Genomic DNA, 144,179 nt, shown 5'->3' with positions numbered 1-144,179 from the left:
CATCGCTGGCTGAAGTGAATATGGAAATTACCAGGATTGGAGGTAAAAGGTTTTCCTGTCACAGCACCGTTATGTGAGTTAAGGCTAAAGCGGTCCCTGAGGCATCCCCCCCATCCCCCAACCCCTCACTTTGGCAGCCATCGTTTTTGTTTTCATCGATTCACTCTACTCACTCACTTACTATTTCCCCCTCTGTTTTGCCACCTTTTATACTGGCTGGATTTCACCTTCATTGCCTCCATCTTTTAAAAAACGCTCCGCCTCTGAGTCCGATTCTGTGGCCTGGTTAATCTGGCTCTTTATCTCTCTTTTTTTTTTTGGCGACACACACCATCTACCACACTTTCTCTACCCCTGTGTCTATCTCCGTAATGCCTCTCTTCTTCTTCCTCTGCCGTACTTAAAAAATAGCCTGCGTCCACTCTCTTCCCTTTCTTTTTTTTTGCTTTGTTTCTCCCTCCGAGGGGCCCAATCGCTCACTTTCTCCCCCTCCCTCCCTCCACCTCCCTCCACCCCTCCTGCTCTCTTGCAGTGTTTATTTAAGCACTTTCACAGTCACTGCACCCTGCTCTGACTGTGTCGAACGACCAACCCTCCCTCTCCCCATCTCTCATGGACACACTTTGTGTTTGTGTCTCTATCTCTGTATCTCTGCACTCCTCCCTCGGTCCTTTTTATTCTTGTACCCTTCTCCTTTACGTTATCCCTCCTTCCTTTCACTCTTCCTCCTGATGCTCCCTGCCTCTTTAGACATTCTGAGATTCAGAGTTGCTTTAAAGACTTCACAGCCCCCCTTCTGTCGTTGGAGCTTTTTAGATCTGAGAGGAGCAGGCAGCAGAAATCTGGGCCAGATAGAACCAGGCATGGGCAGGAGAAAATATATCTTTACACTTAGACCATCTCGGAGACATGTAATTGTTAAATAAAAGAAAGACCTTTCCAGGCAGCTCGTAATTATCAGAAGAGATTGATGCCCTCAATGGGCAATTTAATAACCTGGAGAGGGCAGAGACTGTCGGATCTAGCTAATGTTTGAAAAGAGCAGCGTTAAGACACTAATCCCATTCATCTCAAGTTCTATATTCATTTTTCTTGTGTTAATAATAGCTGCACAAGGACATGCGAGCACTTCAGTAGCCCCGTCTCTTTCATCTTTTCAGTTTTAAAATGAGTTTGTAATGAAATTATATATATCATATCTCAAATACCTGCTGAGAGTAATAATGATTATAAAAAAACCCCTCTCCCAGTAAATGTTGGCTGCAGCCAGACCGTTTTATCAGTAGGTTGACGTGGAGTTGGACTGAAAGGCAGTTTAACAATATACTGTAGTGTCCCAACATGTAAATTTAATCTTCTCCCTGCCCAGCCTTGTCTCACTTCCAACTCCCCAGAAACCAATATCCAGACACTTTATCACAGCACTCGATGTCTGTAGGAGACGCACCGGGCTTTACCTTAACTCCAACTCCAACTCCAACTCCAACTCCAACTCCAACCCATCCATGGCAATATTAGATAGTACGAGTAACAGACGTGATACAAAGAGCATGAAAGTCCATTCAGGGTCGGCATGAGAGGTGGTGTTTTGGCTCAAAAGGTGTGTTTCCACTGAGTACTTTTTAAATTACTTTTTGGAAAGCGGCCGAGTGTTTTGGCTACGCCCACTAGTTAGTTCCCCTCTGCCTCTGTTCCCATACGGGAACTTTTGTAGCGGCTAACCAATGGAGTTCGAATGTGACGTAAATAGTTCTGCGACAATTATGACTGTGAAATCAGTGATTTTCTTGTCGCTTTGCGACCACTCAAATCGCTTTACACTACAGACTGCGCTCATTCACCCTTTCACCACACACACATTCATACTGGTGGCAGAGGCTACCCTAAACGGTGCCACCTGCCACCATTGGGAATTCATTCACAACGCAGCATCGGGGGCAATTTTGGGGTTCAGTATCTTGCTTTGAGCAAGCTTGGAACCCGCTCTACCAACTGAGCCACAGCCGCCACTTTCTGAGCCCCTACCTGAGCTGCTAACCAGTGAAGTTGGGCGGATCTTAGGCGAATCCTCTCTCCAAAGCCACACCCATAGTGGCTCACCAGAGGGAAAAGTACCTAATGGACCTAAACGAACCCTAAACTATGACCCAGGAGACCAGTCTTTGAAAACAAGAGTCAATGTTGTTATTTAGAGTCAACCTGCATAACTGTTCACTAGATAAGTGCTGAGTTTCTAAGCCCAACCCTGGTCTTTTACCCTAACCGTAGTTAGGTTTTATTGGGTGTTTTATTGTCCAAAGTTAACCAGTTCCTGTGACCATGGAGGTTCTTCTTTGTGGTGTGTGTGGTTGCTGGTCGGGCCGCACATGCATGTTAGTGCCTGTGAGTCCCACTCGTTCCCTTCCACCAGGTTTCACTATTAGCTCTGTCCCCACCTTTGCAGTTTTTAGGACTGTTCCCAGCGGTGTTGACAGCGTTGATGATCGATATGCTGTATAGCCACTTAACAAATAGTTTTTAGAGGACTAATCAAAAACTGTCTTACTTCTGCTTTAAGCTGTAGAAATTAGACCTGCACAGCTTGTATTGATTAAAAAATTGATGCTCACCGACATGACTGAAAGTTATTTGTTTAACATATCTCTCTCTCTCTCTCTCTCTCTCTCTCTCTCTTTCTATGACACCCTGTTGCTCGATTTGGCATCAGTATTTCTGGAGTTCCACTCATGCTTTAGAAATGAGGCAGACAGTCTTAAATGAAATCCATTCAAGTATTCAACCATTCACTCATCAGTGAGATCACATTTGTTATTGTAATTCATTACTACGAGCCTCTACAGTGTGTGGCTCCTCTGCGCCACCACCCACCACTACACACACACACACACACACACACACACACACACACACACACACACAGACAAATGCATACACTTCCAAAGCCCATCCCCTACATCATTCACGGCCCCATTGACAGCTAGAACACTTTGTAGTTCCATAGAATCGGTTGTGTTCTGTGTTCCCCTTGCTCTCAAGACTACTTTCTAGCCCTGTGAGTCTGGGGAACTGTGCCGTCGATGACAGTAATGTATTCTGGCCCTCCCCACAGGCCTCCATGGACCTGGCTCCCTTCCTCTTCTTTTCCTCCTGGGACTCCCTTGATGTTGTGGGAGCTGAGGCCTGTTGACTACCTCCCCACCCATCCTTTTATAATGTGTTGATTCCCTTTTTCCTGCCTTTATTATGGGTTAATGTCTTCTCTCCCCCAACCGGAAAACTAGGATCGGATAAACTGTAAGAAAGAAACCACAAGAGAGAGCGAGAGAGAGGAAATGGTGCAATATAGCCTCATAAAACTGAAATGCAGATTATGTGCTGTGGACCCGAATAATGCCAAGATTACATTCCTGCGCCAAAAATTGGATTATGTGACAAAAGCATGATTTGGATTATGAAAAAGTGGCACAAATTGGATGAGCCTTTTTTCTTCATCAGTGTGTCCCCTGAAAAGCTGAATAAATGTTAAGTAAAGGCAAGAAAACAACATTGATAAAGGTCATTGAAGGGTTTAAAGATTAAATAAACTTTCTTCATCCCACACTGGGGAAATTCGCTTGTTGCAGCAGATAAGGAGTCAAAAAAGCAAAAGAAATAAGTGATTGAGTGATAAAAAACAACAAACGTCTGGGCCTGAAAAGTGAAGCCAAGGGGGCGACTCCACTGGTTGCAAAAACAAGTGGATTTGTATGAAAACCAATGAGTATATGGCTGTACTTCTCACTTGATTTATTACCTCAGTGAACATTTTCCTAATGAGTTTATGGTCTCAATGCCGAGTTTGAAGTCTACTTCAATACAGTATGATGTTCCTTTTGTAAATTATACTCCTGTTTAAAGTATAATAGATGATATAGCAGGGTATGCTTGAGGGCGTGGCTACCTTGTGTTAGACAAGTCGCTGTCATGGTGCGCTGCGTGTTTCCATCTTACAACTTTGACTCTTTTTAAGGTTTTTGTTTTCAATCCATGAAAAAGTGAACTGTAACATTTTGGCTTCTGACATAAAAAATGAAAGAAGGTAAAAATGAGACTAAATTACAAATACAATTTAAGATCAGGGATTTTTAAGGGAGTTTAGGTAACTAAAATGTGGTTGGGCTGAGAAATCTACCAACTGAGAAATAAAAATCTCACTCTGTATAAAATCTTCATATTCACCCACTTGTCATTCACATTGATGCACCATATCTGTCACTTTTTTAGTCACTTATCCTGCTTTTTCTCTGAAGAACTCACACATCCTCATTCAGGCGTGCAGGCACTTTGTAGTATGTAAATAATAGAGTACAGTACATTGATGCCACAGCTAAATACAGTTGTCACTCCTCAGTTGTGCTAAATACAGTTTGCACTTTGCAAGGAGTGACAACTCCATTGTAACTGAATATTTCAGGTAGTTACTATCAAATCTGAGAGCACACTTATCTGCAGTGCATATTAGATTTGTAGTAGACAGCTAGAAGCTGCACATGCCGGTAACTCTGAGATGGAGATAAGGGAGATGTGACATTTTGGCATTTTATACCAATTCATTGTGGTCCCGTCAGTTTTGTGTGAATGATAAATTCATTGGAAGAAAAAAAAGGCACATTTGGTGTCAGTTTGTCACATAACCTGATGGACAAATGCACAATTGTGGTTGTTTGGCTGCTCAGGTGAGGCACATCAACACTCCCAAGCTGCTGAAGTCACCATCCTTTGTCTGTGCTAAACGTTGCTATGGCTACGGACCTTAATCACAGCTAAGGCATTATTCATTGGTTAAGGGAGCTAACAACGTTTACCTGTTCACACGCACACAGTGCTCATTTCATTCTGCTCTGCTGTGCACCACAAATTGAAATTCACTCTCATTAGCGGATAGCTTGTCAATCTCGAACACTGACGGTGTGAATGTAGCCGCAGATGCACAGCGGGGCGAGCCTGGGAGGAGGAACATAACAAACATCGCATGCTAGAGACTCCAAAGCCAATCTATTTCATCTTTTTGTCAGTCAGTCATCATGTTAGGCATGTCTGCTGTGACATGATCAGCTGCCACTGCTGACAATTTGTAATACTAGCATGCACAAAGAGGGAGACCAGTGGTGTTTTTGTGGCTGCTAGCTGTAGCGTGCAAGCACCCAGATGGCCTGTTTGTATCTATTTTAAACAAAGAATGAATGTTTGCACAGAAAAAGAGGTGTCGGAAGAGTAATGGCGGTGTCTTTTTCTCTTCCTTTATTTCCCTCATATCTCTGTTTGTGCTCTCTGCTGTGTCCCTGTGTTTGTCCTCTAAATTGAATGATCACATTGACACACAGATAAGTAACTGTACCTCCAATGCAAACACACACAGCGCAGACACACAGGCATGCACACACTCGTTATGTACATTAATGATATGTGTGGGAGAATACACACAAACAAACACACGGACGGATGCAATCAGACACACACCTACAGGGAAACTTTACTCAGCTCTCAGTATCTTGGGTAAATCTGTCTGGCAGAAGTTGGATTTGGCAGAGCAGTTCCTCCGAGGCGAATAACGCTGAAACTAATGAGTTCATCTCTTCCACTCTTCTCTTCTCTGTCTCCTTCCCTCTCCACATTTGCGCTCTTGTTCGCTCTCTTCCTCTCCTTAGTCTTGCCCTCTGTCTCAATCTGTCTCTCTCATACACACTTCTCCTCTTCATTTCTCTGCTCGTCATTGTGTTTCTCTTTCTCTCCACTTCTACACCGACCCTCTTGGACATCCTCTCTTTACCTGCACAGATGGTTTCGGTGACTCCTCTGAGTCTTAATTATGCCGTCAATTACTGTGGGAAAATGTGCAATTAAAGTGGACAGTTATTTTGCACCGTGCGCCTTCATATTTATTAGGGTTGCACCTGATTTCAGGGCCTCTGGAGTTTTTTCGATGCTCGGTGCCATCTTTTCTGTCGCCTCTAGGTGTGTGTGAGGGACATCTTGGGGGAATTAGCACATTTTATTTCCCTAATCTTTTTCTCTGTAGAGACTCCCACTAATGGATGAAATAGTATTCAGAGCATATGGCCTATGAACAATTAGAGCACTCGCCACAGAATATCATATATCTTTCTGAATTGCTTTACAGCCTTGTTTAGTGTTGAAATCATATAGTGTAAAAGGAATGGACATACAGGCACTGTGATACCGTCCATTGATTTGGGGATTCCTTTATCTTCATTTATGCTCCATTTACATATGAAAATTGATTAGTTGATTTCAAAAGATGTAACCATCACTGCCTACATTCTCCATTATGTTGGCATGGATGTTGAGCAATATGTCCAGAATGAAAAGTTGCTTCCAACAAAGCAATAAAGGAGGTTGCAATCATGTAGCCTACCTCTTCAGGCAAAGGTGGAGGTGGTGGTGGTGGTCTCTGAGGTCATTAAACACATCACAACATGTGGAGGGAGGATTTGTATGACCCATATCTCCTGAAACTTCTGCCATTTAAAAAAAAAGTTTCTGCTCTGTTTTGCAGATGTCCATAAGCTTTATGGAAACATGAACAATTTCGGGCAAAATAAACACAGAATATGGACAGGAGGCTAGGTCTGTATCTGTATATGCATCTAAAATTGAGCATAAATGAGCCCTAAGAGCAGGCATGTCCAAACTATTCCAGAAAGGGCCATGTGGTTGCAGTTTTTCCTTCCAACCAAGAAGCATAACAGGCACGAGTCATTAATCAACTGATCTCAGGGTTCAAACAGCTGATCAGTCGAATCAAGTGTGTTTGTGATTGGTTGGAACAAAATTCTGCAGCAGCATGGCCCTTTATGGAATAATTTGGACATGCCTGCCTTAGAGAGTCTTTTAATCCAAGTAAACGCCTCAAAAGACATTTTAAGGGAAGCATAAGGCAGCTTTGATAAGTGAAAAATCATCACAATCAATCACAGTCAATCACAAGGTAGCCACGTCCTAAAGCATACTCTGCATTATCAACTATTTTTACTCTAAATGGGACAATAATTCACAACAAAAACATCATGGTGTATCAAGTGAGAAGTAGGGTCCTTTTCTCATATACTTCTATACACTTCTTTTTGTAACCAGTGGATTGCAGCTTTAAGGAACTTCTACATTGGCTTCACTTTTCAGGCCTGTCAATCACAAGTTAGCCACGCTCTAAAGCATACTCTGCATTATCTATTATTTTTGCTATTTTCGCTCTAAATGCGACCATAATTCACAAAATAACCATCATGGTTTATTAAAGTAGACTTGGAACTTGAGACTGAGACCATAAACTCATTAGGAAAAGGTTTACTGTGGTAATAAATCAAGTGAGAAGTAGGGTCATTTTCTCATATACTTCTACACACTTCTGGAGTTGCCCCCTGCTGGCTACTAGAAAGAATGCAGCTTTAAAGAACTCTAAGGAGAGGGGCATTGGCTTCACTTTCACAGGCCTGTAGGTTGCGGTTTGGTTGAAATGTGAAGCCATCAACACACACACACACACACACACACACACACACACATCAGATTCTGTTCACTGTAATGGCATTGATCTGTTTTCTTCATGTGCCAATCTCACTCAGGCTCACTGTGCTCATTGCCGGCTTCGCGGCAACCCACAGAGAGTATTTCCCTGGGAATGAGTTTGTCAAATCACGCACTGTGGTGCAACCAAACACTTATGTGCTGCGTTAATCCGTTGGAGTACTGTTCTAGCCCAACCTTTGGGTCCGTGGCGCTCCCTCTGCTCTTCATTACGAGGCCTTAATCCTGACAGCGACACTCCACACACAGGGCAGAGAGGAGACGGACGGACAACAGGAGACCTGCTTATTCACTCAAAGCCCAAAGCAAACACTGCAGCTGCTACGGGTGGGTGATGCTGACAGCTAGAGCGCCGTGTGGGGGTAAAGAGAGTGATAGTTGTGTGGTATGTATATGCAGACCTGTACACAAGCACGACAAGCAGCAGGGCAGTGAAGATTAGTATCTTGTGTAATGACACCCACAGAAAGAGACAGATATGGAGGGAAAGGGGAAAATGTGAAGGAGATGCTTGGCTGACGAGGAGAGGGAGTGTTGTGCGAGGAGAAAAGACTCAGAAGAGGAAGCTGAAGAGAACAGCAAATAAAAAAAGAGAGAGAAGTGGGAGGAAGGGGAAGAAAGAGAAGGAATACGAGTGAAAGATTAATAGGGAGAAGACGGAGATGGAGGATGGCGGTGAAGTAGAGTGAAGGGCCCATGGCGCCACTCTAAGTCATCCTAACCAATGAGGACCTGGATGCTGAGAGGGCTTGTTCACAGCAGGCAGCTGCTAGCACATCATTTTGAACCCTCTCTCACATCCCTCTTCCCCCCTGTCTTTCCCGCTCTCCCGCTTCTTTTTGCTTAGATTGCACGTCACTTATTATGAATTGTTTATTTTATTGTTGTTTTTTTTATAGTGGCTCAATGTGAAGCTGCTGTCTTGGCTTGTAAATGAGATCCGGGATCATAGTGGGAGTTAGTTGGATTAAAAAAAAGGTTAATTAAAAAATAAGAAATAACATAAAAAATCTCTCCTCGTCCTCGTCGCTTTCCTCTCCATCTGTAGACTGGCAGTAAACCTACATTACAGGGTGTAACTGGGCAGAAGCCTCCTCCTCCTGCTCATTAAAGAAAAGATGTGAAGGAAGCCGAGAACAACACAACATGATTCCTGAATATATTATCTATCTTGAGGGAAGTTTTAAGCCTTTACAAGTTAATGTTAAGGAACGTTAAGCTGATGGATAACAATCTGCATAACGTGGCCGGTGAGCATATATTTACCAGCTACCAGATGGGCAGAGATGCATCACATCTTGTTACAAAATTATAAATACCTCCTTATCAAATTCATGAACATGAAATACAAAATACTGGCATATCTGTGTATCTACATCGAGGAGACGAGCTCTGTGAAGCAGCCAAACAGGATGTCTTGGAGGTGGGAGGCTGAGCTGCATCCTGGGTAGTTTCTGCCCCTGAAAGCAACTATTGATTGACTGAACAGCTCATATAAATGCAACTGGAGGAACTGAACAGCAAGGTCACGGTTATGCACTAGTTCTAGGAATTTAGCAGATGGCTTTGTCCAAGAGTGATAAATACAAGTGCAGTAGAGTAAGTGCATTTCTGAGATCTCTGACTTTACAAGCGACCAGTTGAATGAGTGCAAAAGACACAAAAGAGTACTATTACAGCAGAGTGTGATACAGTAAAGAGAAAAGGAATCCCTATCCCACTGATACCAACAGCACCTTAAAAAAAGTATTCTCCTTTGTGTCCCCCCTGACACCGAAGTCCAGGCGAAGAAAGAAATATGGTGATTTCATAATGAGCTGTTGCTGGCCTTTTTGATTAAATGGCATTTAGTTACAAAGAATATTGTGATGTCGGAATTACTGGAAAAAATGTTTTTCCAACTGGGAAAATTAAAGTGAATGAAGTCGGAAAGTCATAGATACACTGTAAACAATTGTCTTGTAAATTAACAGTAAAATACTGGCAGCAGGGTTGCCAGCATTCTACTGTTCATTTTACAGTTCCCTTACTGTTATCTACTTTACAGTATGTTACTGTGATAAAACCACATACTGAATTACAGTAAAATCCTGTATTTAATTGATTTTTACAGTAGACCAAAACACAGTATAGTGCTGAAACTAGTTGCAATGTTGTTGCAGTAAACAATGCAGTCATTTTTTGTAAATAGAACATATCTGAAAGCCAATTACTACAAATTAAGCGTTGTCTTTAATCTCGTCATTAATCTACCATATACTGAATGAGTTAGTTAAGTGAAATACAGCCATTAAGAATGTGGACAAGAAGAGACTTAGAAAATATCATATATATATCATATATTTTATAGGAAACTGCAAGCTACCTACAAATATTGCCCATTGCAATGCATTGTTTTCTACAGTATAATACATTTTTAATGGAAAACAGTATGTTACTGTCACAATTTGGCTGTTTTCTTACAGCAATCTGTTACAGTGTATTTTTGGAACACAACTGACAGTCTTGAGTTGACATCATGCTATGCAAAACATGATAATGCAAAAAGCATTTTTGCACATATTGTATATATTTTTTTTGCTTTGCAACTTGTAATATGGTATTAAGTTTTAGTTCTTATTTATCTATATCTGTTCAGAGTGTACCCCACCTCTCGCCCAATGGCAGCTGGGATCAGCTTCAGCTCCCCGTGACCCAAGTTCAAATAAGCAGTTGAAAAGAATGAATGAAATGTAACTTATCCATTAGAGGTGGGAGTAAAAATGCTAAAGCATAGTATCGCGATATTTTACGTGGCAATATTATATTCATTCATGGCCACCAAGTATGGATGTTTAGTGCTCTGACGGCTGGCGGACTGTTTTCCTGTTTTTCGCTGTTTTTCCCCCGTTTTTTCCAGAGGCCATAGTGGGCTCACCTTTAGGAATATACTGGAGATACTGGTATCATGTGAAACTAGAGGATCTAAGGAATATATAGGCACCATGTGCGTCATGAGATCAGTGAAGCTTAAAGTGGAGGAAAGTTTGAGAAAATGCTGCAGTTGTCGTCCATACATGTTTGATAGTCTGTGGGTTTGACTCTCATTGTGGAGAAATAAAAAGACTGAAGTGAGATGAATAGACTGAGAATTTTCTCTAATTTGACAAAACAAGTCTTGATTTAATTTAATTTTGTGGACGCAAAATGTAGTTTAACAGTTAAATTGCAATATGTTGTATCGCAATACTCACCATATGGCAAAATGCTTAAAATCGCAATAATATTGTATTGTGACTCAAGTATCGGAATAAAATCGTATCGTGGGGCCTCTGGGGATCCCACCTCTATTACCCATGTAGAGTGATCTACAAAAGTTATGCATAAACACTGATAACAAGTCAGGGAAAGCAAAGTTTTAATCGTTAACGGCTATCAATGTGATGTTTAAAAGCTCTGAGCAATGAAAAACATCTTCTTTTAGCATCCATGTTGTTTTTCTTGTTACTACTTAAAGCTCTTGAACACACCAAAGTCCAGATAATTAATCTCCAAGGTGAGATGTGAGTAGACTTATTGATGTATAGTTTTTCCTACAGTTTAAACTTGGGGATAAAAATGTTAAATAATGTATTTCAAATACACAAATACAAGATCTTAAAGTATTCCTACGAATAACATCTTGTTTGTTTTTTCGCTCCTGCAAAATACAAATTACAAAATACTCGAAAGTGATTAAATATGTATTTCAAATGCATTTTGTTGAAGTGCTGCCCATCTGTGCTTCCAGAGATGTTCCCACGTCTCTGATGCCCAACATCAGCCTCATCACATTGATTGACAGGCTGACAGGGGCCACATTGTGTCGGTTCACTGTGGTGTCAAATATTTAGTCCATACTATCACTCCATTGAAGTTCAATAGTGAAGTACAGAGAGAAAATGCATCACACACTGATAATTCACAGTTAATGGGAAGCAAGAAGAACAGCGGGGGAAACTTATCAGCCGCGTGATGTAATGTTTACCGGCTTTTTAATTAATTATGAAAATTAGGCGAAGCGGTAGGCACGCTGAGAAGTGAAATCAGATCTTTACGCTTATCGCAGCCTCGCAGCACTCACAGCGCGCCGTTTGAATGACATCTCGCACGGAATGCACAGTCCCACACATTGTCCCTCACAAGCCCACACACACAAACACACTCACTCTCACAAATACACCTTTGTACGCAGATACACATTAAAAAGCATCTACAAATACACTTGCATTCACACTGGAGCTTATAAAGTTCACAGATTGACATTAATATATGCAAATATTAGAAAAACACACACAATGCCACAGAAAAACAAAGTCCTATTGATTGGATTTACAGTTTCCAAGGTCTGAATAAAATTAGATTTTGCCCTTTGATCCTTGAATAATGACAGAGTACTCCTCATTTTATTTATCTGTCAAAATGGACTGCAAATGTGAGTTTCGCAATCGCAAGCATTGATCTGAAAATAAATAAATAAATAAATAGGTGAACCAAACACACAAACACAAACAGGCAATTACTCCAGTGGCTGACATGACATTTCTGTGCTGTTGGTTTATTAAAAAAATATTATTTTCTCTCTGTCTCCAATCAGCATTCAGTTACCTCAGTGTTTAGTCTTAAAGGCGAGTTTTTCTGTTGTTTTGTTCAGAGGAGAAAACGCTCCAAGAGTGTTAGGAATATGTGGGCTCTATGTGACGGTATAGTAGTATCACAGTCGTAGTGTCATTGTTTCAGTTTGTAGTGTTTATCATTAGCTGTGCAGAGCGGTAGCAGGGAATCTCCTCCCTGTTAGGTAGAGTTGGTCCCCGTAGGATGGAGATGGGCAACAGGCAGAATCCAATATTCCACCTTGGAAGACAACCTGCTCTGTTCCCATCATCTCCAGCCGGATTAGGGAGCAGGATATTTTCGGAAATGAGAGAGAGAGGGAGAGGGAAGCTGCACTGCCAAGTTTCCTCCTCCTCCTCCTCCTCCTCCTCCTCTGCTTCCTACAATTTGACTTGTGTGTGTGGAGAAAACGTGGACAAGACAAGAGGTTTTTTTTCCACTCCTGCAACTTCGGCTCAAAGGCCCAGAGCCAAGAGACACGAGGTGTCCATAGGGAGAGGCAGGATTAGCTGGATTAGCTGAGACGCACCAGTGATAGGACTGGGCCTTCCTGGACCGATAGGAAAACCCTGGCAGCTGGGCCTGTGTGCAGGGGCCAGATGAACGGGGGCCCAGCATTGTCTCAGTGAAACATTACTCAGAAGTGAGTTCAAAAACAGAGAAGCCTGCATCTACTCCTTCCTGTGTTTGTTTATCGATGATAAAATGGACAAGCTTTTGCTGTCAGGTTCAATGAATTCTACTTTGGGCCCATAAGTAGGTCCTCCACCTCCTCTTCTTTAGAGAATTTCCTGTTTTCAGCTTCAGTGCTTTACAGTGTCTCGCTGATAAAGTGTTATGAATTTGCATTGCATAATCTGATTCTCAACTGGCGGTCCAGATATTGAGACGAAGCGGTGCTATTAATCACGGAATTATTAGAAATTTATGCAAGGATAAATAATAAATGAATAAATAAAGTAGGCGGCTTCAACAAAAAAACAGTAATTTTTTTGGGTTGATCGGCCTTATGAGACTGCATTAATGATACACTGTCATTGCACCCCACGCTCCTCTGATTTAACACAATGTTTCCCTCTTAGGACATTAAATTCCTCTTCTTTTTACTCCACCGTGCATTCTGTATATTTTCTATGCAGGCATTTACAGTGCAGCTGCTTTGTTGGAGGCATAATCCCCATAAGTCCTCTACGGCAGCACACTGCTCAACATAAGTACTGTATATCTATATGCATCTTATGTGATATGGCCTTGGCATTCATTTCCCTGCGTGTTGCCTCAAGGGCTCCCCGCGGAATAGATTTCCTGTATCTATAACAGAAATCACAGAAAGCGAGAGAAGAAGGAAGAACAAAACGGAGCGGCAAAGAGGAAGGAAGAGAGCAGTGAAAAAGATGGGAGGGGAGCAATTAAACGAGTGCGAGAGAGAGCCAAAGTGAGAAAGAGAGAGATGTGGAACTGTGAAGAAGAAGGAGGGGGAATTGCATGTTATTAGCGATACTGGTGTCATATTACAGCACAACAGAGTTTGTAAAGTGGTGAGATAACTCTCACCTGAGGCCGTGTACCGCCGCCATCACTCACAAGGACAATCATGCGGCGAGACTAATGCTGCTGCTCCGACTGTTACCACTGGGCATGCATGCATTTGTGGAGCACAAGTTTCTGAGCGTGTATTCATCTCTGACTTGTGTTGTGAATAGGGATGGGCGATTGGAAGAAACCTGCCAACTTGATTATCTATAACGTTAATGATCAATTAATCACTGCATGCACACATGGGCAAAATAAAAGATATGTATATATACAGTACTATGCAAAAGCCTGTTTTGGTAACAGATGCTTTTATTTTGAAAAGACGAAAAAAGAGACTTGATCCTGTCGATCGTAAAAATAACTCAACTGAGATTATACTGTATAAGATAACGTCAAGGAGTTCAGTGTTTTATGTCTAGCCCCCGAAGAGCATGAGGTTAGTTTTCACAGTAATCTTGCATATTTAAGTGTGTTTTGTGTTTAAATAGGTTTTGGATCAAATTAAACATGCTAGCAAGGATACAGTAAGCTAGTGTTGCTTAAATTAAACGCTCTTGTATTTCTGTGTGTTTTATAATTGTTATTGCAACTTTCCGTTTGCAAACTGTAGCTTTATCCAACTTAATTCTCAGCTCATTGGCTTATTCACGTACGGCCGCAGAACTGAATGCTCGGCCGTGTTTCAGTTCAGTGAGTACTGTTACTCAGTAACAGTACTCACTTTTTCATAGATAAAAATAAAATAAAAAAATACACAAAGATCGATTAAAAACTCCACGTGATCGACCCGATTATTCCCATCCCTAGTTGTGAATGTATGTCGAGCAGCAGAACTACAAACGAGCAGCTCCTGTGAGCAGACCTCAGCTGCTCCGTAGGACCTGGAGGAGCAGCCGTGATTAATTCTCAAGTCTTCACGGCGTCCAAGGAGTCAAACATTGCACTGTTATTTATCTGCTCCCTGGTTTGTCCCTGGGAGGGCTCCCCCCTTGGTCTCTGGTGACACCGCAGGCAGCATAAGACCCTCTTATTGTTGTTCACTGCTGTCTTATCTGCAGTCGTGTCAGGAAAGACAGAGGGCGTAAAAGAAGAGGGGGAAGGGAGGGAGGGAGGGAGGGAGGGAGGGATGGGGCAGCGAGGGGCAGAGCTTTACCCGGATTGTCTTTACTCCAGCTTTGCAAAGAGAGATTGAAAGTAAAGGGATACTGCCCGATCCCTGGGCTCAAATACTCCTGGCTAATGGAAGCTGTCATAAATCTGAATCTAGATTACTGTTCCTTTTCTCTCTCTCTCTGGCCGTCTGAGTGTGTTGGATGACAACTCGATGAAACAATATCAGACACTCCAGATGTAACACCCTGCTGCATGCATGTCAGCATGTCATGTATGTAGATTTCACACAGGCATATTATTGAGATTTACTAGTAGAAGGGGGTGTGAAGGCTGATCTTGCATATAATCACATCCATGCATTCATGGTGTCGTACATGATCTGCCTTTCAGGTGTGCAGTATTTGTTAGGGATGCACAATATATATCCGTACAGGTGCTGAATATTTGAATCATTATGTATTATTCCAATAATTACAGCCGCTAAATTATCAGCTGTTATTATACAGCTTGGGTCAGTCCTTGTTTCTGATTGGTTAATTACAGAATTCTTCGGCCTGTTATTTCTGAAGAGCTAATGAAGACCTAAAATTCAATGTCTCAAAAAAATGTAAATATTACAAAAGACCAATTTTAAAAAGTATGTTTAATATGTAAATGTTGGCCTCTGAAAAGTAAGTCCATCTATATGCATTATATACTTGGTTGGGGCTATTTGACTGAAACTACTGGAAATGGTCTTTTCCATGATATTCTAATTTATTGAGATGCACCAGTTTATAACAGTCTGTTGCTACTGTGTATGGAGGGCCATTTCTAATCACATCAATCTGCAGAAAGAAGTCCGGTAAATTTAAAGTCTGCTGTGGCAAAAACAAGTTAGCTTTCTGTTCCTCCATTAGAAAACAAAATGTAAGGTTTTTCAAATTTGTATCTAAGTGTGACCTTACCATAACAAAGACTGGTGTGATAACAGCCGCCCTATTGGTTCTTAGGCTATGAAAAAGTCGGTCCCCCCTAAAATTTAGGCAATGGCTGGACCTTGTGTCAGAGATACTGTCTTATGAGCACATGTTAGCCAGAGTTAATAATGAAAATGAGAATTTTAAAAAGTCATGGGGCCATTTTTTACTGCAATGTGAATGTATCATGATGAGGCAAATATGCTGCTTTAGCGCCTGACACATTATTCTACTCTGGTCTTGTGTTTCCTTGTTTTCCCCCCTTTTTAAAGGAATTGTTCTTGGTTGGAAACTCACTTGTGATCAATCTGGGGACATATTACTGTACTGTATAATACCAATGCTGTCTCCTCTATGTTGTTGTTGTTGTTTTTTTTTTTTTTTTTTTTTTTACATAAAAACTAAATAAAAAGTTGAATTACAAAATTTTTGAAGAGCAAAATACTTCAGATTCATGGTTAATAGCTGGACTGCCCCCAGTAAGAAAAGGTAAAGAGAACAAGTAAACAGAAGAAAAAAGAAAATTTAAAAGACACAAAAAACTTGACGACAGAGGAATCAATAAACTGAAGAAGACAGACATCAAGTAAATACAAGATTATATGGGCTATGGCTGTCTTTTAAAGACTTGTTAATTGAAAATGAGTTGTCAACAGACTTTGCAAGGTATGTTGCAGTAACTTGCCAAGTAATGATAATGCACAGCGAGCGGTTCATTATTGAGAAAAGAACCTTGACAGGGTGCTGCAGCACTTAAATATCGACCTGTACATTGTCCCTTATATACAAAGCCAAATCTTTGCTCTCCACATTAAAGCCTTTTTTACCCTCAGGTGAGCAGAAACTACAAGTTTTGAACAAAATACTGACACTGGATTAATGACTTCGTGACACTTTACAAGGCAGTGGAGGAAGAGAACAGTGGCAGCCAGCAACAACAAGTGTTTAAATGAAACAAGTGTTGTGCTGATGTTTGGGTAAAACACAATCTTGTGACTTAAAATTACTTGAGAACATATTCTAATAGCTTGCTGGTAGCAGAATTCAGCAGCTGTTCTCAGAGCTGTCAAAGGTGCAATCAAGTCCTGTACGTCATAGAAGATTGTTGCCTTGAGACACTTTCTAAGCCACTGAAAGACCATAGAAAACACCTTTTATATAGCTGATGTGTGTAAGCTTTTAAAACAGATTGGTCTCCCCTCAAAAACGTCAATTTAAACCATTTGTACATGCAGCAAAATCAACTCACATTTATGCTTTAGACCTTCCTCCGCTGCCATCTTGCGGATGGAGTAGCAATGGTTGACGACGATGTGGAGGTTAAAGACTTTGTGTCCTGTGTAAAAACAAAAGTAAATTACTTTTTACGTAACTTATGTTTTTTTAACGTATCTTCCGCGGCTCACATTGCCCTTATAACTACTTCCCTCCTACTTTTGGTACATTTATTTACTGTTTAAACTGTCTTTTATGACGCCTTACCAGGACGTTTTTTGCGGGAGTGGTGTTGGATGGGTCCAACAAATGTTGGATGGGTCCAACAAATGTTGGACTTTCACCCAGGAGAACGGGCTTGGTGTCCCATGTGAAAACAGAAATAAACGATGTGAATTAATCTTCACGGAACTTCCACCCCTCACGTTTTGTGCACCATGTTTTTACGTCACTTCCGGTAGTCATATCAGCCTTGTAACTACTTCACTTCCGGCATTTCCGTACATTTATTTACTGTTTAAACTTTCTTTTAATAAGTACTTACCAGGACATACCGCAGCCTTTTTTACAACCACGAACCGTACGTGTGTGTATAATGACGTGGTGGCTATTTTTATAATGATCCACACCGCGAAACGCCCGTTTTTACAAATGTTCATATGTGTCGTTTTGGGTGGTAATGATGACAACGGTCTATTCTGTCGTTAAGGTTGGAGATCTTGTTTAAAGAGAGGAGGCCAGATGACCTTATTGTACAGTTAGCAGTGATGGTTGTAGCTGAAGCCTGTAATTAACCTGAGGCATTATCATGAATCTTACATCATTAAACTAGAGGAATAAAACAGGAGTTAAATGTGGCAATAATAGGCCAGTAAATGATGTTATCATTTGTGAGCAAGTGTTGTCTTATATTGTGAAGAAAATGTACTGGAAAAGTATTTAATTATCTGTTATCATATCGGTTGAAAAAAATCTATACTGTGCATTGCTTGTATTAGTGTATGTAGTGTGTGTGTGTGTGTGTGTGTGTGTGTGTGTCTGTGTGTGTGTGATTGAGAGAGACAAAGACAGAGCCTCAGGGGAGGGAAAAAGAGACATACAGTAATAGAGAATGTCTGTTTGTTACAGTACATTAGAAAACATTATAGCTCGGGTAGCAGAGCCTCAATGATGAAAGAACCACAGCAAAAGACACGTACACATGCACATTTGCACACACACACACACACATACACACACCTAGTAATCACTATGTGCATTCACAGAGCTAAAGGGTAATTGCACATGGTAGGAAAGTGCTGCAGCTCAGTACAGTATGTGCAGCACGTACTGCTACAGGAAAAATGACCTCTACGTTCCATGTTCAGTCTCACCTTTTGTGTCTTTACTCTGCCGACATTATCACCTACCTACTGTAGTAAAGGTGGGCTGTAACCACTCGTGATTTTTACACAGCGAGGCTCAGAGCACCCAGGAAGCTGCTCACAGTAAAAGGAAAGGATGGAATCAGTCCCCCAGCGGGGTAAAACTACAGACCAATCACAGAATTATAGAGCCCAAGGGAGCACGACCTGTTTCCTGCTCGCATTTAAAGAAAAGCGATGATTGTGAGCATCTCTCTCTGCTTTCTTTTTCCTTTCTCCTTCTTCTGTTTTTTAGTCCAAACCACCTTATTTTTTAAAAGCTTAGCCTTTCCCAGTGTTATCCAGCTCTCTTTCTTTTCTGCAACAACTAGCCTGATTCTAGGGATGCTGGTAAATGGTGTCCCAGTTTGTCCCCCTCCTCCTCCTACCTCCTCCCTCGTGCTCCTGCTAGTGAAATTACCAGTTGGTTACTATAGAGACGTGTTTATAAATGCAGTTTATGACTCCCATCCTGCCCTTTCTTTCTCGGCTCTTACCTCCTCATTTTCCACACCTATCTCCCCCCCAAAAAACAACATCTTTGTGTTTCTCCTGTCTGTCTGTCTGTCTGTCTGTCTGTCTGTCTGTCTGTCTGTTTCACTGCTTTCTCCTTCATCTGTCCCTTCCATCAGGCTCTTTTGCCCTTTCTCTCTTCTCTCTTTGTCGAAATCTCATTATTTTGTTAATTTCGTCGCCAGCCGCCGTCAACGTGACTTACTATGCAAGTCTCATTGCACAGAATTAATACCTAATTTACCTCAATACTCAAATGGGCTCCACTCTAGCAGCTTCCCAATCTAGGTGTTTACAATACCACGGGGCTTCCGTCTTTGTCTGCCTCGGGGCTCTAAACTCCTTTTCTCCCATGATAAGTAAATGTAGGGCCCTTTTTTATGATAATGCATTTGTGTGGGTATGCGCTATATATCATTGTTTGCAAAGCACCCTTCTACCTTTGTGACCGGAGAGGTAATGTAAAGGAAATAAAAGCTGTGGGTTGTCTTTCTGCTCCCTCATGAAAGTCTAATGGAGAGCTGATTCATGCTTGTATCCACCCAAGAAGACAATGGACGTATAGGCGTATTTAGACCACTCAAAGCAAAGTGCTGCTGAGGCTACAGTTTTACTCCTACTGGGTTCAGGTGTGGAGGGGAGCTAATGCACAACAAAGGGTTACGCTTTATGTAATTATGTAATAACCAACCTACATCCACTGGAACACTTATCTCCGGTTTGATTTTTCCACAAATTTAAATAGTGCTTGTTTAAAAACACATTTACTAGTCTTCTGCTGCCTCGCTTATGTATGTCTCTGTGATGGACAGATTTTCTTCAGTGATAATGTTTGGCTATTATCTGGCCATTTCCCCAAAATGTCACTCTTCTCTGCAGCTTGGGGAGTTTACAACAGGGAAGATTTGGATGCCTCCTTCTGTTGCCTGTCTGTTCAGCTTTTATTCTGGCAACATTAAGTGCACCAGTCTGGGTTTATAGTGAGTAAAGGTAAAACTGAGGCTTGTACATATAGGCTATCAGCCTATAACATCATCAAAAGGAAAAAAAAATATGTGTGGAAACAGATGGAAAAAAAGCATTCATGGGTATTTACTTTTACAGTGATGTAGGCTTTGATTTTTAATATATTTTAAGAATTGCTTTTCAATGAAACACGGTAAATTACCTTAATGGTGTATCTGCTTCCCTCCCACGAGCCTCTCTTCACTTCTAATTTATGGATTGGATTTGTCTGTTTCTCAGTGAACTCGACTGCATTTAGCGGCACATTTACCTTTAATCTTCTCCTCATTTGGTTTGTTTAAGAGGTAGGTGGGAGTGGGAAAACCAGTTATGAAACATGGAGAATGGTGACCCACCCTCAACAAGAAATAATGGCTGACTGTATTGTATTCTGGACTTTTTACACAATTGTGGAAATATTGTACTGTAGCATTTTTTTCTACCCAGCTGTCAGCAGTGTGGAGGCATCATGTAGTTGGGTTTTAAATTTGGCACAAACGGCCACTTGGACTCAATGATGAACTGATTAGTTTAGAGGTCAGAAGTCACTCTGATTTCATGCCTGTCCCATTCTCAGGAATGCCCTGAGGGAATTCCTTCTAATTTGGCTCTGTTGTCCATTAGACCCCTTATCAGAACGCGTAACTAGCGTCACACACAATTGTGCACGCACGTCTGTTGCAGCGGAATCAGAAGTCGGCTTAAATACATGAGAAAACTTTAACCACAGGAAGAGCTGTGATCTGTTTTGAACATGTCGTGTCATGAGGTGGGGTGCCAAAACCAAAAAGGTACTAATAAAGGTAAGGTACTAATAACTACATTTTCCTTTTTTTTAAACATTATTTTTATTGAACATTTTCAAAAATATAACAGACCAGCACAGGACATATAAAGATAGTATGGAATATGTAGCAAATCCAAAATACATCCACAGCAATGATCTCAAAAGTCCTTATTAGGTCTATCATTTCAGGAAGTTGCACTCTTAGTTCCAAGATAGTCCAACACTTGGACAAACTTTACTGTAAAGAGGTCCTTCTTATCATTAATACAAAGTCTTGTTCTTTCTAAAGAAATATAGTCTGATTTCAAAGACTTCAAGATGAATTTAAGGAGCTTCGTCTCCTACCGATTTGGTCACAACAACATAACATAAGCAAAAACTGAACAGTGTTCTTATGTGACCTTAAGGTTTCAGGGATACATCCCAATAGACAATAGATAATGGATTAGTCTTCAAAACATTACATTTTTTATTTTATACAATTATAAAGATTTTTTTATTTGTCCATATACTGTACTTTATACAACATTTAAATAGTAAAATAATGAAAAAGTCCTATGAGAAAGTAGTTTTTAATTAATTTTTTTTTTTTTTAAACCATTTTTATAATTTTTTTTTTTTTGCAACCGACATGCATGCACATTGTCAATGTCTGTATACAAATAATTGGTCTATTGGACTCAAGTATGAACTGATAAGATTTAGGAGGTAAGAGGTCACAAATATATATTTTTGGCGATAAAATAAAAGAAATCATGGGACATTTTACGTGATGCCGTTTTAAATCCCAAAGGTAAAGACCAACTTCACTGTGGCCATTATTTAATGCCATAATTGAGAACAGAAGAGGAGACATTTGTTTGGATGTTCTTTGGTGTCCACCTTGAAACTGTGGTGATTGTTTTGGAGCTCCTGAGCTGCCAGATTGAAGATATGTGTGTATCCAGTTTTTAGAATTTGAAGCAACATCCAGTGTCTCCTGTCATGTCTACTTATACATCTGGACAGACATGAACGTAAAACCGCAACTTCACTATTTGGCGGAGGAATACAACTGCAAGCTCTCTGTCTTTGCATAACTGGCATCAAAACATCAGACTGTAAATGTATAAAAACGACTCCTGCTGTCTGATTCTGCAGGGCTGACTCATCAAAACGTAAAATGTTTGCCAAGTTGAGTGATGTTAACCCTGTGAACCTCAAGCAGTTTATGGGTGTTTTTTTCTTCAGTGACATTTTACTCACTGTGACCTTCTCACTGCATTATATAAGTCCTGCACTTCTATGGAAACAGCACAACAACAATGGCTAGAAGCAGGGAGAGAAAGGGAAAATTGCAATGCAGTTAAACACCGTTATAGAGCCATGATTCATGGGGGAAAAAAAGAAAAAACGCAAGGCGAATTTCGTTGTATCATAATTTTTTTTTACGAAAATTGGAACAAAACAAACACTAATATATATATTGTGCCTACAAGTGGGAAAAAAAATAGGGCTCCACATATTGAAAGATTTACATTTTTACAACCTCTTGTCCTCTCCCCTCTGCTCTGTGTAAACAGCCTGGAATAAAAAAAAATCAATCAAGACTTCCCAGTTGCACTAACAAGTGAAAAATGGTTGGAGCAATTTTGGCAATTGGCATTTTGAGTTTAGATTTGGTAATTTTTTCTTGACAGAAACCACACACGATCCTTTAAGGACTGTTTGAAATGTGAAACTCCAAAGATTATCTTCTGTTTTTCCAGTTTATGGCTATGATTAAATCCTGGTGGGTTTTTAAAAAAAGAAAAGAAAACCTGCCTCAAGGCCGACGGGTTGTGGGGTTCAGAGGTTTACATCATGTCTGGCATCTTTACTTTAATGTAGCAGCACTGCAGAAGATCTCAGGGTGATTTTATACTGATTATGTTTGAGTGTTTATCTGCAAATATAAAAAAAAATATTACACAAAACTACATAATGGATCTGAAATTACAAGGAAGCCATTAAACATAATTCTGTCTGAGATGGATATAACTGTGTGTGTGGGCGGATAAAGAGAGTATGTCTGTCTGTGCGTCTGCCTGCAACGTGTCCCTGATTCTGTCTGCCTCATCATTGCACCTGCCCTCCAAGAAGTCATGTTGGCTTGGCAGAAAAAGCCTGTCTTAACACCCAGGCTGGTTAGATTATACCGTACGAGACAGCGGGACGCGCTGCCATGACATCGATGACACGACGCGTGTCACCCCTCCACTGTCTCTCTGCCATTTAGCGGTGTGGCGCTCTGTATGGGGGCCCCTCGCTGTATTTCTTGCCTGCTCTCCTTCTGGGGATGTGATGAGGTGCAGTAATATATAAGAAATGACTTGGTGGCAACTCATCTAATATGATTTGTGTAGGAGCTCATAAAACCTCGCCAAGCGTAACTTTAAAAGAATGAAATGGAAAGGGCCGTGTTGATTCGGCTCCCTCTGTCGCATTGCAGGGATCATAAATGTGTTCAGAATCGGGCTGTGGGATGAGGATTTTCTGAGAATTTCGATCAGCGCTAATGACAACCATATCATTTTGTCATAAAATGTGTAAGTGCACGATTTGTGCCATCCAGCAGCTACTTTGATCACAAAGACCTCTACCTGAGTAGAAACAGTAAGTCTCCTACAGTCTGCGTCGTCCTGTGAGGGAGCAGCGAGGCGTCGGATTCCCCCCTGATGCCCCCCTCTGCAATGACTCTGGAAATAAATAATAAACACATTTAATTAAAATGAAAATGCGCTGCATTTCTGCGTTAATCCTAATTTATTCGCCTTAATTGAGCTTCCATTTGCTTTGCCAATGGTTGGCAGAAGTGTTAATAAATAAGCCATTGTCTAGATGCCATGAAGCATTTAGCTGAGCAAATCGTAATATACTGTAGCACTTCACCTGCCTAATCAGCAGGAAGAAAACTCCTCAATGTCATAAACTTCCACATGCATGCACACACATGTCTATGTACACACACCCTGGCAATTTTTCCGCAATAATTACATCCTTTTCATATTTGAGACCCACCCCAACATTAATTATAACAGTATAATGCAATCATAGCAAACTGTGTGTTGTATAATGTGCTGTGATAATATTTCCTCACTCATTTATCTTTTTTCCTCGCCCCGTCGTTCTGTCTGTGGTCGGACAATCGATCTATTTGTCCCTGTGTTCCTCGGCTCTCTGTGTTGCTTATTAGTGTCATTTGGTAAGAGGATATCTCTGTGATGGCAGCCTTTACTCCCCGCTCATCATCTTTCTCACCTCGTCTCCCCACTTCCCTCTAAATGATGAAAAGCCCAGCTTTCTTTCTCTCAGGGCTAGAATAATCATTTTTCCAAAGCAGCGATTTAATTGCATGTTTAAAGTCCTCTTCGGAGTCTTTCACTGTTCTTGAACTATGCTCCTTTGACTGTCACCAAACCAGCATGGAAGTAAAGTAAACTCTCTCTCTTTCTCCTTCTGTGTCTCTCTTTCTCATTAGAGACGTTTTCCCTTCATTACCCTAATGTCACAATTTTGTCTCTTTCTTCCTCTTTTCAGAAAATGTAATTGGGCCTTTGCGTGTTGGTGATTGTCTCTGTGTCTGCTGCATGTAAAATCACCGAGAGTGAAATTTCACCCTGGGCATATTTTCACCGTCTCTTAACCTCCCCCTTGGCTTTTTTCGGACTCCTGTTGGGAGACGATGAATATTTTTTGGGAGACGGCATGAAAGTAAAAGCTTGAATTTCTTTTGCTGCCTTTTCTCTGCCCCCCTCACTGCCCCTCGTAATGTTTCTCAATCCAATAACGGCAAAATATTACACTTCATGCATTCAAAGCAGTGTTTATTCGGAGCATCTGATTAGAGTCCATGTGTTTTTCTAGGGGCGTAGCAGATATCTGGTGTATATATATCAAATGGCATGGTCCTCTTCCATGTGGCTCCAGGCGAAGCATCTGCACACATCTGCAGAGTGCAGAGTATCCCCCGTTGCCTCGTTATCTCCTCCAGAGCTGCTTAGTGATTTATTTACCTGCTCACCACATGCCGCTCAGGCAAAAAAGGACGAGGGGAATAAAGAGGGGAAAAAGGAGAAAAGAGGCAGGGAGAGGGGCCGGTGGAGGACAGGTGATGAGAGACGGAGGAGAGAAAGGAGGCAATGAGCGAGAAAGAGTGTTGGGGCGATGATAACGTGCTGATGATGAGAGGAGCAGGTGGAAAGACACATTCAGATGTCGTTTACAGACTGACAGAGCCAATGAAGGGCCGGGGCGAGAGCTGGAGGGAGGAGGAGGAAAGATGAAAACAACAGGACTGAGATTCAGACTCTTGATTCTAATCAGGAGATTTGGTTTGAAGAAAATAAAATCCATGCAAATCCCAAGGATGCCACTTCACATTAGTGAGGACCCTGTCATCCACAAGAAGACATCACCAGCCGCTGAGACACCAGGTGGTGGTAAACAAAAGGTATTAGACAATGATTGGTGTCAAGAAGTAATAATAAATATATTCTTTTGAATATGTAAACATACACTGAAGTATAGTACGCTTTATTACTATTCAGAGACAATTTCCAGTATAAATGGATGTTAGGAAAGATGCAGCAAGGTACAATCTGTATTCCAGATGTAAACATCACCCCTCCAGCGGTATCCAAAGCTCTATCAGTTTTAAATTGATTGACAGATATTTTAATACTGCAACACTATCTCAATTATTTATATTTTCTCAGACTGGTAAAGGTTTGTTTATCAGTTGCTTTCATCATTTAGAAATAAACTATTTAGTAATGTATCAGAATTTAGCTGAAATGCATATAAAAAAAAGAGTATTCACCCATCCACCCTATTTTTTTGTAATTTCTGCCTATTTGTCATGTCCAAATGGAAATACTTCTTTTGGATTTTATTTGAATAACAATACCAAGGACATTCTTTATGCCAGAACTATGAAAATCATCACATACTTTTGAAATCGTGACAATCCCAACTGGATAAAATTTGAGACCTCTAGGCAAAACATTTCGGGTGGTAGGGACCCAAAAGAATGTGACAAAAACAATTGCATAGTAGTTAGTTCTGGAAAATAAATATTAAATTAAAAAATGTAATTTAATCATGACAGAGTGAATGAGAGCTATTTATTAAGTAATTTTCTGCAAAACCCAGGATAAAGAAGCAAGAGCTCAACACAAGACAAAACATATAAGGAAATATAAAAAAATAAGGACAGTACAAGATAAAAACATATGGAAACGAGACAATCGGCAAGCTCAAATCTGTATGAAAGTGTGGGATTTTGAGTTATTCAGGCTGCAACACAGCACTGGGGAAGGAAACCTTTCACAAAAAACAAGAGGTGGAGCATTTTATAGAGAGATAACATCAAAAAGACAGGCGGCAGGATGACCTGTAGGGTCACTGACAATGCTACAGGCATGAGACAGAAACCTAGTGCTGTAAATAGCTGTAATATCTAGAGCGGGCAAATTGCAAGATGCACAACTGCTCTCAAGGATGTTTGCTCCTGTACAGTAAGATTTCCAAGCCATCTCATTCATATTTAGAAGTTATGTAAGATCAGACTGCTCAAGGTAAATTCTTTTGATTATCGTAAAAAAGAAAAGTCACTGCTGGGACTTTTTAAATGAAATTGTGACCTTAGAGTCCAAACAAATAGTAGATTTTGAGCATTGTGATACTCCTCGTTACTTTTCGTACTGTACATATCATATTTAATCCATTCATATTGTACATACTCTCAATTGTTTTTTTTGTTCATTCTGCACATGTAAATGTATCATTCAGACTGTATGTCTTTCAATACATACATATATCCAAAATCACTTCTGAATCTAATTGAATCAAATCTAAAATCTAATCAAATTATAATATCTGAATATTAAAATAAGAGCTGAAGACTTACTAGTTTCCCTCTATGCTTTGAGATTATCACTATTTTGAGGATCTCTGATTTTTTGCTCTATGAAACACATGAAACATATTTTTCTGATAACAAACACGTAATAAGGTAATTCACTTACCAACCTAACCGTTACATCTCTATAACAAGCAGATGGGTTGGCAGTGAGTGCAGGCTTGCCAAGGTCAACCCCAGGATACTCTGAGATACCGGCGCCTGTGAGGCAGCACTTTCATCCAGAGCCAAGACTCACGCTGCTCCCTGGAGCTCTGCCTCTCCTCCCCATGCCACCCTCTCTGTCCCCTCTGGATCTGCAGGCTTAGCTAACTCAACCGTGTAAGCACATCTCCCCCACCGCTGGAACCAGCCTCCGTGGGGGCCCTTGCTTGCTTTGCCACACAGCACGCACCAGGCACGCACCGCCAGTTTCACTGGAAGCCAGACAGACGCTCGTGGAGAATTCCCCCACAACCAGCCTCCTGTGCTCTCAGCCCTTTCCCAACCCAGCACGCCGGTTTTACCCCAGAGGTTCGGTGCCAGTCATGTCGCAGCCGAGCCCTACGCCGTCTGGGGGTCTGAGATCTCGCTACCACATTCCACTGACTCCTGTCGGCTGCGGTTTGGGGGGGGGGAAGGCCTCGTTCAGTCCAATCAGGGTTTTCGGAGCTGGAGTGCTAAATGACCCTCTTAATGTCACTGGGGAGAAAAATGGGCAATCTCTCAATTTGGCACAAGCAGGTCCGTGGCAGCAAGGCAAGAACTTGATAGAGTGTGGAGGTTTTAAGCGGCAGGAAACCTGGTGACCTTTCCCTGTTTTCTGACGCGCTGACTCGATTGCCCTTTTGAAAATGCTAATACCAAATGGTTCTCTACAAAACAGGTCCTCCGAGAAGGCCCTCGGCGTGTCGAATAAAAGGGTGGAAGACGACCACAAGCAGTGTGTGTTGAGAGGGCACCGTGTCAAGTTTTGGGGTTAAAGCTCTGTGTAATGTGACTGCATTCATTATAGACTGTGTCTTTTGTGGCACAATAACTTCTCGGCAGCATCTAAATAACTTCAAACACTCAATTAAGTCCGCGCACAAAACAAAACTGAATTGCTTTCTCAAAATATCAGAAGAGCCAATTTAGAATTTTATGGAAATGTTTTAAAATCACCACAAGCCTGCAGTTTTTGATAAAGTCGGTCTCCGCTGAGAAAGTATTTATTTCTCTCCTTGCAGCACCTGCACAACCTTGCACATGGCACGTAGCTGCTTAGTTTGTTGAGCTCTGCAAAAAAACACATAAAGAGCAACTTAATTATTTGCGATTTTATTCATTCAACGGGCCACAGAGGTGTGCAAAAGGCGATAGAAAGCTTAATTATCTTAATGGAAGACTGAGATGCATGCCCTTTGTAACACAAGCACCTCTTAACAGCCAAATCAATAGCACACTACGGCTGTGCCCTCAGCCCAGGAGTGGATCACCTCCATCTCCACTATCGAGCACTGATGATCATAATAAGCTGCTTTGATGCAATTCACATCACCACAAATAATGAGGCATCCTCAATCGAGAGAGCGCTATTACCTTTTCCATCTCTCTCTCGTTCACTAAAGTTCAACGTTAATGTAGCTAAACAACTTTCTCTCCGGGGTTTTCACTTCCACTCAATCGTTTACTTTCTTCCTTTTTCTCTTTTACCCCTTTTGCATTTTGAATGGTGCTTTTCATAAGATTAATTAACATTTGGAAAAATCATGGCGTCATGAGAAAGTCTAGCAGACAAAAATAGAACAATAGAAACTGATGACCGTCTGCACAAGTGTCGCCCTTGTCGGCTATCGGCTCATCAGAGAGCACAGAAAAAGAAACAAGGAGAACATATTCCTCCAAGATGGCCACCACACATCTGGGTTTATTCAGCTTAGAAACAGATAGCTCCACACAAAGTCCCTGATGAGGCTTGTATAACTCCGTATGCAGCCACGTCAGCTGTGTGTCACTGGGCTATGAGTAAGTAACACTGATTGCTTGGTTCATTACTCCTCCTCACTGGACTACTGACTAACAATACTCCTCTGAGGCATTGCACTTGGCCTTTGTACAAGTGCTTACAGCAGAGCGGACTGCTCGCTGAAATAGCTCTCTGAGCATCAGCCGATCCCCCTGTGGCTCATACTGATGTTCACAAAAAAAAAGGAGAAAAAAAAAGAGCTGGGGTGTTCAGGGAGAAGCCAGGACAAGGGGATTTAAATTGAGGCAGATGTTGCTTTGTGACTCCCAGTTGGGAATAGTGTCATTAAGGTCAGTCAGGAAGAACCACTGACATGAGATCAGGAAGCAGAACAAAAAGGTGTGAGACCTAACATGTGGACGATTTGTGTGCTGGTGGTGAAACCCTCTGTGCAGATGAATTTTGTGTGAGCACTGTCATATAAAACTGGATGCATTTACGCCATAGACTGTGTAACATATGGACAAAGTGTCCGTGATGTCACCTATAGCTTTCTGGAAAGCCAAAACGAAGCTCAAAGTGGGTTGATCTATGGTTCTGGCTGTTGACCTCTTGGGAGTGCCTGACACCTGCTAACTCCCAACTTTCTTAAGTTGAGGCAGGCTGAATGGAGCTGCAACCCACCTGTATGTGCAGGTGCCTGCCACTCAGCCACGCCCTTAATTATGCGTAACTTTAAGGTCCTAATATATTCTGAATGGGTGAGTTATAAAAATATATGAGCGTTTCATCACAAACAATTCAAGTCCAGAATTTCCTCTGTATTTATTTAGTAGCGGCGGCCCGCGTGTTAGACCTGCCTTCTCAATAAAAGCAAACACATGTAGCTTTCAAAATAAGAGCACATGGATGTGTAAACACAGTCCACTGTCAAAATATGATGCCTTAAATTAAACATAGAAGAGTCTTATTCTCCTTCACAACAATTCATTAAAATATGCAATGATGGGGCGTCCTGGTGGCTCACACTCGTAGAGCACGTACCATTAAGGCTGAGTCCTTGTAGCGGTGGACCCAGGTTTGAATCCGGCCTGAGGTCCCTTGGCTGCATGTCTTCCCCTCTGTCTCCCCCTTTCTATCTGTCACTATCTAATAAAAAGCAGTAAAATGCCAAAAAAATAAAATATGCAATGATTAAGATGGAATCGTGGCATTAGAATGTGCAAGAGCCACCAAATTTAGGCTTTTTGGGCAAACATTTTCTTCGGGGGAGCATGCCCCCAGACCCCCCTACTTTCTTCGAATCCCCCCATCAAAATCTCACAAAATCCTGTGGGAAACACTGGTCCTAAAGCTTGTTTTGCAGACAATGTCATTTTTTACACTTTCTAAATTGCTGATTGACATTTACATGTCCACACCATCCAGGGGACAAATAACCCTTTACTCCTGCTGCTGAAAAAAATCCTAGAGGAAACATGGAAGTCTAATCTCTCAACAGATAATAGGGACAAGATTTTGGTGTTTAAAGCGTTTTTGTGTCCGTTTGTTGTCTTTTTGTAGTTCGACAAGTACTGACCAATCAGGTTTAGGGTTGGCTCTGGTTGCATGCGGGTAAACAGTGTGGAGAGCAAGAGGAGGAACAAAAATGCAATCTCGGATAGGGATGGGGTGATGGACAAGGCCTTTGTCTATCACAGATGGCTGAATGTCATCAACCACTGGCCCCAGTATTGTGATGTCCACACCAACACCAGGCTGCGGGTTTGTGGTATCATTAATGGCATTCATTGTGTGCTTAAAGTAACAATTGATTGAGTGCAACTGAAGGAAACTAGGAAACTAATGTGTATTGCCTCTGGACAGAGAGAGGGAGAGACTTGGTGTTTGCCAACAACCATATCAACGGCAACTACATTCTCCCACCTGAAGTTGCTAATCGGAATAAAGAGGAAGTCTTGGTCTGAATATCTCTTGTCCGTATATCTGCTGGCTACACCAGAACCCCCAAAATATCAGCATGTTCTCCCGTCAAAAACGTCAATACAGGTGGTGTGTACAGGCATTGAAAAACGGGTGATATTGACGTGTTTCACCAACTGCTGCAATACATCTGCCGCCATCTTGCTGACATAGTGAGATTGATGGCGAAGCAAAGTTAAAGTGGCGGATTCCGCCTTCAGTTGGACGCTGGGATGGTGGATGGGTCGAACAAACGTTAGACTTTCACCCAGGAGAGTGGAGTTTACGTCCCGTGTGAAAAAAAAGTGAACCCTTTTTGTAAGGGTACTACTTGTAACTACTTCACTTTACATACATTGTTTTACTGTTTAAACTGTCTTTTATAACATCTTACCAGGAAGTGTTTTGCCCTAAACCTAGGTCAGTGGTTTTACAACATAAATCCACAGAAACTGCAGCCTTTTTTTACAACCGTGAACCATACATGTGTGCTATTTTTAGAACACGCTGCTGTACCGTGAGCTGGGATACGTACATATGTGCCGTAATTTGTGGTACTGTGGTACTTGGCCTCCCTCACAAGTCACTCCACAAACTTCAAGTGGTCCAGAATTCAGCTGCCCGCATCATCACAAGAACAGCCTCTATCCACCACATCACCCCTGTCCTCCAACAGCTCCACTGGCTCCCGGTTCAGTTCCGGATTCAATACAAAGTCCTCCTGGTAACTTTCAAGGCTATCCACAACCTCGCCCCCCCCATATCTGTCCGACCTCCTCCATGTTCTGTTTAAAACTGCTTATTCCCTCTGATGACAATTAGCTTGTCCAATCTAATCTATCTATTGTATTGTTATTCATTCTGTGTATTTTATTGTATTTTATTGCTGTATCTTTTCTATCTTTTTTGTACGGTGTCCTTGAGTGCCAAGAAAGGCGCCTCCAAATAAAATGTATTATTATTATTATTACTGACACACAACCTCTTCTGTCGTTTAGGTTGGAAAACTTGGAAAACCGCTGACCCCAGAGGCTCAATCATTGTCAGACAGTTTCTGGGATTAGCCCCATGTAGGCAGATTGTTTGATCTTTAGCTATCTCTTGTTGACTCAGATTCAGGTGAAAGACAAGGATTCATTGGAAGTGAAAAAAAGGATTTCATAGAGCAGAAGCTTGTAGCTTTTACTTTCCAAAGTTGAGGTGTATTATTGGAGCAGCTGATTAAAATACCAAAGAGGAAAGCTGTCTAGCTGTCTGATAAAACTGGGCTACATTATTACAATATAGCCTTCATTTTAATGACATGCAATAACTCTTTTTTTTCCAACATGTAACAGGTTCTACAGGATCTCTTGGACAGATTTCCTGGAAAAAATGTCAGGTAAAGTCCTCTACAGGTTCATACATGTCAGTGTTATATGTGGGTAACAAGTGACGGGCAGCCACAGCTTGTCAACTGTTGCCTACAACTCTGATCCGTCAAAAAGCAGTGAATGAAAAGCACAGAAAGTGTTTAATTTTAGCCCAGCCATTGACGGAGTGTCCTCGCTCTGTTATGTAGACAGAAGTACACACTCACAAAAATACACACACACTCACACTCGCATACATCCAAATCAGCCACATGCCAGACAGTAGGCAATTATTCAAACTGCTAATTAGGTCAGTCAGCTCCTTCGGCCCTGCAGGCGGAGGGTTGTGCAAGATGGTCAGGCCTGACATAGTGACCTCATGACGGCTTGACTGGGCATCACTAGCTGAGATTGGTCCAAAGCCAAAGAGATGAGTGACCCGAACGTCAGTTGGAGTCATGATTGAAATCCCGAGCATCAAGTACAGGCCTTCTGGGCATCCTGCCATGTGTCGCTGTGATACTGTGCACTACGAATATAAGACGACCAGGAGCAGAGTCCTTTTGAACAGTTGGACAGGGTTTCATTTTTCACCCAGTAGACAAACACTTGAGTCAAACACAGAACATTCAGAGACATCTGTGGAGGAATTCACTTACGCCTAGGTTAGATTGTACCTACAAACAATTCCTTGCTTTCTCTTGAACCTGCATAAAATGCCAGATGGAGTTTGTAACATGACGGAATATGACAATGAGAGAGACAATTGCAGCAGAAAACAAAACAAAGGATACAGTGTTTTCTTCTTTTTTTAAATCTGCTACTACATGGATACAAATGGAGCCAAACACAGTGGTTTCCAACTATGTCTGTTGGCAACTACTGAAAATGATCCAGTTATTCACAACAGAAAAAGTAAGATTCAAAGAAAATTAAATAATATATACTTTGAGTTATGAGCTTCACAGTTAATTATTTAACTTGGAAAGTGTGTTTACCTCAACTAACTTTAACAACTTAACTCAAGGTCCTCTACTGTTTCTTTTGGGATTCTTTTTGCTTTTTCAAGCACACTTTGAAGGCAGGTTCAATGAAAAAAGTAGAACAGTGCAGCTGGACATAATGCTGTTCTAATCATCATGAAAAAAAGTTGTGAAATAAAGCTGAGCTACTGTAATGGTACGTGTCCAAAGGGGCATGAGGAGTCACACCAAATCCAGCATTGGACGCTTGATAGACGTGTACCTCGACGGTATCAATGGAGGATTAACAGGCGCTCTCCTTTCCTGAAACACAAAACCAGAACACAATGGAACAGTTACCAGGCTCCTTAAATCCTCTCCAGTGGCTCCCTGTGGCTTTGACAGAAAGTCATAATGGCTTTTTGTTATTACACTTTTTTTGATTACCTAAAGTCATTCTTAATTCTCCAACTGTGTATTGTACAGTTACATTATACATGTGCATCACAATAAATTAGAATATCATAGAAAAGTTTATTTATGTCAGTAATTCCATTAAAAAAGTGGAAATAACACATTATATCGATCCATTACACACAAAATGAAACATTTCATGTCTTAATTTATATAATTTCTTCTAATTATCATGATAATAATAATAATAATAATAATAATAATAATAATATTAACGTTATTCATATAGCACCTTTCAAAAATGAGTTACAAGGTGCTGTACAACCGAAATAAAACATATCACATACAATTAACTGACAGCAACAAAATAAAACCACAAAAAGACCTAAACTTCAGTGTCTCAAATTTTTTTGAATATTACAAAAAACAATTTTAAAAAGTATGTTTCATATGGAAATGTTGGCCTCTGAAAAGTATGTCCATCTATATGCACTCAATACTTGGTTGGGGCTATTTGACTGGAACTACTGGAAATGGACTTTTCCATCATATTCTAATGTTTTGAGATGCACCTGTAACCTGCATACCTGCATCTGGCCTTTTGCCTTATCCTTTACATTTTGCCAAACTTAATACAGGTGACTAGTCTTACATTTCCCAAACTAGGTCAGCTATTGGTTCTAAATCCAAAATCAGAACATTCTCAGAGGAAAATAGAGAATTAAATTGCACATGGACATATTTGTTTGTTTCCACCACCAACACTGCTGGCTTATGCTTCATCTGCGGTGAGAAAAAGGCAAATTATTATAATTATACCTAATTAAATGTGTTTTTGGGCCAAAAGTGGTAAAAATGGTGGCTTTTGATTGTAAAGTTAGCTGTTTTAGTTCTACAACAGTGTTTATGAGTTTCCAGAGGCGGTGAGTCATGTGGGACATCCCTGATTTGCATAAAGTAGCTGACACCTCAACTTAATGCAAATGAGGGGCAGACAATGTATCTACCAGAATGCAATGCACGGCTGCTAATATAGACAATGAATGAAAAGCATGATATCACTGATCCTGTGGACTCGTACCACAACTTGTTGCAAGCAGGCTGTTTGGTGGTCTGCACTCTGCCTGATGATATATAAATAATCAAACCATTAGTTATCATCTGCTGTGTCATCATCCTCCATAATCAGCTTGTCTTCCTCCTCATCTGTGTCCCCAGCCCCTAATATGAAGCCATAATCTGGCGTCTTTGTGTTTTCCTTTTCCTTTCCAGAAAGCACACATGTTGAAAGGTTGATGTCCACGCCAGGCCTTGCTCCGGTAGTGATTGTGACATTTCTCCTTCTCCCTCCGGGCTTTGCAGCACGCCTCTCCCCCCCTCCCTCCTCCGTACACCCTCTCATCCAAAATCGCTCCAATTCCTCGGGAGCAATATCTTCTGCTCGGGGAGAAAAAGGTCACATGCTCCATTATTTCAAAGTGAACTTTCGACCTAACATTTACAGAGGAGGCAAAAAATAGCTGTCGATGTGAGGACGCAGCAGGTTTAGTATTGCTGTATATTTTTGGATGAAGGATAGATGGATAGGCGGCACGTAAGGATTACGATTGTTTGACAACTCTAGGCTCTATCTTTATAGAGATAACAAGGCTGAGTGGTCGCACATTGATCTCCAGCTGCATTTACTGTACAAGCTATTATGGCATATTGCGAGTCGTTTCTATGCTAATAATAACTGTTCTCCTTGAGCATTATGGAGACTGTACATGCAGGATACAGCCAAGCCCCGAGGCTCTGATGGCATTGACTAACACTGCCTTTTGACTCTGATTCACGCTGCCAGTCAGTTCTATTTGCCAGTGCAGTCCCACCTCCATAGCTTCTCATTAGAGAGGTGGGCAGCCACAGTGATGAGATGCAAAGTGATTTTTTTTTCTCGCCATTCATGATGTGACATCAAGTTTGTGGAGAGACAATAAGAGGGAAGCTGCGTTTACTGATGACGCCCTCCTTCAGAACAATTACTGGTCATTACAGGATTCTAGAGACACTACCTTTACTGACCTACTGATGGCGACGAGGGCGGATAGAGGGTGTGGAGAGAAACAATCCTTTATGAATACATTGGGGTGCTTACTTAATTGCTTCCTCAATCGATGCTCGTCCTGTGCTCTGTCCAGGCTGCTGATTTGAGCCTGGTTATTGACTCAGCTGTTGTTTGCTCTGTCGTACAAAACCAATCCTCTGAGCTTCACTAAGAGCAGACCCAAGTGAGGAAAACAACCTTTTAACCAGATAGAAAACAGTGCAGAGTGATTTTCTCTGCATTTTTCATAACTCTCAGAATGATGATATCAGGTTTGTCAATACTTGTTCATGGTTGCACTTGTATTGTTATAGCATAAGGCTTATGAAGGCAGTTTTTAATGCTTTGTGTTCTGTAACGACGTGCATCACCTAATTTCCAAGACATAGCCGCTGTGAACAAAACGCTCGGCAACAAGATTTTCCATTACTTGTATTGATTTGCAGTCAATCATGAAGAAGCAGGGCTATTTTTCTTTATTTCTGTCTATTTATCTGTCTGTCTGTCGATTGATCTATCCATCTGTCTGTCTGTCTGTCTGTCTGTCTGTCTGCCTGTCTGTCTGTCTGTCTATCTGTCTGTCTGTCTGTCAAACTATCTGTCTGTCGAACTATCTGTCTATTCTGTTCCATCTATCATTAATATTCTATCATGTTCTATTCCATCCTGATTCCTTTTATCTGCTCTATTCTATATTCTGTTCTATTATATTTTGTTCTGTCCCATCTATGTTATATTCTCTTCTATTCTGTTCTATTCCATCTATATGTTCTATTCTCTTCTATTCCATATATCTTTTCTATTCTATTCTGTTCTATTCCATTCCACCCTGATTTCAGCTATCTGTTCTATTGTGTTTTGTTGTGTTGTGTTCCATCTATCTATTCTATTCTATTCTATTCTATTCCATCTATCTGTTCTATTCTATTTCTATTCTATTTCTATTCTATTTCTATTCTATTTCTATTCTATTTCTATTCTATTTCTATTCTATTTCTATTCTATTCCATCTATCTATTCTATTCTATTTATATTCTATTCAATCTAGTCTCATCAATCAGTCTAATGCCTTTTACGGCAACAATATCAGTCAGATCAATACACAGTGAATATATTCTGTAGTTATTAATTCATGAACCCATATTAATTGCCTATCTGTATTGTTTATTGACATCAGGTTACAGGCAATTTATTTGCTATTTATATTGGAGTTGGGTGCTAGGTCGCATATATTGGCTATTGGCATTTGGCTGAGTACACCTCCATTTGTTTTTATTTGGGTGATTTTCTTTTTTCTTCTTGATCCAGGGTGAGCTGCTCCTCAGCAGGCAGAACTAAAACAAAGTGTGGAGCTAGAGCTGGCTGTGCAGGAGTCCTCAGTGACAGACTCTCAATCAGTGATATAAACCAGTAGCACAAAGAGGACAGCAAGGGCACAAAGAGACAGCGGGGAAAAACAGTGTAATAACCAGCATGTTTTCACATCTAATTCAGTGAATTCAGGGTCTATTTTGACAGTTTGTGGTTGTTGGAACAGTGGAAAGACTAGGGGTGGGTCTAGTCTAAACTTGGTGAAAAACATTCTAATTCAGAGGGCGTACAGCTGTGTTTTTCTACTTTATAGCATATAAGGTGTAAGAATATTTACTTGCTTGTCATTTTGTGAGTTTATTTGTTTTTATAGTTTAGAGAGATTGTGAAACATAGTGAATTTGCCACTCACACAAATCTCCCTGCTGATATATCAGCAATCACTAGTTGTAAAATTTCAACACATTGCCCAATCCTACTATCTATCAAACCATATTTTATCACCCACTCAATTGCACCTGTTCCTATCAATAATGCAACAATATAGTAATAATGCCAGCTCCATATTTTGAAAGCTTTCTCCTGATTTCTTCTGTGAATCAAAGATCAACAATTCAGTTCTCTTCTATGATCATGTGTCTTTTTTCCAGCCTTTCTTCCCCTGCATAATATTAAATCATACTTAGTATTAAGCTTTAATAAATATAGCTTTAATGTGGATTTAATCAGTATTCCTGTTGCTCCTACAGCTTAATAATAAATAATACAAAATCAATTCTGAACCTTTTGCTTCGTGAGGTGCACCGAAAACACCAATGTTCTGCACTGCTTTGTTTCAGCTTCCTGATGGTTCTGTGCGTTGGAAAATATTCCTCTTCCCTGTAACAGTCATGCTAATAATTTTCTCCTCTTTTTGTTTGCTTATCAGACACATGCTGCTCTACTCTTGTTTTCTCTCTCCTCTCCTCAATATTTCATGCCATTGGAAGTGCATCTATTCTCGGCGTTCCCCGTGCCCTGTACCACCTCCCAACTGTCAGAGCATAATATTCCATTATTCGACACCCGTCCGCCTTTTTTAACCCTCTATGTGCCTCCCCTGTCTTCCAAGTGGATGCCATCATCTGACCTCGGGTGTAAAGGGTAGCTTTTATTTACTTTCTGAGAGGTTTAGTTCAGATTTTAAGCTTGAAGTAAATCCTGTGGTCTAATAAAGCCAACATAGACGTGGTACGTTTGCTCCCTAGAGAGTTTTGAGTGAGTCGGCATTATTCGCTCTGCATAGTGAAGGCCCAAAACTGTAATATCTGATTATAGATTAAATTAGATGAGATCTGATACTAGAGGTGTGAATCAGCAGAGGCCCCATGATATAATTTTATCCCAATACTTGATACGATATTATTGCGATTTTAAGTATTTATTAAATTCAATCAAGAATTGTTTTGTCAAATAAGAGAAAATTCTCAGTCTATTCATCTCACTTCAGTCTTTTTATTTCCTCACAATGAGAGTCAAACCCACAGACTGACCAACAAAGTGTTCTGTGAAACTGAACTGTCAAACATGTATGGACGACAACAACTGCAGCATTTTCTGAAACTTTCCTCATTTTTTTGAACGAAACATTAAAAAAAAGCCTACTTTGTAGCGTTATTTCAAAAACTTCCCGACACGATATCCTGAAGCACATGTTCCTATAGATTCCTTAGATCTTCTAGTTTCATATGAAACCAGTATATTCCAGCATATTCCTAAAAGTTAACCCAATACGGTCACCGTTAAAAACAAAAACGGCGAAAATACAGTCGGCCCGCTGGCCGCCGGAGCACTTAATATCGATACTTGGCATGAATCAATATAATATTGCCATGCAAAATATCGCGATACTATGCTGTATGGATTTTTCCCCCCACCTCTATCTGACATAGTATGCTACTGAATAGTCAAGGGTCACTTTTTGTATGCACAATGTATGATGACAGAGTTCCACCACCGCTGCAAGGGTTATTAGATGTGGTCGAACAACTTGTCACATGAACTACTTAGTTTTCATTACAAACCAAGTCTCTTAGACAAGTCAAGTCAAGTTTAATCTCTAAAGATTTTGGTATTGGAAGAATTCTTGTTTCCACTTGCAGTGTGTTTGTAGTTTGAGTAGTATTGACAAAAGAGGACGAAGGTATTTGCTGAAATGCAATCTTGCGACACCTTCAGCTATTGTCTGACAATGATTTATCTTTTTTATAAGCTTTATAAAATGTATCTGCATTCGTATGCAGAGAAATAATCCAGTCACAGACATCGTCTCTCAAATCCAACTCCATTTTCACATCTCAAGTTGCTTATCAGACTCTAAACAATGACAGCACACAGAAAAGGATGTCTTGGCTCGGATAACAATTATCCAGATATCCACTAGCTATACATCACAGCCCTTGAATACTGGCCATTGCCCCCAAGATACCGAAATTTAGTCCAGTTATAGCGTAATAGGGTTCCCAAACCAGCTCAAACACAAAATCCAGCTGGATTCAAGTTATACTTTATACTGCTTGTTTGATACCATATTTATTTTCTTAAGAAATATTGTGCCCTTAATCCATGTCAGCTTCCCCTCACGTCACTGTGCTGTTTTACACCTCTCTGTTCCTCTAAACAGATTGTCCTCAAAGTTTACCTCGTCACTCTTCCAGCCCTCTGTCCTTTACGACCATTAACCAACGCATCTCTCCCTTCCCCAAAGGCTCAGCCCTCATCCGAGCATCCATTTCCCAGTGCTCCCTTTTCATCACAGCCCGACGCTGAGGAACATTGTTCTTGATTGCTTGGCAGATGCCATTATCCTGGGCTTATATCTTCACAATCACATTAGCCATTTGCACAGCTGGCCACTTACTGAAGCGAGGCAGGTTAAGCACCACACTCGAGGGGGCAAAATGATGGAGGCCCACCTGGAGCTTAGGCCAGGACTCTCCTCAGCACCATGCCATTACCAGAAACACTGTTGGCCTTTCTTCCATTTTGCTAATGCCTCCATGTCGCCTGCACCATCATCCCTCAGTTCCTCAGTTTATACTTTAGTCCTCTTTAACCTTCTCTACCTCTCCCTTGATTCCTGCACTGTAATTTCTTCCTTCCTCAAACCTCGATGTATCCGTGCCCCCGGGCACTTTTTCTCCCACTATAACTTTTTTTCTCCCTTAGTCTTTTTATCCATTCTTCAATTTATCACCTGTATGGGCATTGTGGAGTTAAGGGACTGCAAAATGCAGATTCACACCAAATAAAAGTAAAAGAAAGGAGGAATGAGTTGGCGAGGTGACTGTGTCAGCAAACCGTGCAGAGCTCGGGCAGCAGGACAAAGATGCTTTTTTTTTTTTTTTACGCACCCTTATTCACACAGAGGTGTTTATTTGTATGCGTCTCCAAGTTCAAAAGGCTGTTGTTATTTTTGTCACAGTTACTTTATATTCAGGTTTGACATTTCACTAGATTAACTGATTAATCAAATAAATTGTTGTTTACTGACACCGCCACTGGACATCAAATTCAATCAAGACAACCTTGTTTTAATCCATTAACATTAAAGATGAGATTACCCTCCGAAATGAGACGTAGGGAAAGGAGGAACAGATGGGTGAAGGAAATTAGAGATCGCACAGATAGAAAGCCAGGAGGAAGAATAAAGAAATCCCACTGAGAAAGAAAGCAGCCCATTTTCTCCTGGAATATTGCTTACACCAGGAATGAAGTCAGTTAGGAAATCAATATGAAGTCAACAAGGATATATGAAAGTGTTGAGGCTGATTGATGATAACAAATTATCTGAATAATCAATATGCCCATAGCTGCTGTTCATGAATTAATCACAAACAGAGCCAGAGTCAAGGTAACGAGGCATGGTTATGGTTACTATAGTGTGCAGCGACATATTGCAAAATGCAAAGTATGCTGCTGCAGAAGCTGCAGGAGGCAATAAGCATGCATAAACAGTGCGTCACGTGGTGCAAAGTCGAAAGAACAACTGTATTCAATAACTTATGACACTGGGAAGACTCATTCAGTCACATGTTGAGAATACACACAAAGCACGTCATAAATATGCATTTGTGCATCTCTCTGCCGGTTGAGACGACTCCAGGAAACATATTAAATGTCACTCTCTATATTTTCATCTCACTTTCATTGGCACTGTTTGGTCGGGCGCATGCAACAGGAAGCGAGAGATCATCAGTTCATGAAGAAATGGAAGAATATGCTCGAGCACTTTCCTCCTGAGTGTGAGGCGACAAAAAAGATGACAAATGTTAGAGTGGATGGAGGCGAGTGATCCACTGGAGCCGCACAGATAGGTGGTGGGACAGAGAGAGAGGGGGAGAGTTGGGTGAAGAAAAAAAAAAGTGATGGTACTTGCTCTTTCATCCGCCCCTTTACTCCAGTCGCCACGGCAACATGCCTGGAGGGCACTCAAGAGAGGCGTCATCACTGACAAAAACAACAGAGAGGCAGGGTGTGAGTGAGAGCAAACGAGAGCAAACTAGACAGACTGTGTGTATGAATGAGAGCCGAGAGAGGAGAAAGTAGGTAGCAGATCTACAACTGGCGCTGGCTACCTCTCCTCACTCAAAGAAGTGTGAATATGACCTTCAGGGACTCGGCTGAGAAGTGTAATGAACATTCATTCATCATTGGAGGTCATTTAGATTAATGTTTGGATCGCTCAGCTAAAGTTTCACCAACAGCGTCTACGACCACGTTTATGGGTGTGAATATCACTGATATCCCCTCCAAAAAGGACACTATTATGAGATATGAAATTGGCAGAGTTAATCAAACCGAGGCTAATGCTTAATATTTGGAATTAACTGAGCCATTAATACTGCGGGCTGCCGTTAGGCTAGATAGAGTGGTTAAACCACCACAGGCGAAATTAAACAGGTTAATTAAAGTCTCCAAATTTTCATGCACTCTCCCTCAGTCTGTATTTCACTGAGAAACACACACACACACACGCACACACTTAATTACTCAGACACATGTGTTATTACTATACTTGTGATGGCCTTCCGCCGACTGTATTAATTTTCTAATATTAATCAAAATCCCAGCTCTCGCTTTAACCCTTAAAGGAATACCTCACCCTTAAGAAATGACCATATGTATATCAGTTACTCACCCTGTGTTACCTTGATTTTGTGAAAAATTGTTTTTTTTTGTCGCATGCCTCCACGGTGAATAAAGAATCCAAAAACCAATTAAATCCTTGATGAATAGAAGTAAACGGCAGCCGCATTTAACAGCAGCAAAACATCCGTCTTCAAACTTTTACACAACTTGTGTAACCCAAATCTCATTCACCAGCACTTCCCAAACACATGGGTTTTTGCTGAAATCTAGCTAATTAATACACTCCTACCAGTAGTGTCTCACACTGGTGCACTGCAAGTTCATCCAGGTCCAGATTTAGCATGCCTGCACAAGCAAGAGACAGTATTGGAAGAAGTTTTTTCATTAGTTATATTTTAGCGAAATTGTATCTGTTTTGGCACATGGTTTTGGAAGTAGTTAGCATTCGAATGGATTAATGAGACACTCGTGCCGAATAATCGAAGTCTCATTCGTAAATGTGTGTAAATGGCTGCAGCTATTATTAGTTTGTTAACAAGTTCTCCAACATACGGCAGGTTGTCATGTGTCAGTACCAGAAATTACAGCACGTAGGTACGTATAATGGCAAATATGTACGTATCGTGGCCAGCTCATAGAGACATTCGCCATTTTAAATTGGCTTTCGTCAGTCACTACTACGTCAGCAAGATGCCAGTGGACGCATTGCAGTGGTCGGTGAAATACGTCAATATTGCTTGTTTTTCGCTGCCTGTACAGACAACCTAAATTGACGTTTTCGATGGGAGAACAGGCCGGAGTTTGTGCTTGATTATTCTACACCCGGATCATAGCGGCGTATAGGAACCAATGTGCATTGTGTGTCTATGAACATGCAGACTGATTGTAGACAGAATGTTAGAAAGCAAGTCCTGGTCAATAAAATGTCTCAGAAAGCTGTAGGACGTGGCAGACACTTTCGTTGGTCTCAGATTAGCGATTATAGAGTCTGGTTTCTGTGATTACATGGTAGACCCACAGTGGATCTTGACCTATCATAGCTTACCGTCCATCACGAACCCTAGTGGGGCCATTATCGGTGTAGCATAGACAGCGGCCTGCACATCATCAAGTTTCCCTTTAACTTGTCAAACATTTGTTTATCACACAGCTTCTATTTTTTTCTAGTTGTTGACAGAAATTGAAAAGGTGTGCTTGTAATTAACTATGATAATGATTAAACGTGTGATAGTGAGTCATTTCACAGCTGCTGAGGATTGGAGTCTTCTAGTGTGCTCCCACTTTAATCCCAAAGTCAACCCTGAACCAAACCTGTGCTAAGTGTTGGGGTGTAGTGAACTGCATGTTATAAAAATAATAGTTTAACTCTGCAAATATGAATGTAGTTGAACTACCAGCAAGCTACTGCAAAAATTCAATTATTCAAGTAGTTAAATTACAAAAGATTTGTGTAGATAACAATTAAGACTGCAAATATTTTTTGGCCATGAAGGAAATGTAATGTAATCTTTCTTTTATTTAAACAGGGACAGTGCACATAAACCATTGACTGAAACAAGGAAAGATTGCACCAGGTTTTAGCAAAATTGCTCTATTCTGCCCATAGTCCCTGGGCAGGTATAGGTGGAACAATAGAATAGTAAGTAGATAAAGTACACACAAAAAAAACCCTGTCATAAATAAGATTGCTGTGAGGGCATGTCCAGGCAATGCTTTCAGCAGGCAGCCACCACCACACACATGACCTTTAATCTTTGTGTAGAGCATGTGCAGAAGGACAAGTGTTGCTCGGTGCTCACACAGCAGTCATCTTTACATTTTTCCCCACCTGCGTGCACGTTTGTGTCCTCCATCACCTTATACCTGCCAAGAATACATAGTCCACAACCTCAAACTTCCATAAATCTGCTCTGAGTATGTACGCTTGCTATAAGTAAGTATGCTTGCATCATCATGGATAAACCTCAAGAATATTTAACAAATGTTCAGAGAATTTATGGCAAGATATTTGGCTACTTAAGTACATCCTAGCAGGACACTACCTTCTGAGTGATTGACATTGTATACAAAACCAAAGCTGACATACTTGCACTTAACCATGAGTAGTGTGGTATTTTTATTTTTTTGGTTTTTGTAAGACCTGTGAACAAGTAGACACTCATTGTAATAAACTCAATTTAGTGTCATTTTTTACTGGCACGTGAAGCTTGTATTATATTGTGTTGTAATTTCATATGACATACAGTATATATTGTTAAATGAATGATTTTTGGCTGACTGCCTAGGTCCGTCCTACACAAGGGTCTGTATGTGCCTGAGTGAGTGATCGTACTGTGTATTGGCCTCATAATGACACTGCTTTTACTTCACTCATTAAATTTCAAAGGTAATTATTCGGGCTCAAGCATTATTATATCATTAGGCATATTATTACTTGTTTTCATTAATGGGGCAAAAGCATACTACCTACTAATATCCAAAATATTCACATAATACACACTACCATTAACTATTCCTGTAACACAGTGCTCACAAAATCTTAAAATTGCATTGACCAATCCATCTAGTTTTTGACTTAGTCTTGTTTTACTTTAGTTTGAACTACTTTTCTAAGTAACTAGATTTCTCCCAAGAGTAGCTTAGCTGTGGTTTAAATTCTTTCAGCATGAAGTAATTGCTCCCCCAACGTCGTAATTAGAGATTAAAACAACCTTTTAGAAATGATGTGCTGTATTTCTAACATATTTTATGCTTTGTGAAAGTTATTGGCTGATAAATAAGCCTGTACCCCTACACCATACCTTAACCCATAAGAACCTAGACCCAGTTATCCTTAAAGGATGTGTTCTATAAGTGGACCACGTAGAACACGTTTTTTAAGAAAAATACTACCCCTAAATGTCAAAGATCTGTGATGTGACATATACGTTACAATGGGTGTTTATGGTATTTATGTTTATAGTATTTCTTATTTTAAAATTAAAAAAATACACACACATTTTCTGCTTACAGAAACACAAATTTGCTTTTTCTTTTGCATCTCCACAACATATATTAAAATTGTTACATTAATAGTGCTGTTTAACAATAAAATATTTTTCAGATTAGTTTTTAAGTAACAAAATAATGATAAATTAATAATAAATAAAAACAAATAACCATTTGCCTTTTTGTTTGCATCTCCATAACATATATCAAAATTGTGACTTTAATTTGTTCAGGAAATATGGTCAGAACAATTTAATGCAATACAGGACACCATATTAACGGATTAGAATTGTTAAATGGGTTTAAACTTAGCCTACTAACAAAAAATAATTTTTGAAATAAGCTACTTTTTCACATTTCTGTTTCCAGTCACACACACATTTTGGAGAAGTAACTTCTTGTCACAGTCACATAACCACCACACCAGGGTGTTGAGTATGTGTCGCTTAGGGATTTAATGAGTTAAGGTGAAGCATAAAGCTGACTATGGGAGATTCTAGAAGATTTAAAGTGTTTGTCACATGGGTGTCACCATAGGTTCCTATGGGTTATATCTGTTATTTTTTAATGATGATCTTAAATCTAAACTCTAAACAAGAAATGTGTACAGTTAAAAATGATCACGACTTATTTCTATTGTATTAATATAGAGGATAACATTTTCTGGCATAGTCACCAAGGCACAAACACATACACACGCACACACAAACGGTGCATGTTCCGAGGGGCGGGGCAGCAGCATAGATGGACATGTGAGCGCATCTCGGCCATCAGAGGGCGGGTTTGTAGCGTTGTGTGCGCAGCGTGTGGCTGCTGCTGCTGCTGGTGGTGATGATGATGAGAGGATCGCAAGGTACACAAACCTTTCAACGGAGATCCAGCCGCTTCAAAGCTGTGCAAAGAACAACAAACACCGACTTCAGCTGTCAGCTGTGTGCGTTGCCTTAACATCACCTGTGTTCTTCTTCTTCTTTAATGAAAACAAAACAAGACTAGAAAAGTGCGCAGCGGAGAAGAAGTCCAGATAGATTTAGCACAAGTGTCCAAATGGGTCTCGTCGCAATGGGATTTGAGTTGAAGAACACGTAACCACTCAGAAGTCACCCTCATTCAACCCGTTGTTAGGTAACTGGGAAGTTGAAAAGGCTTTTTTTTTTTTTTTGACCGCTGGGATGTTGTGAACGACACGTCGCCTGGGACAGAAGGAGCGGGGACGCAGAAGGAAGAGAGAGGGGATCCAGGGCTGGACGAGCACCGGAGGGGATTATGGCTCTCGCAACGTTTTCTCTCAGCCTCATCACGCTGGCGCTTACAAACTTGCACCTGTCGAGAGCCAGCGACCGGCATGCGGTGTACTGGAACAGCTCAAACATACTGTAAGTGGCTCTCTGCAGCAGCACCGTCCGTGTTAACAGCAAATTAACTTGTGCTCCCTCTTTGTTTGATGCGCACCTGTGCTGAGAACTTGTTTACAACGCAGTGGTCGCCCTCTGCAGCGTTTCTTTTGTTTAAGACCTTGACACACCACAGAAAGATATTAATACAATAATGCATTTTTCTCCAGTTTTAAATCAACCTGATAGTCAACAATTGTCTCACTTGTTTCTTTTCATGCCTTTTAATTTCTACCCTCAAATTTCTCGTCTTTCCCATTTAATCAGAGGACATGAATGCATCTCAGGAGGGAAAGTGTTCCCACAATGTTCCTTCTCTCCGCCCTGCATACAGAGTGCTTACTGTATAAATATTTGATTTCCATCTCACATTTAGTCCATCATCTGCTTCACAGTAATGACTCATTTAAGCAGTCATCTTTTTATTTTTTTGTCCCCCTGCGTGCACGTTTGTGTCCTCCGTCACCTTATACCTGCCAAAAATACATAATTCAAAACCTCAAACTTCCATAGATCTGCTCTGAGTATGTACGCTCACTATAAATAAGTATGCTTGCCACACAAACCACGTTAATGTATTCACACACACACACACACACACACACACACACACACACACACACACACTGAGCCTATCCTTGGACTTCCTCCTACAACAGTAAGGTTGCTTACCTCAGGTAAGCTTCCCCAGGCTCTGCTATCTCTCTCTACCTGTGAGCTATAAAGCCGGCTTGCTGTGGGGCAGAGATCGATGTGGATTCTACTGCCTTTGTCTTCTCATTAGCCAACAGTGAATCCATCTTTCTCACATTCTTTTATCTCCTCTCCTCACACAACCTCCCTCCATGCCCCCCCTCCTCCCCCTTCTCTATCTGTGTTCCTCCTCTGTCCATTTGTATGCACCTCAGACACGGGTCTCTCCTATCGCCTCTCTGTATCTCATACTTGGTTATTTTCTTCCCTCTCTTATTTTTCTACTGTGTCTCACCAGCCGGCCTGTCCCCCTCAATTCCCTTTTTTCTGCATCTCATTACCGCCCCCCCATCTGCTCCCGGTCCCTCATTCACCTCCCAGGCTCTCAGCTAGAGAGTACACATACAGTAGATGATTAGAAATTGTATGAAAGTAATTTGAATCTACGTGGATGTGGGGTAATTGAAATATTTGAAGGTTTCCTCAAGTCAAACAGAGAGAAAACTGCTATAAAACCTGATGGGAAAAGTCAAGGTGCTGCTGCAGCTCTGTCACTTCCTCATTAATGTTAATGTGTGAATGGCAGTCACATTCAGAACTATTTTAGATTTATGACTGCAGCTAATCCCGTTAGTGTGATGTGAATAGAAAAGTGGTATATTAACTGATACTTGCATTGAAGCTCCGTTAAAGTGCACAGGTTTTTTTTTGAGTGTCATAATCAGTATTAGTCCGATCTATCAATGTTAATTAGTCTTTCGCTGTGTGCTCAGTCTAAAGTGATTTTCACAGCATGGATATGGTAGTCATTCATTGCAGTGTTAGCACATTTTGTGGCTTTAAATTGACATTTATGTGTTAAAATGACAAATATGTGCTGATATTAATGAATTCCGAATACTGTGTGAGTGTGAGAGAGAGGCAGGTAGGCAGGGAGGGAGACAAAGTGCAGGTGTGGGTCTACATGCCTGCATGTGCAAAACCTTTCCTTTCTCCACAGTGAGATACAAATCTCTAAAATAATGCAAAAATTGACCCAGTTTGCAGGTAGCAGACAAATCCTCAGAGGCTATGGCAAGAATACTGATGGCCATCAAGATTTAAAAGGCCTCAGGCTTGGGGCCACTTCTCCACCACTCCGTCGGCATGCATAGAGGACCAGCTGAAGGCCTCGCTTGTTCAACGGTGCAGCTCCTTCCCCTCATCCAGCTCTGGTTATAGAGACGAAAACTCAGGAGGGAGCTGTAAAAAGTGAAGGCAGTGACAGAGAGCCAGAAAGCTCAGGCCTTTAGGGCCAAACTCTGGTTGGGGCCTTAATGTTTTACCCTTGAGCGCAGCATTCAGCGCAGATGGTTACGGCACAGCTGCAAGGAATGGGATCACTTGGAAGCCAAGCTGTTTGTGCCAAAGCCATGAAAATGGCTTTTTATGATAATGCGCAGCTAGAAATGTCTTGCTCTGGTGTATTGAAAGTCAAAAGGGGATTGTCACACAGTTGATACCCGGTAAAAATGTGCTGTTTGATTTGTTGCAGCCTTTGTGAAGTAAACAACATCAGACGATTTATTAAAGCTTTTTCCTCCGCCACGGACAATTCGAAAGCGAGATGTCTCGATTATCATAACCCAAAGATATAGCTCATAGTGCTTTGATTACCGCCCAAGTCCGTCACGATCGCACTACCCCCCATTAGAAAGTGTTGCTCTCAGCTTCCGCTCTCAGCAGTGCGCCTGGCCAACTCGTTACAGATGTCCCTGCTAATGGCTGACTGAGGCAGGAAAAAACACACACGCAGGCCATTAAATCATCTCGCATCTGAGGCCATCTGCCAATTAGAGGGGGGAGATGTGAAACATCTTGAGAGCACGCAGGAGCAGCGGTGCACTGCGGTAGCCTCGCCTACCCACAAGCAACGTCCCATGCTCCTGCCACCTCCTCCCATCAGGTGTTTGGCCTCACTGGTTAGACACACCGCATCTCCATAATTGGGCACCCCATGTCAGCATGATCAAAACAACAGCGCAGCTCTCATTCACTCTCCCACTCTCCTATAAGTCACACAGTGTGTCTACCAATGCTTACAACTTAGCAGGACACCAGAGTAAAAAGCCTTTGCACGGCCGTGGGAAGGAATAGCAGGGAATTGAGTTTGAAAAAGGGCCACACATCTTTTCGCTAAATCGCCGTTCCCTCGCCTGCTCAGCAAGATGAAAGGCTTCTTTCGCCGTTTGTGGCTGATCCACAGTGAGTTACAGCTCTGTGTGTTTCATGCTACACATTATAACCCTGATTTGGACCTGAAACGGTGTCTTCCTGGCCCCTAGAACACATGAAGAAAAATCAACCCACACCATATCTGGTGCTACAAAATAAATTATCACCTTGACAAATAGCCTCGCTGAGAGTTCGAGGTACAGAGTCCTGGTGATCAATGTTTAGTCGAGGTGCCGTCTTACTCAACAGGCTCATTAACCGCCAGGTCTGTGTGTGTGGGTGTGTGCAGACCCAGCTAGAGTCGGAGGTGTTTCCCTGCGGGGCAGAGGAGAACCCTGAAACCCTACAGGGAAAGGTTTGAAGATATTTAGTTGCAGTAGAGGAAACTGTTACTGAGAAATGGAGAAAAGAGTGATGGGGAAGGTGATGGAGAAGGAGAAATCAGAAAATAGATGGAGGGAAAGCGAAGGATGCAAAGTGTGAAGAACATTACTGCAGGGAAGAGGTGGGCGTAATGGAGAGATTGGAGGGAGAACACGCAGGAAAGGTGGAAAGTGGAGCAGCCTTACAGAGGAAGAAAGCGAGGGAAAGATTGATTGAGTCTGCCAAAAGTCAGGAAGGGTGAAAGGGAGCGCGGGTTTACCGGATATGGAAGTTAGGTTATTTGGGTGAATGTGTTGCAGCTGCTGTTTTCTGACGAGATGATACCCACGGGAGTTGATCCGTGCTAATGTGGACACAGGCTGGGTCATTCATGTGGACCGATGCTCAGAGACAATAGCACCCGCCATTCACCTGCCCCTCTGCCCTGCGAAACGCCGAGCGTACAGGAGACAAGCCGATTTGATACCTGATTACATGCACGTCCGTCTGCCCGCGGCTCCGTCTCAGGGCTGTCTCGGCAATTTTGCATACAAATGCGTCTTATTCACTGCCATTGAATCTAGTCTTTCACATTCATTGTACTATACAAACAGCATTAGATAGCATGTAGTTTTTTCTGTGGTTGCAGTTTTGTTAAAGGAAAACCTGTGAATGCCACTGATTGAAAAGTGCAAATCGACCTTTTGAACGTTTTTGAATTAAACATGTCACTCCGTCTGTGATTAGGTGTTTCATTCTCCAACAATCCAAGTTGTTTGTGAGCATTTGAATGCTTTATATTCTTTATTAGCCCCAGACATCCAGAAGATCAGTTTGATGAACAACGCTTTTAAATAGATAGTTAACTTGACATTATCACCTGGATTCATTATGCCGTAGATCCGCAGCAGTGTCTCAACGCTTATTGGTTTGCTAAGTGGTGTGCTAGTCATTTTTAGCTCATAGGAATCTGCTATGAGTCACATAAATGGATGGTGAAACACTGAAAGGATGTTTAATGGTTCATATGGATCCAAGAGTGGGCGAGCGGATCAATACATTTATATGGTATGGAGAGGTGAATGGACCCTGGCCGAAGAGAAACACTACAAGCTTGCTTTCTGAGCGGCAATCAATCTGGGTGCATCAGGTGATCAATGTCCAAATGCATTTTTAATTGGATTTCACGGTGTCAGTAAATTTCCATGAAGTATTCGGTGCTCCGCTCAGGAAGCTAAGATGAAGTATTGCTTTGGAACAGCATGCTCGAGAATTGATTATTAAGGGCTTGTCAGTCATTGCTCCGGGGTTCATGGTCCATGGAGGCCTTCAACGTCTACACTAAACAAGGTCTGGGTATAGCAGCAGCAGCAGCAGCAGCAGCAGCAGCAGAAGCAGAAGCAACAGCAGAGAAGACAAAGGTTAAAGAAATATGAGGCTGAGCACAGATTAAAGAAAAACATGTTTTTTGAATCTGAAGGACCTAAACAAACTGTAAGTTATTCCTCCACCAGATAAAAATGAAAGGTTTTCAGCAGAGTGCATGTTTAAATTCTGCCTGCTTTGCAGATTCAAAGGTGAGGTGAAAACATACAGTATATATATTTCTACCAAATGTCTCACTGCTCACCTGCTTAACACTTCAAAGCAAGCTAAATAAAAATAGTACTCTCCAGAGTCCTGCACTGTCGGGAATCCACAGGTGCACAATGGGCAACCCGATAAAGTAAAAGTAAAAAACACATTAATATATAGGTATGGGTAAAAATGGACGAACTGTAGACGGGCAGCAGTTGAGAACCATTTATTTTTCTGCAGGAATCAGGAATCAAGATGATTGTAATAAGATTTTAACATCTAAAGCAGCTGCTACCAATATTTGTTTTATTGTGAAAAGGCAAAAATAATGGGCCATCACTGATCCGACAGTGATACAAGCTAGCTGCAAGCTGGTACATTAAATTGGATGATAAAGGCAAAAATAACCAGAGCTTACAACCACCTCCCTGAACCGCAGCGACACAGACGACATTGCTGTGGAGCTACCCGCCATCAAAATGCCAATAATTGTAATAAAAAATAATAGAATGTAACGTCGTATTTCCACAATAAAAAGCTGGTACTCAGCTAATTTATGCCGTGTAACTACATTTTCCACAACATAGTCCTGGAAATGTTTCAGAATAATAAAAGCCTTGTGTAACAAATGAAGGGATTCTGCAGGCAGTGTGGCCTGGGCGTAACAGTGGGGTTCTGGTACTGAGCTTTATGGGCGTGGGTGGCTGCAGGTCTACAAAAGCTGGACCCATGCAGGACTCGTTATCGTTGTTTATATTTGAGATGCATTGTTAAGAATTCTCCACACTTCCAGTCAAAGTTATGTGGAAATAATTGCAGAGAAAAATAAGGAGCACATTTATTTTAATGGCTGTTGCTCTTGGTAAACACTAATTTGACTCTACAGTGCAGTGAACGTGAGTTAAATTAAAAGATGGGTGCGGATACAGATAAAACTTCAGGAGGAGACACCTAATCAACCTGGAATTTAATAGATGTGAACCGAAGGGAAATGATGAAAACTTTGAATACACAATAAAGTCTCTCGTCTTGGTGTTTCCACTTCTTTCTACTCTCTGGTCCCCGTAGTGGTCTGAGGCACCCTGTGTCCGCTCAGCTTCATTATTATAAGGAATTGGCAGGGTTGGCTGGCCATTATAGCCTGTTCATGGGTTCTGATGGGAAAGTTTCATGAGACTCATCGAGAGCTACCCCAGGTGAGGCAGGGTGATACTTTCTTAGGAGGAATCCAAAGAAAAACATAGTTAGGCCCTTCATACGCCATCAAAAGTGATTAGCATTCCTTGTGCTCCAAGGTTATAAAAACTGCACTTAACTGGCAGTGGGAACCCACAGGAGATAGTCCTGATCCTAGCCAGGTAGAACCAATTTCAGACTCAATGATTTGAATGCAAATGCTTTCTACAAAGAGGGCTTTCCAACTTCCGAATGGGAGCTCCACAGTACATTACACTGGGAGTCTGCACCGCGGTGCCCGTTACCCACTGGGAAATTACATTGCTGCTATGATGGAAATGGCTGCCATGTAGGAAAAAAGATCAAAGCTGTTGATAGGTGGATGGTCACTGGCTGGAGTTTGATTATTTGGGAAATGGGCCTTGTTACGCTACATGGCCTGGAAAACGATATGGCTGCCACAGAGGTTGGTCAAAATAATTTGTTTTGTTATTGAAGCAGAAGGCCTCTTCTGAGGAACGGCAATTGAGGTGGTATTTCGCAGCGACCAGCGCCCTCAGAGTTATCAGTGTCCCTTCATAAAAAAGGCAGCGAGTGAGGACACAGGTTTGTGCTCTGTCATATCTTGTTCTCTGTTCATTCCCTTCAGGTCTTGAGCCGTGACAGGTCTTCCCTCTAATGCTCTTGGGTGCTTAACAACAGCGGTGTTACGAGAAGTGGAAACTGTCCTCACAGCTTAGAGGATGATACGGCTCCAGTTTCCCTTTCATACGAGGGCAATTTGGAATATGGGCAGCGTAATAATTAGGTATTCTCTTATAATTGAGATTTTTCCTTTTGAGGATGTAATTATATGAAGGTCTGAGACCCTTTGGCAGCCGTTGTCTCTGTAATGAGAATATTTGAAGAAAATTGAAATCTCTCTCTAGTGCTCTGTGCATCTAGAATGACTAAAGGTAATTTGACCCTTCAGCAGCAGCAGCCACCTCCAGTGGCTTAATGTATCCCTCTTATATTGTTAGAGGGAACATTTAAATCAGTACATCTTCAAGCGAAACTGTTCCATTACAAATATGATAGCAAAGTCTTTAGAGCTTGAAAGTGTGATGTAAGTGGATTGGACGGGAAGCCACCGACTGCCAAGAAAAAATGAAAGTTATATTCATGTGAGCGAACTGGAGGGCTGTGCTGCTCAAATTCTACATTTGCAGATATTAAAGTTGCTCCTGCCTGGTGAGGCAGACACACACAGTCCTGAAGTAAAACACTTTTTTTTGCATCTGTTGTTGTAAGCTGTATGACCTGTGCACATGAGCCATCACACAATGTTTAAGCCAGGATTGTATGGGAGGGGGTCGTATAGGCCTATTAGTACTTTTCTAAAGCTTCACTGCTCCATTTAAGTGGGACAATAAACAATAAAAAACTCCCAGTGAGTGCTACACAATATATATGATGTAGCGAACCCAGCCAGACAATGGTGAAGCATACTGATGGTTCCAGATGTATTTATTTATGTACAGCCGTTTGATTTGATTTTGTACACAATCTCCTTCCGTTCTGGATCACCGTAAGAGCTAAGGGCAGATAAAACAAAATGAGCTCTTACTAACAAATAAACCATAAAAATATAAAAAATGACAGCTTAACCATGGACTGACCCAAAGGATCCCTCCAGCCCAACATCACCACATACACACACACTAGCACCCCACAGAGGCAACAATTAGCTTGACCAGCAACACAACAAACTAGCATGGAGAAAACAAACACTCTCCTACAAAAAGTTAATTAAACACACACAACTCCCTGCAAACATATCTTTTCAACACACCTTGTTCCCAGTTCCAGCTAGGCGCTTAAACATTTAGTGAAATCCTTAAATCGCGGAGCTATATTGATCTCTGGCCTCTGTGTCATCGTCTGCTCCGTGCGAAGTCAATTGCTCCGTTTTACACACAACCCGAACTTCCGGTCCGGGAGCGCCAAAATAAAAGCATGGAATAATCAAAACGAAAACAACAAATAAAATCATACAGGAAGCAACAATCAGTTATCAAAACCCCTTTTAAGAGTTACTTACATATGATGATAGGAGAACTGTACACATTTTATATTAGACATATAACTCATTTTGCTTTTGATAACACTGAATAAATGAGAATCAAGGCATGAAAAAAATAATGAATGAATCAAGAAAATCTGACAAATTTACTGCAGCTCAGTGATTATAGTGGCCTTACTGAAATCACTTTCTTCTTAAATGAATCATTACATTGCTGGTGAGTCACGTCTGATTATAAAACAGAAGATAATCTAAATTTATCCTGCTCTCAGTCTCCCCCTGTGACGCTAAGCTAACCTTAAGTTAGCGAACACCATGACTGACAGAAAAGATCCCAATTAAGGTGATTGAAATAATGTGTGAAATTATGCTTGTAAAGTTTAACTGAGGGGCTGTGACTACTTTTTTAACATATGCTAGAATTAGCTATGTGTCGATGGCCTGACTGACATTGTGACCTAGTGTGGGGTTATGGGAGTTGTTGTTTTAACTACCATTGCTGTCACTGGAGACACTGTTTCTTCCGGTTATGATTCCCTCTAATTATCTGCAGAAGTCTCCTCCTCTCCAAAACAACCAGAAAAAACACTGGATAAAGCAGTTTATTAAACATCAGTGTTTCTCTGAAGCTGTTCAGTGGACACAGGACTTCCCCAGGAGGCAGAGAGCTGAGCTGCCATCAATGTTTGGTCAGCTTGTTTCTCTGAAAACTTAAAGTCAAGATTAGGGATGGGAATAATTAATGGATGATCGATTAATAGTTGTTAAGAATTTGGTCGATCACATGGAATTTTTTCTATCTGTTTATTTTTTAATTTTAATTTGATCTATGACTGCGTATCAGTACTCACTGAACTGAAACATGGCAGAGCGTTCAGTTCTGCGGCCGTACATGAATAATCCAATGAGCTGAGTGAAGTTGCATAAAGCTACAGTTTGCAAACTGAAAGCTGCAATAACAATTATAAAACACACAGAAATACTAAGTATTAATTTGAGCAAAAAAACCCTAGTAATTCATGCTAGCAAGGTTTGATACAGTATGCTAGATACTTTATCAAACCTTGCTAGCATGAATTACTAGGTTTAATTTTTATCCAAAAACTTTATTCAACACAAAACACACTTAAATATGCAAGATTACTGTGAAAACTAACCTCATGTCTCTTCGGGGACTAAAACATAAAACAGTGAACTCTTAAACGTTATCTTTACAGTTTAATCTCAGTTTAGGAAGTTTTATGATCGTCAGGAAGTCTCTTTTTGTCCTTTCAAAATAAAAGTGTCAGTTATCAAAACAGGCTTTTGCATAGTACTGTATATATATCTTTTATTTTGCCCTTGTATGCATGTCTTTATACATACTGGAGTAGTTCCAAACGCTGATCCCTAGTCAGCTTGTTTCTCTGAAAACTTAAAAACCTTCATCCATAATATAAAGTTAAAAATGACAGAGATCTATAAAGTGTATCATAAAATCTTTTGCTCAAAACTGGATAAAATTTCTCTAGGTTTAATGTAATTATGCAGCTCAACAAAATATATCACATAGGTCTTGTCATTTCAGACATTTTAATGCGCAAAAGTTACATGTGATACCTTTAATCCACCTAACATAAACCTAAAAGAGAAGCTTGTGAACAGCTTTGATTCTGCCCTTGATTTTATGGGGGACAATCGGCGCAGGAAAGTTGTAGTGATGGGAGATTTTATGTTTTAAAAGGGGTCATTGTCACAATGGCACACTCAAACTCTGAATATTTAATACAAAGTCAGTGGATCAGAGTACAGCTCTGTCAGTGTCGACGCGCTCTTTTCTTTCCGTTCCGTGTTTCCATATCTTCAACCTCATCATTTAATCAGGTCTCGTGTTGGTCTGCATCAAAAATCTATTTGGAATTCATTTGCCGCCTTGATGTGTAAATTTGGTTATGGTTAATACATGAGCTACGGCACATGCATAATCATGTCTCTCTACTCACATACGTGTGTTTTTTTCCCCTTCCTGGTGTTCTCACCCATTGATTTCTATGGACAATACGTGACTCATCTCGCACTACTGGCATCCTCCGTCAATGGGGGGTGTCCCTTTACCCAGCCCCCTCTCTCTGGATCAGTGTGTAGTGTTAGTAAGAGAAACAGCATACAGTGCAGTCTGTTATTTGCATTTATTACAGCTGTAGGGGGTCGATTTGCAGAGGGATCAGGAGGGGTGACGCCTTGCTTGTTATCACTACATTTTGAATGCTTCATTATTAATGACTAGATTTAAGGGTGGATGATATGGCCCTAATGTTCTATCACAGTGCATATCATTTTATTTCATCGTATTGGTATATATTACAATGCATTAGTGGTTCTGTAAATTCAATTGTGACTAACTCTATTTCTTTCATGACAATGAATCTGAAACACATTTTGAGTTTCAAACAATGCTGTAAAGAGCTAAATTTGTAGCCTTTTTATGATGTCAGTACTGTCACATTGTGACAGAGCCATGATTTTGAGAAAATGCATTTTTGTAGTTAATTTTTAGGTATTCATTCAAGTGAATCATCTAGACATGTTTGCACAAACACATACACTGTACTCTTCTGACTTTTTCAATTGCACAAATCAATCCATGACACAAAGGCAGTCACTAACACTTGCACCCCCATATTCACGTGCACACTCATCGATATTACGTTTGAATGAAAAGTTTAACTTGTGCATTGGGGAAAACCCGCTCTTCTGGGCTATTGTTGTCTTTCATTCATAATTTCAGGGACGGAGAGAGGAAGAGTGCCATCATTTCGTGCTTGTCACCATGCCTTTACAAGCTTAGGCAGCTGGATGTGCGAGGTCACAAGGCCTTGGTAAACCATCCGAGATCATGAGACTATGAAAGATCATGAGAGCGCATGAGATCACGCAAAAATGGTTACTACATGTAACTGTATTGCCAAATCTCGACCAGTGGACACATTTCGACCATTTCACGTTATTTGAATTGTGGCAAATGCATGATCCATGATTGGGCAGCTTCAACACATCATACTGGAGTATACGCTATATGAGGTTTTTTATATTTGTGTGACCCCTGTAGCATTAGCTCTCTTTAAATCCATCAAATTAGCAAAAATAAAATGACTAAAATTCACCCCAAAAGCAGCTTGATCCTTGTTGACTGACTTGACATTATCATCAGGACTAAACCCAAACTACTACCCCAACAGGGCAGAGGCATTTTATTTTTAATAACAGGGACATTTAGCTTAGTTTAGCTGTAACTGAAGTGTTAAAACTATTATTCGTTTCAAAAACTTTAGTGACTTTGCAGAAGAGCTGTTCAGTGAACATTTTTCAGTAAAAATATACATACAAAACACCATAGGCTTAAAAAAGGGAACTAAGAAAGGGAAGGTGTCTAGTTTTGATATGAAATATCAGGAGGTGTCCAGCATGGGTTGGCTACTGCATCACCATCCAAAATTGACCGATTGCGACAAAGCCCAACCTGCTGTCGGGGTGGGGCCCACACCCAGAAGAAATCTGTGAAGTGAGGAACTTTTTGGCATCTACAGAGACTGACCCCTTGTGGCGGGCTTGATGTACTACAAATCAATCAGTTTTGGGATTTGATAAATACCCTGTAATACCATCATATTTAGCCTAATTCTTACCCTTACCTTTACTAATCTCACTCCTCATGGCTAAACCTAACCAACCAAATCAACAAAAGAGTACTAGCCATTCAGAGGCACAGTGGTGCGGGTCATGTCTTAGCCATCCTTGGGGGAAAAACAAAATTGACAATTTATACCATCATATTGCTCAGCCATATCTGGATTATAAACAAAATGTACAACAGAGCCACTTGTCCTGCTCCACATACTCCCTTGTTAAAACTGTGCAAATTCTCCTCTGGCTATGTACCAATCTGCTGCAGTGCTTTGTTTGTTAAGGTATTTATTTGGTTGGTTCAGCTGCTTTTTCGGTTGCTTTGGGCTATGTGCATCTGTGCATGGTGTTCTCATGGCCGCGCTCGCCACATTTCTAACATGACATCTTTGTGTGTACAGCATGTGTCAGACAATGACTTACACCATGTTTTCTCCTGATGGTAGCAACCTGTGTAATACTGCATGGGACTGTGTGTCTAGACCGGTGTATAGTGTGTAAAACCGGGAGCCGAGTCCAGATCCTCACCATGCTGTGTGTGGGTGTATAGAATATCAATGGCCTGCTGGGCTCTCTCACTCTGTCTGTGTGTGTCTGGTTACTATTAAGTGGCTTATAAGTTGTTTTCATGTCTCATTGTCTCCCTGGGCTATTTATATATGTGCATACATGCCTGCTTGATTGATTGTTGGTGAAAAAGGAGTAATGGTTGAGTCTCCGTGCCTTGGCCCTCTCTGTCTGTTATGGTCAGTCCATTCTTTGGCGCCTGAGCTTCCTCTCTGTTCGTTGCATTCGCCTTGCAGAGCAGCAGCACTCTCTGTCTTCCTGCCGTGTCGTTTGAAGTGTTTTTGCACAGCCTTCTGTTCCTGCTCCGTTCTCACCTTGTGTGGAGTCAATGGGAAGTCCCCAAAGACCGATTCGCTCAACCGCATTGCCGTGCGTGGGAGGAGAGTGGGCACTACCGCCCATTTACCTCCCTTTAATTTATTGCTCTATTGCTATTGAGAGAGTGAATCACATATATTGTATCATTATTTAGAAATCCTCTCACTCCCTGCACATGCACTCGTCTTTCTAGTACAGCTCAGGTACACATGAGAGATGTTTTTCTGTTTTCTCCGCAGTCCGTGTGTGTTTGTGTGTGTCTTTCAGTATAGCATAACATATACGTACAGTAAGAGATAGATGGTTATGATAAATAGATTTGCTTTTGCAGCACTTAAAGGGATTCTGTGCCACTTCCCTGGAGGAAGAGGAAGAGAAAGTGGTGGAAAAAGTTACGATGAAAAAACAACCAAAAGGAAGAAGAGGAAGAAAGTAAGGTGTGTGTGTGGGGGGAGGGGAGGGGGGGAAAAGAAGGAGATGGAGGAGGGAGATATGAGGCAGTGCAGAGATGTAAAGGCAGGGAGGAGTGGAAGTGGGGATACAGGAGGAAGAGGAGGGGGGAGGGGGTATTTGTATGTAGAGGAGAGGAAGAGTCTGTATGGGGAATATTAATGGCGTGTCAGGAAGTGGAGTATCTTTAAAGACCTCAACCTTTCTTCTGGTGCTCATGCGTATTGTATTGGAACAAGCAGCTTGGAGGCACTGCTGTAAAACCAGGAAAAAGCGCAGAATAGGGAACTGCATCAGTGGCAGAATTTTACCCTCATACATTCATTACCAGGAGTTGTACTCGCAGGAAACAAACAACGGGAAAGGAAATAGAACTGAGAAGCTTAACACCTACAATATCACATTTGGTGGGCTTACTTTTTTCTTTTTTTTTTATCCCTTTTAGTCCAGCATTTAGCAGCATGTGTTTGGCTCAATAAAACATGTTTATTAGGGGTGACTTGTTTGTTTTTCTGTTATAGTCAAAATCAGTTTGCCTGGAGGTACAAATGTGGCCTGCAACACCTGCTCCACCTCATTTCCATACAGCAAACATTCTCTCTTTCTCACATCTATCTATCTATCTATCTATCTATCTATCTATCTATCTATCTATCTATCTATCTATCTATCTATCTATCTATCTATCTATCTATCTGTCTGTCTATCTATCCATCTATCCATCTGTCTCATTCACTTTATATCGCTTCATTTCTGTATTATACACACATACTCAAACACACTCACCGATTTTCAAGTTGCAGCTGTGTCAGGACTCTGAAATCCCTCCCAGCACCTGTCAGCGGCAGGATCTACAGCGAAAGGCAGAAGAGAGGGAGCTGCGTGTGTGTGTGTGTGTGTGTGTGGAAGGAGAGAGAGGGAGAGAGAGGGAGAGAGAGAGAGAGAGAGAGAGAGAGAGAAGACGTGACGCTCATTTACCACATGATGCAAGGAAGAAACATGCTGTCTCGCGTGGAAGCCTGTGTCACAGGTGACAGTCAATGACAGGGCCAGGAACAGGCCTGTCAGAGAGGCAGGAAGCACAGGAAATTAATATGGCATTCGTCATATAGCAAATAACGGAGATGTAAAGGAAGTGTAAGCATGTACAGTATGGTGCTAGCAGGGAGAGTAACAGCTGAGCACATTGTTAAGACTTAAATGATGTAGTGAAGAGAATAACATACACAGCCTGAGGTCGTTGTTTACGATGTGTGACACACGGCGACTGCAAAAGATGGATTCCTCTTGTAGAAATTGGTCTAATACCAGGAGGTTTATTCCCTGCGAGGCCCGACTGCTTTTTAAAAACACTGTGGGTCGTGATGATGAAAAAAAATGAGAGAGACTGTGGATAATCAAATTCACATCTCTGACACTTATTTTTTTTTTTCATTTGATCTGGAGTTAAAGTAAATTGGAACATCAAGCTCTCTAGGTCTCGTTTCTGTCAACATAAATCCTGTCTGCTGAATGAATGAAAGTTTACTCGCAGCATTGTCACCATTTCCTAACATCTCTAACAGCTTCCGACTTGGCATTTGCAATTCATAAAACAGGTTGTAATCCCTAATTAGCAGGCTTTAATTTCCCTAACGGGAATGAACTTTTGGTCAAATTAGAGTTCCATTAAGTTTTGATTCTAACCTCCAGCGCCGGCTGTATAGGGGTAAATTAGTGCCAGGGAAACCATATCTCTAGCTAATGTGCCTTGCCAGGGAGATAACAGCAGTTTCAAAAATGCCAGGGACATTAGCATTCCTGCTCCGTGCTGTGTGTGCGAGGACTCAGTTTTTAAATCTATAAAAAAAATAAATTGCCGTTCGTCAGCAAAAACCCCGCTCCCCCCTCTGCCTCCTCTTCATTAGACAGTTCATCAGCAATCTATCATCATATGTATTATTTATGAGCACAGCAGTTCATTTTAAACATATAGCACAGGTTTCTTTAGTTATTTAGGTTTCGGTTATATTTCCAAACTAGTGTCAGCCCTATTGTGTGTGTATATAATAAAAGAGAGAGAGGGAGTGAGCTCTCTAAGCTTCAGAAAATGATGCTTTTCTGCTTAATGAGGATTCGTTTCCTCCCATCTTCGCCCACATCTGCCCGAGCAGAGAGCCGGGGTTTGCTGCTCTGCCAGCCCCAGCTCAGTGTCTTGTATGCAAATAGCCATTTTTCAATCAACCTTGTGGTTCATTCTGAGGCGCTCGATATAGGTCTGGCCTTCCTGCAAGGTAATTTACCCAGAATTCCTTTGACCTCCAAGGTCACCTGATGGAATGACACCTTTAATCACTTACCTCCAGTCAGTGTTCACGGCCCCCAAAGAGAGGCACGAGGTCACTGAAAGTAAACTGAGTTCGTATGTAGAGAAGGTACTGGTAGCGCTGACTGAGTCATCTTAGCACCACTGAATGCTGGGTAATAATAAAACATCAGGGTGCTTATTGAGAAGGTAATTTTGCACTTTATTAACAGCTCTGACCTGAAGTGATTGGCTCACCTGGTAGCTCCTCTTCACAGGAAGGAAAAACTCACCCAGATATCATAGAAATAGCTTCAAGTCAGGAAATATTTTTCTAAAAATATGTTATTACTTTTGAGAAAATATCCAAGTACATCAAAGAATTATGTCCATATACAACCTTTTCCCATAACCGTAAACGTTGGTAGCCGTTTATGTTTGGAGGTGCTGGATGGCCGTGAAACTTGTCTGACTTGAATGCAAAAGTCCAGAGTGATCCTGCATCTAACCTGTCAACAAGTTCTCCAACCTCAACGGCAAAAGAGGTTGTGTGTCATTACCAACAATTACGACAGATAGGTACATATCACGGCTCGTGTTTCACGGCACATATGTTGTGCCATGTGTTTTAGCGGCCTGCGGTACAGTGGCGCATTGTAAAAATAGCACACACGTACGGTACACAGTTGTAAAAAAGGCTGCAGTTTCTGTGGATTTATGTTATAAAACCACTGACCTTAGGTTTAGGGCAAAAAAACTTCCTGGTAAGGCGTTATAAAAGACAGTTAAACAGTAAATACATGTACGTAAATGCTGGAAGTGAAATAGTTACAAGGGTCACGTGACTACTGCAAATTACGTAAAAAACCTAATTTATGTTCAAACATGTGATTCATGTAACTTATGTAAACAACCTAACTTAAGTAAAAAAAATATTTACTTTTGTTTTCACACGGGACGTGAACCCTTCTCTCCTGGGTGAAAGTCCGCTGTTTGTTCGACCCATCCACCACGCCAGCCTCCAACTGAAGTAAAATATCCGACAGTTTAAATGTGCTTTGCTGTCAATCACTATAACGTGCAAGATGGTGGCGGACGCATCGTGTCGGTCGGTGAAATACATCAATATCGCTCGTACACACGACTTATATGGACGTTTTTGACGGGAGAACAGGTTGAAGCTTTTTATGCTTCCACATCAGACATTATGTTTATAGGTTGTACGTCCATCCATCCCAGTTTTGTCAACAGGATATCTCAGGAATGACTTGGGGGAGTTTCTTCAAATTTGGCACAACTTGGACTCAAGGATGATTAGATTTTGGTGTTTAAAGGTCAAGACTGTACTTTGCTAACATGTTCTTCGTCATAACTCAAGAATTTGTACACAAACTAGAATTGGGAAGCTGTTCTCTTGTCCTGGGTGTGTTCATGATAATGTGGAAACAACATGGATGCTACAAAGATGTGTTGTATGTAATTGCTATAAACAATATGTTAATAGTTGTTCCCTGTATTGGCGTGTCATTGGAGCAAAGGAGACTGATTGGGTGAGCCATTTAATATGATCGGGAACTCCTTGAGGCATTCTCATTCTTATTTTTATTAAATTCTTCTAAGTCTACAGACATGGATGTAAACTTCAACTCGACTGCTTGGCGGAGGCATACAGCCACGAGGCGGTAATTCTAGTCATTAATTGTCTGTGTTTTTTGAACCCTAACTATATCTTAAACAAGTTTATTTGCCATAGCCACTGTCTTTCTTTGACCTCAACTCTCATGCACCTGCCAGCTCGGATACTGCAGAGGTGATAAGGTTGAAATATTGGTTGTAAGCCCCTGAAAGACAGACGCTCCACCCTCTTTTAACAGTTACCTTCAAGGTGCCCTTGAGCAATGCAATAAACTTTTAATTCTTCAAGTAAGTCAGTTTAATGGCCGGTGGTGCAGGCCTGGTTTTACTGTGTGTGTAACCCTCCCTCCCTCGTGACAGTAAAAATGAGTGTGGTCTGCGTAAACAACAGACAGAGTTTCTCTCGGCAGCTTATATGATGCGTCTGAAACTGTGGGGAGGAATTTACACCTGAATACACTCGCGCTCTGGGACGCTTTCCTTACATATGCTCCACCACTTCAGCATCCGGTTAGAGCCACCGAGCGGTACGGAGACGCGGCGTCAGTCTCCGTGCAGTAAGACACCTCACCTCACACTTTAACTGACAAAACCCAAATGCCAGATCTTCTGCTTTTCTACCATAAGCCCTGCGATTTATACCGAGATACACTGTAAATCCGCCCCAAGATTCTTTACATCCTCTCTCTCTCTCACACACACACACACACACACACACACACATGCAGAGTATGCTCCGTCTCCGCCAAAGACTCTTAATCGGGGAATAATTGTAAAATTGTATTGACTATTGAGAAATTATGCAAATGTGCTTGTTCCACCCTCTTTTTTTTGTTTCAAGATACACGTAGAGTAATCATGACAAATTGATTAAAGTTTTGATTGGGGGAAGAGAGTTTTTGAATGCTATTCAGTTATCAGTGATGTGCTTTTATAAAACAGCTAATCAACCGAAAAAGTCTTTGTGCGACCTGAATAACATAATGTCTTAGTAATCAAGGAAGACGGGCCACACACACACACACACACACACACACACACACACACACACATATATGCACAGACAGCAAAGCCGGTAACTCTGATTCCTCCCTGTAAAGCCCTGCAGGTGTGGTCCACTCCTCCTGCGCTGGCTATTAGCACAGCCTATCATTGGTATTCATTTCTCGCTCCTAATTCCCCCACAGTGTTTTTTTTCCCTCTCACTTGACAGAGGACCGTGGGTTAAACGCCGGGGGGAGCGCTCCATCACGACTAGATCTGATCCAATTAAATACAGATTTAATCAGCCCCGCAGTCGGCGAGTGAATACGCAATGTGATCAGGCCGATGGTAACTGGAAGCCCAGCCGCGTGGGCGCTGGTTCTCATCCACGGGCCGGGGGATTGGCTTAGCGGGTGAGGAGACACCTTGATCCTATCTGACCTGTCAGTTCCACATATCTGCAGACAGGCATTTCGAAGCTGTTTCGTACTTCTCTGCAGCGTTCGCAAACATTCACTCCGATGACCCCTTAACCCGCTGATTTGCGAGATGCTGAGGAGGCAAGGCGACAGACTGGAGGATCTGTGAGATTTACTGTTGATGCAAACACACAATTAATTAATGATTTAGAGACTGGATTATATCTGTGTCAGGCGGGGAAACGACCCGATGGAGGTTAATCTTTCGTTTGCTGGCAGAGAAGCCAAGCCTGTGTACCCGCGGTCGTGCAGAAAGCAGGGGAGAAAACGCCTCCCCCTGCCAGAGAAGGAAGATTTTCCCTCCTTCCTCCCAAATGGCTGCAGCTGCTGATTGTTGAAACCTTTTACTCTGCAGAGGAAGCAGTCCTGTGATATGAAGTACAGCTCCCCAGTGCCCCATCAAAGTCCACTGTAACTGCTGTGTCACCTTCAGAGTTCCAAGGGAGGATTGTACATGGGGAGCTGCTGCAGCGCCTACTAATGAGAAGTCATTGGGAAATGGGTTGCTTTTTAACATAGCCCGATGTACAGGGTCATTTCAGTTACGACCCGAGACTTAATTACAAATCCTGCTGTTTAGTGAAAGCCGTGTGTGTGCCGGTCTGTGACGAGACATTGTTGTGAAAAACAGCGAGTTTGGCTGTCACTCAAAATGTGTAGCTGTAAATAAGTAATGCCTGCCTCAGTTAGAAGCGTCCCACACAATGCAAACATAACACACCATGGCATTAAGTGCACTGTTTAGTGTCTGAACCGGATCCAACCTGGCATGCACATCGATGTGACTGGCGAATCTACCGAGCCAAGGGTTTATTCCTCACCCGGCACGCCAGTCATTTATGTTAATGCATCAAGTTCCCTCATTCTCCTCTCTTTAATGTTTACAGTGATGAATTATGTGCTATCAGATCGTAGCCTCATATCCTCAGTGTCATTGGCATTCGAAGCATTCCTGCAACCTTTTATTGAAAAACCACAGAGGACAGATGCCTTGAATTATTTGCATGATTCAGAAAAGCTTATCTCGGTCTATTGTATGGAAAAGAACGCAATTAATGCAACAAAAAAAATACTTGGAGAGATCTTGTAGTTTTTCCCAGTGAAAGGTCTAAAGAGGTATAATTTGTTAATAATACCGCAAAATTATTCCACTTTTAGCTATAAGCATTTCAGCCACATTCAGCCCCTGGGATGGACATCTTTCTCTCCTCAGCCACCTCAAATCAGCAGTCTTTAATTGCCTCTTGTGTTTGGAGGAAGACCCACCTCACTTGTCATTTCCAGGTGTAAATGAGATGAGGAGAGAAAGGTTACTTGGAGCCCCACAAGACCGCGCAGTCCTTCAGGGTGGTCTCAGCTCACCCCTGCCGTAGTGTGATATCTCAAACAGAGCCGTGTTTGAAGTGCTTGGTTGGGTGCCTCCGCTTTCTGCACTCGGGCGAGAGTCGTGGTGCTTGTTCAACTCTGGCAGCCCCTCTGTAAGTTCCTTCTTTTGTATTTGCATACCGAACAAACAGGAAATTGTGTTCATTTGTATGCAAATGTGTTTGTCCCCAAGGCTGGGATTTTGAATTAAAAGTTTTACCGTCCCATTAATTCCAAATTACACACAGGCACTGACATGGGCTCCTCCGCCCGGCAGGGGGGTATCCGACTTGCCATCCAAACGCATCTCTGTCAGTTTAGGCTGTTTAGTTTGCCATCTGCGAAACGGAGTTTGAATTTGGATTTAATCTGGTCCGCTGATTTGCAGATTGATCGTCTGCACCACGTTGCAATCTCCTCTTAATTATCTCACGAAAATATGCAGAGATTTTGGTGTGATTGATATTCGAGGATACTACGGGAGACAGACGTGAGGAGGCCTTGGAGTGGTTGACTGACAGGTTGTGAGGAACATGGTGAATGAGTGGGAGTGGTGAAGGCCGTCCACCCTGCCGATGTAGCACACCTCATCAGCCCTGCTCATTAAAATACATGTACAACCTTATGAAAAATGCATGACCCCATCAATGACGTGTGGCATGTATGGCCTGATGCTGACAGTCAAGGTAATATGAAAAATTAGCAGCTTCACACAGGCTTCTGAACAGGGACTTTGCATAAAGAGCTCTGTTGTAATATTGCAGATCAAGCACTAAAATTTTTTTAATTCAGCTGTTCAAAGTATTGATGCAGTGATTGAATACAGGTTATAACATTGAGCAACAGATTGATGGATAGATGGTTGATAGTGTGTGTATTTAAAAAAATATAACAAAAAAAGCTAAATTTCAGCAATTTAAAACTACTCATAAGTAGCCGAAGCTGCGAGTGGCACTCAAAATAATGAATGAGAAAAGTCTGCCTGCGACAAAAGATTAATTAATGGATCGATAAGTGTTCTGATCTAAATTACGCCCTCTCCAGCCTTCCTGTTTTCACCGGAGCCAAGTTTGAGAGAGAAAAAATAAACCATTATAACATCCTGCTTTTTATCAGGCTGTTTATGGTTTTGTGAACCTATGGAAATGCCATAACAAGGAAGTAATAAAGACATTTTACTGGGCTGCAGTTAAACGTGATCGGCCTGCTGTCACCGTTGTAGTGTTCTTTTGTTTTACTGCAACGGTTTTTTAAGCGGACATATGCTAATTTTTTGGTTCATATGTGTATTTTGGGTTTATACATGTTCAAAAGACATTATATTCTCATAGTACTGTAAATTTCCACATGGACGATGGTAAATATTAGTGTTAGTTTTATATCTGCTCATGTATTAAAATGATAACCGGTCATCTACCATACACCCTTTCAAAGAGCAATATACTTGAGCAAAAATGTCTTGTAATAGTCAGGAAAGTCTCGCCATTTTTGTGGCTTAAATGTTGATGACATTCTTCCGTAAACAAGAACTTTTATTCATACAGTGTATGTCCATGATATCGGTACCTTTTCCTGAGCTCAATAAGTCGATAGCGTAATAATAATGAGTTGAGACCTAAACAGAGTATAGTTGCACAATCAAATATGTTGCAGCAGGAATGTGATCAGAAATTTGGGGGAAATTAAGACCATAAACACTAAGATCACGATAAGAGATAGGATAAGAAGTTTTCCTGATGTTAGCTTGTGGCTACATGTAGCTGTGCACATAAACTAAACACTGCAGTATGTACCCGGAGCAGATAACCATATTGAAATTCGTCACAAGCTGACGTCAGCTTAAGGTGAGGGTAGAAGAAGCTGTTGGACACGGGGTGTTCAGAACAGTTGGAAACTGAGGCTTTTGCTCAAAGGGCAAATTGAGCAAAACTAGCTTACCATATCAAGTTTAAAACACACTTAAATATGCAAGATTACTGTGAAAACTAACCTCATGCCTCTTCGGGGGCTAAAACATTGAACTCATTGACGTTATCTTCACAGTTTAATCTCACTTGAGTTAGTTTTATGATCGACAGGAAACGGAGAATGTATAAAAACATAACGATTAATCGATTAATTGATCGTTAACGTTATAGATGCTCAAGTTGGCAAACACCCATCCCTAATAAATACATATATACATAATGACAGAAATAAGGAAAGTCAGTATAGATTTGTTCACTTAAAGTTCAACACTTGTACTTGTTCAACAGTTGTAATCTGAATATATATATAGAATATTTGCAAAACAAATTCAGAATGCTACAAATCTAACCTGGTTTTCACAAAGGTGTCTCAGCTGCTGGAACCAGAATCAGATTTAGTGCCAAGTAGGTTTTCACGTATAAGAAATCAGCCTTGGACAAACATCACCATCTATAAAATGTGTAAAAATGATCAATTTTTTTTGCACACAGAGAAAAACACACACACATACACACAGTACTGTTCACAAATTAATAATGCATGGAGCACATCTTGTACACATGCAGAGTTTTGGCAGACATCTGATGTCTCTGTGTGATGAGCCAAGGGGGACACATCATTTCTGACTCTCCAGTCAGAGAGTGATGGTGGCAGAGTGTTCCGATGCCAGCTTTGCTAATGAAAGGGGAAATTTGGCTATGTGTCTTTTTCAAAGACTTTAAAACGGCTTATGTTCTTTAGAGGTGGTACAGAACCTAACCTGGAGAGAGCCGATGCCTGACAGGCTAAAAGAATGACTCTGACAACGAGACAGACTTACAATCAGTAATGTCAGCTCAAAGGGGAATTCTAGAAAACACTAAGAAATAAATATATTATGGCTTAGACTACTGGGCTTAAGAAACTCTGGCAGCAACACTTTTGTGTAGTTGAGGACTCCATTATAAGAGAATCTTCAATTTTGTTTGAATAATCACATTTAAGTAAAAAATACAGAGAAAACAAGGATCCACCTTAAAAAAAACAACAAAGAAACAAACGGCATATTGAAGAAAACACAATAGACTAGAGAATAGAGTGCTGCTAATACAAAATTTTGTTATTTCAGCAACACTTTATCTCAATAATGAAACAATATTCAGAACATCTATTCAAAGAAAATTGGTTTTAGCGCATTTCATGCAGTTGTTTATTATTTCTTACCGGGAAAATCAATGTGAAATTTATCACGAACAGATGGAATCAGGGTTGTTTTGCAACCTGAACAAAACCATTTTTCAACACTCGGAGGGAAAAAAAATGCCAAGCAGGTTTCTGTTTTCATTAGCAGAACTGGCAACCACACTCCCTGCTCAGCACCGCTCGCATCTCTCTGATTGCAAAAAGGATGTTAAATCCCTCGTCGCCTTTTGTTGTCATGTCAGACACCTGCCTGAAAGCTGCGCATGTAAAAGATATCACATGTAGAATTGAAATATAAGCTGCTGCTTTTTCTACATGTCTCTAAGTATGTGACGTAAAACACAGATTGAATTCCCCTTTCACTAATGTTTTTTTACACTCAGAGATGCTATGAAAAGTTTCAGATTAAAAGTCTTAACATTTATGGAAACATTATGATGAATATTTGAGTCCATGTCCTAGTTGCTGTTCATTTACGTAACAACTGCAGGTCTGAAATGGATACGCCGAGCATCAGGTAATTGGAGCGAATATTGAATATAGATATGATTGCTCAGTCATGTTTCGTGCTGCACTGTCCTCTCTGACTATTTCAGAGAGCCCGCTGCCTTTGTACCATGTGTGACTGCTTTGTAATGAGAGCCGCTGATACGTTTCTGCACCGGTGCCACTGAGACAAATTAGAGTGTTTATTGTACTTAGTGGACAAGGTGAATCTGAGAGTGTGAGAGGGAAAAGTAGAGAAAACAGTGTTTCAGCATGAGCTTACCGGCTCCGTAGCAAACACTGGAGCCACTAATAATTAAGTTATGATGCAAAACAGTGTTTTTAAGATGACAAGACAAGGCTAGAGTAGTATATAGCTGGACCCTGTGTGGTTATTGTGCTTAACTGTTGCCATATTCTTACAGGTTTAAACAATGGTGATGTCTATAATGGGAATTCCTGGATATTAGATATTCATCCGTAGTGGTCCAAGTAATATTTATTTGTCGTGTAGCGAAGTTGCAGAGCATAAGACACGGTTAAGCTGAATTTAGGAGAAAAAAATAATTATTTAATTTAATTTATTTATTTATTCCATTCATCATGCTATTTTCAATGATTCTAATAATAATAATAATAACTTTATTTATATAGCACCTTTTAAAAACAGCAGCTAACAAAGTGCTTCAACAGAAAGCAGTTAATTACAACAAGAATGATGCCATAAGGCTAAAAACAATTCTTACATTAAAAGAAAAACAATAAGAGACAGAGCAGGAACAATCACAAGACATTCTCAGATACACAGAAAAATTTAAATAAAAGGTAAAAGGAGTAAAAAAGTGAAAAAGTAAAAAGGAGTAGTAAAATAGAAAACATACATACATAAAAACAAGTCTATAAAAGTGGGTTTTAAGATGTGATTTAAAAGAAGTTACTGACTCTTAGTTACTGATTAGCTGTTCTGGATTACTTATCTTAAGTGTTATTGTGTAATTGATGATTATTTTGTCAACAGTTGAGATGTAAGTTATACCACGTGGCAGTGATGAACGAGCCCACAGCCTCAAATGTTGATCTGAGGAGCTGCAGCATTTATGCATGGATGTACTGAAACCTACGCCTTTCAATTTACTACCACCTGACAGCTTTACTGTTTATATCTGCTCTGCTCGGATCACCACCACCTGTCTGCTCTGATCTACCTTCTCTCTTCAGCTGTGCGCCCATGTTAATAGCCCCACCAGAAAATGGGAAGTGAAACTTCAGTTCCACTCGTGTATTTTTCTTGCGCTACTTTCAGATGTTTCTCTTTCAAAGATGATTTTCCTTTCTTGATAATCGTTCCTACTTTCTTGAGTAGTTTATCTGATCTGAGTTTTAACATCACACACACACAACAGACTGGATTTTATTCTATTTTTTTCCCTGAGCCTTGTGGGCCCTTCATGTCATGAATTGTGCATTAAAGAGGACATATGATGCTCATTTTCAGGTTCATACTTGTGTTTTGGGTTTCTAGTAGAATGTTTTTTACATGCTTTAATGCTCAAAAAACACATTTTATTTTTCTCATACTGTCTGAATGTACCTGTTTTCACCCTGTCTGAAATGCTGTGTTTTAGCTTCTGTCTCTTTGTAACCTGACGCTGCCAGATGGTTTGCTACACCGAACCATCTGAGAAGCCGTCTTTGGAAAGTGTTCGGAAAAGGGCAGGCGCTTTCAAAAAAATACCTGGCAGGTGATTGGATGAGCCATCTGTCTATCACCATCACACAACGTCCAGTGCTAAAAAGCCACCAGTGCTGTTTTCTGCTCTTTTTTAAACAAAGAAATGGTCTCCAGTTCAGCTAGAACTGATGCTGTTGGCGCATCTACACTTACCTCTTTAGGAGCTGTCGGTGTTTTGAACAAATTTATTGAAGAGTAACCTAAGAATTACCTAGATCTTCAGTTGCATTGGCACACAACAGAAAGTGACATTCTCACTGTAAAATACAAGTGAAATAGGTGCAGACACAGTGTCACTTGAACAGGAAAGCTTGGTCGTCCGGCTCATCCTGTCCCCTAAACAGGATGAGCAGGACAGTTAGGATAAGGTGTTGAAGAACTCTTTGTTGTCATCCATTGTTTGTCAAGATTTTCCTCAACAGAACCGTGTCACAAACACTTAGCTTGGGTTGCCAAATTCCGGGAATTTCCATTGACGTAAATTTATGGGAGTAAACAGGAATAAACACTGAATTTACAGAATTGAAGCTTGGCCCTTAAAAGAGAACTCAAATGTATCTTGTGAAAATATATTTTAGCATAATCTTGACTAAAACATTTTGAATGGGACTTTTTTGGTGGGATTTTTACTTTTCTTTACTTCGGGGGGTTGGGGGATGAGTAATATTTAACTCAACATTCATGTTTTTGTTGTTCAATGAAAGAATTGATTGTTCAATAAAATAAATTGAAATGTAATTTTTTTTTGTATCGAATATGTCCGAATTTCCCCAGCTTTTCTTCCCATGGAAAGTTTTTGGAAATTTACCGGAAATTTTCCACCCCTTTGCAACCCTACACATAGCTGCTCGTAGCTCCTCGGAGGGCTCTGATTGGCTGAACCACTGGTTATGCATCTCAAACACATTACTTGAAGTCTTACTTTGATGGATTTATGATCTCGTAACCTCGTGATCCCGTGATTCTCGCTTGGTTTCGTGTTGGTTAGCACTTCAGATATCCAAATGTATGTACAGAAAGAAAGAAATGGTGAGTTTTTCATGATATTTCCCTTTAAAAACAGTGGCAGAAGCAACTACAAGTAAATTTTCAAAAAGGGAATCGGCAATCATTGAGGCAAAGACATTACCAGCTGACTGTTAAGAGCAACAGCCAATGGAGAAGCCCCAAGTCAACTGGTGTCATCACTCTATCACTCACTTAGTGACAATTGGTCCCTTTGGAAGGGCTGGCCCCCGCCGGTCCAGCCAAAAAGCAGCTTTAATCAATCACAAGACCGAGCAAGTGACAGCTGATTAATATTCGTCAGAATAAAATCCTCAACTGTGCTTGAAAACTCAATGCAGAACAGTAAATCCATTGGTAACCATAGAATCCGTTTCCTCCCTGCTGTTTCAATTCTCTCTATTGTTCTGTCCTCAAATGAACTGTCACAGAGCGCAGTATAGTCAATAGTGTACATTTCTTAAGACGGAGAAGGCTGTCACAATTGCCACCAATCATGACAAGTCATTCTTTTGTGAATGTTAGAAAGAAAAGTGGCGATTAGGAACAGAAACCCGGACTTTAGGAGACCTGTGGTATGTGGGAGGCTGAAGGAAAATAGTTGGTGAAAGAGGACTCAAGGATAAAGCAGGTAAAAGAAGAACGTGGCACAAAATGTACCAGTGCCATTACCACAGCCCCCAACTTGGACACCCTATCCACCTGTTATTAGCACTGAATTGGGAGGATTGAATTAGACTGACTTGTCTTTAAAGGCTCTTAAAATCTAGCTGCCAAAGCCTTTCTGCCTTTTTGCCCGAGAGCCAGCGAGGGTCAGTGGGGGCGCGTGAGTGGGCAACGACCGCCAGTCACAGCCACTCAGAGACACCCTGGAGGGGGGAGAGAAGAGAGCCGACCACAGCTTGGCAGCTCCACTGGAGTCTGATAAGCTTTAATGGCACCGCCACAATGATTCACACCATGTGACACACACACACACACACACACACACACACACCTCTAGCAGGCTTGTGAGGAATGATTTCTGGACCCTGGATAAATTTGCAGTAGCAGGGAGTCTCTATTTACCAGTAATTGCATTTCTCTGCCCTCTTTCAGCCCTGCCTTCAAAAATGTTCTGTGCCTCAGGAAGTTGAAGGTGGCTGGGGAAAAAGCAACAGAACATGTTGTCGGCCTCACACGGCGCTCTGCCACAAGTTGACAGCTTATAGGCCAATCTGTACCATACATGAATACAAGCTGTGTACGGAACATAACCTGTCAGACAGACATCATTGCATCATCTGCATTTCCTGAAAGCCCGTTCAGCCAAAACCGAATATCTGTGACCGTAGTGCATAAGCGTCTGCTTGCTATACAATGACTTAATTGATACATTTACTCTCCATCACAGAAGCAGCAGAACTACACTCCGGCAAAAAGAGATGCTCAAATGTAACATCTGTATTCACTGCAGCTGTCTCTTGGTGGAAGTTATGATAAATGATCTGGGTATGTGGTTAATTTTCTATGGTGGAAGAGGCTCGGGCTTGCATGTTGGCATGGGGGAAAACAGTTGGAGGAATAGAATAGAACAGTCGAATGTCTCAGGGAATCATGCATATATTGGACCATTCTGGACGTTTATATATATCTAATGCCAACGTTCAGTGCCAGGACTGTGAGGATATATACCAGCCAGACATAAGAGCGGTATGGCGGGATGTGTGTGTGGTGTATCTTGCGTTCATACTTTACATCAAATCAGATAATTGACTTTCCCAACCTTGAAAGAATATTCTTGTGATATAGCTGTTGAGGGTCATGTGAGAGAAATGTATATAAATGTAAAGTCGGAGGAAAAGAAAAAATGTTTTTTGAGCTCTGTGACGAAATGATGCAATTTAAATTAGTTTAAATTAAGTATTAAAGAGGAGAGTGTAGTTTATAGGTCATACAGCCAGTGTATATTACTAGATTTCCTGAGAAGTGCTGCTAGATTACTTTAGTATGAATTTACTCAATCAAAGTGTTCTGATCCACTGTTTGTAGGTTACCCACGTTATCATGAGCCAGGAGACGCAACTTATTATGACTTATATTGATGTTTTCTGTCAGGTACCAACCTCTAGTGGCCGTAGTCATTATTACAGGAGTAAAGGAGGAAGTGAGGGGATGTCATCTGAAGATTGGTGGAAGGTCGAGTTGGTTGTATGAGTCAAAAACACAGGAAATTCACCCAAGACTGTGAGCCCAAAAATTATTTTAAGGTAACTTAAATATGTCACATTCAATGTCACGTACATAACTGCATCCAGTAATTATATACGAAAGTAGTTATTTTAGGCCAAACCCTGAACTTTTTTACTAAACTCAACCAAGTGGTTCTGTCTCACAACAATAACCATGTGTTTACACTAAAGTACTGGAATATTATAACTCTAAATCTTTAAAGCTACTATCCTGTATTTCCAATAATACAACTTGATAGTGTTTCATTAGGGCCTGATACATTTCCACATTTTACTACCCCAGTTGGAAACCCAAGTTGTCTGCAGTAAATGTGTACTCTCCAAGCTCAGTCAGAGATAACCCCGATGACATCACTATGACATCACCAGGGTCGAAGCTGCAGAAGACATTATACAAATGTTTCCACAGGGTTACAAAACATTATACCGACCATGACGGGTAAACTGAGCGTCCTGTCTAAAAATGGCGGACTGTTCCTTTAACAATTCTGCAGTTTCCATGCACACACCTCATTAGGTGGAAGACAGGAGTGGCCATTAATCATAAGGGTTGACGGCTTGATCCCCAGCTCCTCCTGTCTATATGTTGAAGTGTCCTTGAGCAGGACACTAGAACCCCAAATTTCGTCTACTGTGTGTAAGGAGAGAAAAAAACATAATTTGATAAAAGCATCTAAATGGAGTGTAAAAAATCAATAATTTAATTATTTGACAGTGAATACAATCTAGCTTTTAGTCGAGTCGTCTTATTATTAATGTTCTGTCTGGCAGTGAGGTTAAATAAAACAACAGAGAGAGAGAAACGCACCAGCTACAACATACAGTACAGTACATATCCTTATTGAGTGTCTCTTGACTGATTAAAGGGGATTCTATATGGAAACTGGAGGGTGTGCGGATGCTCGGATACATACCAGCACTAGAGAGCAATAAGGGCTTCAAACATGAGTGATGGAGTGAAGTACCACCACAAAGTAGTGCCTCCACTTAATCTACACACAGCTAAGTTGGAGACACACAGGGAAACACCACATGGATGAAAAGAAAAATCAATAGTGTGAAACAGTTACTTGAATAAAATACCCAGCTCGGCCCAGCTCACTGTAGTTTCTGAAGCTTCTCTCTGCTTAAGTCTAAGAATCTGCTCCTTGTTAGTAGGAAGTCACTACAATGCAATAATGTACTTAGCAGCTTTGTCTGCAGAGAGTGATTGCTGGGCAGGCTGCTAGCAAGTGGAACAGATTGCGGTATTGCATATGACTCAAAATGTCCATCTGCCCCCATTATGTGTGCAGTGTCTTTTTTTTCCCCTCATTTTTTTGCTGCTTTCAGCATTATGCTGTAAGTGTGCTCACACATCTCTCTGTGCTTCTGGGAGTTCTGTTTTTTTGTGTTTTAATATGCAGGGGGAGGTACTTAAACACACATACACACGCACACAAACAGCCTTGATATAACAGGTAATTATTTGCAAAGAATGGAGAAAGTGCGTGGGGGGCAAATTGCATTGTGGGACGGCTCTGCAGGACTGAAAGATGTCAATTGAAGAGGCTGCCGTTTTTATGCACACCTCATCCATTGTTCTCCGCGGTGAATTGCAGGGGGCAGCGTCACTGTATGTGCGTGCAGCTCTCAGAACGTGGGTGTTATTTGTTTGTCTCTGTCAGAGAGGATGATTTGCCCCTCGCTGGAGAACACTAGCTGTGCACAAACAGCCGGTAAATGGGAACATGAGTTTAGCAATAATTTTGAACCCCTCCTGAGAGCGACACCGAGGTGTGCAGCAAGCCTGTCGCCACCTGTCATAACCCTCAAAACAGCAGGCAGGGCAGAAGAAAACCACCTGCCTGTCAAAACTCTTTTCTCTCTCTAATTGTTCGACGCACATTCACAGGATTACCGGTTTAATTCTGCTTCATAATCACTGCTCATTGTTCCCACTTATTGTTTCCTTGCTCAATTTGTTTGTTTGTGTTCACACTTTGGCAACACAAATGTTCTTTTGTCATGCCAACCAAGGCAATTTAATTTAATTTAAGGAGAGAATAGAGGAAGAGCAGAAATAGAGCGATTGGGGGGAATGAAGAGGCACCTGCAGACGTAGGAAACAGGTAAAGCAGCAAAATCGGAGATGCAGAATTAGGACTGTTTTAGTCATTCTTTCAGGCTACACAGACGCTGTTTTAACCAACATACCTGACAGCAAATGATGGATTATTCATTTAAAAGGACACAATTACCATATTAAGTAGGTCAGGGTTTTTAATTCATGAATCAGGCCGCTATATGTGGTGCCTATTCGTCTGGAGATACAATACTGTAAGAACAAAGCAGCCCTATCACTTTGGGCCTCTGCATCAGGAGATGTGTTTGATAATCTCAGGTCGATGGCGTACTCTTATCTGTCGAGATTAAGCTTCAGCATCCAGTAATCCTTGATAGGATCTCCTATTCAATACAGCTACTACGACTAAGATTACGTTGCAGTATTTTCCAGTTCCAAACAGAAGATATATTGCTTTTTTTGTCAGCCAAAAACATTTAATTACTTGATACATATTACTGGGGGAAACTGCAGGATTAATTAAATATATAAACATTGTGATAAAAGGATACGACTGCTGCTGTAGTGATAAAAGAATATCACTGCTACTAGAGCTGTTACTGCTGCTAGAAGCATGTGTGATATACGGTATGATAAAAAACAAACAGTCTAGTTTAATTTCCAGCAATCCCGTATTCACAGAGCAGGTTATCGGCTGCTGTTTGTCCGGTTTAGTGGAGCTCCGGCTGCTGTTTTGTGAAGTGTGACGTTCTACCGACTGGAACGTGTCCAGCTCGCTCTCAGCTGTGGAGTTGGGTGGTTCAAAGCCCTTTGCCCAGCACGTAGCTGTGCCCAGGGGCAGCGAGAGAGGAGACTGATCGAACTGGTTTTACACCAGGGTTGTCAGAGGTCTTCTAACTTCCTCACGAATCAATACGGGTCTTAAACTGCAGCCAGCCGGCTGAAACTGGCCGCAATTTTCCTCCCAACTCGAGCTCTGTCCGCGTTCCTCATCAGTAATGACTGAGCAGTTCGCATTGAGCCAAACGCCCCTGTGGGCCAAAGAACACTGACTCATGTTGTTCGCACACATTAATAATGCATTATAGCATGTAACACAGGATAATTAACTCTGCTGCTAAATACAAGCTCAGTCCAAAGTGCCATTCTGCCAGGATGCAGTTTGCAGCGAGTGAGAAAGCGTAGGGTGATGACTAAGCCTTCCATCTTTGTTGTGAATGATTATAGGCTTTGCACTTTTTTTTGTTTGATTTGCATTTTGTTTCATCATTATGTCAACAAGAAGTGCTACAATTAGACAGATATTAATGAGCTGCTCAGTTCTGAGCCAGACAGAACTTTCTTTATTTCTCAAATCCAATAATATTCAGTCTAAGTGCTAAATTGTAATGTGTGTGTACTATAGCGACCCCTCCTCTGTACACAGCTGGGTAGGATTTCCAGTATTTAGCTTTAGGTGCCCGTACGGTGCCGGAGTTTCAGTTCTTCTTTGAACATGAAAGAAAAGCGGGGAAACAGTTGGACTGTTTAGAGAAATTATTTTTTATAAAGAAAGAATATAATTTTTCGGGTTCCTCAAATGCTGCTCTTCTTTGCTGTTTGTTATAGTAAACTGAATATTTTGGATTTTTTTTTAAATGTTTGTTAGACAAAACAAGCAATGTGAAGATGTTACCCTGGGTTTCCAGCACAATAAATGGTAAAGAGATTATTCAATGATGATTCATTAGATGCAGCACGATGTGAAGGTTCATTCTTGAACTTGGAAAAAGTAGTTTGATGAGAAACAACCAAAACTCAAGATCTACTTAATAATATTACTTGAAGTTTATAACTGAAGAAATGTCAATATGACAATGTGCAATTAACAACAAAGCATTTTGATCATTTAAAAGAGAGTGCCTTGGATTTTCCATGTTAGTTTCTGCATTTTACAGTCTTACTAAAACTCTATCTGCTGAAGAAGACTGTGAGATGTGGCTGATAGCTCTGCAAAACACTAGGAAGTGGACCTTGAGTTAAGACTTTTATTTTGTGAAGATACTCTTCATGTTCTTTAAGCTGTACTGCAGGACTTTTATATATAAATTAATGTCAGTTACATTCCATCCCTGGATTATTGCCACCAGGGAAAGCTGTATTTTTCCGTATGCTGGCTGAAGCACAACTCAAACATCATCAGTTCAAACCATTTTTTGTCTAGCCCTACCCACCAGCAGGCAGGTGGGTTTTAAAGGTTAAAGAGAGCGCTCCTGTGTGTGGGACGACCTGCAGGCATACATTACAACCACGCATCCACAATGTTCATGTACAGTAATTGCTCTCACTGCCAGAGGAGGAACTTTAAAAAATGTAGAGATACAACTAATTTCTCAAATGCATGGGTTACAGTTTTTAAAATAAGAAGCCAAACAAGAACTTTGGCTGGCTGAAATACAAAGTAAAATAATAATTTCCATTTTCTAAATTGTATTTATTTGTATTTTTTTAGTATTATTATTTTTTTTCTTTTGTTTTGTTTTAATTGTTTAAACTTTACTATATTTTTTACTTGTTTATTTTGCTTTTTACAATAAGGCTGTTTACAATTCATTGTTTTTTTGCTGTCCACTTTTCTGCTGTAGCGCTTGAAATTTCCCAGTAGCTTCTATCAAGCAATGCCTTGTCGTTTTGGTTGGTGCGCACTGTTTTTTTCTTGTTTTGTTTCCTTAACCCCCGTGTTGTCTTGATATTCATTACTAACTTAACTTTTAAATGAAGTAGAATTATTGTATTTAAAACCCCAGATCTATTGTCGACAAAGAAACAACCTGTCTTTCATCAAAAACTTTGATAATATCTGGATTTTCCCTCTTCACAGCTCAGAAAAAATGACTTGAACTACTTTGGCATTATAGTTAGATTCAGATTAGCGACAACTTCCTCGACCTTCAGGGTGTATAATCTATAACAATTAATAAGGATAAAAACTTTGGGGAAAGTCTTTAAATTTCGATGTAAATAAAGATAATTTAGTGTTTGTTTGTTTTTGTTGGGGAACATCGTGGCGGGGTCTTTTTGATCCATTAGACAACACAAGGGTTAATATATTTTTATTTTGTTCTTTTGCACCAATACATCAGAGAGAATTCCTTGTATGTGAACACCTACTGGCAATAAAAATTATTCTGATTCAATGCTAGAAACACATTTCAGTTGATTTGACACACAGTTCAACCTATAGCCTCCTGAGACCCCACAATTCATATACGTCCTCTGTAGGGGACATGACACTGAGACCTATAATGTTCTGTGTAAAATACATCCTGGGCTTTCTAGTGATATAACACACAGAACACCAACAGAACACATTTTATATGTTTTCTAAATTGGAAAATTGGCGTATGGCAGTAGAATAAAATGTATAGAGATATGTTGTTTCTGTTCTCACTAAGGACGTTTTTTTATTGATGAGAGCCTATTTTCCAGAAGTATGTTCATTTTAAGCCTTTCACAATACAAATTTTAATTAATTGAGAGACAGCAGGACTTCCTTCTACTAATTTCCGACTATTTTCCATACTTCAGTAAACAGAGCTCTGAGTGAGGCAGAAAATATTTGATTGAAAATTATCGAGGAAGAGTCAGACATAGAATATTCGTCTTGCAGGCAAACACGCACACACACACACACACACACACACACACACGCACGCACGCGCACGCACACACACACACACACACACACACACACACACACACACACACACACACCATATATAACCTGTTGCAAGCACGTACAGTACTTTTAATATTTAATTTCCTCAAGGTTAATTGAATAATATAATGTGAATGTACTTTTTGTGGAAAAGATTAACCCCATGTTGATTATAAGGGACATAGAAAATAAATAACATTTTTGAGAAATAAATCTTTGTAATATGTTTCTTACATTGCATTTACTTAAATACAAATAAATAAAAATTTTAAAATTCTTTCTTCTGGTTCTCAGGAGGACACAGTGTGCTTCTCCCTAGCACACGGGATGACTAAGTTGTTTATGTTTCTGTACTTCACAGCTCCTTTTCGAGTTGTTTCCTTGTACTGAATGTGAAATCCAGTCTCTCAGTTTCACAATCTCCCGCTGCTTTTAAGTTAAGACAATCTGCGTTACGTTGGCAGCGCATTGCAAATAGACTGATTCTGATTGTGATTTGCATCCTGCCAGCCCTAATCTAACCAATGTAACAATCTAATTGATCACTTAAGTGTAATTGGAATCATTTGAAGCTTTATGCTCCAATCCGTGTTAGCCATGCTTCAGTCCCTCTAACACTGCTTTTTTTCTCTCCATCCTCATTCCTTTCTCCTTCCTCTCGCTCTCCGTCTCTATCCCCGGTGGTTCTGGTCCGCTACTCTCCCTCCATCTCCCTTGCTCTTTATTGACTATTGAGTGTAAGGCGGTGTTAAACCAGCATCGACGTAATAGTGGGCATTACCCCTCTGAACTGCCCTTAATCTGACTGTAATAAACTCACATTTATTTTGGTGACAGAGCCGTTCCCTTCCACACACACACACACACACACATACACATATATATATATATATATATATAATGTTTGTGGAGAGTGTGTGAGGGCGAGAGCTGCTTTAATGGGCATTGTTATGGGGATAGCATAGCCAGTGCAAAGCCTGTCAAAAGCCATTCTGCGGTGCGGTGCACTAGAGCCGTGCTCGAAACTCGCCTTTAATTGGAATGTAATTGGAGAAGCACCATTGATCATGAATCACATTCAGCTCCGTCTCCCTCCTCCCTGAGCTAAGGGCTGCTCCGTTTTCCACTGACTGCCTTCCTCGCCTTCTCTCCCTCCTCCTGTACACCTCCATCGCCCTCCTCCTCCCGTAAGGAGAACGTCAGTCATGTGCAGTGGAGCATCGCAGAGGAACAAGGCCCCCTACTGGGTCCAGAGCGAGCGGGTCAATGTGTGTCTGGGGCGCAAACCACAAGAAACAGGAAAAAAGAGGGGAAGAGAGGAAAGGGACGGAGGAGAGAAAAGAGTGGAGATTAAGAGAAACAGAGGGTGGGAATGATGAGATGGAGCGCACGGGTGGAATCATTTGTAAAAGCCTGCGCGCTCTATTGCGCCATTTCATCCAGCATTTAGTTAAGCGAGATTTGTTTTGTTTTGCCTTTGTTGTTTGGAATGCGCGGAGAAGTCAATTTGTTGGCTCATTTGTCAAACGCTGGACTGCGTCAGTGGCATCTCAGCGGTGTCATGGAGCGGAGAAAAGCTCTCTCACTCAGCTGGAGTGTAGATGGGAATCAGGCTGCTGGAGATTGCCTGTGTACCATTTTAAATGTGGACTGGAAAACAATGAAAACTAAGGGCACTGGCAGAGCACCTCTGTCCCAAATTGATTCTTAAGTGGAATAGGGCAGCATGAGCGAGGAGGTGGGAGGGAGGTGAAGAGAGAAAAAGAGGTGAAGATTGCAAGATACTGTAGCGAGGGAGCAGAGCTGAGCCATTAATAGTTTTTAAAGTGCAATTTGAGGAAGTGTTTTTAAATTAAAATTATAACCACATGAATAACAGGGCCTTAACTAGAAAAGTGCACTCAGTAGAGTGCAGATCTTTATTAGGTGTGTTCAACAATGGCCCAAATGTGGCCTGCAGCAAACTAATGCTGTGTCTCCATTTGGATACTTCTATTAGTACTTTTTATGTAGTACACTATGTATTTAGTTCCACAGCGGGTAACTTTCAACAGGGTAGTGTCTCAATTGCACACGGCATACCGGAAGTTTGGTAGATCAGCGGTAGATCGCCACGGGCATCGCAGTGTATCAGCAGTTATTCTATTCAGACTAAAAAATGAACCCAATAATGTCTTCTGTCTGACCACAGTATAGTTGACTGAAAAAGCCGCTAATGTAGCAAAGATGGCAACCGTTGAAGGTGAAAAGGGTCTAGTGTTCCATGCTGCAAGTTTTTGACCGTTATAAGTGAACCACCTGGTGCTCAGAGTGCACTACATTTGTCTGTTTGTCAGTGTGAATGCACTTTATGCACTTACATACAGAAAGAGACACAGCATGGGTGAGGCGTATTTTTAGCCAAGCCGATTGTTGGAAATTTCTCTGCTGTGTGATTTTGTGCATAATTTAGAAAGGCATTCAATGTATGGTAATCCCTGCTGGCAGGCAAATTGCTGTGTTATGTTGTCCAAAACTTTGTCCAGTGTATCGCCACTGTAACTGATGAGGAAATGGAACAAAGGCATTTCAGCCGCTAGTTGACGTTATTGAATGTTTTGAACAGCCACTGCTGTCATGTTTGATTCAATAAATACAAACAAATTGTCATAGCTTGGCGTGCTAATCTGGATAAAACCTATTCTGAAACACTGCAACAACAACAATGTAAAATGTTCATTTCAAAGTGAAGTATCCACCAACACAAACATGAAAGAAGTAGACAAGGGGCCATTGCCCACCAAACTTTATATCCCTGGTCTGATTTGAAACTTATACTCATAAAGGAGTTTGTATGGTTTCCTACAACAACTTTGGCAGCGTGATTCGTATAATGTTTCACAAAATGTGACCTTCCTATCAGCATCTCATTTCCATGTCTTTTCCGTTTCAAGTGAAATAAAATAAACACGACCACCATATATGTTGTTCCTGACAGAAACAAGATTAAAAATATGAGTCTGATTGGTCCAGTAGTATATGAGATTAGCTGTGGAGAGATAGACAGATACAACCAAACACACACACACACACACACACACACACACACACACGTACACACTCGACTGAACACGTGATCCCCTCTGGGCTTACGCCTGGCAATGATAGCAATCTGTAGGAAGTGAACTTTTTTATTCCCCAAACTATAATGACAACTGTTGATAGCATGGTTGACTTACTCAGCTGGGGCTCATTGCTGTTTGGTCAGAATTAACAGCTCAGACTTTTTTGGCTGTAGTCCGGTTATTTTGCTCCGTACATGCCAACATGTTCAAAGATGGTTTCATCAAGGAAGAAACAGCACTCTGTTTGATTTTGATGAAAAAATACAAATAACAGTTGGTTGCAACTTCCTCTAAATAACCAATCTCACCGCTCTCTCCATGTCTGTTGAGACAGGAAGCTAGCAGAAAGCTTGTTAGTCATAAAGTGTAAATGATGGTCAGCTGGCAGACAGAGCTGTGAAATCTCCCAGTTAAACTGTTTTTTTTTTGTTGCTGTAAATCTATTTATAGGCCGTTTTTCCCACTGCAGACATTGAGACGTGTCGCAGCAGAGAGAGCACAGGTGAAATAAAATAAGTGATGGCTGAATTCCATTTATCTGCTGCAGTTTTTAGAGTCCTGGTGTCGTGCACGCTGGCTCGCTGTCATGGCTTATTGGGACACTTAAATACTACAGAGCCCTCGTTAATTTCATTAGTAACACCTGTGCTTTGCCTACTACGACAAATCAAAATCTCTTTGGAAGACAAAATGTGTCAAGTAAAATCAGTTCACAGGGGAGATACTTTTTCCATGAATCACTGGAATTTAAGAGTTATTTGTAAGTTCAATGAAAAACATTGAATCAGTCTTGATCCAGGTCACTTATATTTTATAACATGCTTTACAATCAAAGTAGTTACTGCTAGTAGTTCAATAAAAACATCTCATATGGCTTTAAGCTGACCTCCACTGTGAAGCAGCTCATGCTCTTATTATCTGAAACAGCAACAGTGCAGTGCTGTTTGTAATACCATCAGTGGTTATCAGTGAGATACAGTATAAACATTATCAGACACAACTTAGGAGCAGCTGGACATCATTACCGTTACCGGCCAACTTTGTATCTATTGCAGTGTTTCCTAAACCTCTGCTGGTTTTAGATCGTTCCATGCTCCAACACTGCTGATTCAAATGAGCAACTTGTCATAAAGTCTTAAAGCTGCTTGATAACAAGCTGATCATTTTAGTTGGATGTGTTGGAGCAGGCAGAGATATGAAACATGCAGTTTTCTATTTCATGCTTTGAAATGGTCACACCATCACAGTTTTAAACACATGCTTAATGTTGTGAAATGGGCTACTTGTTTAGGTCTCGCCATAAAAATGACTTGTTAGTTTAAAAAGTAAAAAAAAAAACTAACAACAACAAATAGCTTTGGTTGACAATGATGTACAAAATACTTGACTTGAGACCCTGATTCCAAAACAGTTGAGATGCTGTGAAAAATGAAACAAAAAATGAACTTTAAACTCAATTGAATACAGTACAAAGACAAGATGTAATGTCCCAACTGTTTTGGACCTGGGTTTGTAGATGTATAATTGAAGATGGAAGTTAGCTATTCCATACATAACATTAATTTTTGGTTTAGCATGAGGCACAAACAGCGGTCTCCTCAGTGAAAGTCAATCCATTCACGGACTTTGTCACTCTTTATGCTACATCACCTAACTTTACTTAACTTAACTTTACTTAACTTTACATCCATCATAATTACTACGTCCATTAGACGTCGCTTCTTAACAACAAACGCCAATATGGCTCACGATTAGGAGGGTTATATACGAGGTACAGGGCATTATGTTTTGTCAGTAAAAACAAAGAATGAGAACGTCCTGAAATATGGCCGTCAGTAACAGCAACTACATCATTTTACCTGATTCTACATCAAAGATAAAGTTTGTTTCAGGATTATGCTGGGTACAAATGTGTCTTGTTTACATACATAAGGGATTGGTGTGTATCATAATCTCAATTTAAATTGCAATATTTCTCCTGTTTGAGCTGCAGGTAGTGTTTTTTCTTCAGCTCCCGTAAGGAGCGAGAAGGGAAAAGGAGCAAGGAGAAGAGAGAAGCTGATTGTGTGAGAAACTAGAGCAGGGTCAGGGATCCTTCTTGGGTATTTATGAGACATAAAGAGTGACATGAAAATGTGATCAAATGGATGAGACAGAGCGAGAGATGAATGTTTGATAGAGCAACGATTACTGATGAGGGGCTGAGAACTGATGTCGGGTTGCAGTATCACAGAGAACAAGAGCAAACAACAAACCAACCGGCGAGCAATCAAACAGACAAACAGACAAACAGAAAACGGCGATGAATAGGGAGCGGCAAATGAAAATGAATGAGGGATGAGGAAATTAAGAGAGGGTCGTGAGATGTGAGGAGACTAGGAGAGAGGCCAGAGGGAGGTTGAGAGTCAGGGTGAGGATGGAGAGAGAGAGAGAAGAGAGAGCGAGCAGAGGGGGGGAGGTTGTTGTTTTAAGATCAGTGCGGATGAGTGCGTTTCCCCTCTCCTGGGAGGGGCGACCATCGGCTCTCTATGTCTGTCACTCCACTCGTTTATGCCTCGCTCCGAGGGAGAGGTAAAGGGCGCTTAGTCGTTGCTGTGTGTGTGTGTGTGTGTGTGTGTGTGTGTGAGTGAGAGAGAGGTGCCTCATGTGAGAATGGGGGCAATTTGGAAAAAGAAGTGTAATGCTCTTTTCATCACTGAATGACTCACCCCTCCTTTCATTAGGTTGTTTTTCTTCCCTCCACCACCACCACCACCAGCCTTTCTTCTCTCTTCACCGTCTCCTCTCTGCTGCCTTGTTCTTCCCCTACAAATACAAGCCGTACTGCTCTTCCCACTTCTGATAACACACACTTTAATTTCCCGTTGTTTGGTGACAGTGTGAGGATTGGATTGCCACTGGTTTGCATCATTTAAATGATCTATTAATCCGTTGATGATTGTTTTTTAATGAATTTAAGCAGCAGCGATTAATTGACTAATCAATTAGTCAATAGACTGAAAAATAAGCACCAACTATTTGGTAATGAATTATCGTTTAAGTAATTTTTCATGGAAAAATGGCAGAAAATGCTGTTTTCAACCTCTTAAATAAGATGTCCAGCTTTTTTTGTTTTAAATCATATTAAACTGAATATTTTTAGGTTTTATGCTTTCAAAACAAGACATTTAAACACTTCACTTTGGATTTTGATGAACTGGGATGTTGTTGTGTTTTTCACTGTTTTCTAACATTTTATACACCAAATGATAAAAGTAATTAGTTGCAGTTTTTAATAAATATCTGTAAAGGTAAAAAAAATAAAATGCCCATAACGGTTACCCAGAGCCCAAAGTTAAGTCTTCAAAGAACTTCAAGAGCTAAATTATTTATTCACCCCCCCACTCAACAATGTGTTTTTTATGTTTATGTCCATGACTAAACAGACTTGTGTCCATGCACAAGACTTTTAAAACCCCATAACGCTGTTTCAGTCACTGTCAGTTACAAGCTAACAAACATAAACATTAAGTTAAAAGATGCAAACTGCACTTACCATTCGGCACGGCAGATTGCTCACCATTTTTTCCTCTAAAAGAGGAAATTGACCAGACAACATTACGTCAGACCTGCTGATCGCTCCGTAGCTCGCACTGCTCTTCCGCCGGTCAACCTAGTCTGCGAGCAGCACTGGTAGCAAAGGCCAGATCCAGAATTTCTCAGTGAGGGACGAAGAGAAAATGTGCTTCTAGCCCCTTTTAAGAGTCTTTTTAATCTACTTTTTAGGTGGGAGAAGCATGTAAAATCTAATATTAATGATAGCAGAGTATTATTACATACTTAAATACATACTAAAATATGTCTGGAGGGGGGCATTATTTTTACAATTATATGAAACAGAAAATTAGCAGATTCTCACAAGCTGGAACCAGTAAAACCTTTACTCGTTTTACATTCTAATGCTTTTTGCTTGACAAATTACTTTGATTATCACAATTATCATCAATTTGAAACAATTTTGATCTCATTTACTTTTCTGTAAACTAATCAGTTAATCAACATTTGTGTGAGCACTAGCTTGCTTGTTCTGCACAGGGAAAATAAACACCTCAGCTGTTACTTAATGATGTTACTGTCAATTTTATTATTTTCAATTTAAAATAAGCACATATATTTGAACATACTTTTTAATTGAATCTATTGACAGTTGATTTTGTGCAGATAATTAACTTGTTCTTTCCAATGTCATGCCGTTTCAGTGATTAAGAACAATGTTTCTGTAGCTCCTCACAGAGCAGGCTTAGAAAAAAAGCTCTTACTGAAGCGAAGGTAAAATTATTGGCCTTTAAAAATACAAGTGTGCAAAAAGTGATTTTGTTGCAGAGAAGGTAATTGCAATTAGTCACTTAACGCCCCTGCTGCTCCTTTAAAATCATCGACTAATAAAATTAATTTAGAAATGGCAGCACTCCAGATGTTCATGCAAAAGTCTGGCATACATTACTGCTTTTAAATAAAGAATGAATTCACAAAAATATATTCAACAACCGCATGAATGAATAAGAAATGAAAATAAAATAAATGTCATTGCTGGTTTTACGGTCTGTTTTTTACTGTCCGTGGGGGGATGAAACGCCATTATTTAATTTTACACCACAGACTGGCTGACATCTGATATTTAATTAAAGGCCAGTATCAGTCAAATATATTAGCAAGCTGATTTATCCGTCTAACCCGAGCAATAAGTAATATCCACCCTGTCGTAAAATTAGCACTAAAATACGGCTCTGTTTCAATGTGATAACGTTCATTTGGCTCAAATTACAACGTGTCAAATGTTCCATTTTTGGTGCTAATAATTGTATCAGTATTGTGACTAGCTGGCAGCAGCCTCTGAAGCCCCCACCAGACAAAGTTATCGTTGTTTTTGCAGGTAGGCAGCCCTGTCACCCTGAGTGTGTGTTTAGCCCAGTTGCCATGAAGGTTATCAGGCCAGCGCACAAACTAGACTAGAGGTGGAGGGGAGGCGGGGCCGGCTCCCCACAGGTTAGGAGGCATAAGTATGCAGCACCAGTTAGGTGCTTATTTTTACCTTAGTGTGTGTGTGTGTGTGTGTTTACAGACCTGTCTGTCCATGTGTCTGTTTATCCGCCTGCTTCTTTGTGTGTTTGTGTGTGCTCATGTACTTGAATGTCTGTGTATGTGTGTGTGTGTGTGTGTGTGCAGAACCTCCCAGCAGGAGCAGCCAAAGTGCGTTCCTCTAATGTCATCCTGTGGCCGTCCTCCAGCTAAAAGCCAGCGGCTCGCTCTCCTCCACACTCCTCCCCCAATGTCACCTTTCCTCCCTCCACTTTTTACTTTCTCCTCCTCTAACACCTCCTCCTCCTCCTCTCTCTCTCTCTCTCGCTCTCTCTCTCTCTCTCCCTCTCTCTCTGTTTGTCATTTTTCATCATCTGTCCATGTTTGCTAATCTCCGTCCTTTCTCTGCTCTCCGTCTCAATTCATCATCTCTACTTGGGTCTTGTGCTGAAGGTTACCGAGTCGCTGATGGAGAGAAGACGAGGAATAGACGATCATAAAGACTGACAGGGAGGGAGGGAGGGAGGGGGGTTATCCTCTTATCTCTCTCTTCTCTCCTCTGTCTTTCTTTGTGTTTTCCTCTCTGCACCCCATTCTCTCTCTCTCCCTCTCTTTCTCTTTCCTCCCCTCTCTGCTCCTCCTCTCCTGATCTCTGCCCCCTCCATCTGCTTCTTCCTGTCATTTCTACCCCGACACCGCTCACCTCTCTCTCCCTCCCTCTTTCCTGCTGATCCCTGCAAACTGACAGCCGTCAATTTCAGACCCGCGGACACACTTCACGGAAGCAGCATGTGAGCCGTTGTCTGTTTGCGCTTAATATGATGTGAAGCCTGTTAGTGTGACCCATGATGCACCAGGTCAACACTTAACCCTGAGTTTGCTTTGGGCAGCGTGTGTTTACAGTTTGATTTGTGCATGTTAAATACAGTCAGATCACCTTGCTCTGTCATGCTTCAGCACATATGAATGCAAGGCAACACTACATCCACTGACAAACACACACACACACACAGACACACACACATATACACAGCTCAGTACATTAGGCTGTTAGAGTATTCTATCTTTACGCACATAAGGTCACATTCAGAGCTCCTGTATGCCTCGCTACACAGGCCGGCTGCATTAGGCCCAGGAATCATGGCAAAGCGGCCTGCCTGTCTCTATCTGAAATTCTAATCACCGCTCACAGACATTACTATTCAGTCTGTGCTCCCGCCGGCTGCCTGCACAACGGCTAAGCTTTCCACTAAAGTTTTGGTTAAACCGTGAAGGCCAAAGCCATTTCATAACACCCACATTTGTATTACATATTGATAAACACAATCTTTGTGTTGCTTTCTGCCCCCAATCTGCGGTCTCCCTCCCTCGCTCTCTCCCTTCACCTTGGCCACCTCCGGTCCAACTTCAAAACAATGTTTTTTATCCACATTCATGGCACATTCAGCGGATCCATTCCCTTTGTCACGAGTTATTTATGCATTACACATCTTTTCTTAATAATCTCGCCTCTCATCTTTCAATTTTCCCTCCTTTGCCGCCCTCCGTCTCTGCATCCCTTTCTTCTGCCTCGCTTAAAGCGTTTCACCTCTCCACTATCTCCACGCCTGGCCACACTTTCCCCCATTCGACTCAATTCTTATCTTACCCTCTATATTCCTTCATCTCTTCTTTCCCTATCCTTCTTCTCTATCTTTCTGCCCAGCTACCTCTCTCATCCTCCCCTCCCTGTGCCCTCTATCCCCTCCCTCTCCGTCTTCCTGCCCCCCCTGGCTGAAATGAAACCCGGTCGGCGCGAGGCTGGCCCGACCACGTCTCCCACCGAGGCCCGGCCGCGCGGTCCCAAGAAACAGACCTTGAAAAACAAGATAAAGTACATCAAAACTGCAATGGGTTCAGCGCTCCATGGGCAGTGTATATTTTTGGATACCATTTCACATTTTTACACTCTCCTCCGCCCCGCTCCACCCAGTCTGTCTGTTTCTCTCCCTCCGTCTGTTTTGCTCCGTCTCTCTTTCCCTTTCCTTCTCAGACAGACATTGTCGCAGTCTTGACAGTGAGGCGAGTCTGCAGTGATTAACATTGATTAAAGTGGCTAACGAGTCTCCTTTTCATTCTGTTGGTGTGATGGTGTGTGTGTGTGAGTGTGAGTGTGTGAGTGTGCCTTTAATGTGCATTTCTGCAAGTGTGTTTTTTGTGTTCAGAACATGTCCATAAAGCTGTCACTCATCTGGGCTGGGTGTGCAGGGAAAGAAAAGCCCAGCTGTGAGTGCTTAGCAGTTGAGGTGTCTGTGTGTTTAATGGGCATGTACACAGGCAAACGTGTGTGTTCATCTGTGTGTGTGTGTGTGTGTGTGTGTGTGTGTGTGTGTGTGTGTGTGTATAGTATGCAGCGCACATGAAACACACTCACTAATTCAGCTGCCTGTTTAGCAGAGACTCTCCTCCTTTGTTTTCCTGCCACATGGAGCATTTTAGCCACAGATCCTGCACAGCTAGAAACCCAACACCCTGCAGCTTAATTCAGCTTCCAATCAAGTGACCAATCAAATCTGTTATTTTACCTCAAGAGCACATTGAATGTGTCATGGTGTTTCCACTTTGAAAATGTGCATATTTTTATACATACTATAGATTTTTATAAATGTGTGCATGCTTACTAAATTAATGTATTGTTGAATATTTTTGTCATGTTTAGTTCAGAATAATGACGTATTTTTGATAAGTTGTTGGCCAAACCTTTGATATTTAAAGCTGCTCTTATCAGTATTTTATTTTTTTAAAAAGCGACTAGATAATGTCGAAAGGGACACTCATTGTTATGAATCCACTATAGTTAGGTGGATTTGTGGTTTTTAACAAGCTTCAGCTGGTTTTATGCAAATCTGGCTTAACTGGCATTTGTTATTTAAATAAAAAAAATAGCCTACATCAGTAACCTGTGGTGACAGCATCACAGCACTAAATCCAACTTGTATTGCATTAGTAATAAGCAATATGCCAACATGGGCTACAATATATAAAGGGACTAACAGGGCCACTGGTGTTGACAGGCCGTCTGCAACTTACTGCTGAGCCGAGGCCAGCAACATGAAGGAGATCAAATTTTAGTAGGAGGGAGGAAGATGTGCACAGCATATGTTGTGTTTGTTTACTAGAAAGTGTTATTTAGGGTGACAAGACAGAGTGGCAGAGTTAGTGGAAAGAAAACTAAAACCACATCAATATGGAAACATTTTTTATATAAGGCTGTGGAAGAACTGAGCCGAAAAGCATGATGAGGTTGAGGTCAGACAAGATGAGGCAACATGTAAACTCTGCAGGAAAAAAGAGCTTAGAGGTGCATTACTGCCACTAAGTGGACTGGAGTCGCTACACTCTCAGTCTCATTATGTTCCACTCAGGAACAGCTGCAGACTTAGACACTTAGTGGTACAATTAAGTATACCAGTCTGGTCCGGCGTTTGGCTTAAAATTGAACCCAAGGACCCACAAAAAATTATCACCACTCTTCAGTTCCCCTCAGCTCTACAGGGCATTTCAACTTTTTTGTCTTTTATGTTTCTTCCACTCTCACCGGTCCCATTAGCGTTGTTTCAATCCAGGCGTAGGCGGCCTGCTCTTACAAACCCACTGTACATCACTTTCCCAGCACTTTCCACACATATTCAGTGACTACTTGTTGAACATTATCATTTCCTTCCGGAGCTGGTGGAGACCAAAACAGAGCAAAAAGAGTGAATATTTAATTTATTATGTGGCCACAAACTCAAATAATTGCCAGTGTTGCAGCTTCATAAGCCACTGTTTGCTCAAGCATTTAATTTATGAGGTGATAATTGGTGATAATGTAATGTAAACACTCTCCCCAGGTGGTTAAAAAAACATATGCATATAATAATGTGCATTTATGGATATTAAACATTCAGCATTTTAGTCTTCATATATGTAAAAAAAAAAAAATCCCTCAATAATATATTTTTTGTGATTTTTAATTACAGCCTTCATAACAAAGCAAAGACTCATGAATTTGTAAAACAATAAAGGATTCAAATTTTCCCCAGCTGTATTTTGGCTGCGTGAAAGCATACCAAACTTTCAGAAAAAGGTTTTAAACAAAAGCAAAGAATTTGCATGTGCTACACGCTATATGACCCAGGTGTGATTGAGCGTGTTGATTTAGTGTTGTATGGCACCTGAGCACAGTAGCTGCAGCAGTAACCCTCCCGGCTGAGGCGGTGTAGGCTGAGTGAGCCTTTGAGGCGCACAGATTCACATCCGACATGGCTGCCTGAGCCATAAGAACAACTCCATGAATTATGAAAGGGCACAAGCCCATCGCTGGGCTGCTCTGAGAGGGGAAGAGATGGAGGGAGGGATAACTACACATTGTAGATAGAAAGAAAGATAGTGTGGAGTGAAGCAAAGTGGAAAAAATGAAGGAGAGAAAGATGCACTGGCACAAAAAGAGAGGGAGATAAAGCTTGCATGTGTAGTGGAGTGAGAGGGTGTTTGTTTTGGAGTGAGGAAGGAAGAGTGTGTGCTTGTCTTTGTGTGAATTTTTCTGTGTATGTCAGTAAGATTGACGCTGCATCGTTCCACAAATCTAACCAGCTGTGTAACTATGCCGTTGGATTTAGGCTCATCACTGGGTCCACAAAGGCAACATTTTCACACAGACATAACATACACCACACAGGCTTTGTTCCAGCCTCTTCAAACAGTTTTCACTGCGGAGGTGTGACAGCACGCCAGGCGGGGATCTGCTGCTGCCCACCATTTCCGAACCTCGGCTGAAAACAGGAGAGACGGAGACAGGGGGATTTTTTTTCTTACACCAATTATCTAATGTGTGATCTGGGGGCCTGGCTGCCTGTCATGCGCACCCTCTGGTTTATTCTGTCTTTTAATCTTTCTAGTAATCTTTTTGCCACTGCTGAGTCGGTGTCACAGCAGTGAACTCCAAGACAAGGCAATTCCATTAGGAGATGGCATGAGGCGGCATTCATTAATGGCCCCGGCCAGATGCTGCGCCGCATATCGAACAGAAGCAGGGGGGGGTGTTTGAATTTGATTTGATTCCTCAGGATAATGTATTGTGCCTCATCACAAAGTTGTTCCAAAAAAAGGGGGTTTCCATATTCAGGAGGAGGCATTGTGGCTACTGAGAGCAGGTGGATCTCCTTGAGTGTCATTGTGTGCTGTAACAAGCTCCCTTTCAGTCCCTCATTCTGTTCCAGGTCCATCTCATCGCTGCCTGCGCCCTATTCAACGCGCACAACTGTCCAGTCAAATCTTCTCCCAATCTATCGGAAGTCTTTCAGTGCAAACATGCATCAGCTCTTCCTCCTGCACCCCAGTCCTCCCAGACTCCCTTCACTGTCTGCATGCATTACAGAACAGCAGCTGTGGTGTTAGAAATTGTCCTGAAGAAGTAAACAGGCTGAGAGATGCCTCGCCTCTGCAAGGATGTCTCACACAGAACGCTTTCAGAACACTCCTGTCTTTATCTCCTCGCTTACATAAGTGCCTATATGTACAGGCAACCTTCACAATTCATAGCCCTGGGAGATGCGGAGTGATGGAAGAGAGAGGAAAGATATAGCGGGAGGCGAAGAAAAGTATGAAAGAAAACACAAAAAACACAGATATGGGGAGCGGGGAGAACAATAGATGGAGAGAAACGGCGCAGGTGACGCAGAGGAGATAGAGAGGAGCGAGGAAACGTGGGCTGCGGTCAGTCAATTATTCAGAAGAGAAAGGTCTGTCGTACCTTGGGAGCTGCTTTGAACATGGCTGCCTGGCATCACCTGCTAATGGGCCGCAGATTGACATGCTACCTGAGCAGACCCCCCCCTCTCGCCTCCTGTACGGGCTCTTATCAGTGCTCTCTGGTGGAACGTGTAAATAATTACTCCATGACCACTCTGCTCTGCGCGCTGGAGGCTTGTTTGCACAAAGAAAAGAGGATATATTTTAAAAGGGCGACGGGTTATTTTAAGAAAATGGGTGAATTATTTATGGAGGCCTGCTCGGAAGTGTTTGTGCTCCACGTTCGGTGTGTGTTTGGGGGATATCGTCAGCTGGAAATTACGTAATGCGAGGGTGTTTGTTTGTTAAAGGATGTGTGTACGTCGTATTTAGCCTCAGTCATCGGGGAGTGTGTTCACTTTGCTTTGTCGTTTCTTTTTCTAGTTCTCAAAGTGTGTTTGGTGGTCTTTAGGGGAGCCGCGTACCTACATGAAACCCTGCAGTTGCCATGGCTTGGATATAAAAGAGCAGATTATTCTACTTGGCATCCATTAGGTTGGCGCTGCCTGAATATCGTCCAGTCTAAATCTGACCCAGAACTACTTTCCTTCATCTTTCTTTCTTCTCCTCCACCTCTCCCCCTCTCCCCCTCTCCTGTCTTTGTTCTCTTTCCTCTCTTTCGTTCGGGCTGAGAGAGGGATATGTGTGCCAGCACAGAGTAGGGGCTTAAAGACTGAGTTTTTTTTGTGTGTGTGTTGAAAGTGAACACCCTACTGTGGTTGACTTCCTGTGAGAGCAGCCGAGCCGCTCACACACTGAACTTCAAAGCTAGCACAGCGCACTTTATAAAGATAATAGAAGTGGCTGAGTTGTAGCATCTCTGCGGGTTTACGATCGTGGTATATTGTGGTTATTTCAAGTTCAGTTTTACTCGTGCAGCTGTTCAGATGCTCAATTTGTCAGCTTATTCTTTAGATGCATGAACCTGATGTGTGTTCGTGAACCCTCTTAATCTTTTTCTTAAGTGTGTCCTCTGTTCTGTCAGCGGCCAGACAGTTGGAGATGTCTGAGATAAGCACTTTGTTTTTGGACATGGCCACGGCGGACTCGCGGGAGCTGCCTGGCACCCTCACTGAGGGCGTGTGCTGTGGAGAATTCATCTTGATGAGAGCTTCTTTTGTGTGACACAGCCCCCTCTGGTATCTCGCTTTCTGTCCCTCTGCCTGTCTGCTCGGCTCGGTCTCTCTAAGGCCAGCGCCCGTTACATTTAAGCGGCAGCACACTGCAGAGGAAATGTAGAAATTGATGTGTTCTCACTGGCAATATGTCAGGTCAGTGACGGAAGAAGGGGCTGCATTTGGCTTCGATTGCCCACACCTCCGGTCAAAATAAATTCCAAGTGAAAAGACATTGATTGTTAATGTTGATTGAACAGCTTCAGTGTCATTTCAGCTTCTCCATGAATGTATTATAGCACATTCATTAGAAATTGTGAGAGACAGAGCAGGTTGTATCATGATTTTACACCTTACACTATGGGCTCTTTCTTACACCTGGCCAGTGTGGTGCACGATGCAACAGTCATTGCTAGTTCAGACCAACACAGTTGTCGTTAGGGCTGCATTATTTAGAAAAAACATCTAATTGCAATTATTTTGACTGATATTGCAGTTGCCATAGGATTTAAGGCACTCCCGGGAATGACCAGTTTTGCATTATTAGTTACATTTTCAGTGAAATATGTATAAAAATTATCATGTTGTGATTTTTTTTTCTACTGAACAAATATTTTTTTCTTCATCTTGGAGAACCACAATACTTTAAGCAATTCATAATGGTCTTTTGACATAACAAATACTGTGTCATGTGCAATTTAGATATGCTACTAGTCCATATTATGATTTTGTACGTTGTTGGTGCATCTTCAGAAAGCGATTGAGCCATTGATTAACAAAAACCCGGTCTAAAGGCAATGTTGCAGTATTTGCCTGCTATTTAAAGGACCCATTATTCAGACAGTAAGATGCATTTACATGGGTGGGTTCAATCTGCTTGTTACACACAGGGACTTGCAACAGCGCTCCTCCACCTCCTCCTCCTCCTCCTCAGTTAAATAGGTTATCATTGCTCATATGCAGTCAGATGGAGTTGTTGATGGGACGGAGGACTGGGAAATGCCAGAGGCAGAAAACCACTCACTTATCTGATTTGCCAAATCTGCCACCCAGCTAGCAGTGCCCCAGGTGCAGGGCTTTTAAAGGGAATGGGAGATGACACTCTGATCAGTTAATTCATTTAATTCCCAAAACACACCTATGATTGAAAACGAGACTAAATACAACCCCTCTGCCCCTTGCACCGTACTTTTGACAAGCACAAGTGAAGTTTGAAACACCCTGGATGCCCATCTGCCATGCACTTTAGATCATGCACCATATATCGTTTAAATAAGACCCATTTGCACATGATTCATTGTTTTTTCATTTAGATTTAAACTTATTTTACATTCCATATTGCAGCAGGCACCATATGGGCCTGAGGTCCATCAGGTGAAGATACAGAATGTATCAAATCTGGTGTTGGAATAACATTTCTCTTCTGTTTTTGAAAGAAATTAAACTGATTGAATTCAGGTTTTTTTAATGATCACTGTTTTGTCAATGTGATGGAATTCATTCTGGAAAAACTGTTAATGAAAGGCACTCATTTTGGAAGATAGATAAAAGTTATTAAAACATGGACACCATTGGCACAATCTTATCTTTTTCATTTTAGGGAACATACCCTCCTACAACAACGTGAGAAAATGTCAAATTCAATCTTGTTTGCAGTATACTGACCTGAACACACATATAGTGATTTTCCACACTGTTGGTATGGTCCATTATCCACGTATGAATGCGGGACCTTTGCAGAAGAACGGGCTGCACTGGTTGAATGACAGAGGAGAATGAGTCCAGCTTTTCATCATCTGATGACATTATTCGGTGAAGTCGAATAAACAGTGAACGGAAGGCAGGAGGGGGATGGATGTGAGACAGTAAATGAGAAGTGAGCTCACAGAGAGAGCAGATGCGGGCGATCGAGCCTTTAATAGTGAGATATAATTAGAGCCTCACCTTGAGAGGGATGGACCCTTGTTATCACGGCTTGTCGCAGGATATAATCACACCAAGGACTCAGCAGGATGGACCACATTTCAGGACCGCGGCCTGAGATCACCTCGTGAAACCTCTGAAGAGTTTCTGACATTAGAAGAAGAGGGCTTTGCATTAGTTTTTCCCCATTTTGAGTTTTATTCTCTTCTGTGTGTCATTCGTCTTTTTCTTATTAAAATTCCACCATGACTAGATTTTTTGACATTAGCGATACTATAGCACATATATTTGAGCCACTCAGAATCCCAGTTGCATTAAACTAAAGCACAGCCATTAAAATATGGACTTTAATTGCTGAATCTGAGTGCTCACTAAGCCGTATCGCTGCCAGTCTCAGTTGCCACACCAATGCAAAGCCCAAAGCACAGGGGCCAACTCCAGCCAGAAAAACATTCCCAAGTGGTCCTTGGAAACATTTCACTGCAATAAAAGGGGGAAAAATGCGCCTAGTGGCCTGTATTCCATTTATTTTATGCAAAGAGTCTAGTTGGAGGAGAGCCACAGTTTAATATTCAACTGTGTCATCCATATTTCTGTTTGATATTTAAACTTCCTCTGTGGATGTCTCGAAAGTAAAGAGCAGCTTAAGCCACATAGATTAATCAATGGAATTTATGCCTGTTCATATTTCCTCTGAATGAGCTGGCAGCAACCCATAATGCTTTGCAAGTGATTTAATCAGAGGTTGGCGCTGTGGCAATGATGTTATTATGTTGATCATGATCACTTTTGTTTCCCTCACTGCAACAATTCAAATAAGGAGGATGCCCGCTGAGCCAACTAGCAAACACAATATGCCCTTTGCGTTGGGCCAGAGTCTCCTGGCGTTTTTCTATTTGCAACTCTTTAAAATGGAGCAACGGCTTCTCATGACCTCATTGCATATGTATGCAAGTTCTGAGCATTTAAACACTTTTTATACTGTTTTGTTTTAATAGGTTTTAGAGGCCTAAAGAGGTCAAAGTATGCAGTATTTCACGAGAAAAATGCTGAAATATTAATGTCAGCATACAGAAATAACATTACTTTACATATCACATGATCGTAAAACACTTTCTTTTTCTCTCTTCTGTATTATTGTAAACTGAATATATTTGGGTTTTGGACTGCTGGTCAGACAAAGCAAGCAATTTGCAGACACTCCCTTGGGCTGTGAGAAATTATGTTTGGGATTTCATTTCATTGCCTGATGTTTTAGAGACAAAAAGGATGCATTCATTAATTATTTGAAAAATTACAAACGGATGATGACATTTCTTTCTGAATTGCTATTATGTTTGTCATCTTGTTTATTATCGTGCTTCCACTTTGGTGGGTCCCAAACCCCCAGATCGGGAACCTTGTATGTATTTGTAGTCTGTGCTGTTTAACCACCAGCTGAGGCCGGAGTCCTGACTCATCGCTGCATCATCTCCTCCCCCAGCGTGGACTATAAATCCTGTGGTGCTGCCAGAAATTCTGTCTTTCTTTAAGGGATGGGTCCGATTTATGAAGTGGGGTTGTATGAGGTACTTACTTTCCATAGTCAGTGTGTTATCTACAGTAGGTGGTGGTCTGCAGTTTGGAGAAGCAGGCAGGAGTGCAGACATAGGAGCTAAGCAAAGCACTGCTGTGGACACTGGTAGCAGCTAAACATATTTTAGCCACCTAAAGAAATCAATATTAATTTAAGTCTACACTATATTTGGAATATTTGTAAAGCTAAACTTTGCCGTCAGACATCCCTTATTAAGTTTACACTGGTGGAACTGAAGTTCTATTCTTTTTTCAAAGGTACCAGACTCCATTGAAAAAAATAAAGATTCATTTTACCTTGCAGACCACAGGAGTTGCTGGTCTATCGCGGCTTCAGTCGTTTAGATTATCTTATTGTGTGGCTCAAGTAAATCAGAACTAACTCTATCAAACACAAGAGACACAAAAAAACACAAACAAACTTGTCAATCCAGGCAGCGGTAGACCAGCAACTCCTGTGTTGTGCAAGGTAAAATTACTGTTTTTGGAAATGGAGTCTGGTGGCTTTGAAGAGAGTTTCAGTTCCTCTCCAAAAATTAGACAAGGCTGTCTGACAGCGAGATAAAGCGGTAGTCCTGCCTGATTCTATTAACTAGAAGCGTGCCAACCGCCATCTACTGTAGTTAACACATTGACTATGGATAATACAACCCCACAAACTATCCCTTTAATGTGTGGCACCACACGCCCCTCTCATAGATGCATTTGCATCAGTTAAGTTGGCTAATAATTTACATTTCTGAACGGGTCCCTCGAGCTCCTTCCCACCCACTTTACTAAAGGGGGCCCCGGAGCGAGGCTGGGGGAGACGGAGACACCAAGCAACGCAACCGCAGGGTGGAATAGTGAGCAGATAGTCCGCCCGTTAGCCCAAAGATCCATTTCTCAGCCCCTGCGTCGGCAAGAATCTGCCCCGCGAGCTGCCGGATGCTGTTCTTTAGCTGAGGCTGCACTGTGACCTCCCACTGAGAGGGGGAAGGGAAGAGATCTTGCTTATAGGAGATCAATAAAATTTCACTTAAAAGCTGAAATCCATAACTTTCCGTGTTTATTGAGCATTTAATGTTGCATTTATGAAGTTGTTTCACCTCATTGTTGTTGGTGTGCAGTGTAAATGTCATGACCAGCAGACATCAACACAAATGAATTAATTACTGAAGTGATTACTTCATTTGAAAGCTTTGGCATTTCAGCATTACTCAGAAAGTGGGGCACGCTGTGGATTTGATGACAATTGATGTTCACTTATGACTTATAAGTCTTTAATTTTAACATTTCGTGAGTCTCAGCCAGCTGTTGAGGTGATCGGCTTGAAGAGGTAATTGCTATCAAGGTGTCCTTGAGCAGGGCTTGTAATTTCTTCAGCAGAACTACATGCTGCAGGTGATGTAGCTTCCAGATGCAGGTGTCTGGAAATGTTAAAAACGTTATTGCAAAGCTTTTTCCTGAATTAGATAAAGGCCAGGAAAAGAAATGTGGCAGAGCTTCTCGAATGAGGGAAGCAAAGGTGGAAGGCCGGGGAATAAGCCGTGGGGAGGTTTATACAGGAACGGGTAAATATGAAAAGGTAATGTTCCTCAATTTCTCTGAGGCCAAAGTGGACAGAGGTTGCGGATGAAACTGGTGGATGACTCCCAGTGGTCTAATAGTGAAGGAAGAGAGTTGCAGCGTCGCCTCTTCCCCCTCCGCCTGGCTCAGCACTTGTTTCTCCCTCAATCCTCCATTTTGGATCGAAACATTGTAAAGCGGGCCGTTAATTGCGGCGTTAACTCAATCAGTGACGACTCACAGGAGATATTGTGTTTGCGTGCGTGTCTGTGCACTCGCATGCATGTTTGATGGTTGTCTGCGTCCTTTGTGCGCATGTGTGCGTGCACAACTAATGAGTTTTGGTGCTGAGGTACGGAGAAAAACAGCCGAGCCCAGCTCGTCTCTGCCAGGGGACTCGATCGGAGGAGTCTTGTCGGTGGTAAACAGACGATTGGCGAATGGCATTTAAGTCACACCATTTCATGCATCGGTAGTTTATCCTCCTGATGAGGCTGATGTTGATTACCCCAGAGAACGTGTTTTTAAGGTCATCATTGATGATGCCACGCTGACCTCATCATTACTGAGAGAAGCTTCTACAACTCAGCCAGACAGTGACGCTGTAGACGTACAAGATTTTACATAATTGCTTTAATAAAAAGTTTAATGAACTAATTTTTCATGGCAGCCATCTTGGAAAGAAGTGATGACAAAAAAATGCAGACACCAAAAACACCTTGTACTGTTAATTAGACAAAGATTACTTACCGCCGGTGTGCTGGGTGTGATAGTGTTTGCAGCGACAAGAGAGTTTATGCAAAAATCAATTCTCTAACTTGAATCATACTCACTGCATTGTGCTGTTTTGAAACAGGAGCTGTTAATAATTTAGTTTAATTTTTTTTCAGCCAGAAATGATACCTGCTTCTCATGGCCAATACTGATAAGTAATTAACTTATACATTTTTATAGTTTCAAAATAAGTTCATAACTTTAGTTTATGCACACCTGAGGGTAAGAAAGGTTAATGCGTAGTGAGGAAAAATTAATGATTTAGTACTCAATAGATCTGATGGAAGCAAATTTAACTGACATTGCTATTATTATTATTATTATTATTATTATTTTTATTCATGTGTTTTTATTTAAGTATGTTAAATATCTTCACAATCATACTTTGCTTAAAAGTTCAAATGACGTGAATGTATTAAATACTCAATATTTGTTTATTGGTGGATCACAAACTTTAAAGATGCATTCTGCCACCTACTAGTGTTGTCACGATACTTCTAATTTCTAACTTTGATGCAATATCTTAAAAAAATATTTATATCCAATACCACAGGCAACAATTGACATGACATGCAGGGCATAATATTTTAGATTTTTATTAAAAGATAAATATAACAACGCAATGACAACATTACGTTTAAACATTAAAATTAATGTTTAAACTTTTTCCATTTTGGGCACTGCAGCGCGGTGTGTGTCAATTCACTGTTGGAGAAAAGAGAGCGCAGAAAAAACAGCTGGTACCCATTTCTAAACAATGAGGCAGTTAAAATGATGAGCATTGATATTAGGGATGGGCGTTTGGAAGAAACCTGCCAACTTGAGGATCTGTAACGTTAACAATCAATAAATTGCTATGTTTTTATACATATTCCATAAAACATGCATACATAGGCAAGTACTGTATATATGAAAAGAGACTTCCTGACGATCATAAAGGTTAGTTTTTACAGTTATCTTGGATATTTAAATGTGTTTTGTGTTTAAATAAGTTTTGGATCAAATTAAACCTTGTAATTCATGCTAGCAAGAATGATACAGTAAGCTAGTTTTGCTCAAATTAATACTCTTGTATTTCTGTGTGGTTTTTTTGCAAATTGAAGCTTTATCCAACTTAATTCTAAGTTCATTGGCTTATTCACGTACACTTATTCACTGAACTATCGGCCGTGTTTCAGTTCAGTGAGTATTGATACGGAGTCAGAGATACAATTAGAATTAAAAAAATACACAGATTGATTAAATATTCCACCTGATCGACCAAATTGTTAACGATCATTAATCTGTCATCCATTAATTATTCCCATCCCTAACTGAAACAGTTTAAAATGATGAGTATTGATATGTATTGACACTTCATGCTACTGTATTGAAGTGTGTAGATGCATTGCAAATATAATGATAATACATGTTTATATAAGTGTCCCATATATCGTGCATCCCTTTTCATAGCGGCTTGATAGATGTCGAAGCACATAAAGCAGGTTGGACAACAAATTGTTGGAATCTTTGTAGGAAAACTGAATAGAAGGAATATCTGTCCAAACAAAGTGAGCTTTTGAAAAGTATAGGAAGTAATAAAGCAATTTCCTTCACAACAGCTATTTGGCTTTCATGTGACGCTTTCATTTTCCAGTGCACACCTGTGATTTTTAGTCCACAGAAGTGAGCCTCTAACAGCTGCTGATTTGCGCATTTGCAAAGGAAAATACTGGTGTCATTTTTATTCTCTACAACACCTATCAATACCTGAAGAGCTGAACCCCACGAGTGTTTTTTTCTCTTCTCCACAGTCAAAAACTATAACTGTTTTTTTTTTTTCATATTGCAAGGTTGGACTATGTTTGTCAAAAGCAACAACTTGTCTCTTCCAGCTGTTTTTAATGGATTTCTGAAAACAGTTGGAGCCTCTGGCAGTAATGTAGGGCGAACCTGCAGCAGAACAAAAAGCACTAACTTCAGACTGTGAAGAATACCTTGGTGGGTTTAGACTTTTCATATCCATTCATGTCAGTGGGAGAAAAAAAAAACACAAATACAATTGCGCTGGTATTATTTTTCCTTGAAAGTCACAGCGCTCTTCTGTTATCCTTTGATGCTATCTGGCAGAGTTATTATACAGGAAAATGACAGAGGGACATGGATTTGTTTTAATTTTAAGCTTGGTGAAGCAAAGGAGAAGATGATTGGCATCTTGAGTGGAAAGTGAAGGAAACATTCTGACTTTTTTTAACTTACAAATTATACTTTATGGTGTTTGTTTTTTTTTAACCACAGGTATTATAGATTTTCCGTGGCTGCAGGAGATGCTCTGCTTCTGTCCACTGTATGTTTTTAAGTGTCTTTAGCTGTAGCGCTACCTTACCATTGTTATTTATTGATACCGGCAGTATTCTCCAAAGACTCTTTTTAGCGCAGATGTGAAAGGTGCAGTGGTTCTATCTTTGTCTTCCTCGCTCCCCTCCTCCTCCTCCTCCTCCTCCTCCTCTCTCCCTCTCTCTCCCCTGCCTCTACCTGCCTCCCCTGGCAGTCTTCACCAGCTTGTGCAGCCTTTACTAACTAGCTGCGCACTCCCACTCATAGGAAAATGATGATGAGACAGCAAAACCTGCACAGAGACAATGCACAGCAGAACGAGAGGAGGAGAGTCGGGGAGAGAGAGAGAGAGAGAGAGAGAGAGAGGGAACGGGCTGCAGGAAAAGAGAGACAACGAGAGAATGAGAGCCATCAGTCTTTTTTATGCACTTTTACCACATATATGTTCATCCCCGGGGAGCACTATGTCTCTGTCTGGGCCTCTGCCTCCTGTTCTCTGCCTTTCTCTTTGTTGTCATCATTCAATGCATTTTCCTCCCCCTCCTCCCCCCACCCTAACTTATTAAATCTCCTCTCACCCCCTTCGTCTGTTTCCTCTCTCCTCTCCTCCCTCCATTCCTCCCTGCCCTGCAACCTTTCTGTCTTGTGCCACTAAGTGGACTGCTTATATAACGGCGAACACCTAGAGGGACTCCTCTCACCCAGCCAGCCTGTTCTTCTCACTCCACCCTTTTAGTCTGCTGCTTTTTTTCTCTCTCTTCTGCACCACCTTACCTTCTCTTCTTCCTTCAGAGTCATTTTTCCTCCTTTTCTTCCTTTCTTCTTCCTCTATTGCTGACTTTACCATGGGAATAAATGAACCTCCTGCTGTGTTGCTGCCTGTAGTGAGGACTAACAGTAAACAGTGAAGTGACAGAGTTGCATGTTCATCCAGAGCTGAAACCAAAATGAATCAACAATATTAATAACCAATTACTGGTAATTATCTGAAGGTGACATATGATGAAAAACGAACTTTTTTCAGTGCTTGTGCACCCACATTGGGTATCTGGAGTCATCACCAACCCACACATTATTTTTGTGGACAGGCTAGATCAGAAAACATGAGATTCAACAAGATATTCAGATTAAGCGAGTATATTTACACACATTGGGAACTAATTTTGCAAAGAAATGCCATATTTTGAGTAGCATGTTTCTACGGTTCCTGAGGCTGCAGTTTAAGGACTGTGTTTCTGGGACCCTAGTTTTTCATTACTCTGCTCTTTATTATCGAAACGTAAAGTAGTAATTTACCCCAATCCCTGACCACAACCTTAACTGCTATGGCATTAAAGCCTGGTGTAAAATAGCTGTGGCCAAGGGCTGGGATCCTATTTCTCTTGCAACCCAATCGGATCAGAGTGAGCATTTTGGTGAGCGGGGCTTAAATAGACTCTAGAATCTAATGGAAAAACAGGTATATTCAGACGGACAGTGTATGGTAAACATTGTGTCTTTTGAACATAAAAACATGTAAAACATTTTCTTGTTGAAAGTATAAACCTGGAAATAAGCATAATATGTCACCTTGAAGTTATTAACCAAGCAAAGACGATAGAAAACTCCTAAATATGCTGCTCAGATGTGATGATTTGCTTCTTTATTCAGTCTTTGTCACTGAAAATGTTACATTTTTGGACTGGATTGAACAACACAAGCAACTTGCAGACGCCACCAATGGCTTTATGAGACTGAAATGTTCATTTATTTTACCACCTCCTGACATTTTAGAGACTTAAAATTCAGTAGATTATTTTTTTAAAAATATTGATAATAAATACAGCTGTGACTGATTATTCTTTTTTTAAAATAAATGAATCTGCCAATTTTTTTTATAAAAAAAAAAAAAAAAGGATTCATCATAAAATGTCCAAGATGATGTTATTTTAGAGGGGCAATTCAGTTTAATATGATGTAATACTCCATATTTGAAAGGCTGGAAACAGCTTTTTCTGACATTTTGGCCCTAAAAGATTCTTATAACAGCTGGCAATTATCTTTCAACTCATTGATTAGTCAACTCACCTCTAAAGATGAATCATTGGAGCACTAAATTCCCCAGTTTGTGAACTCAAGCCACAAAATCGATTGTTATAATCGTCCATGTTAGTTACGCCTCATTCATACATAGTTTTCTGTCTTTCCAGCTGTTAAATCCTAAAACATAAACAAATGCAACGCCGGTGAGTTAGTTGCATTTGTTCAAACACACACACACACACACACACACACACACACACACACACACACGCTTTTCCCCCCGCTTGCTTGCATTCAGCACGCCGCCATCCTCTCACCTATTTCTCAATGACTGCATCACTCTCCGACTTTTTACAAGCCACTCGCATCCAGGATTCTCCTCATGGCATGTTTTCATATGCAACACACCCTCTCTTTCTCCCACTTTCATCTTCGCTCTATCTGCTTACCATTCTCTCTATCCCACACCCATTGTACTGCTTTATCTATCTCTGCTCCCCTCCCCACCCCATCTCAAACTTACTCCCCTCCTCCCCCTCCTCCTCCTCCTCCACCACCAACCCCCCTCTCTAAATATAGTCCCTTTGAAGCATAGCTGTGTTGTCTCTTCCCGCAACACTGCAAGACAAAAGTCTGTCATCTCACATCTGAGCAGCGGGGATAGAAAGCACAGATAAGATTGATGGCCCAAAAAGAACACTGGTTAAGAGAATTGATATTCATCTGCCTCAGCATGTGTGTAAACGAAGAGAAGGGGTGCAGATGAGGAGGAGGAGGAGGAGAAGAGGAGAGAAGATTGTGGAAAAGAGGAACAGTTGTAAGAGAGAGATGGCGAGACAGAAAGAGAGGGAGAGAGGTGTTATGACATTTCTGATCCACATTTTGTAATTGAATAATAATCTCTCTGGAGGCCTGACCTAGTAACGTATGTGTGCATGTTTGTGTGAGCAGCTTCGTGTGTGTGTGTGTGTGAGGCACAATGCATACACAGTGATATATTATTGTGTGTGTAAGTGTAAGTGTGTGTCCTTTGTATGTGAAAACGTGTAAGAAAGAGGAGACAACCAGGAGAGAGAGAAAAAAATGAGTGCAAAGGAGAAAGAGAGGAAATTTAATGTTTAAACATAATACAGCACAATATCTCCACCTAGTGGTAATAAGGAGTCATTACATGTGTGGTTGTTACACATCACTGCAGCCAAGGACAATTCCCATCTCATCAGTTCACCTGCAGGAGCCCTTCTAATGACTTCTACTTTGTCTAATTACAGATTGTGTAATTTACATAATAAGTATACTTAGTATTATAAACAGTGAAGATCACAGCGTGGCAGCTGAATGCGAAATCACATCACATCATCGTCTCAGTTGTTCAGTGAGGAGGCTTGAATCAGCAGAAGGGTTACTGTGCTGTCTCACACACACACACACACGCACACACACACACGCACACACACACACACACACACACACACACACACACACGCACACATGTTCAACCTTAGAGTGGCCTTCCTTACCTGCTAACAGCATACTCGTCCATCAGCGGTGGTAGCCAGGGGAGCTCGGCCCATCATATGTACGGTGTACAGGCTGGTTCCCCTGCGGCCGGAGCATACATCGCCACTGACAGGATCTCCTTCCGCCTCAATGACCCGGCCCGCAGCTGGCTCAGGGGGAAAGACAGGAGTGCAGATTATCATTCTCAGCACCGTGCTCAGCACTCGCCACGAGGCATTTAGCGAGGAAATGTGTGTTTTTATATGCAGAGGGGGGAGAAAGGTGTGATAGTTTCTCTGCTGAAGTGAAGAGGGCGTTAATGTGCGCTGAGGGAAAAGTCTACAGCTCTCAGGCCTTTTTGTGTTGCTTTTACGTTGAGTGTTTGCTGCCCTTATTGTGATGTTATTGTTTTTCAGTGAAACATCTCGGGAAAGCATTTTTCATCGTTTTCTGATATTATATTGAGTGAGGAATCAATTGATTAATTGTAAGGAAAATTGAGAGGTTAAAGGAATAGTTCAACATTTTGGGAGGTTATCTTGAGGGGAATTACTGCTATTTTCTAGATTTATATATGATGTTGCTATGGTCTAAGACAGTCCAAAGATATTAATACACATAGACAACTAAAAACTAGAGTGCTTAAACTCATATTTTTGATGTCCTCAAAAAAAGTGCTTCTTTTGTTGGTCATATATCATTTCCTGACTCTCCGCAAAATCCCCCAAAATAGAGTTCTAAAACATATTTCTGACTTCATCACAACATTTTTTTAAATTAAACTAAATCTATGGAGCAGCTCCAGACTTTATACTTGACATCACAAGATGACTAACCTCTGTGGCTTCTGGCTTTGAGAGTGAGTAAGACATGGTCACAAACAAAAATAACATTGAAATCTCAATTTATTTTGTGTTCACCTTTAATTGCGTTTGACGAGAAGATTGACATCACTTTTACATGTGTCCATTCAATATGAAGCTGCAGCCAGGAGATAGTTAGCTTAGCTTAGCATAAAGACTGGAAACGGGGCCAAACAGATGGCCCTAAATGTTATATATTGTTTGTTTGTGAAGCATAAAAACAACAAGTTCCGTGAGGTGTCAATATGGGACTTTTCCTGTCTGGGGGAAGTGATTTCCAACAGTGGTTGTCTGAATATAACCGTGGTCGTCCCACCCATCTGGCATCTTGGCTTTTCCTCTTCAGCTATTTAGCTTCTTTGATAAAACAACTCCACCCTGGAGCGACAAACTGTCATTTCTTGACTCTGTAGCCCATCATGTAAATTAGAAAACTGTGCAATTATTGAGAGATATGAAAGCATCAAGCATGCCTTTTAGAAGAAAAATAAAGTTTATCTTTCTACCTGCAAGTTATAGTAAACAAACCTTGTGATTGGATCTATTCCTTCCAACCAGATCATGAAAACAATTGAACTATTTATTTGCAGGCCCAGTTACTTATCCATATTCTGTCTGTGTCTTTCTCTCAGGCTGCGGAGGGAGGGCTACACGGTGCAGGTCAGCGTCAATGACTACCTGGACATCTACTGCCCGCACTACAACACCACCCAGAGGGGGACGTTAGAGCGCACCGTGGCCGAGCAGTACATCCTCTACATGGTCAGCTACCGCGGCTACCGCACCTGCGACCCCCAGCTGGGCTTCAAGCGCTGGGAGTGCAACCGGCCCCACGCACCCCACGCTCCCATCAAGTTCTCTGAGAAGTTCCAGCGTTACAGCGCCTTCTCGCTGGGCTACGAGTTCAACGTGGGCCAGGAGTACTACTACATCTGTGAGTCAGGCCAGTGAGACGCTGATTTATTGTGATGGGCAGAATAAAAGCCTCAGAGTGCTGAGCATCCAATATCGTAATATCTTCTCTTCAGCTGCTGTCACCCACATGTATTGATGGCGTGTGGGTGTTTGCTAATAGATTCTGGAAGTTCAGCTGAGGACTGCTCACATGCAGCTCTGCAGTTTGCTCTGCAGTTTGCACAGCTGCTTGCTGACGGCGGTGCGGCCTGCAGAGGGCACAAGGTTGACATGTGTGTGTTTGCTCTCTGTTTTTTCAGCCACGCCTACCCACCACCACGGCCACAGCTGCCTGAGACTGAGGGTCTACGTCTGCTGCTCCACGGGTGAGACCCGCCTCACCTCCACAAGTCTCTCCCACTCTCACACCATTACCTCTCCTCCTGTGTCACCTAATCTCCACTTTCCTCTCCTCTTCTACCTCTTTGTACCTTCCTGAACGCGGAGACAAAGAGAAACAGACAGAAAACTAAGATCTGACAGTCTCGTCTCAGAGAGAGGCTTTTCTGCCGCGCTGCTGTCTTAGCGGGGTTTTGATGATGGCGTCTTTCCCCTGGAAGCGGCGCTTTGAGAGTGATGGCTTAATGTTATTCTCTGTCTCAGTGCTATTACAGTAATGCTCTCTCTCTTTCTCTCTCTCTGTGAAGCCGTACAAAAGATGTAAAAATGATTCAGCTGCAAGATTCAGCCCTCTCTGTCACTCCCTATCCCTCTCTCACCCGGCTCTCTTGACCACCTCCTCCCTCTCCTCGTCCTCTCCCCCGCTGTCTATCCCTTCTTCTCTCTTTCTGGCTCTCTGATGCCTGCTGCCCTGTATAGTGTGTGTGTTATTTTTACCCTGGTAGCCTGCTCTCTCCCCTGCAGGCCTTTGATCAGGGAGCCCAGTGCTGAAAGCCTCCCCCTCTCCTCTAACCTTGTCAGCACTAATACATCCCACACTCAGGCCAGTGTCAGCCCCTGTGTACACATCACCTTAACACCCACCCCCCCATCCCGGTGTCACGGCTAATCTATTGATGTGTCTACCACGCCTCCGTTTGCTTCTGTGTGTTTGTGTGCTCGCCGTGTGTGTTCGAGGTGTAGGAGTTAGAGCATGTGTGCATGGTAGTTTGTTGGCTGTAAATCTTTTTAATATATGTGTGTGTGTGTGTGTGTGTGTGTGTGTGTGTGTGTGTGTGTGTATGAATGGCTATGTGTGCACCGGTGCATTTAGTCAGTTTACAATCCACAACCTTTACTCAGCAAGGTCATTTTAACAGCTTGCTATCAAAAAAGCTGTTGATTTCAGCTGCCTCCAGACCGTTTTTTCGTCTTCTCTGCGTGTCTCCCATTTTAACCCTTACAAGCCTTTAACATAAGAGAGATGTGAATATTCATGACATATGCTTTGCATCTGCCAAGAAGCAGCAACTTGATTGCTACCAGCTTCTATGTAAATTCTCTGTGAATGCTATTTTAGCCTGAGATCAGAATCATAGGCTCACACATGTTTAATTTTTAAGAAAAAGAAGGGGAAGAAAAAAACACACAAAAGAGATATGCACATCACCAAACCCACACATCAGTCATTCATGGATAATTTGGCAATGAACACTGGATGTAATTCTATGTCTAGACCAACAGCAAATGTAAAAAATGATTTCTGTCCACTGGTTCCCAATGCATTTAATCTTCTCCGTCCAGGATTCATTCTTCCTCAGTGGCAGGAGCACACCAACTGCTCCGCTCTCTGCTATATGTGTATACAATTTAGTGGTGCCTAAAATGCACATTTTACCCAGTCTTGTCATTTTAATGAGGTGTTTTCTCTCCCTGTCTCTCTGTTTTTCCCCCTTCTGCTCTGCTTTTTCTTTCTCCCTCCTTTTTTTCTGTGTGTATGCGGTGTGTTCCTCAGTTTCCCAGGCAGATGATGACTCCAGTCAGACCTCTCCCGACTACACAGTCAGGCCAAACATCAAAATACACAACATTGGTGAGTGACTCTGAGCTGAAAATGAGCAGCAGCCAGTTGCCAGATGCTGGTCAATATTTGGCTGCGGCTGCAAAGCTTGATTTGTGTACCAATCATTGTGGAAAGGCAACAAACCATTTGTTAGTTTGTTTTATTCTATGGTGAGCAAAAAAAAAATCCCCAGGCTGTAGCTGGGTGATGAGTAAAACTTTATTTTCTGCTCTTGAGAATTGGGAAATACGGGGAAGACCATGAACAATTCAGCTTTTGTGAGTCAGCAGCAGTGACATACACTTTTTTTCTCATGTATGGGAATATGTGTCAGTTTGCATGTAAACAAAAGAACCCTTTCACAATGGAAAAGTAGACCCATGAAATATTATGTGTAAAAAGTGTCATCTTCAAGATCACTGCTGGTGATATGCCCTGATTACTTTTTGAAATGTACACCAAAGAAAAGAAAATTCCCCCCAGCCTACTGACTCTAAAATCCCACTAAAATGTGCATGTGGCTATCAGTATCTGATGCACTAGTATGATTTTTTTGACCCTCCATAGTTATCTATTCTGACCTCATACTGTAGTAAAGGGTTATTTCATTTCATTATAATTTGGGTTTATTTTCTTAGTTTTGGCTATCATGAGAACACAATAATCAGAAAAAAAAACAGGGAAACACCAACTCAATATGTTGAAATGGCTTTGGAGAACAAAACTGACCTTATTTCATTCACCAGTGTCATTATAAAATGCAGATTAAGATTTCCTTTATTAGTCCCACAACGGGGAAATTTCAAGAGTTACAGCAGCAAAGTGGATAGCAAAAAAATAAAAATGAAATAGTAAACAGCAGTATAAGCTAGAAAGATATTAGGTATTAACAAATAAACAAGTAAAAAATATAATAAAGTATTAACAATTTACAATATAAAATAGTGGCATTAGTTCCATAGCAATTTTATAAAATATATTTTAACAAACAGAAATTACAACAATTTTCACAACTATGCAACTCAAATTAGCCGATTTGCGACTGCAGTTTGTAGCCACGATATTCACACATCTGTGATGTTCCGCCTTCAGTCTGAACGTCCCAGAGGCGTGATGGGGGACCAAGTGATCCCTGCTCTGTACCTTCTTCAGAGGTAGCAACAGAGGCTGTGAAGCTGGCAAAATATGTGACGTACGTTATTTGTGGGACCAGCACTCGGGTAATAAGAAAAGAAGTGGAGCGTATCATCAGAAACACGCGTATCACTTGAGTCTGACAGTAATCGAATCATGTTCAGCAAAATGCAGAACAACTTTGCATTAGTCTGTAGAATCTCTCCAGTGAGAAACAGCACAACTTGCAGTTCTTGTTTTGAATGGACTTTTTTTTCTGCATGCCTGTACGACGTGTAGCATTAAACAACCAATCACCAGCATTATTACATCTTAGTGCAAGCATGCTACATGCTAATTGGCTCAGTGTCACTGATGAGATTTACTCCTCGGGTATTAAAATGTGGTATTGAATTACAATGCATTTGCATACTTGTTAGTATTGAAGCAATCAGGCACCCAGGCCACATCAGGACAGGATGTCACAGCAAACCAAGGCCTCATGCTGACATGCTGACTTGTATAAAGATTATTTGGATGAGTTGCACACAGTGAGGTAAACAGATTAAATATTTGTGCCGTACTAAGAAGAGTATTGGATTGATTCGACATATAATAATCAGAATGTGCTATATATATATATTTTAAAAAAACCTTTATCTTTTCTGATGTGGCTCACACACATACAGGTAAACTTGCCAAGGTCAACAGAGGTCTTGTAAGGAGGAAAAAGCTCCATGTTTACCTAAAGAGAAAACATGTCAGCGAGCAAGTCAATTGTGCAGCTGAGTGGTTACATAAACCCTCTATTTTTCTTTCTCACAGAAGCCTCTTGCCGGGAATCATTTAGTATGCTTGTTTCTGGGAGCTGTGGGCAGTCTGTGACGAGGGCTAAGAGAGTGTGACCTGCCTGAGATGGAAACTGAGACCAGCAGAGACGGAGCGTAGAGAGCTCTTGAGCCATCAGCAACGAGTACCTTCAGAGGGAGAGTGAGAGGGCAGAAAACAGAGAGAAAGAGAAGAAAAAAAGACAGACGGGGGGAGAGAGGGAGGCTGGAGAGACACAGCGAGACAGAGAAAGTCAGAGGGATAAAAGACAGGAAGGAGGCAGTGAAAGAGAAATGCAGCAGGAGAAAGGCTGACAGAGAGAGGGACAGATAAGGCAGAGAGAGCGAGAAACAGGCAGAAAAAGAGATAAAACCAGAGTGGGGGCAGAGAAAGGGGGGGAGCGGAGAGAAGGGGCAGAGGAAGAAAGAAAAGCTCAGTGGTGGGCGAATTGCTCAGCAGTAACTCAGGCTCGAGCTTACATAGAATTTAATACATTAAAAAAACACACACACTGGCAGGGAATCATAAAAAGTCATTGCCGCTAGCATTGTGATGCATTTTGCTGAATACATTTGGAAGAATAACAAAATGAGGACACACAGATTTATGCACACACACACATAGTTAAAAACAACTCGTACCCTGATGGCCCTGCTGACCGCTGGACACCCACTCTCTGACTCACCCTCAGGACCAGACCAGCCCACAGACTGGCTTAGCATCAACAAATCTGTCCATCTCTCTCCACATATGTTTGGACTTGCTGTCATCCTCGTTACTTTATTATTAGCTTTGCTTATATGTCACATTTTCCTTATTCAACAGGGTGTTTTAAGGATAATTCTAGTCTATTACAACTTGTTTTTGTACGTCAAGCCATCATTTCTATGGGTAATAATAAGGTCCCATATGCTAAAAAGTGAGATTTCCACGTCTTTTTGGATTATAAAGCAGGTCTCTGTGCTGTATAAATACTGTAGAAGAGTCAAAGTGCTCCATGCACAGAGGAATCCACTCAGCTCGGATTCAGACACTGTGCCTTTGAACGCGCCGTCAGGACGTCTGTAAGGTTGAGATGTCACAACCAGGGCCGTCAAGCGATTAGAACATTAATCTAATTCATTACATGCTTTGTGGATAATTAATCTGAATGATCTGTATATGTTAATATTTGCTGTGAGAAGCATTTCAAATAGATTTTGATAGATAAGTGAATCAATTATGAGAAAACTTTAAAGGTCAACATCACCGTTTTTTAGAGATGGGGATCCCCAGAAGCCCCACAATACGATTTTATCCCGATACTTAAGTCACAATACGATATTATTGAGATTTTAAGGATTTTACGATATGGTGAGTATTGCGATACAATATATTGCGATTTAACTGTTCATTTACTTTTTTTATCCACAACATTAAATTAAATCAAGACTTGTTTTATCAAATAAGAGACAATTCTCAGTCTATTCATCTCACTTCAGTCTTTTTATTTCTCCACAATGAGTCAAACCCACAGACTGACCAACAAAGTATTAAGTCAAACTGAACTGAACTAATAGCAAACATGTATGGACGACTGCAGCATTTTCTCAAACTTTCGTCAACTTTAAGCTTCACTGCTCTGACTTTCTTTGAATAAAACAGAAAAAAGGCCTTTGCAGCGGTATTTCTACAACTTCCCGACGTGATGATTATATATTACTTAGATCTTCTAGTTTCATATGATACCTCTTTATCACCAGTATATTCCTAACTGTTAGCCCGCTACGGCCTCTGGGAGAAAAAAAATGGTGAAAATACTACTAAAATAAAATAAAATAAAATACTAATAAATTACAAAAAAATAGAGAAAAAATTAAATAAAACATAAAATACAAAATAAAAATAAATGAAATAAAATACTACAACTAAAATATCGCAAAAATACGAACACTAAATATAGATACTTGGCAGCAATGAATCAATATAATATTGCCACGCAAAATATTGCGATACTAGGCTGTATTGATTTTTCCCCCACCTAAACTGTTTTTTCACTAAAGTCTCCATTATCCTGACCTCTGTAATTGAAATTGGCCTACAGCTAATGGTAATCTATTTAATGAAAGAGTTGGTTGATCTGTCACAGGTCGTCTGCGTCTGAACGCCTGTTTGAGTGAAGCTTGGCGAGACATGTCGCTCACGGTAGCATCAAGGCGACTGTGCTAGCTAGTTTGAGCTACCATCTAAGAGCTTTGCATTAAAGGGATATTTAAGGGTTAAAATACTGCAGTGGCATGATAATTCCTCCTGCAGAAAATGCGCAGAACGATGCTCATATCATCAGTTTTTTTAAAATGTAGATTTTCCATGACTGGGCCGCCATACAAAGTTTTGTCATCCATCATCCTGCAAAGCTTCTGTGGACCGTTGTGTGTGCAGTGACATATGGGGTCAAAGGGCATCATATAGCGTGATTAATTTGCATTAATGTTTTTTTTTCTGTAATGAATTAATCAAAATAAATGGGGTACTTGGCTGCCCTAGTCACAAGTATAATGAATGATAATGATGGTGCGTAGACGCTGAGAGTGCAGATGCTGCGGTCTTAAAGAGACAGACACCAAAATAGAGCATATGGAGTGTAAAGACAGGTCAATTCAGACTGACGATATGGGGAAAAAACGTTTTTTTGTTGTCTTTTTTTTACATTTAAGCATGTAAATGTTAAAGCTGTGTGATGTGATGATATATACAGTCGCCCATGAAGTTGTAATCAAATATTTTTACCTCTTTCCATGAAATGATTGTGACAATGTGATTTATTCTTGACAGATAAAGTGTATATCTTCTCAAAACTTTATTATTCAATCTCTTATAACATATCACAATGGAAATTAATGAACCACAATTTACAGAGGACTGTGTCTTAAAACAAAACTATTCCAAATTTATGGGCAACCGTGTATATTTATATTGTCAAAACAATATAGAAATATATTTTAAATATAATTTTTCTGTATCTTGTATTACATGATCAAAAAATCAGCAGATGAACTATGTTGCAGCTTGTTTTCGTCATTTCGTCGTTTGGATGACATTTTGATATGAAACATAGAGGTTTTGCTCACGTATAGCATGGATTATATAACAGGCTTTACCACTATTTAATTATTTATTGAATTACCAGAAAATAAATATTCTTATTGAAATATTGAGAAGATTTAGACTAGTAAACATGTTCTAGTAGAAACCAAAAACACTTAGTACGTAAAGTATATATATATATATATATATATATATATAGGGTGATTTAACCAAATCTCCAGGTCAGTCAAACTTGGAAGAGAAAATGGAGGCCAACAACAAAACAATAACTCAAGCTGTCTGCTGTAATCATCACAGTTTATCATTTGTGAAATGAGACGCTGCCACCATTTGCAATCTGTGCACACGCAGACTTTGTGAATCACTTTTGTGAAATGGGACGCTGTTGGCTTGTTTACAACCTGTCTGATCATCTGACTGCTTGTCTTTGTTGCCCCATTAGAAAGTGTTTCCATATCTCTGCAATTACTCTGGTGAGTCCACTATGGAACATAAACTACAAAAACAAGAAGCTGTAATAAACCGGAATCATCCTTTAAGTGTGAATTGACTTGATTTATCTTTTTTATGATTTTAATTTTCCAAACACCTTGAAACTCACATCTGTTGTGTATAGCAGCAGAGCAGAGATTAGTTGTAGCAGAGCAGCTTATAATGAAGGGCTTGTTGCTACAAGAGTTCATCATCAGTCTTTCTGCTTGAATGAATCATAACCTTATAGTTTCCTGCAGCAAAGCTTCGTATACGCTGGATTTTGCATTTTCCATCTGTGACATACTTGCCCTTAAACACTTTCATCCTATACTGAGTTACTGCAACAGCGGAGTGCTACAGGCTGCAATATAAATAAGGTCACGGACTAGAAAATACAGCCGTAAAAAGCTAATTTCAAGATGCATCAACAGGCGCAGGCACCCCTGATTCATCTGTTCTGAGTGGCTTGTAATGTGCACATCTTTGCAAAATCAGTCATAAGATAAAGTTGCGATGCACCAAGCAAACCAAAACATTCCATTCAACATGTGCAGTCTGTGAACTCAGTGACCAGAAGAACTGAAACACTGGGGACACTTAAAGGGACAGTTTAGATTTCTTGAAGTGTTTGTATGATCTATAGTCAGTGTAATAACTACAGTAGATGACGGTCAGCAATATCGGCACAGAAGCTAAGCAGTCTACCGCTGTGGACTACAGACTAGCTACCTAAAAAAAAACCCCATCTACAAAAATCCTCAGTTTAAGTGCACAATATATTTAGAGTGTTTTCACTGCTTTACCTCGTTGTCAGAAAGTTATTTCTGACTGAATCTGTTATGTTCATCCATGCTCTCTTCAAAGCCACCAGACTCCATTGACAAAAATAGTAATTTAACCTCACAGAACAGAGGAGTTGCTGGTCTCCCGCTGCTCTGATCATTTATATTTTGTGTTATAATGTCAATTTAGTTAATCCGAACTAACCCTTTAACCCTGTTCTGTTCGTTTTTTCAGGAGCAATAACCCAGAGGCATTTTCAATTACCTAAAGGTCCAGAAACTAAAATATCCCAATAAAAACTGTTTATCTGTCATTAATAACTCCATTACTAACCATTTCAATCAATATTTAGTGCAATGGTGTTCTTTACCTCTCACAGATCATGGTATAATTCACTCTTTTTTCATTAAAAAAATGCATGTTAAAACTTTTATAAAACACCGAAGTCACACAATAACAGGAACAAATGATTCACTCAAAGCAGCAGTAAACCAGCAGCTCCCATGCTTTTCGAGGTAAAATCACTGTTTTTGTGAATGGAGTCTGGTGGCTTGAAAGACAGCATAGAAAAAGGTATAATTTTTTTAGGTGGAGCTATTTTTAGGTGGCTTAAATATGTTATACTGCTGCCCCCATTCACAGCAGCACATTGCTTAACCTCTGTGTTGGTGCACTTGCTTGCTTCATATTGTGGGCGTGCCGAAGCCGTCTACTGTGGTTAATACACTGGATATGGATAAGTACCCCATACAACCCCAACCTCCAAACAATCCCTTTAACAACAGACCTGTCACCACCTTGCAATTTTCTTTGTGTTGTTTTTTGTTGTAATCAATCTGTAATGAGTGATGTATCCATCACAACATTTCCAATTGACACAAAAGCAACAAAAGCGACTACTGGAAACAATCAAGTTCAGGTTTAATTCTGTTTGTGGTCTTAAAGGAACTCCCAGCTGCATTCATTTCATCTCCGTGCTTGTTGCCCTTTGTCTGTTTCTCTTTTTCACGGATATAGCTCCAGGTAGCTATGAAGGAAGATGGCATTAAGAGTGTAAGCCAGTTGAATGCCCTCAACACTGTTACACCTCCCCCCTGACCTATAGAGCTGTAACCACACATGATGGGTCCATCGCCTCGTGTTGTTTACGCATCACTGCAAGTCTGCCGCCATCATGGCGCAGTTGGCATGAGGATTTATCGGACCAGACAACCTCCTTCCACTCATCGACAGTCTCCAGCTCATGTTTCTTATCTCACTGTAAACGCCTCGGGCAGTTTTAGCGCGGACAGGAGAGCTGCCCCGTTTGTTGTTAAACCCCATACAGACGAGACTGCACCCGATTGTGTGCACGGAAATTGATTGCTGTATCCCACAATTGCACTGTGATGTGCTTCGTGTCATATTGTGGACCTTTGATAACTTGTTATGGCCCGAAGCGCCAGACGTCCCCCACATTCATCTTCCAAGGGCGGTCTCCCTAAATAGCGAGGGTTTTGAAGAGGCGCATATTGTGCAGCTTTGTGATTGTCAAAGCTCTCGGCACCCACAAATAAAGCCTGTAAGAAATGATTCAGTTCAGGAGAGGAGCTGTGGCTGCAGACTTGTTTATGTAAAAACAAGGGAGAGCACTTCTTCTGTGTTTCCTTCTGGTCACTGAGCGTACACTTTACTGCCACAGCTTCTCTCATGAAACCTTTTTGGAGAGACAAACCGGATGGTGCGAGGCCCTGCAGTGACCTGTGGGCCCTACCTGAGGCAGTGCTGGTTTATATTCTCCCTCCTGCCTTTACTGACAGTTTTTTTTTTTTTTTTGTTGGAGTTCATCCCGGTGCACTGCACTGCGGTGTGAGTGTCAGTGTTGTGTGTGTCACCGCCACAGACAGACACATGCCTTGTGTTTGTTAAGAACAACTGTGACGTGGGCCAGAGTCACACACAACCAGGACAAACCAGAGCGGTCGGATGGTTTTACTCTCAGACGGAGACGGCAACAACAAAATTCCATACATTCATGAAACATCAGCTGTCATGTGATTGTTGTCTCTATCTGTTATCTCTTATCACATCCCTTGTTTCTACTTGCAACCAATTACTGTCTCTATTATAGTAAGCAACTCCAGACAAAGCTTTAACGTCACGGTGAAACAGCTTTTCAGAGACATCTTGGCTCCTTAATTTGATTTGTTTGAAAGCCAGTTTGATTTGATGGAAGACGATAAGGCGGCTGGAACTTTTTACACAACAGGATGTTATGATGACAGCATAATAAAGTAAAAGTAATGAGATTTTGATTGACAAACAAATTTTTTTGTTAGTTTTTTTGGGTACATTTTATGAAGTATGTATATCGTTTCTTGGGGAAAATAGAGCTGGTTACTCTTTTTATTAGACTGTAGAACAGAAATGTGTCTTGGAAAATAGGGAAAAAATAGTAGAAACAGGAATAATCTAGTCACTCCAAAATATATATGAAATATTATTAAACAAATAATGATATATTAAAAAGCCTGAATGTAGAGTGGCTAAAACATATTGGCTTTTTAATGGTTTAGCCACTATAATAGTTTTTCCTTCCTTTTACAATAAAAAATGTATTATCATAATATTTGTTATTATTGCAACAATATTAAAGGGTTGTTGTTGTTCCACAAATATCAACAGAATGTCATTTTTGATAATTAATCATAGGTAATGTAGAAATGATGAGTAACTACGGGAAGGCAAATAAAAACAACTCGAACAATCTGGAAAGTTACATAACAACAATGGTAATTTTAACTAGTAACATTACCCAGCATCTATTTGAGATGCCCAATAAATTAAGTGTGCTACTTATGTAGAGAGTAATGTTACTGTTTATGAATTAACAAAATCATATTTCGTAACCCGATTCAGTGGAACACAATGACTTGGACCAATTGATAAATGTAGCCCGGCATTAATAGCAGCTCAATGATGAGATTAAACCTATTAGCAACAGGTTATTAGCTTCAATTACAAGACAACAACGGCTTCATCTCCTCTTTCTGCCCGGGCTTTTTTACTAACACCATGTAACAATATCCAATATCTATGACAAGGATCAGAATCAGAATCGTTTTTATTGCCACGTAGGTTTTCACATATAAGGAGTTTGCTTTGGTGTGTTGGTGCATGAGAGCGAAAAAAAACAAAGAAAGTACTACAATATAGGTATATATTAGGGAAACAAGTACTTCAGTCAAAAAACAGCAGCTTAAATAGAAAATATGAAGAATAGAAAAAGTCAACATACAAAAAATATTCAAAAATATATAAAGATGAGATAAGAGATAAGATAAGACAAGATACAACTTTATTAATCCCGAAATTCTGGTTCCAGATTGCTCCAAAAATTACAAAAACAATCACAATATAGGATAATAGAGGATAAGAAAAACAATGACCAAAATAGGTAACAATAACAACATAAACATAAAAACAAAACAAAAAATTGTCTAAGGAGGAAAAGTGTCTAAGGAGTAAAGTGAGTAGAGTGCAGATGACATGGCAGGATGTAATATACAGATATATTGCACATGATAATGATAATGAACATAATATAGTCCATTGAGTTGAAAATGTTATTGCACATAATTAATGTTAGTTAATGTTAGTCAGAAAATAAATATATAGATGTATAAACAATATATAATATATATATAAACAGTGGAAACAATTTGTTGAATTATGGAATTATTTAAATGATGGAAGGAGCTCTGCAAAGTTCACAGTATTAATATTTGCAATGTGCAGGATAAGGTCTGGTAGCTGTGCATTACGTTAATGTAATGTATAGGGGGGGGGGGGTCTTTGGCCTTGTTGATGAGCATGAACTATCAGTCTCACAGTCTTACAATATTGATATATTATTGATCTATTGCCCACTAGTCTTGGCCTGGATTGCCTTCCTGAATATCCTTTCTTGTATCAAAACAACTACTTTTTCTCTTTCCAGCGCAATTTAAAGCTGTTAAACCCACATAATGTCGTAATGATACAATAGAACAGTATATTCCATCTCAAGGCTTTAAACTCATCCTTTTACCTGCATCTCTCTCTTTTTTGTCTGATGTGAGTTGATGCGTCTGACGCACAGCTTTCTTCTGCACTTAGCTGGATTACTTTATAGAAACATCTCAATGCAGGCGGCCCAGGCTGTTCTTATATTTGTGTAAGCAACAGAGCTGTTTGGCTCCTTTTGCTTTATTTTGGCGTGTAATAACCCTCTAGATATAATGGGAAACATTATGTCGAGACAGAGCATAATGACTCAGTGTAATCCACTTTTTACCGAATATTACGAAATGTGTTCTCGCAGCTCTTTCTCTGTCTTTCCCCTCCAGCTAATGTTCTGTTGTGTCTAATCAATGGCAAGGCCATAGTAATTTGGTTTGATTGAAATCCCTCGAGGATAAAAACATCATTAGTGTGAAAAGAGGAATACATGAGGGGAAAAAAAAACAGTTCAGAAACAAAAGTGTTTTTAATTTTCCATCCCACGGGGGAGACGGCCATATGTAGCCGTGCTGATGATAATTGGTGGTTTGTTGATAATTGCATCATGTCTTTTTCTCTGAATATGTTTAAAGCACAATTTGCATGCATCACACATTGCCTTTAGATTGATGAATTAATAATGTGGTAATGGTTCATTTCCTTCTGTCTGGCACACTCACACTTTTCTCTTTCCTCACTTTCTTATTTTTTTTCTCTCTCTCTCTCTCTCTCTGTGACTTCTCTCTCCAGATGAATTTAACCCTGAAGTTCCCAAACTGGAGAAAAGCGTGAGCGGCAGCAGCCCATCACGTGACCGCCTTCTTCTCACCGTGGCGATGCTGCTCGTGTCTGCCGTCCTTTTGTCCTAGCGACTTGTCACCGCGAGCGACGCTTCGGGACCCGCCTTGTCCAAAGGGCTTTGTATCCACCAAGTTGTTGTTGTGAAAGTTGGCAGAAACACAGAAAAGGTGCGACAGAACCACAATCAAAAAAGACACAGAAAGAAAATCCTTGAACTCAACTAGACTTTTAAAAAAAAAAGGAGAGGCCTTTTTGCTGTCAGTGTATTTTGACACTCTGTGTGTTGTCGGACATCATAATCACATGAATACATTTCGTGGAGACCAATATTCAGACTTCTGTGCTGCTGTCAGGCGAGTGAGAAAGAGGACCTGTAATGAGTTGGATGTAGACTACACACTCTTATTGTAGCATGGATTTAAAAATCACCCGAGGAATTTAAGCTGCTCTCATGAAAGCAAAGTTTTTTGTGGCTCAAAGCTTTGAAAAAGGTGTCAAAGTTGGACTTTGCAGTGGAATTGTAGACCTTGGACCACGGAGCGAGTATGCTGACGGATAAATCTCAACTTAGATGTAGTAAAAAAGCAAGCTGGACTGATTTTACCCTGGCTATACAGGATACTTATATAATCAGTCAGTGATGAGAACTGCTGCCATTATCCTGGACATTGAAGAATGTTTTCACACTGGTGTGAGAGGAGCTGCTGGTAATAAAAGCCCAAGGTGTTTCTTAAGTAAAAAGGGAGAGACTTTGTGAGGATATCTACAGGCCTTTCAAGAATCCATTTTCACCAGACATCAAAAAAAAACCCTGGCTTTGTGATAGGTACACATGCAAAGCCTGCGTTTGTTAGAAGATAGCGAGTGCCCTCTCAGAACTAGTCCTTTCGTCTGCATTTCCTGCCTTCAGACTGTAACAACCCGAGAAAAATACAGACCCCGGACTAGTAATTTGACGGCACTTAGACGTGGTAGATGTGTGTTTTGTTCCGATGCATTTACCTTCAGCACTCGTTGTAGATTTTCCGGATGTCAAACCTTTCTCCTCGCCGCAATCAGCAGAGTCATTCAGAACACCACTAATTTACAATTCTTCTTCTTAAAAAAAGAAAAACCTCTCTCCCTTTTAATCCCAGACGAACCCCATCTATTCCTTTTTATCCACTTCAGAGGTTCCCCGGCCAATCAGCGCTGATGGCCATTTCAGTGGTCACGGTCACCATGGAAACGACCCCATACAGTCGCCACAGTGCGGCAGGTGCCTGAGGAGAAATTGTGCTTTGAGTCTCAAAGTAACGCTGCCGCCATTTTGTTAGAAAAAAACACCAATAAAAAAACAACAACAACAACAACAACACGTGTGAATGTGCAAATAAAGAGTTCACTTTTTTATATTGTAATACAGGACAACGTAGGCTGGCATTAATCAGATTACAATGTTGTGCTTTTTTAATTTATTTACTTTTCAAATGTATTTATTTTAACATTAAAAGTATATTATTTATCTACCTAATTTATTAATGTGCATTTGTAGGCCTTTGCTCAATAAGCTACTGTGCCATTTTTTTATTCTTTTTTTTAAACAGTGGAATTTTTACTGCAGCATTTTGCTTGTGTAGATAAATAGGCAGATGTAATTCAGCCTGATGAAAAAGAGAGGGTTATTGGTTATGACTAATCAGTAGGGACGTACACTCAGTAACCCTGCTCTCATGTAACAGATACTGCTAACCAAGTTATGTTGCTGAAGCGCATGTCATAAACCAACTGTGATGCACAGACGGACTTGACTGAAGCGCAGCATTCCTCCAGTGCTGCACTTGAGTTTGCATTGTAATGTATATTTATAATACATGCCGGTTATGGAATGTGTGTGCAAGCGTGTACGAATGTCTGTGTGTGTGTGTGTGTGTGTGTGTGTGTGGCTTTATCTGCCTGCTTTCCTGCGTGTGTGTGTGTATGCGTGGGAGTGTGCAAGAGAAAAAAAAACATATGTGTGCACATTTGTGTGCGTATGTATGTATAGAATGTGTTTGTCGCGCTTTTCGAGTATGTTGCATTTAGAAATTTCGTACCCGTTAAAGGAGTCAAGTTTGTAGGATCTGAATATGCAAAGTGTGTATGAGAGAATGTGCTCTTCTGTAATGTTAGTTTACGTTACGGGGTTTTGGGAAGCGGGCGAAAAGCATTTACTGGTGTTGAAGACAAACCATGAGAAATGTGTTTACCTTTGACAAGAATGGAAAAAGAAAAAAAACTGTAAATTGATTCCAAGAATGATTAAAACATTGCCGATTAAAATCTTTTTGCAAATTTACTTCTGTGTATTTATTCATGAATGCACGACTGTTTCTTTCTTTGCAGCCTTTGCCTCTGACCTTTCCTTATCTTAACAGTGACTCCTTCACCTTCACTCACTCTGCACTCACTTCTGTTTGTTTTTTCTTGAGCACTACTTGAAAGCAGAGCTCTCCCTTTTTTCTCTCACACTCCACTTTTAGATATGTTGCTTGTGAGCAGACGTGTAAACATACAGCACTCCTTGCTGCACATACTCTGGGTGTAAAACTATCACCCTCTCTCTCACATGGCCCCATCCTCACAGCACCTCACTTGGTTTTGCAAACACTTCTTCTGCCATAAAACATAATGACAGCATTGGGGGGTGGGGGGGGGGCAGGGGGAGTCAGGGCTCCACATCTCCCACTTCATCCATCTCTCTCTCCCTCTTTAAAAAAAAAGGGAAAAAAACACCTGCAAGCCATACATGTCTCCACAAATCTGTCTCTCCACGTCGCTCTCCTTTCCCTCTGCCCCTGTCAGCTTCTTTCTAATCTTTGTACGCAGAACAGAAAGAAGCTGACAATGGAGAGGGACACATGTCTCTGACGCACTAATGTCCATGTCAAAAAGGGACACAGGGTGCAGATAAGATTTAGTCTTTGATGTTGCACATTAGAGAGAAAGAAGTAGAGCGGAGAGTCTCCTCTCGGCTGTCAGCTTCTCACATCCAGACCTGGGTCAGAGTGAGTGTGTGTGGAGACCAAGCGCCAAGAAACTCTCAAAGTTAATTAAATACACTTTCTGTGATTGACGATTTACTGGCAAAAATTTGAGTCACACTTAACCGAGCAAGTTACAATGAAGTGATGGTGTCTGTTAATATCAGTTTAACAGCTGCTTGACTCATCTGCTTCTGATTCTGTCTGACATTTGTGCGTTTAGCTGACAGAATGATAATTGTTGAATATTACAGTAGGTCTTGGCTTACAGTCCCTTGCCTGACTTATAAGTTTGGACTTGCACATCACAGTTTTGACACAGGGGGAACAGGGGGAAGGGGTTTAGCTTCTGCTCCAGGGCCCCAGTTGACAACTTAAACTGTAATTTTGCAGGAAATCAGCCTGCTTGGTTTTTTGGCAGTGAGGCTGTCTCTGGTTAGTTATGTAAGGGAATTAACACTGTCATATTTACACCTTAAATTCCTGTCTAGAAAAGCTTATGTTTTGCTTGAGCCTCAACGAAACACTAATTGATGCGCTTATGATTCAAATGAGAGGATCAGGAGTTGTGCGAGTGGATTAAAAATGCCCACCTTTCCCTGAGCGGCTGCACAGTTTAAATAGATCCCTAACAAGTCCTCTGTCCACGCTCTAACTACGGAAGACATTCCATTAGCACAAGGAGATGACCTCTTCTCCATTTGGAGGCATATTATCGTTTTCTGAATCATTTACTGTGAGATAAGCCATCTGTAGCATGGGCAGGCCCGTGCCGCCGTGAAGAATTCCCCCGACTAGCTGCACCGTCTGGCCCAAACAATGAAACAGATGCCTCCTCCTCAGAGAACTTGTTATAGTTCAGGACATCAATGAGACGATCACTGAGTCTGGTGCTGCCTTCAAGTGATCTTTGGAAACCCCTGTTTTTCAAGGTTGGGAGTCATAAAAATGAGTTGTGTTTCTTTCAGATGCCTCCAGCCAGAAAATGATGTAATTGACATAATCGAGTGTTTTATTTTTTTAAATCGTGCAGCATAACAAAGACATTTGGCAGATGCTTTTGTCCAACAGACCAGCTCTCAGATTTATGACCAACTTGAGTAACCACCAGGAAATATATGACGCATGTACGTAGGTATAATCATTACTTTTTGCCAAACTTTTTTCATGTGCTCCAACTACATATTAAACATGTGTGAACATGAAAACTTATTCCACTGCCATCTATTTATTTAGACAAAATGCTCCTCACTTCACTATCTTTGTTTATGTGTTTTAGTGCTCAGCTTGTATTTGTGATATTTACTTTAATTGGAAATGTTTGCAATCCAGAGCAGCTGCCAAACCTCTTTCTGTCTGTTTATGGTGTTCAGTGCCCATTTGCCTGTGCACATATTAATAGAAGTAGTAGTTTATACATTTTTTTAAAACTTTTTTTGCATTCCATGGCTACCCAGCTTTTTTCTTTGACATGTTTTGGAAAGTTTCTTTTTTTTTTTCTTTCAGTTTTTCATGGATTCTAAATAGTAATTATTGACTTTGAGGTGGCATATGCATAGAATACTAGATGTGCAACCATGCATGTAATGTAAATACATTTTTGCTTCAGAACTTATTCAGACCCCTTCACTTTTGCATACGTTAAGTGATTATTTAATTATAAAGAAATAAAATTGCATTTTTTTTACCCTTAAAACTGAATGAAGTAACCCATTATGTCAAAGTAAAAAGGTGGTACATTTATTAGAAATCTTCAAGTTAAAATGTCTCATTTACATAAATATTCAGAACCTTTGTTGTGATGCTTTAAATTGCACTCAGCTGCATCCTGTTTGCCAAATTGACCTGATAGCGCACGCACACACACACACACACACACACACACACACACAAACACACGTACACTTATACACACACACACACACACATTCTTGTACTTCTATATTTGTGAGGACCCTCATTGGAATCGAGAATTTTTCATTTGTTTTAGTTTTAATTTCGTTTTCGAAGTTTTGTTTTCAAATTCAGTTAGTTTTAATGAGTTTTTAGAACGACTGAAATTAATTGAATGAATGAACTGAAATGCTTTAGTTTTAGTTTAGTCTTTGTTGGGTGGGAGATTAAAAGAGGTCACAGTAAATTTTGCCTTTATTTCCTTTGTCTGATCCATCTTCATTATGTATGAAAAAAGTTGACAAAGTGGAAAACGAAGGACATTTTCACTATAATTTTAGTTAGTTTTGTAACCACACAATACAGTTTCAGTTAATTATATATTTTTTAACTCTCATTTTTATTTCAATTAACGAAAATCTTTTATCAATTCTAGTTTTCGTTATTTTGTTTCGTTTTTGTTAACTACAATAACCTTGTTCCCTTGTCCCTAACCCTAAGGTAACCATGGTAACCCTAACATAAACCTAATGTAACCTTTAACCCTAAAACAAAGTCTGAAATCTCAAAAAAGCCTTTAAAGAAGTGAGGACCGGCCGAAATGTCCTCACTTTGCAAACATGTCCTCACTCTGTTGGTTAAAAACGTGTTCTGGTCCTCACTATGTCGGAGTACAAGAACACACACACACACACACACACACACACACACTTGTGTATCTAAGTATGTATGTATTTCAGAGTGCTTTTCAACACAAAAACAGTGCAACAAGGAAGGTCTCAGTTGTTTTCCAGCTGCATTTTCAAGACAAAAACCTGAAGACACAGAAAGCATCTCCACCAGGTATCTTGTTGCTACACAGCAGATTTTCTGAGAATATTCTCCAAAGTTTAACAGCCTAATTTATTTTCCACCTACAGGTGTCGCCAAAGCTTTCTTTCCCTCTGTGTCTCTTCTGGGGAAACTGCCAGTGAGACACAAGCAGGACATCTGAAAGACATTATGCAACAGATTTACTGTAAGTATATTTGCCTATAGGATAACGGTTTAGCTTAGACAAACAATGATGAATGGTTTATGTATTACATTGTGACCTGTGCACCCTGAATACATTTTACTGTCTTTATTCATCAAAGTAGGTCTGAATACGAGTTAAGCTGCTGAAGTTCAGTGGGCCTAAATATGTATATCTCCCCAAACTCATTAGAGATTACTGTGCCTTTATTATTGCCAATGTCTGAGTTCTACTTAATGGTGCCAGTGAGGGTGCTCGGGGACATCATGTCAACAACATGAGGAATAAGTGAACAATCAAAGGGGACATTGGGTAAAATGTAGAATATTGTTTCTTATGTAACTGTTGAAAGGATGAGCTGACCTACTGTACTAACGATTTCTGTCGACCCTTCAGGATTATATTAGTTCAGGGGTGAGTCATCACAGATTAAGACAAGAATAAATTTAGATTTCCAAGTAAAACAGAAGTTGTTGACGTTATAATAAGGTCAGCTATTTCAGATTTTTTTTCATGGAAATCTAAGTTTAGTCTTTTCTCTTAATCTATGCATACTGAGGACACACTTGTTTTCTGGTACATAATCCCACATAAAACTGCAATTTGCCATCTTTTGACAGAGATTGTATGGGGGGACTTCTGCTTTTGCATGGGGTGCATGGAAAGATTGTGGAGAACCTCAAATAATTTGAAAAAAATAGAAATTATGGTGTTATTAAAATAATATACAGGTGCATCTCAATCAATTAGAATATCATAGAAAAGTTCATTTATGTTGGTAATTCAATTCAAAAAGTGGAAATAACACATTATATAAATCCATTACACACAGATAATTAAACATTTCATGCCTTAATTGATTTAATTTATTCCCATTATAATGACTATGGCTAAAATTCAGTGTCTGAAAAAGACCAATTTTAAAAAGTATGTTAAATATGGAAATGCTGGCCTCTCAAAAGTATGTCCATCTATATGCACTCAATACTTGGTTTGGGCTATTTGACTGGAACTATCATATTCTAATTTATTGAGATGCACCTGTATATGTACATGCATGAAAGCTTAGTATAACTTTAAATCAGCTGTAACACCTGAACACTACATGCTGCTTATGTAAGAATGTGTGAAAACTAATAAGAAAGTGAGCACAGAAGTTTGCACTGTCAGACAGTGGTGACTGTACTGTACTGTCATAGTGCTGAGTGACCCTGAATGATCTCAGTTCCATGTCTGCAGTATTTACCTGGTCACAGGTGGTTTCTCAGATAAGTGTCCTAATGGAACCTCTTCAAATCTTCCCAGGGTTTTGGATTTGACTTGACACTCCTCCAGCTTCAGGTCACTGTGAGTCAACTCTCCTCCTCTGCAGCTGCAAACCAACCCAGGTGAGGGCTAAAACTGAGATGAGGTGAGGAGACGTTTGGGATCCAAAATGACATCATTTAGCCCCGTGGGAAACATGATGCCGGCTCCTACAAAGAAGACAAGATACAAAGAAGAGAGAGGATGACATGACAGTCCACTGGTGATGTAAGCAACCTTTGAGGCAGGTAAAACAAGCATGATGTGTTTATTATATTTCACAGCGACTGATTAGATACATGCAGCAGTCAGAAGCATATCTGATGATTGGCCCCCAGCAGAACAAGAGTCGTGTTAGAATCGAACTGTGAAATATGCAAGCAAGAACAACTTCGCTTCTTTGAAATGTGCAAAAACATACATTTATTGAATAGTCATATTGGACCAAATTAAATGAGAAACTGTCTTGGACATGTTGTTAAGAGAGGCAGTAAAATGTGAATGTGCATCTTAATTAGAACTGCGTTAAGCTTCCTAGAGGGCTTTGCTTTTGCGCACATTAATTTGGGCTCTTGCCAATCCTCTCCAGATCAGTTGACTAATGTGTTGACAAGAGGAGGAAAGTTATCGCAGAATATCAAACAGACCACATTCGCCGTCTGTGGCAGCCTCTAGTACTCGCTGCAACAGTGTGTGTGTGAAAATGTTTTGAATATTAAACAGGCCAGGATTTGACTGTAACCCTGGGCTACAAGAAATGGAGGTAGATATCAGGCTCCAAAGGACAAAGACTTTATTCCCTTAGCAGAAGCCATCACTATGTATTTACATTATAAACATATCAGTAAAGTCAGGCACTATTGTGTTTTTTGTAAACTGTTATCTGTTTTTCCATTTGAGGAGCTACGGCTTCTTATGAATTATAGAAAAAGCATTTGAACTCTGCAGAAAGCTGCACTGTTCTTTTGCAAAAAACATCCCAACATCTCCCATGTGTGAGTATATAAATGGATGTGAGATTGTAAGATGCTTTAACTGCAGCTTGTCCTTGCCTGCATTAACACAGCCTTCTCTGCAGATTGTAGAGAAAGTGGGGAAAAAAAGAAATCAATGAATTTGTAATCAAATGGGAAAAGAGAAATGGACTGTGCTTCAGCCTCACAAATTCCCACCGTGGGATAGGTTTTCTTTTTAACAGTAGTCCTCTTATTCATCCCTCCAGCTTTCACTTGTTAAAAAATCTGCTTCCATTCTCTTCTTCCTTCCTGTGCTTCTTTCTCACAATTTTCTCTAATTTTCACTACTGTACATATCGTCCTGTGGCCTCACATCTGTATCTAATCGTCAGGTTGCATTTTCTCTCACCCCTCTTAACCTTGTCTTCATTCTAGACAGTCCTACCTTCCCTCCAGTCTCCACATTGTTCCCTTATCACCCCACCCTCCTCCTCTTCCTCTCTCCCTCCAGATTTAGCTGTAATCCCTCATTTCTGGTCGCTACATCTGCACAGCACTCAACAGCTGGGGACCAACTCATACAAACAGCCATAGACCTTATACTGTGTGGGGGGGCCGATGTGTACATGTGCCCACACTTTGGGCATCTGGTCAAAACTTAAGCCTAGGAATAGCTAATGCTTGTCTCCCAAAAAGATGTTGTGACAGAGTATTTGTGTCAGGCTGAACGGTTCAGGATGTTGCAGAATGACTCAAATAAGTATCACAGAAAAAAGGATAATACCGCTCTAAATTCACAGAAAGCTGCAAAGAGAGTGCATCTGGTTAGTAAACAAATCTAAAAAAAGGAAATCCGGTGTAGAGATGACATGTTTCATTACCAGGAATTTGGATTTCACACTTTTGATTTGTGACGAGAAACTGTGGCCGGTATTACTTCTGAGGTTCTTCAATCACAGACAATGAGAGATTTTCTTTATAGTTTGCATGTAAGAATATTATGGACAATATTTCTTCTAAATTCTCTAATTCCTCTAAATTAATGTCAGCGTTAAGAATATAAGAAATACAATTCCCTCAAGTTATTTGTATTAAAATAAGTCTGAAGCCATGCTTGCACTCTGTGAGGTTACATTTCCATGGCATGAAACTGCACGGCTCAACTCGACTAACTCATTTTAGTTTTTTTCCATCAGTAGTAGATAGCACCTGGCAACACCTCAGTTGAGGTTCCAAGTGAGCTGAGCTGATATTAAAAGTCAGAAGTTAAAACATTGATGAGACATAATCGACATCCTGCAAATATTTCAGAAGCCAAGCTACCATCAACAGAAACCACTTTTTTTTTTTACTTCCTTGACCCACATTTATAGAATGACAGCCTGTAAAACTGTGCAGTACACTTCACTGCACAAAAGATAAAGTGCAGCGATCGTCACTGATGAAAGGATCGATCTGGTGTCACGTTGAAGATGAAGACATGCCAGTTTCCTGGTACCAAAAGTGAGTCAAGTTGAGCTGAAGCATGCAGTGGAAGTGAGGCATTATTGGGCACAGCAGTACTTTGAGCTATATGCTAAATTTAGCACGATTAGAATGGCATTGCTAACATTGATGTTTAGCAGATATAAAGTTTACCATCTTCCCTATCTTAGTTTAGCATGTTAGCATGAAAACATTGGCTAATCAGCACTAAGCATGAAAGTTTAGCTGAGGCTGATGTTAATCATTTTGCAAGAATTTGGTCAGGAACCAAAATGTAAAATACAGTGGTGGACTGTAACTAAGTAAGGGCCAGCATTGCTATCAATAGAGGGTTTTCACCGATGTCACGTTCTGGGCGCTAACCCGGATGCATGGCCAAGTTGGAGATACTCAGTTTAAACAACAGAGTACAATGGAGAATTGTGCCCTTTGGATACTTTAAGTGAATGTAGCCATGTCTAAACAACAGAAAAGCTCATCAAAACGCATCCAAGATACAAAGGCATATAGGGAAGGACTTGGACCACAAGAAAAGGTGCGATATTTTCAGAAATTACGGTTTATTGGCGGTCCAGATCTCTACAAGTCTCTTCTTAGATCCATGAAATACAGCAAATTTTTGCTCTACATTTGAAGAACGATCAGAATAACATATTAAGTCATTGATGCCACATGAGGTAGCTTGATATGAATTATATTATGTCAATGTCAATGTCAGCCTTATTTATATAACACATTTATAATAGCCAGTGTCCTACCAAAGTGCTTTACAGTAAAATAAGCAATCGGTAGAAAGAATAAAAGCAGTAATTGTTTTTACAATTAAAATCAGGATAACTAAAGTAATTTGGAATCATCCTTGTGATCTCTGTGGCTTCATACTCCATACTAGATTTTTGCAAATACAATAGTTGTTGAGAATTAATTTTGGTCATTTGAAATGGACCAACTAACATAGCCATATCTACAGCCTAGCATTGGAAAAAATGTCAAATCCAAGTCCAATCTGATGTCCACTATCAGCAAAATGTTACTAATGTATGTTATAAATAAGTACATTAACTCAAGTAATGTATGGTGGCATGGTGGCGCTAGCGGAAAGGTCAGTTGCTCTTCAAAGTCAGTAGGCTAAGTACTCCAGGGCCGTTTGGACCAACTAACATATCTAGAGCCATGCTGCCAGAATTTGGAAAAAGGTCAAATCTACGTCCAATCTGATGTCCACTATCAGCAAAATGTACACATTTTCAGATTTTATTTGTTAAATGACACATTAGTTTTGTCGACACCAATTTTGAACCTTTCACCTGCTAAACTCCTCAGTCTGATGACTAATCACTGATATGAAGCGGCATTTTATTAAAAGGTAAAGCGTGTTGCACTGCATAACTATATTTTGTACCTTGTGTGAGCATGTGTCAGATCCACTTACTCCAACTGACTGCTTCAGATGTCACAAGGTATCTCGACTCACTTCCCTCGGGGGATGTTTTCCCAAAATGTCATATTGACAAACTAATTTTGCAAATGCCTTTCAGTTTCTGTTCTTTTTCTGGGGTATTTTTCAGCCTTTGATGCAAACTATGACCGACATGCTGTGAGACTTAAAAATATACATTCGGAACAGAAAAAAACAATCTCACAAAAACATTTCACAAACAATCTGTGTTTATAAGTTGTCAGCGTTTTCATCATTTCTCATTGACGGCTATGCATCGGCCTCAACAAGAAAACCGTTTCTGATTGTGGAGCATAAATAATCTTTGAGGCTGAAGCCAAAAACCCGTTCGCAGCACATAAGACTCGTGTGAGCGCCACATTACACCATCAGCGGCAAAGTGTTAATGGCCATAGTGATGGATGAGATGTTAACACAGACTGGTAATGCATTCAAAGGAAGTGAAAGAACAGAGTGACATCTCGTTTCTAGAGCTTGAAAGTGTTGGAAAGGCACACAGAGAGTTATTTTTATTAATCAGCCATGGGAGCAGAAAGTACAGTGTTTTTTATAAGTACAGTACAGTACAATTTTTGCATAGTTGAGGGGAAACATCTGTCGTGTTTGCAGAGATGGCATGTCTCTTACTTACAAATTTTTTCCCAGCTGCAGCTCGTATTTACGGGAAACCCAACATCACATGAACGCAGCATGACTGTTGGTTGGAAGCCAGCGGAGGTTCAGCCTTTAACAAGCCGCACCTGTGCCTAATCAAACCCCTGCCTTTATATCTGTGAGCTTCAGTAAACACTGAGGGAGACGAGGACTGACATGAAGAAAGACTTTTACTTTAAACACTGCATGTGAAACTGTGGCACATGTGGTTTGTTTCATACGTTAGAACCACTGTGTACTCTACTGAGAGGCTTTATGTACAACAATTAACCAATAAAACAATGCAAACATTCAACCCACCCCACAAACCAAGTCCTTAACTCATATGCCACTGATTTACACTTTAAATAAAATATGGATCCACTCCAACATTTTCTGTCAGCAGGGAATTAACAAATTAAAGAAGATGGAAAGGACTGGGGTTGCATTATAATTGTCTCTCACTTTGTTTAAGTTGAAAAGGCTCAATCTTCATCAACACATTAAAAGCTGTCACATTAATTCTGACACCTTGATACAATAAGTCATATTAGATCATGGAAGAGATGATTAACACCTTATATACACGAAATTAAGGCGAACACTTCCCACAAACGCCTTTGTTTCCCGTCACAAAGGAAGTTGCTACTAGTGCGTGTTTGTTTTCTTTCCCTCTGAAGACAATTGAGGTTCTTTTTTTCCCACCGCTTTCACTTGTTCCACCGGCATCAATTGTGAGAAACTCTGAAAGCATCAGCAGCTTTCATGCTGAAGCTGTGATTTAAAAAAAGGAATTTTAAAGATTAATTGGTGTTAAAATGCCAGTTTGGCAGAATCAATCTCCGGCTGGCAATCTCTAATGGCTCCAACTTTTTTATTTTTTAGTCCTAGGACATCTTATTTCACTTTCATGACGGACGATAATGATTTTCAAGTATTTTTCATCCATTACATTTCTGTGCAATTTAAATAAAAGAGACTGTTAACAGGAACGCGGGACTTCCGAGTTCATTGCCTCTTAAATGACCCAGAACAAACCTCACTCCCACTGTGGCATTGAAGCCCCAGATTGGGCATCACTGACAGACACTGATGACTTCCAGGCTCACTGTCGGTTTATCTTCATACCGCTAATGCTGCTATCCCAACAACACACTATTTACAAGAGTTTGAGAGCTGTTTTTTTTTTTTAACCCTCCTGTTATGTTTGTTTTTTCAGGAATAGCAACAACCCGGGGCATGATTAATTGTCCAAAAGTGTCAGAAACTAAAAAATCCCAATAAACATTGTTTATATTTCATTAATAACTCCATTACTAAACATTTCAATCAATATTTAATCCAATGGTGTTCTTTACCTCTCACAGATCATGGTTCAATGAGGATAATTCACTCTTTTTTCATTAAAAAAAAATGCATGTTAAAACCAAAACGGTTATGTACACTGGAAAGACCTACATATAAAATACAATGGTTTTACAAGACATTGGTTTTTTTACATTTTTATTTGTTTTGGGGTTTTTTTTTAATGAAAAAATATTTTGAACAATTTTTTTTTATTTTTAAACTTTGAAATGGTTCAATTCGACCAGCAACATAAGAGGAGGGTTAAAAAACAGAAACCTAGATGTACAGAGAGAGCAATAAAAAGACCTCAGCTGGCCTTTCATCCGTTATAGCCGCCTATATGAGAGAGCTGTGACCTCTGCCCAGACATGAATAGGGCTTAGCTCTCTTAGGCCAACAGGATGTGTTATGAAATACTGTTGATTTCACTGAGTGGAATCAAAACGAGGTAAAACACACACACATCTGCAGCATGTGTGTTTAAATCTATAAATGGATATTGAAAGAGCAGATGAAGTAGATGCAGGATGAGTAAAGAAGAATGACGTGAGACGTGTCAGCGGGGCCTCGTCTGAGCGAGCTGAGTGCAAACGTGGTTGTGTGTGTGTGTGTGTGTGTGTGTGTGTGAATACATGCTTAAGGCAGTACTTTCAACAGAATGAAAACAAGTCAGAACATGGTTACATGGTTCACCTGTCCTGGCAGACCTCTTACACAATCCCCGCTCAGTTAAAAACACATCACCATGAAGCAGAATAAAAACGATGCTGGCTTTCTGCTGATATTCTCTGCTTGTTTTTAGACTCATTTATATTATGTAATTTTTCACTTAATAAGGGCAGTGGTGTGTTGTAATTTTGTGGTAGCTTTGCCTAACAAATGCCCCTCCTTGCATTGTCCTCTGTTAGAGATTATTTGTCTTTTTGAGGTTAATTTGTCATTCATTTCCTCCACCCACACATGATGCCTTCAGGTGAGGTAGTGTTTATTGTTTTAATGCAAAGACTTACTTAAATGAAAACAACTCACTGACCTGGTATTCAGGATTTCGTAAGTGGAAATTTTCTAATAGCCCCAAGTTGTGACATACACTAGAGTCAGAGCCAGTGGAAATGTTTTCTTAAATCCTTTTTTGTTATCTACTAGTTTGTTATTCCTAAGGTTGATGATAAAAAGCAAAGAGCATCAAATCATTATATTTTTTAAAAGTGCCCCTACAGCTACAGTGACTACCAGAAAGTCAGGAAGTTAATTTTGAAGGCAGAGAGACTACAGATTTTGTCGAAGTTTAATGTCTTGTAAAATAAACCTTTTTAGAGACTTGTTTCTTTAATCCGGCTGCTGTGATTTGATGTCCTTAGCATGGACATACATTTATAACAGGCTCGCTGTTTCCCCCTGTTTCCATTTTGGATGCTAAGCTAAGTTAACCAACCAACTGACTGACAGTGGCTCCATATTTAACATAAAGATATGAGTGATATTAAAACTGCTCCTTTAATTTTGATGAAAATTTACACATGATAATGCCAACAAATCACAAACGATATAATAGGTCATTTGTCTGTAACTCTCAAAACTATATGACCATAGTATTTAATGTGAAATAATCACAGTTTTAAATGTGACCATTTTGGGTTGGAACAACTTGCTTATGTTTTTAGCTTATGCATCAAAACTACTTTGTTAGGTTTAGGAAAAGACATTGACATTTGAGTCAAAATAACTTAGTTTTGTTTCAAACGAAACATGGGACACGGAACTCTCAATTTTATGCCAGTTGAACATCTGCAAAACATCTTTTTATACCTTCCCTACAAGTGAATTGAAGAGTCTAAATTGGAAGGCGCTACAATATTATCTGTGATTGTCAAGTAGTAACTACCACACCAGGCTTGCAGCAACACCTATTTCATGAGCACACCTGAATTTGGCTGCACCACTTTCAGGTGTTACTTGGCACTTATTCTGCTCTCCACACGCCTTCATCCTGCTGCTCCAGACAGCAGGAGCTGCTGCAGTGAGATCACAAGCCCATTTATAGCAGATCACCAGCGAGGAAGGTCTATGAAAGCTTCAGAGCACCCACTACCCCACTGGCCAACATGAACACTCCAATTAATCCTCCGCTAATACGATTTTTCACTGGAACAGAGAAATTTGCCAATAGCAATGGGACGATTTAGAGCACCCGACTGGGCTGAGCCCCTCATATCTCCTGAGATGAACATAGCTTACTGTGCATGCACTAATGCCTCCTTGAAGCCCATTGGTGGAAATCCAAATGAGGGCACATCACCCCAGATAGTATCCATATGTATGAGCCGACCAAGAGGTTCAGGAGAGGCTGCAAACAGACCATCCAGCTGTTGTGCCAGTTGTGTGGTAAACACAGCAAGGATTAGCCCCTGCTCTTAAGCTCGGAGATAATGATTTGAAATGGCCCGCGGTCAAAGGTCGATTGCATGTGTCCTGTTCTGTGGGCGGCATAATATGCTCCGTGTCCTGTCGGCATTCAGAAATAGAAAGACCTCTGGTCCTGGTCGGCACCTAAACATCCGCCGTCACACCGCAACTGCCAGATGGAGATTTTGGTGCGGAAATGATAAACGATTACCTACCGTGTACATTACATACACCTTTTCTTCCCTTTTGATGAGCGACAAAGGCTAAAAGAGTGTCCTTAAGAGTATCAGAAAAAATGTAGAACTTGCACCAGGTCATACAAGGTCCTCACTGGCATATAAGGACATATTAATGAATGTTTTAATGTAAGACTTCAGCTCAGTCCATTAAGTCAACTGATGACCGTGACCTTAGCTCCCCTCAAATATTAAATACTATTGCACAATGTCAACAGAGCGTTAAGAGTAATCTCTCTCCGCAGTGGCCTCAACAAGCTTGTACTTATTCGATAAATTCATAGTACATTTCCTCCGGTCCAGAGCTCAGAGAAATCCTTACAGGGTCATAATGTACCTTCAGACATCAAAGCTTTGAAAGGCTGCAGCAGTTGTTGAAAGCAGAATTGTGTCAGACATGACTTGTTTTAATAGCATGCTTTCTTTTTCAATATCATCTGTGCACAATATTAACACTGTTAACTGATTCAGTCTTGTTAGTTTAAGCGAAGTATCTGCAGTGGGGGGTTAAGAACAGAGCTGTTGGATTAGTGCTGCACTGCCCGTATCACATTAACACTGGCAAAATTCATTCCAATCTATCCTTGCCTTAGCTCAGCAACCACCTTTGATTGTTTCTGTGAATATGACATCTTGTCATTTTCCTCACCAGTGAGGTGCTTCAATGCAGAAAGCTACTTCAGTATATCGCTTCAGCTCGAGAATCCAGTGATTCATCTGTTTGTGTTATGAACGCCTCCAGAATGCTAAGAAGGATCAATTATGTCTTCCCCAAACGGAAACAATCCAAGCTCACGGTCCACTTACTAGCTTTGTGTGTGTGTGTGTGTGTGTGTGTGTGTGTGTGTTATTATGATTTTATTGACCATCAACAAAATTGATCAATTTTTGTTTTGTTTTACCTTGTGAATGGTAGTTCCAGATTCCAAATCTATCTCCATGACAAATAAAAGAACCTCTCTATGAGGATTGTGTGCTATTGCTGAAAGCTTTGATCTGTGACCTAAACCTGAAAATCGAATTATATTCCCATCAGCCTCAGATGTGCTTTGTCTTTATGCTAGCATGCTAACACGCTAAGCTTAGATGGGAAAGATAATAAACATTATTTCTGCTTAGCATCAGCATATAGAGTCCTACATTCGTCAGTCCTACAGTCGTAAAGTTGGCATCATCTTGGTTCGCTCAACAAAAAGCCAATGGGATCTTCCATTTGGGATTTGGGATTATTGTAGAAAATATACCCTGTAACAACAACAAGTTTATGATTCGTACACGTTTTGTTCAGCAAATCCGACCCTACCCTACCCTAACCCTACCACTTTTTTTATGAAAAAGCTAACATAGGTTATAATCAAACTACACCAGTTACACCGTCACCACCAAGCTAACAATTACTTTCAATATCCCTAACAACCTCTATTCTCATTTAGCCACTTGTTAGCAACTGCTTTTTCTAAAACACATACAAGCTTAAATGATCACTGACATATATTATGCTGTAGAAAAATATAACGGAAGTAGACTGAACTTGAAGTGCAAAAATCTGAACTAATTTCTGTGTTTTAGGATTCATTCCTGCAGTACTCTATTATTAGCATGGTCACTGTGACATTGTTAGCATGCTTACATTAGCATTTACCTCAAAGCGCTTACAGAGCTGCTAGCAAGGTTGTACTCTCTAGTCATGTTCAATCATTTTTCTGTTTATCTCTACACTGCTGTCTCTTTTGTGCCTGTTAATGTCCGGCCTTTTATTCCGAGTTATTTGTGTAGCCTGTGTTTAGGACTGCATTTGCAGACTGCCATGTGATTCCTGAGTTATTGTATCAAAAACATTCAGATCATGTTTGTTTCTAAAGGTGTACAGCATATGGGAGGACACCTCCCCAACGGCGATGACAAATGGAGGAACAGACAAGCTCTTTGTCAACTCTGTCATGTCCAGTCACTTTCTACTGAAGAACCTGTTAGACAGACAGGACTCGTCTCGCACTCTGCTCACACAAACAGCTTTCCCTGCACAAACATGTTTCTTTTTAAAGCGTCTCCTCGTCCCCTGAGGAGACAGTGAGTGAGCATGCATATTCATGATAGGAGCGTGTATTGTCATGTTACGGCTAAAGACAAGGAGAGCGAGTAGCTTCTAACCCTTTCTCATGTGAATTACTTCGGGCTTCTACGCACTAACAAACACAAGTGCATGATGCACAGGAGGCCATGCAGAAAGATTAAACAATAACGGATGTGTAGTGCGAGCAGGAGAATGCAGCCTGTTTAAGAATGATAGCTGAAAGCCAAGCCATTTCAGGGGGGCAGATCCATAATGCAGAAATCCCAAGGGGCAGCACCTGCCTGCTTATACAGGCAAGAACACACACGTTTCTTTCCCAAGCACACACACACAGCATGCAGGGCCAGCAGAGGCTGTTGCTGCGTTGGTGTGAGGTGCAGAGTGGGGCCCCTCTTGGGCAGAGGGTCTTTGTTCCTCTTTCATGGGCTCTGCTTCCCTCTGATGATGGGCCCATTGTCCATGCTTCCAGTGGACCTGCACCATTCAGGCTGGCTGATAAAGCCCCCTTTCACAAAACCGAAGCAGGGGAACAAGGAGGGAAAGAGGGAGAAAGGCAGTGATGGAAGTGTGGAAAGGCAAAGGAGATGGGAAGGAGAAATGCAGGGAAGAAGCAGGGAGGGTTAAGAAAGAGTTGTGATGGAAGAGAGCGTTCTGGAGGGAGAGATTTTCACAATCAGGGTTAGAAAGAGAAAATAACAAAGGAATAACTGGATTGGAGCGGAGTATTTGAAGGTGGATGAAAAGTGGCTCCTCATCTGCTGATCTGAGATTAGCCATCAGGCAAACAGAAGCCCTTGTCTCTCTAGTTGTTTCCAGTCTGTTAGATCACACATTGTGCAGTCAAACCCAGAACATATCCAGTGTGCGTTGCATGACCCTGAATGTTTTTCCATCGCTGATTTTTTATTCTTCTGGACTTTAAGGAGAGCTTTGTACCAACCTTAATGAGAGCTAACAGCAGTGCTTGACTCGCAATACTGTTGGCTGCAGTTCAGCAAAACACAGATTACGTAATTATGCAGATGTATTTATTTATTGTGTGCGTAACCATGCGACCGGACCAAACATGAGCTTTTTTTGCTCAGAAAAGCAGGAGAAGGAGGCGGAAGAGGAGGAAGGAGAGGGAAGGCACACAAAAAAAAGTGACCGCTGTCGCTGTCATGCAGAGCCGGAGGGGATGCTGCTGAGAATGTCACACAGCGTTCGGTCATACCAGCAGGGCTTGGCCTTGAGGCAGCCTCTCCCCTTTCTCCTCCACAGGATTAGAGGGGTGAGTGGTGAGCACTCATCGTGGTCATGCGTTTTTCACCAGCTTGCAACACAAGCGCGCACGGGGAAAGCGCACGCGCAGAAAGCAGTCAGGAGTAGTAAACAGTAGCCAACTGCCACAGAAAGACATGGAGCGGGGCCACGGGCCATAGAAGGACAAGGAAGGAGTGAGACAGCTGGTCACTTCAGATGGTTAATGATCCGGTCGCTTTTCACTCTGTGGAAAGAACAGGAGACCAGAAATAACAGACTTGAGAGATATTAAAGCAGATTTTCCTGAAAGATTTAATGAGATCTTCCACCCATCAAGATCTATTCTACCAAGAAGTTCATTAATCTGCCCTGAAAAGCAATAATCTAAAAATAGATGCGCTGTTAATGTGTCAAACGGACTCTCCGTACTATTTTTGTTTAAATCCTCGTGACGTGATGTATTGCAGCGGAGGTGGTCATCAGAACATAATCTGTACTGAGCGCGTCCAGAAAGCTCCATGTCAAAGTGCAATAGCTTGAACTGAGCCATCACGCATTGATGCTTATATGTGGCCACATAAACACACTCTTTACGTAAAAAAAAATGTAAAAGAGGAGAAATGGAAGAGTCATTAGAGAGCAAGCTGGTCCGTGTCAACACATAAGATCAAGATGCCCGGCTAGATTCAGAAAAAAAAGAAGAAATGAATCAAAGCTGGTGACTCAGTTTGACAAGTGCAGCACTCTCATTTGGACTTTTTAAAGCTTAAATGTTCACCACATCTGTGAGAGAAAACTAACAAATTGCTTTGCCTATCCTCATCAGAGGGACTTCAAAGCCGTCTGGTACGTCACGGCATTTAAGGTTGAAATAAAAAGTGAACTTTCTGAAAATATTCAGTGATGATTACAAAGCACTGCCAAAAGCCTCAGAGGGCGCATTAGTGTGCCAAAGCAATGAGCCATTTCAGAGGTGCAGTGTCCGTAGAGTTTGAATTTATTTTCTGTCATTTTAATCCAGTGACTGCACCCATTACATGTCTGATATCTCACAGACCGTGTGTGTGTGTGTGTGTGTGTGTGTGTGTGTGTGTGCAGAGGTCGTTCAGAGGGCCAGAATAGATTTAACAGGTATCCAGAATAGAGCTGAGCAATTATGTAAGCAAAGAGACCCACTAAATGAGCATTTGCATAAATCCTCACACAAATAGATATCAAGTGAAAAAAAAATGAAAATGACTGTCGCTCAGACTCAGATAAAAATAGCCGTTTTGTGAATGGAGAGGGGTTTGCGAGATCCATAGGTTACGATGGTAATTACAGGCGGGCTAGAGGGGGAGACAGGAAGCGCTGAAACTGAGTGGCGAGTGAAGCCACAAGGGAGGATATGTTTTTAGAGGAGACGTGGATGTGTTCAGGACTTCCACCCGCACAGCAACAGGCACTGGGACAAAACAACAAGAAGAGACAACAAGAAATGTGGAGGGAGGATAAGGGAAAGGATGAGGAGCTAGAGTGTGAGAGGGAAAAGAGAGAAGGCGAGAGCAGAACTTGTGTCTCATAACTTCAACATGTTATCCTGACACTGTGTGATACTTTCAATCAAATCATATTCAACAAACAAGACTCGTCCAAAGACTGTTTGAATGCAGTAAACACAAAGCAGAATCAAGAATGCAAAGAGACAGAAAGATTAATGTCATTTGAGAAAGTGAGGTATAGAGAGAGAGATGGGGGAAGTTGCTGAAGGCGGAGGGAGAAGGACGGAGCAGGAGGGGTAGGTTAAGTACAAATTTGGAACCACACAAGCCAACCACACGCTGAAAGACTGTAATTTGGATTTTCCCAGAATAGCCAGTAAACGAGGGAGAGAGGAGGGACGGAATAACATAAACTCTTTAGCAGCACGCAACACGCACAACAACAACACACTCCCCTGGACAGCCATCATATCACACACACATGTATATGCCGTGGAGCCATACATATTGGTAATGCATACAACTCTGTACTTATGTACACATATGTATACATACACCCCCAAAGGATTACAGAGTTACATGGACGTGCAGAAACAGTGAACAGACGGTGAAACTCTCCTCTCTCTGTTGAAAACATTCAAGGAAGAGTTTGTTTTCTTGAAGAGAGAGTTAGATTAAAAGATTGATACCACTCTCTCTGTTAAACATGAAGCTAATTAGCTTAGTTTAGCTTAGTTTAGCACAAAGATTGAAAACTCGAAAATGTCTTTCAAAAGGTAACAGAATCCACCCACCAGCAACTCTAAAGCTGTTTTTTCTTGTCTTGCAGTCTGTGCAAGAAAGAAAGTATAAACCTCATATGTTGAACTATGCCTTTGTTGTAAATCCAATGTTACTTTGAACTGGATTTTGAGCGCAAATATACTGTTATACATAATTTCTCTGCACTCTGACCCAGAAAAGAAAGTGATGTCACATTTCCAATGTGGCTGATAAATTACTGAGCGAAGAACATGCAGTTTATTGTCTGTTAGTGTAATATTAGACCAAACAAGATGATGCAGCAAACTAAAAATTTATTTTACCACAGATTAAACACAGACTAATTTGTTAATTAGGCATAGTTTGTTACCTTTGGACAGATCCAGGCGAGCTGTCTCGAGTCTTTATGCTACGGTAAGATAACCTTCTGCTGGTTTGGCTGTGGCTTTCTACTGAGAGTGCAGACATGAGCGTGGCATCAGTCATCACTGACTGCTTTCTGTTCCCACAGAAAGTGAATAAGCATATTAGCATAAGTGCATTGCACTTCTCGTTGTGGCTGCACTTATGAATTTAAATTGGATGTTGTGACAGACATTTCATCTGTAACATTATTACCAGTGCAACATTGTCTGAGAATGCATTTGGAATAAATGTGCTTGTTGTTGTTATTGCATTTCGGTTGTATTGTGTTGTTACTAATGGTGGCTGCGTGAGCACTGTCTGGTACTAAAGACTTTCAGCTTAGCATGTTAAATATATTATATTTGTCATTGCCTTGTCACTTGTATTTGGTTTAAAGTTATCTAGATGAATATTATTTGGCTGAATTCAATGAGAAACTCAATTTATATTGAA

At 40.8% G+C, this 144,179-nt stretch overlaps 1 protein-coding gene across 1 annotated transcript; it reads left to right on the top strand.

The window, feature by feature from the left end:
• Positions 1-45,666: 45,666 nt before the first annotated feature.
• Positions 45,667-124,342, top strand: efna3a (ephrin-A3a). Its single transcript, XM_059350383.1, has 5 exons — positions 45,667-46,196; positions 108,656-108,957; positions 109,238-109,303; positions 110,872-110,949; positions 121,975-124,342. The coding sequence occupies exons 1-5, from the start codon at positions 46,087-46,089 to the stop codon at positions 122,091-122,093; spliced, it is 675 nt and encodes a 224-aa protein (XP_059206366.1). The 5' UTR covers positions 45,667-46,086; the 3' UTR covers positions 122,094-124,342.
• The last annotated feature ends 19,837 nt before the right edge of the window (positions 124,343-144,179 follow it).

Source organism: Centropristis striata, chromosome 14 (genome assembly GCF_030273125.1).
Source record: "Centropristis striata isolate RG_2023a ecotype Rhode Island chromosome 14, C.striata_1.0, whole genome shotgun sequence".
Taxonomy (NCBI): domain Eukaryota; kingdom Metazoa; phylum Chordata; class Actinopteri; order Perciformes; family Serranidae; genus Centropristis; species Centropristis striata.
This window is presented reverse-complemented; position numbering and strand designations above follow the sequence as displayed.

Coding starts and splice junctions, on each gene's coding strand:
- efna3a (XM_059350383.1), top strand. CDS start 46,087: ATGGCTCTCGCAACGTTTTCTCTCAGCCTCATCACGCTGGCGCTTACA. Junction 46,197..108,655: donor TGGAACAGCTCAAACATACT/GTAAGTGGCTCT, acceptor TCTTTCTCTCAG/GCTGCGGAGGGAGGGCTACA. Junction 109,304..110,871: donor CTACGTCTGCTGCTCCACGG/GTGAGACCCGCC, acceptor TGTGTTCCTCAG/TTTCCCAGGCAGATGATGAC.